Raw genomic sequence first — 135,517 nt, 5'->3', positions numbered from 1 at the left:
AGCAGATTTTTCAACCGATTTTACCGGTTTTGAGAAATGGAAAGATTCACCCGCAGCTACGAAAAAAGTGATATATTTTTGTTCACCCTTAATTTTATTTGCAAAATTGACAGACCAGGGCAAATGGTGTCATGTGATGCACGGTGCCTAGACAAAGTGTTCATCAAGGTTTCTTTAAGTTATGCATTCATTTTATGGTTGAGATGCTCGAGGATTCGTGAACTTGACATTACGAAATTGTTTTAATTTTTGTTAATGCTTTAGAAATATTCATTATTATGTTGTACATTTCATGGTAACCTTTTTATCTTTATTTCATTCTCTTGTTATCGCATGGTCATTGACACCTTCATATGACACATAAGTTACATGCTAACCAGCTATTACACCTTTAATCACAATACATTGGTAATAATTACAGGGGTCTGACCACTTGATCAAAGGTCCGCGAGACCGCAAGTGTAAAAAATATGCCACAAGCTATCTATTTGGGCCGAATATGGTTAACAAAACATACACCATTTATGTCCTGTTAACAAGACATTGAGTAAATAATTATAAAGACCCTAGCACACACAGATTTATGAAATTTTGTGGGTATGCACCATAGCAGCTGTGGAAGTGTTGTCATTGATTTTGCTGATTTTAAAAATGCCCAATAATAAAAATGATCTAAGTGATAAAGGTTTGTTTGTATGAAGTTTGCTTGAATAAGGACTTGCTATTCACTTTTAAGACAATAATTTACAAAATCTAATGGTTTAAATGCAGGTCCAGGGTAGGTGTTAAGTGTTTTTGTTTATTATACAGGTAATTGTTATTAATGTATTAATAGCACTGCACCAAATCTCTAAATGTGGAACTGACCTATTAATCCTTATTTTGCGACCTGTTTCAAACTATTCAAATAATGCCTATACTATTTCCTACCAATATAATTGGACTATCATTTCGAATATTTCTTTAGGTGAGATTTGGAGGTGGGGACACTGAAGAAACTTACAAATATTTAGTACTTGGGAATCGTCTGGAGGGGCTACAGGGATATTAATATGGTGTAATGTGGGAAAGCCTCAGCCAAAGTTCTACACCCCCCTACCCCACTCAGTGTTATTTAGGGTACGCGTCACCCACGTAAAAAGAACCCCTTTACCGGACATTTTGGGAACACGCATGATATCCCTCCGTTCTCGGAGTGGGGGCCGGGCCGGGTCTACACCGTAGCCAAGGTAGAAATAAGGGGGGGGGAGAGAAATAGAGGGAGAGAGAGAGGAGGGAAAGAGAGAGACAGAGAGAGAGGAGGGATTTTGAAGTATGTGACAAAGTGATGGAAGCTTGGTCCCAATTCATATGGGACCGTATCCATTCGTTTGTACACGGGCTCGTACTTCCTTTCACATTGTGGCCCACAATTTCAGGAAGTGTGTGTGAAAGCCGAAAGAAATGAAAACAATAACACTGATAATTTTGATAATAATAATGATGATATTACATTGCAACTAATAGATGACTTTCATTTTAAAATTACATCCCAGTCTAAAACCAGGAAGTATTTACTTTCAAATGCCGTTAGAATTTAACCTTTTCATTTTTTGGGCCTGCAAAATGGGACATAGTACCTTTAACACAGATACATACATTAAGCGGAGATGACCTCTCCAAATGTACATGCTCGAAGATGATCCGAATTGTTTTCTTTTCTCTTTTTACTGTGGCGTAAAGCGCATAAATTACAAATGTTGGAGTATCAAACAGAACATGAATAATTCATGAAGCTTCGGGCACGTCCAAATCGTGGATAATTGTCTAAGCAAACAAATATTTAGACAGTTGAGAGACCTGAAGCGCACACATTTTTTAATTTTTTTTTTTTCCAATTTTTTTCTTTAGAGAGATTTCATTCAAAATAAATAATTTCATAAAAATCAATGTAAATAATTCCATACAAATACAGATCTTCATTTCGTTTTCATAACATAAAAAATTATTCACAAAACAGTGGGCAAAGAAGGAGAATAATGGAATGAAATCACTAAATTGTCCTAATAATAATAATCAAGCATGCACGCACACACGCACACACGCACACAATTGACGAAGAGAATAAGAAACAGATCTGAAGAGTGTAAAGCGAGACAGGAAATGGGAATGAGAGTAGGGAGAGAGAGAGAGAGAGAGAGAGGCATAACAGGAGAATTGGAAAACAATCAATCAACAGTCACTTTTCCTTTCATTGTCTTGCATTTTATATGAAACAAAATTCCTTTAAAAAGAATATTTTCCAGAGACAAAATCACCTTTCAATCATTATTATAGTTACCCCAATCATCCTAATATTTATAAAAGATATTGTGGTGAAAATCTGTCAATCAAACAATACTTATTTTTCAGCGAACGCACATTATGGCAGAATATCATAACCTTCACAATTGAATAAATAACCAATTGACAAAAACCCGCTTCCCTAATAAACCACTTAACCAACGATCATACAAACAAATAAATGTTATTCAATGCAATCAGTCCGCTTCAGAAGAATCAATAATAATCACAATAAGCAATAGAAATAAGTATTGTTTAAAGGGTTTTTGTGACCGTGACTGGATCAATGTTTAAACGAGAAATTTCGCTCATTCTTCTTCACTCACCTTGTTTTTTCAGCACACGCCAGAATTACCTTTTGATGTGCATGAATTCACTCGTGTAATCGCTCTTTCAATTCGTATTCATTGAAAAATTCTCATCAATTATTGATATCCCTAATTGTTAAAGGTACCTCAATTACTATTTTCCATTGTTACCACTCTTCTTGATTTCTAAGTTGTTACCATGATAACACCATGAGTCATGACTGTTGACCTTTAATATTGATTGGTATAACTGATTCGGACGAAAATGACAAATAGCAAACTGTAACAACAGTTTTTTCTGAAAAATAAAAGGCAAGTCCTAATGGCCTATCGCGGAGGGATTTATAAGTATGTCAGTGATTATTCGAGTTTAAGGTTAGAAGTAGCGATATTGTTTCGATTGTAGCAAGGAACGCGCAAACTTGCCAACGCGATCACTCCGTCTCTCTTTAAGTGAGGTCACATTTACCATCATTACTCAAGCCTTGAGCAGAGCCTATCTATCAGTTCCTGCCTCTGTCAGGAACGGCTAAGTACAGAGTCTGTTGTAGTCTTAAATTACAGACGCTGTTACATACAACGACTGACAAGGATTTGTGCCTGCAAAACACGCATTTCTTGCCATTTGGCGTCAAACCTTGTTGTTTCTTAGTGAAAGACAGATACTCACATCTTAGTAAGCCGTATAGTCTGTGATTCACATCCAAAACAAAAAGAATCACCATAAATGGTAAGTACTTTACATCTTACACAGGCAGTTACATGTTATATAAAAAAAAACATATTCCACGAAGATATTTTGCAACGAATTATTGGGGGTTTCATTTAATATTGTATGAGGCCAATGGGTTTTGGTACACTGTCTTCTATAGCAATGTCTGTCTTCGTACATAATAAAGAACTTGGCAGGTTTCGGATCAAAAAGCCGGTGCATTGTTTCTTTTTTTAAAGACTCATCATTTTCCAAAAACATTTTTACTATAATTCTGTATACTCGATATAAATAGGGGTTAAAAACAAATTTAAATGTCTACACCTACTTAAAAACCTGTCATAAATTACTTAGGTTCATAAAATATTATTGCAATTGTAAAAAATGTTTTGAAGATTATTTCCAAACCCTTCAGCACTAAAGATGGTATGATAAAAACGTTCATATCGGTCTTGTACTAAACCGAGCAGTGACGTTGAATTGAAATCATTCGGAATTTACAACATTATATGTCAATTCAATTTGAAGAAGAAAAAAAAGAAGAAAAACAGTCATTTTTTCGTCAGTTAATTTATTGTAGTGTAGTGAGATGTATTATTGTCCTGTTCTTTGTTATTGAAGAAATTATAGATTAAATTCTGAATTACGTTAATTATTCAATGCCCTTCACAATGTCCTTAGTAAAACCCCCTCGAGGAGGTTTCACAAAGCTTGTCATCAGTGACAAATGATAGTTTTTGTTTTAAGCTACTGAAACCCTTGCTTCTGATTGGTTATCAGCAGATTTTTCACTGATTTTTGTCATTTGACATTGATAAGAGGCTTTGTGAAACACCGGATTCACTGGATTTCAAGTCGGCACGCAAGGTGCACCATCTCTATTCCTTGGATGACATCCCTAATTGTTTCTATTGCGCACCATTCACATGCATGTAGGTAGGACCAATATCAAATGCAGTCAGATTGGCTTTTTAGCAATCTTTACAATTATTACCCATCGTCTCCTCACATTGTGGAACAATGTCTTGACCAAGAACGTTACACGACTGGCGAGTGACCAATATTAGAGGTTTTGTGGTCTAGTGGATAGGTGAACGGCAAGGTAGGGGGTACGAATCCCTGCCGAAGCACCAATGTTCTTTGGTAAGCCATTTTAATCAACATTTGCCGCGGTCGATACAGGTTAAGTATAATTTGGTATCTGTTTGGATGTATACATTGATTGCACTGGGCGCTCCGTCTACAGGGGCTGAAGCTAAAGCCGAGATGAAATATCAAAATCATTTGGAAGCGCATAGAGACGTTATTATATAATGTAATACACGCTGTACAAGGAATCGATGTTTATCATTACTATCATATTACCAAATACCCTTTAGACCCAGTGAAGGCCGCCATTTCACTCGCTATTGAATTAATTAGCTCATTTTATTTAACAGGAGGCTCCATCATCTTTGTGGCTGGTTATATTCATCATTTTCACCAGTGAGTAGCTGTATAAATACCATTATGCCAGTAATTTTGTATAGGATTTCTTAAATGACGTACACAGAAGTATCACTGTTGAGATAGGCCTACATAAAACAACAAATTCAACCATTTGAATTAAAATCCATAGCAATTTTGAGAGTATACATATTCTCGTATATAATGCTTTGTATGTTATAACGAAAATTTCCTTATCGTAAAATGGGGGGAAATTGAATGCAATATTAATTACTGGAATAACAGAATTTCTTATGTCTTTATTACCCAAAAAGAAAAACGAAGAAGCTGCACATTTCAGACGAAAAAAACTTTTACCATGGGTTGTTTTCTAAAAAGTGATAAGGTAAAACGATGTTCACTGTCATTAATTTAAAAAAAAATAGGACAAGTCATTTGACAGGTTAAATGTCTGCGCAAATCTAGCTGGGTTTGCCTGAATTCAAAAGTGACCTCGGCGGAAGCATTACTGGTAAATGCCAACTCCGCAAACTTTCAATATTATTATGACAATTAACATCGCTTTCACTAACAGAGAAGATAAACACAGTTTAAGAATTCATTTTCGATTGTTCATCCTCATCTTATTTTTTGTGCATGTTTATTAATGTCCTTATCATTTGTGTTGCTTACATTTAATTAGCATGATTGCAAAGTATTCCGAAAAAATAACCTTAGGCAATTTCGATAGCCTTGTCGATCACCAATTGAAAGACGAGACCTATAACTTTTGAATAATCCAAACCTGATTTTATGGGATGTATGAAAGAGTTAATTTCTTCGAAATATTATATTGTTACCACATTATAATCATTTATAAGAGGATGAAGCGGATCCTAATAAAATGATTGGTTGGGAGTGTACACGTAACCAGGCATTTATTTTGACTAACACGGAATTGTACTAAAGACCGATCATTAGCAAACACTAATGACCGGTCATTAGTAAAATCATGTTTTAAAACATCATCTTATAAAACAAATTAAACATCATCTTATAAAACAAATTAAACATCATCTTATAAAACAAATAATACACATCATTTTGTTCGGGCATTAGTCAAATTACCCACGCTCGATTCCTTCGAAACAGTCCAAACTGTGTTAGACCTTTCCAGAGGTACCTTGTGTGGGTAATTCTTACTAATGCCCTCACTGCTGTGGATTATTTGTTTAAATGTCAATAACCGTACCCTTTTCTCTGTATCCCAGCACTAGCAATAGTCTCAGCAATGTGTGGTAGCATTCAGCCTCCAGAGGGCTCGCCTATAAGATTGGTACCAGTCAGTCTGATGAAGACCACGCCATCTAGGTACCTGAAGAGGATACCTGATAGACACCTTCTGAACCATCTCATCTGCACCTTACCTGGTACATCCATGATAAATATTAAACCGTATCTGATAATATTAGTGGCAGGAGTAGTGCTTTAAAGGCATCGTTTAACAGTGCTAACTATGATATGCATGGCCCTACGTGTTATCAGTGTCTGTATTGATATGGTGGAACATTAAAGCCCTAAAAAAAAATCCGCTTCAAAATGATCATGAAGCGCCTCAAAGAAGTAAAATCTTGAGTGACCGGTTTTACCGTACTCATTTTCCCCAATAGACTGTAGTGTAATAAAAACCGTTAAGAAAACGAAATTTTAAATTCCGATTTCCAATAATAAATATCTTGATAATCAGACATGCGATCGGCTTGTAAAAACCATGGGACTCCTGACTGACCTTAAGGGATCGTTTAACAATGTTAAATCTGAGATACACGGCCCTACGTGTTATCAGTGTCTGTGATATGGTGTAATATTGAAGCCCTAACAAAATTGCGCTTCAAAATGATCAAAAAGTGCCTCAAAAAAGCAAAAATCTTTGAGTGACCGGTTTTACCATACTCGTTTTCCCCAATAGACTGTAGTGTTATGAAAACCGTCAGGCGAACGGTTTTCAAAATTTGTAATTCCAATCATAAATATCTTGATAATCAGACAGGCGATCGGCTTGTAAAAGTCATGGGGCTCCTGACTGACCTTAAGGTTTATAATTATCATTGCATCATGAGCTAAATCCAGAATTTTATTTCAGAATCTGAGACAAAGTTACCGGATCCCTTTAAGGTTTATAATTGTAATTGCAGCATGAGCTATTTCAAGGATTTTGTTTCAGAATCTGAGACAATTTTTACCGAGTCACTTTAAGCAGCGGGGAATTAGCGCATGACAGCTTCCCATATCCCCATACAAAAACCTGTGTTGACGAGAGCAGTCAATACGTTATCCACACAGCTGATTGAACGGTTCCAAAGGTAGTAAATGTTGCCTCACAAAAGGAGCAGTATAATAACAAACACCTTTTCCAAAACTGATTCTATTGGTGTCATTTCCCTCGGATGAGTTTATTTCACCCAATTAAATGAAGTAAAACTATTGACATTGTGTATAAAGTGACGTCAAATATTAAACTTGTACGCTCTAATACCAGCTAAATGTATATAGTTCGTATAAAAATTTGCATTATTGTATTAACCTTGAGGATTAGCTTTAATATTAGGTTCTGTGGAGAAAATTCATATGTAATCATGATAACTATGAATGGATACATAAAAACAGTGGTTGTAGAGAACGAATATCACTACCAATGTAGGCATGAGTAAAAGCTAATGCATAGATTTCCTTTACTGAACAAGAAGACAATTTGCTTTGTTAGTTCTGTCGAGAAGAGTTGAACAATATATGCATGTCCGAGAATTTAATTTTTTATGCCAATCAAACAACCCAAATGAAACAACATAAAAAAGGAAATTGCAGAAATTAACATAATAATGGATGAAGACTTGATTTAGATCAGTGGATTCTGTGAAGAACTCTGTGTATAATAAGTAATTTTTTTTTTTTTAATAGTGCTTTTGCTCACTGTGTCCTCAAAACTTAAAACATATATGGGCCTAGGAACCTCACTATATCATTGTTCACAGTATAATTAAGTGGTTAACATGCAGCAGTTAACAGTTATCAGTTAACATGCAGCAGGAAAATTGTTTCCTGTTCCTAAAACACTTGATATATAGTTCAGCTCTCGTTAGGCCATGTATTTGTTTCGTTTTCCTTCTTAAAGCCTCGGTCACAAATGCCATTACGAACTGCTACGAACGCCGTACGAACGATTTTCAGACAATGGAAATTCGGGAAGACGATGTAAAAACAGGGAGATTCGTACGAAATAATCGTTCGTACGAACATTATTTGTGACCGTAGCTTTACTATTAGCAAGGTATATATTGTATTATTTCGGATGGTACAACATACAGTTCTTTCTTTATTGACGAAATTCATGAAACTGTACTCTTCAAAGTATCTAATAATTGTTTAACGATCTTTGTGCAAGATGTGATTTCATATCATTTAAAACGATAGGATATTCCTGTCTTTTCAGAAAACTGCAACGGAGCCGAATGCAACAATGACTTGGATTTAAATAAGCTGAAATGTAACTGCCCAACAGGCCGTGTGGGACAGCAGTGTCAATATGGTATGCTTTACCATCTTTTCCCGATTTCTTTTAGGACTTATATTTCTTGATAATTTACTTCATATCCCAAAGCTACATTTAAACATGGAACAACTGTCCAACAGGCCATGTCAGCCAGTTTATCGCGTACACATGCATCCTGCTTCCTACATGTACACATATCATTTGGGCATTACATAACAAACTCTTGTTTCTTAAAAACTCATACTTTCTCTACACGAATATTATCTTTCCTTTTCATTTCCTGTACCGACTTTATTAGTATTATCAGTATTATTTTTTATTATCATCATTAATATCATCATCATTATTATTATTTTTATTGTTGTTGTTGTTGTTTTTCTTGTTGTCACACACATATAATTCAAATAATTGTAAGATTAGCTTACTTTTATCTTTATATTGGGTAGATTTCAATGAATGTGAGAGCAACCCTTGTTTCAATAATGGCACGTGCTGGAACCTTGATAACAGATACAATTGTACCTGCATAGCTGGAACAACAGGGGACCACTGTGAGATTGGTATGTATTTACCAAATGTATCATAAGTATTAATTGAAAAAGAGGTACATCATCCAATTCTTCCAATTCAATTTTTCAAACTCTTACTTCAGACAATGATAAGACTCTTTGATTTATGAATTTATGTTGGATAAGATTGATGACAATTCCCTAGATCATAACAATAGACGTGTTTCTGTGAATATATTATGGTGTTAAAAAAAAGAATCATGATTATAATATTAAACCGCAAAAAATCGTGGAGTAGTTTATACTACCATGTAGTTCGTTTCGCCCAAGGCTCATTAACAACTGAACAGAACTTACAATTAACTGAATGTACGATAGGGCACAAGTTATAACATAATGAGTGGTACCGGGCGGCTAAAAAACAATTGCTTGTAATGAGAGCTTTAACCGACTAAAGCACTTACATCATCATTATTATCCCGATCACTAGATTAAATTACAGTTCGACACAATCCAGTGCATATTCTCCACTCCCAGGGTTGCAAGCCAGCCGGTCAGCCGCCTTTTATACTGATGAGCATACGCTAATTCAATCACATTGATCAATATGCACCATATCGGATGAAGAGGACCCATGTAGTTAATAGAGACTTTTAGATTCTGCACGACGAGAACGTGGACTGCCCTTTTAGGGCAATGTGACGTCACTGCCAGTGCCTTAAAAGGACGTCACATTGCCTTAAAAGGGCAGTCCACGTTCTCGTCGTGCTGTGACGGGGCTCGGACACACAACCTTTGCATTACGATTCAACCGATTAAACCAATCGACTACGACACCTCTGTGTGTGTAAATGGGATTTTACAGACGTGTATCAATCAGATATGATTATTTACGTCTGGGGACCGACCTTTAACGTCACCATCCGAAAGACGTGACTCAGTTTCGAACCTGCGTCCTTGGCTGAATCAGTTTGTAACTTCCATTTTTAGCTGGATCAGAGGCCAACGCCACAACGCCCCGTTGAATGTATTTTATGTAACCTCTCTTCAATTCGTTTCATTTAATATTTAGACATCAACGAATGTGACAGCTCCCCCTGTCTGAATGGAGCGACCTGTCTGGATCATGTTAACGCGTACGAGTGTTGGTGTTTCCCTGGCTACATAGGAGTCAATTGTGATACAGGTAGTCATCACCAACTAGTGATATTTTCAAATATTTTGTCGAGCCAACTGTAATAACTTTCAAGCTTGCCTTTTTAGTTTTTAAAGAATTAAATGGAAGAAGGGATGGTAAGAGTTATAGCTTATTTTACTGTACCAATATTTATATTAGGCTTCAACTTTGGATTTGCAAGGTGATGATGAAAATAAAAACGAGTATTTAGCTGTTGTTGTTATTTGTTGTTGTTGGTGATGATGAAGTTGTTGTTGGTGATGATTATGATGTTTATGATTAAAATTTGAAAATATCAATGTACGTTTAGGTAGTGTTGATTTTCAGTCTAAGGTAGGCTATCCTTATCATGGACTCTTAAAATGACCATTCAAGACGTTTTGTTTAACCACACTTATTCAAGAATCATCCATTGTGCTACTTGTGAAGACGTCACTCATACTGGCCGGTAGTTTGGCTCCCGAATCCTCAATTCTGGACACTCCATTCATTAGGCTTCGTTTACCGAGTGAGTCAAAATATAATTTTGAACTTTTAAATTTTGTATCCTTTTGAAGTATACTTACTTACTCACTTAATTTTCCAGCCATTCTCGATTCATAACAGGATGAAGGCCTCAGCATGCTGTCTCCAAATGTCTCTGTTCAGTGCCTGTTGTCTCTATGTGTTTTATACTTGATTATGAACACTAAGATAGACAGTTGGTCTACTGGGACACCTAACATTCGGGTTAAGGCGGAGGAATGCTTTCAAGACTACTGTTATGTTGTGAGGCCTTGCAGACTGAGGGCGCACCATGGTTTACCTCATTTACGCTACTCAAACAGAGCTCAATTATTAACCGCTGCTAAATCAGACAAAGCATTTTGTAGGCGAGTCGAACAAAAGCACACATTTTCATGTTAAGTTACCATTGTTGTTGAACAAAAAAGACAGCCACACTCACTTTCCATTTCTTTTGTCGGTATAGATAGCACCTTGGATTCACTAGGTATACATACAGAATATCGGTAAAATCAATGTTTAATGTAAAGACTGGAAAATGAAATGTTGAAACTCCATTTTACTTGAGACAATTTCTAATTTGGTAGAAGCCCAATCTTTTATATTCTACCTAATGATGTGTTTCCTACACGTGCAGGTCATGTGCGTGTGCATATGACAGACCTGTATACTTTAATTTCCAAAGTTGTTTTGATCTCCACTTTGGCACTTGGTGTAATGGTAATTTACAGACTCGAAGTTGTAAGATCTTTTGTTAAAATCTCTTGGTAGATATGACGTCTATGAGGACAGCTGCTTACGATCCACAAGATAGGTGGGTGTTCTGGAGTCACACAACTATCTATATCTCGAGGGCTACCTTGAATGGAAGTGCTGGCGAGATCATCACATCTGTTCCAGAAGGTAAGTAACAAGCCTTGCGTTCAAGAGGTTTTAAAGACCAAGATGAGTTCCAGTCATTTTGGAAGAAAATGTCTGGAAGCATTTTTGGAAAAGGTTAAATAAGTAGCCCATAAGATTCATTGTATGCTGTGAGGTTTTAGAATGATCAAATTGATAAGAAATTTGCTGAAACTGATATACACGCATACAGTGCACACAAGAGTCGTTTTCTTTGATATTCTTCCACACTAATATAAACGGGGATAAACAATTTAAAAAAAATTAAAGCAGAACTCGATCTTTTCTCTAAAGGGTTATTCGGCAGTTTCCATGTGCAGTATGCTATAATTCGCAGACACCGGGCTTCGTAAAATGGACTCTCTTTTAGACACAGTGGGCTCAGTCATGGGGGAGGGTCCAGTCTTTGTTCTACTAAATCAGCGTTTTCAACCTGTTTTTTAGTCACGGCACTTTTTAAGGAGTTACAAAGTTTCGTGTCGCCAAATTCTAAGATGTATCAAAGAAGGTTTTGTTTTCCATCTCTCGTAAACATAGACGGACGGGCACATTTTCGAATGAGAACTATCCGCATCTCGAATACTGTGAGAGAACTGTGAGAGAAGGAGCAACAAAATTGCACAAAGTGGCACCAAAATTGGCAAAAACGTTATTAGTCATCACTATAATGAATATATACAATATACATCGATATAATGAATATATACAATTATATATTCGGTCATCTCGTTGCCAGGAATCATCTTAATGAAAATTTTATCAATGTTGAGAAAAGTGAAGCAAACGAGAAGTAAAGCCACTTTGTAGTGGTATAAATTTCATTTCGAAATGAAAAAAAGGATTATACTTGGACGCCATGCTGTCCTGAATCGTGGAGATAATTCGGGCAAAGAGGTGTCCAAATATCGTTATGTCATCATATTGGGATATTCATGGTCTTCACTGCCTGAAACTATCCCGTTTCTTAATCTCACGAGCTCGCGAAGTAAGCGAGGAAAATAGACAATTTACTACCTTTAAAATGTTTTTTCTTTATCACAATACCTAAAGTGATCGATTTTAAGGCATCTTGAGGTTTCTGATACCTTTTTTCACGAAGTTGACGTTATTAATAAAAAAAATTTTGTTGACATATTTAGAATTCTCTCGCGGCAACACGGTTGACAAACGTGGTTATACATGATCAAACTTAGAGGGGGCAGATTGAACAGACTGGGGGGGGGGATATACCGCTTGCCCCTTTAGAGTGGAAACGTTTTGCATTTTAGAGTAAAAACAGACATATTATACATACTCTCTCTCTCTCTCTCTCTCTGTCTCCTCTTCCATATGTCTTCTATATTGTACCCCTATCTCCATTCATTTTTCTTCTCTGCTGTACACTACATCTCGGACGCAGATCTGATCACCAAAAGCATTTTCGATAATCGTTTAATGCACTTCTTACAACAGATTTTGATAAATGATAAAGATTATGATAAAGAAAAGTCACTATTTGATTTGGTATTGAGTATCAGTCCCGTTCGTAAATATCCCTCTTGGCTATAATCTCGTCATCTTCACTACATTCATCCTTTTATTTTTTACCCAAGTACAACATCAATGTTGATAATTGTGGGGAAAAGACACTCGATTATTTTTTTTGTTCAATAAACTTATGTTAATTAGGAGCGGTATAACAGGCATAAAAAAAACAATTTATTATAATAATAACAATAATAATAACCATATTTTTACCCTGAGAAGCCTCATCAGCATCAATACTTTATCCTGCTTCTATTATTACCCCTAGCAAGTGCCAGGTGCCCATTTACACCTGGGTGGAGAGGGGCAAATCTTGATATTTTTTTTTCAAAAAGGACGCTAGGATGGGATTTGAACCCTAAACCCTTTGATTAAGAATCAAGAGCATGAACCACTACATCACGACACCTGTACATCATACCCCTTACTATAACCCTTTGTGCATCTTTCTTTCTCGTATGTACCCTTTCCCTTATAAAATCAGGTGGCAGTGTTCGTGATATTGCGCTCGATTTTGTTGACCGGAAAATTTACTGGACCTCTCGTAGTGCTTTGTATCGTGCGAACTTTGATGGAAATGCACGTGAAAACCAGCTTAGTGGACGTACTTATTCTGAAGGAATTGCCGTAGATAGCTTGAATAGGTAAGTACAACATGCACAATTGTCCATGTAATGAAATTCCAACTTGAAACAAGTATATGCTACTACTACTACTACTATTACTACTATTACTACTACTACTACTACCACTACTACTACTACTACTACTACTACGTACTATACTACTACTACTACTACTACTGCTGCTGCTGGTGCTACTACTACTTCTTTCACTACTATTACTTCTACAGCTACTAATAATAATGAATGATCATAATGATTATTATTACTATTATCATTATCATCATTATTATAGTTATGTCAGATTTATCATACAAATAGGCCTAAATGTACTTTAACCCTAATAAGGCCGGGGGGCATCATGCCCCCCCCCCCCCCACAATGTTTCTGATTGTTCGAGAACGCATATGGATGGCGCCCCGCCGCTCGCTGTTTTTTTTTCATTTCGAGTCTTGCGCAACTTTTAAAATTAATTTTTTGAAAATCAAACCTACGGTTACAAGGTCACGTGACCTTTTGTCTTTGCACGTCAGCCCGAAAATCGCTCATTTTCGTGATTTGTGTACAAAACATATGGAAAAGTCATTTTTTCCTAAAAATAGATCAAATATGGGTTATTGGGTCTTGTTTAAAGTTTAGGAGGTTGTTTTGGGAGTCAAAATAGTTAAATTGTAGTTAGAAATGAATTAAAAACAACAAAAACAATGAAATACATAAGTTAAAAAACAATGAAATACATAAGAAATTATCAAAACAAGAGATAACATAAGGAATAAGCTGGCTCTTCCAATTTTGTTGAGGTTTTATTATTCCGAGTGGTCTAATGATAATATGTAGTGAAAAAGAATGCTTAAATATGAATAATATTATGATTTATGGGTAAAAATGTGATTTTTATGACCTTATTTGCATAAACTACCATAAATATAAAAATGAGTGAAATTTTCAAAAAATTTAAATTGCCATAGTATTCTATACACTTCACTTGACATGCGTGCAAATTTTCGCGGAGATCGCCCGCTTTACGGCCGAGATCTTATGGGGGGGCCAAAATATGCCCCCCCCCCCGGCCGTACTAAGACCTCAAATAACCCGGCCTTTTTAGGGTTAAGATTGTCGATTTTAGGTCAAAACTGAGCGTAATCGCGGAGCTTTTCCGCGCGGTGTCCGGGCAGTGACCGACCGGTGACCCACCGATTCCTGAGCAGTCTTCCACCGGCCGCCGGCTGATTTTAAAGATATTGCACGGCGGCCGGACAGTGATCGGCGGGGCTCCAAAATACGCCCGGTGCCTGGCCGTTCGCCGCCCGGGCACCGAACTAATCGAGCGTTCGCCGCCGAGCGACTTAGGTCAAAAATCCAAGCCACTAGGTCAAAGGCTGCCGACCAATTTTGGACTCGCCGCCCAGTGACCGACTGATCTCCCATCGGCGACCTGGCGGCGACCGGGCGGCGACCGCTCGACAGCCTTTGACCTAGTGGCTTCGATGTTAGACCTAAATCGCTCGACAGTGAACGCTCGATTAGGTCGGCTCCTGGGCGGCGACCGCCCGGTCGCCGAGCGTAGTCTGGGCAGCGAATGAAAGTGAGCAGGCGCCGCCCGAATTTTAACTCCGCGCTAAAACTTCAGCAGCGACCGAGCGATGCCTTAAAAACAAGCGGTGCCTGGGCGGCCGCCGCTCGGTGTCCGAGCAAAATTGGCTAAAAACTCGCCGCTCGGCCGCCGAGCAGGCTACTTTTGGATAATGTGACCATAGCATTTGATTCCATTTCAGTAAACTGTTGATGTAAAAGCGAGATGGTTTTAAACAGAATGACTTACATGAAAGTAGCATCATCGAAGTTTTATTTAGCTACTGATAAACAAAGCACATTTTGTGATAGTTGTAATACTACTGAGTTTACAGTCATGCATGTGCCGTCCACATTCAAATGTAATACGGTCCACACTTGAGCAAGTGTTGTTTTGTAATACCAATATAAAGTTCAACGAACGAACCAAAATAAATTGTTCGGTTTGTATGGATATCAACAGAACGCTTTTATTTCAATAATTCTAAGAAAGAAAGAAAGATTTGCAGCTGAAACAAAGAAATCAGTGAATTGACACTCTTAAATCTTTATTCAAACGTTTTATATACTTTATATATATATATATCATATCATATAGCTCCGTTTAGTCTCACTTCACAACGCCCCCTATCGTCCGAGTCAACAGCTATACATGTTATCCTATGGAATTGTACCAACAAAAAATCGTTAAAAATTCATTTTTGTTTAAACGAAAGTACATCCACCCGACTTACGTAATCTCTAGCTCTTTCATTGGAACCCTCATGTTCCATTGACTTTTGAAAGTTCACCCACCGTAATTTGATCAAAATAGGTTGCAAGCTCGTCATTGCCTATAATACACATGTGAAACAAGTCGAACTTTGGACTCAGTTTGCCAAGCGATTTTAAGATTATAGGTCAAGCACATAACGATAAGAAGCATGAATTATCATAGATCACTTCTGCTTGGTTCATTATGTCATTTCATCCACCCCCCCCCCCCCCTCCCATCGTAATTTTTCCATTTAGTAAAAGCAAACATTTTGCCGAGGTAAGCAAAAACATGAATATTCATGAACGGTCAGACAATACAGCCTTTTAGTACGTAACGTATAGTGAATGGGAATGGGCGATGATCCGTCCAGGAGGTAGAGGTCAGTGGTTTGTGCTGGCAATGTTTCAGGGAGCGAAAATGAGATAATCGGAGCTTTATGATTATACATTTATTCATGTAAATATAATATGTATGTGTATGTGTATATATTGCATAAGGAAATGAGAGAATAATGGTTGCGTATAGCTTCAATCAAATTTCCCCATTGCTGTTCTCCCTCAGTTTGGAATTTGTGCTAAGGTTGAAAAAATATCTAAAATGTATATAAGAATAAAATATATTCATGCCGTGGTTGACGAAAAATAGACAATAAAGAAGAAATAAAGAAACAACCGTAGGGGATACAAAATATACTTCGGCTATTAGCCTTTCTAAAGTAACGAAATTTTGTTCAAAACCAGCGTTCCTCAAAACTTGAAAAGGTGCGAAAGAAAGAGGAGGGAGAGATGCGAGAGATTGACAGTACAAAGAAAATGACTAAAAAGAACTGAAGAAAAGGAGTGCGAGAGAAAACAAAGGAGAGGCAGAGAGGGATAGAGCAGTGGCGGATCCAGGTGGGGGGGCCGGGGGGCCCGGGCCCCCTCCTTGAGAAAAAAATCATGTAAAATCACGTGATTTTTACTTTTTTGGGGGGTTGGGCCCCCCCCCCCTGGCGCTCAAGGGGGGTGCAAATTGAAATTTTTTTGAGGATCAAAAAAACAAAATGCTCACTACCCCCCCCCCCCCTCCCTTTGACTTATGTAAAGTATATTTTGTTCTACACTATATATATAGCCGAATAGTTTCAGTAAACTCGTTATCACCAATTTTTATATAACAATATGCTTTATTGGAAACAAATCAGATCAAACCAATTGAAATCATTGATAGATTTACCTCATTGTCATAATGCCACGTCTCCATTTTTTTGTACAGGAAATTGTTTTTTAGGGAACAGTGGAATGTTAACCGAATAGATTTCGAGAATGGTAAAACCCCTATCCTGTTAGCAAGAGGAAACAACTCACCAACAGGCCGTATATGCTATTATCAAGAAGGTAAGTTATTTAAAGATGAAGTTGAGTTAAAGATGAAGATGAGTTTCACCGGGTATGGTGGCTCAGTGGTTAGAGCACCCGCCTCATGAACGGGAGGTCGTGGGTTCGATCCCCGGCCGAGTCATACCAAAGACTTATAACATTGGGACCTTCTGCCTTCTAGCTAGGCGCTCAGCATAGTATATTGGAGAAGGGTAGTAATAACATGTTATGCAGGGCCCGCTGGAAGAGCAGTTTCATAACTGAAGTGGATACCCTGGGTAAATAAAACGTTATTATTATTATAATTATTTCTGGGCCCCGTGTTATAAACAGTTCGTCCCTATTTTCACGAAGTGACGGTAGTGAGGAAAATCGTAACGCAAAGTGAATGCGATTTTTATTCACTACCGTCACTTCATGAAATTTGCGATTGATATTTGCGATTGATATCAATCGCAACTATGTACATATGAGAGGGAGACTGCAAACTTGCGATTGATTTGGATCAATCGCAACTCATTATAAGACGGGGCCCAGGTCATGGAATTAGAACGTGAAAGAAACTGTGTATGAAGTAAATAGAATCGGTGTATACTGTGGAGTTCTGTAATGCTCAAAGTGACAAATTAATATTATTTAAAATCGTGCTGCAGTTCACGTGCACTGCACACAGAAATAAATATATGGTATGTGGGACTATGCAAATATGTTTGGACCAATTTATTATTGTCTTAATTAAATACTAATCAATAACGCAATGGACGTCGTAAGCAGGCGCGGATCCAGGGGGGGGGCGAGCGTGCCTTGGCCCCCCCCCCCCCCCGCAAAAAAAAAAAAAAAAAAAAAAGGAGAGAGAGAGAAGAAAAAGAAGGGAAAGAGGAGAGAAAGGGAAAAAAGAAGAGGAAGAAGAAAAGAAAAGAGGGAAGAAGGAGATCGGGGGGGGAGGACTTGCCTCCCCCTCCCCCCCCCCCCCCCCCAATAAAAAATAAAAGAGAAGGAAGGAAAGGGAAAGAAAAAAGATAAAGAGGAGATAAAGGGAAGGACAAAATAGGAAGAAGAAAAGAAAAGAAGGGGGATATCAGTTGCAATTTTCCCGCCAACAAGGTGTAGATCGGAGGGGTGGGGCACTGGCATACTGATTGGGGAGGGGGAGGGGTTGGAGAAATAGAATTCAAACGTGGTTTATTTATAATTCCATAACGGTGGTTAACAAATAATGCTGAAATGAGATAATTTTCCTCACTTCATGCGTTTGTTGGAAAATGACAAATTCCTAAATTTAGCAAGAAAATGCTTCTTGAGATGCCTACATATCAGGGCCCGCGGGACGGCGGGGATCGGGATCCTCGAGCCCCTCCCCCCTAACTTTCTTTGAAAAAGTATATTAAAGAGAAATAGAAAGAAAGAGAGCGAGAAAGAAAAAATAAAGAATAAAGAAAAAACTGCCAGTGTCACATTATAATGGGTATCAAAATATGCTCATCTGACCATGATTAAAATTAATGCCTAAAATCCTAAAAGCTCTACCCCCTGGATTCCACCTAGGGCCCTAAGGCGGGCCCTTAGATGCACATATGACGGTCATTTAATACCTAAAACCCCTGATTTCTGGGGGCTCTGCCCCCTGGACCCCACGCCAAATAGTGTCCTGCTAGTGTCACAAATAATAAGGTATCAAAAATGCTCATCTGACCGTAATTAAACGCCTAAAACCCCTGAGCTTCTGGGGGCTCTGCCCCCTGGACCCAACCGAGAGCCCTGAGGCGGGCCCCTCGATACTCATCTGACCGTAATTGAGTGCCTAAAACCCTTGAGATTCCGGGGCTCCGCCCCCTGAACCCCAAGCCAATTAGTGACCTGCCATTGTAACAATTAGGTATCAAAATAATGCTCATCTGACCGTAATTAAATGCCTAAACTCCTGAACTTCCGGGGCTCTGCCCCCTGGACCCCGTCTAGGGCGCTAAAGCGGACCCCTGAATGCTAATCCGACCGTAAATTAAAACCTTAAACCCCTGAGCTTCCGGGGCGGACAAGGTATCAACATATGTTCTTCTGACAGCAGGTGCGTAGCCAGGGGGGCGGTGGGGTGGTCCCCCAATAAACGCCGGCCAAAAAAGAGAGGAGTGTAAAGGAAGAGGACGTAGGAAGAAAAGGGAATAGTCAAAGAACATAATTTGAAATTCAGACAAGGATTAAGAGTCGACAACGGTACAACGAATCGTCTTCTTTCTCTAATGTATTAATGAAACGTCAAAGCTTCCGCGCTACGCGCGGGGGAGGGCAGTGGGAACTTAACTCAGACGAGGATAATTTTCGGGAACGGTACAACGAATCGTCTTCTTTCTATAATAATTTAATGAAACGTCGAAGCTTCCGCGCTTCGCGCGGAAGGGAGGGGGGAATTGATTTAGACAAGGATTAAGAGTCGAGAACGGTCCGACGAATCTTCCTCTTTCTCTAATGATTTAATGAAAAGTAAAAGCTTCCGCGCTTCGCGCGGGTGGGGGAAACTAAATTATTTTCGAGAGCGGAACAACAAATCGTCTTCATTCTCTAAAAATTTAATGAAACGTCGAAGCGGGGGGGAAACTGAATTTAGACAAGGATTAAGAGTCGAGAACGGTACAACGAATCCTCTTCTTTCTTTAATGATTTAATGAAACGTAAAAGCTTCCGCGCTTCGCGTGGGAGGGGGGAAACTGAATTTAGACAAGGATTAAAAGTCATAACGGTACAACGAATCGTCTTATTTTGCTAATGATTTAATGAAACGTAAAAGCTGTATTCAGACGAGAATTATTTTCGAGAACGGTACAACGAATCGTCTTCTTTCTGTAATGATTTAATGAAACGTACAAGCTTCCGCGCTTCGCGCGGGAGGGAGGAGGGGAAAACTGAATTCAGATGAGGATTAAGAGTCGAGAACGGTACAACGAATCGGCTTCTTTTTCTAATGATTTAATGAAACGTAAAAGCTTGGAAGGGGAAAAACTATTTTCAGACGAGCAGGCACATACGGAAGGGGGGGGGGTTAGGGGGTTGACCCTCCTCCCTTCGGTTTTTTATGTGTGTATTTTGGAGCAACTCCCCCCCCCCCCCTTTTCTGTGATTTTTTTTTTTTTATTAAAAAAAAATATATAAAAAATATGCCAATGGCTGACCTAATAAAGGTGACCTCACTCCCCCCCCCCCAACGGAACAAAATGACAAGTTTTCAAATTTCGAGACCAAAAAAAAAAAGTGTCCTTTCCCCCCCCCCCCCCCCCCCCCCCCCCCCCCCCCCCCGCTTATTTAGCGGCTGGCTGAGTCGTTACGATTTTTTTTTTCGGACCAAAAAAAAAAGTGGGCCCCCCCCCCTAAGAAATCCTGGATCCGCGCCTGGTCGTAAGTTCTATCTATCTATTCGGCTCAAAGCTTTGGGCCGTTGGGGCGACGATGAAATGGGCCTTGAGCATGGGTGTCGATCCCGGGGGATGGGGGGTGATATATCCCCCCCCCCCCCCCAATATTTCAGGTGGGGGGATGGCCTGTACAATCATCCCCCCAATAATTCACCATAAAAAAAAGATAAAAATAAATAAATAATGATGAGAGCCCGATGAGAGTAGTTAATGGTTATTACTCGTAAGATGACCATCAATATACACATTTTGCTATCTCATTTTCATAATACATACATATATAAATAGAAAACGAAGTAAATGAGACGACCGTATATGAGACAAGAATAAATTGAATTCTCGTTCATACGGCTTCATCAAAAATTGATGAATTTATTCAATTTATTCAATCAACAGCATCATAGAAATGCAGTGCGCCATAAGTGCTCTCACAATTTAATGAAAGGTCAAAGCTTCCGCGCTTCGCGCGGGAAGGGGGGGGGGGAGGAACTGAATTAAGACAAGGACTGAGAGTCGAGAATGATACAACGAATCGTGTTTTTTCTCTAATAATTTAATGAAATGTTAAAGCTTCCGGGCTTCGCGCGGGAAGGGGGGGGGGACTGAATTCAGACAAGAATTAAGAGTCGAGAATGGTACAACGAATCTTCATCTTTCTCTAATAATTTAATGAAACGTCAAAGCTTCCGCGCTTCGCGCGGGAGAAGGGGAAGGGGGAGGGGGGAAACTGAATTCAGACAAGAAATTAAGAGTCGAGAATGGTACAACGAATCGTCTTCTTTCTTTAATAATTTAATGAAACGTCAGAGCTTCCGCGCTTCGCGCGAAGAAAGGGGGGGGAACTCCCTCTCCCTGCACCCACCCCCCTAGGAGGTGCTCACTACCGCCCCCCCCCCCCCTAGATTAAAATCCTGCCTATATGCTTGAGAGGATAATAACCCAGGTAGCAAGCCCATTTGGGACCCACATGGGTCCCATATTCTCTAAAATGTTATCTTTATTGAGGGTGACTTGAAAAAGTTAATAACTTGAAAGGGAGGGGGTGCAACCTGCCACACGCCTCTACCTCTTGGTTGCTTTGATCCATTGCCGAAAATATTTTGGCACCTATCATCCCCCCCCCCCCCCCCCCAACCGAGGATACAAATTGACACCCTTGGCCTTGAGACACAGGTTATCTGTCTTCAGCTGTTTGAGTTATTTGCTCAAATGATATTCCCATCCAATGCTTGATGTATTCAGTCCGTGGCCTATAGTTGGTCTGCCTCTCTTTCTTCTCCCATTAGCTCATCATTGCAAGTTGTTGTTTTCCAAGCTAATCTTTCATCTAGTAACATGTCCAGCAACTGTAGGGGATCATGTTCCCCTATATAACTCTCTATTTGGCCTATTTAAAAAAAATGTTGTATTGCCCTTTGCGACGACCCAAAAATTTTGAATTCTACGGTCGGCTTTAATTTGTTTTTCCTTTTTAACCGTTTTTTTTTAGAAAAAGAATGTATTAAAGCATTAAAAACTGAGAAATATCAGCCCCCCCCCCCCCCGAAAATTTAAATAAATAAATTAATTAATTAATAAATAAATAAATAAATAAATTAATTAATTAATTTTAAAAATAAAAAAATAAAGAGGATTTTCGACCGACCGACCCATGTTTTGGCACCTAAAGGGCAATACAACATCTTTGTTTTTGTTAGGCCTTATATCCCTCACGTTCTTACTGGACGTACGCAAAGTGTAGCGGATATCACTGACTTTGAATGATTCATTTTCACTTTTTTCTCACCTTCTTTCATATCCCATACCTCCGCCCCCTCTGGCACAGAAACACGGGTGCTTTTTGCAGATGTTCAGAAGAGAGTGGTCCGGTCAGTACGATCAAACGGGACTGATCTTCACGATGTTTTTTGGTGGAACAGCAGTGAAGTGGAAATGATCACGGCCCATAATGGAATTCTCAGTTTTGTTACAAACGGAAGAGAATTTGTGGAGGTCCCTTTATCTAACCCAACGCCATCATCGGTCAGAGTGGCTAAGACTGTGAGAGCAATAGACAGGGCCTATAACCTGCAAGGCGTCCTGGACCTTTACGTCTACCACCTCGACTAGCTAGCTCCCTACTAGGGAGGCGCGATAGCTCAGTCGGTAGAGCAGTAGTCTCGTAATCCGGTGACCCGGGTACGAAACCAATTAGTCGATGCGCCAGTGCCCTTTGGTAAGCCATTAATCCTCATTACCAGGTCCCTCGGAGAGGACCTAAAACCGTCTGCAGTATGGTTGCTTACTAACAAGCATTTAATAAATATATATAATATGCTTTCTTAGCAGTCAGGTAAAATAACCACCACTATACAGTGTGTCTCCCAAAAAAAAAGATCGCAATTGGAAAATGTTAATTGCAATAATGATAAAAATAATCATCAATATCATCATCATTTTCACCAAGGCCCGGCCCCCCCCCCCCCTCAGAGGTCGGAATGACCGCATGCGTGTTGCCAAAATGTCCGGTAAAGGGGTACTTTTCGTGCGACAAAGTCCGGCCCGAAATTGTAAAAAAAAGGGGGTGTATTTGACTTTTCACCCGGAGTTTTCTTTAAAAAGGGGGTGTTTTTCATTTTTTCTCTCATCTCTTTGGGCTCTTGAGAAATTATTCCGAATTTAGGGGGGTGCATTGAGCATTTTTCCTGATTTAGGGGGGTCCCCAAGGCAGGAAAAGCCCGCAAAAAGCCCGCGAAAGGGGGGTTCGGAAATGTTAACAGTCCTCAGATAGGGGGTGCTTTCAAAAAGAGGGTACGAGCATATGCGTACCCTAAATAACACTGAGTGGGGGCCGGCCGGGCACCAAGGTTAGCCTCAACCTTAATTGATAGTGTTCTCCCCAGGACCCCTGCGATGAAGTTATAACATGTTATAACCCCGGATGTAGAAAGGACAAAGACACCATGTAACTTTATTTAATTTCTCGAAGTTATCCATGAACACGATTGGCAAAGACTGTCTACGAATCAACCAAAGGGCAAAATCAATACCCAATGTCTTTGCCTATAGAAGTCGGAAAATTGTAGTTGTAATGTTTGCACATTTATTCAAAATTTAATAGTAAGGGTAATTGAAATTGCCCTTGGTTGAATCCTAAAATGAAATTCTAAACTTCCATGTTCTTGTGATAATTTCCCCCTTTTTTTCGTCTGGTAACTATTCATACTCCCTTGGCTGATGAAAAGAAGAACTGCATTTTCGTGACATTTTTTTGTAATTATTGAATTCAATTCCATGTTTTTTTCCCCAAAAAACACAAGCAGTTCCCCCTTATTTTTTTTCTTCTTTGGAGGGTGGTGAAAATTGCCCACCTGCTCTTCACAATTTGTTTCAACCATTCTTTTAATTTTAATTATGTATTATCATTGTATATAATTTCAAATGAACAAAGCATAAACTACTATAATTAGGTGATCTGTCGCGTAGCTAGTAATTAGAAAGTTCTTACTCGAGCTGGAGTGCAAAGGAAAATGATACGTGGAATGTTGATTAGGCAGTTGAAGTTCATAGGTCACATTACACGTAAAGAAGGCCTAGAGAATCTTGCTTTGACAGGGAAAATTGTAGGAAGGAGTAGGGTAAGAAGGATACTTTGGATGGACAGTCTGCAGAAATTGTTGGAAGAGAGAGAGGAGTGAAAGAACTGGGAGTGGTACTAATACAGAAGGCTAGGAGCCGAGGGTTGTGGACAGCATGATTGCCAAAGTCAAACGATATGGCACTTAGAGAGAGAGAGAGAGAGTCGCGTAGCGTGGCAGGGCGCCTATTGATTTGCCGTTCTTTTTGTCCTTTCTTTCTGTATGGATTTTGTTCGCTTAATATCCCATGAATGGCATGATTATTGACAATACAATGACATTTTCATGACATGTGCCATGAAAAAGAAGTCTACTGTTCTACCTGGTAGTGAAATGTGCTTATCTGAGCAAGCAAGTTTCATCAATAACCATTTCGCAGGAATTTGTTGTCAATTACCTCCGCTCGAAAGATCTTCTCTACCGGCTTTCTTGCCTGCTTCACATCCTCCTCCCAGCATTGAAGCTTATCAAGTGTATCGTGAACTGTGCAAACTCAAACCATCTAAATCCACACACCATGATGACCTACCCACTAGACTTATCTGTGAATTCGCTCCTGAGATTGCAGGTCCTTTGACTATGGTCTTTAATAAATGTTTAGAAACTGGGAATTTTCCGGATTGTTGGAAGGTTTCAGACATTGTTCCAATCCCTAAGAATACACCATGTAATACTGTTGACCAACTAAGACCAATATCACTCACCCCTACCTTTGCAAAGGTTTTTGAAGCATTTCTCACTAAATGGTTATATCAAGACATTATGAGCAAAATTGATAGTCAACAGTTCGGTAATATGAAAGGATCATCAACCTCTCACTATTTAATAAGTATGATCGATTCGATCTTGAAAGGTCTTGACAAACCTGGTTATGTTGCCTCAGTCTGTACTATTGATTATGCTAAGGCATTTGATCACATCAATCACAATGTGCTGATTGAGAAGTTGTTTGATTTAGGTACTGATCCAAATACTATCCTTCTCTTGTGTAGCTACTTGGAGAACAGATCTCACTGTGTACGTTTAGGATCTACCTTTAGTGGGCCCCTGCCTGTTACATGTGGAGTACCGCAAGGTACGAGGCTCGGTCCCATTCTTTTCCTAATCATGATAAATGATGTTGCAACCTCTACTCCTCTGAGATGGAAATATGTTGATGATTTGAGTGTCGCTGAAATCAGACACAAATCTCAACCCTCCGTATTGCAAGATCATTTACCTTTGATCACCGAGTGTTCTGTTGATAATCAGATGACCCCTAAGCCTGAGAAGTGTAAGGTATTACATATCTCTTTCCTTCGGAACCAGATTGTTATGCCCGAAGTTAGCATCAGTGACTCTGTCCTTCAGCCTACTGAGTTTGTTAAGTTATTGGGAGTGCACTTACAGTCTGATATGAAATGGGATAGACAAGTCGAGAATGCTGTCAAACAAGCATCACGACGTTTTTACATCCTTTGTGTTCTTAGAAAACACAAAGCTCCACTAGAGGATTTGGTTGCTATTTATATTATGTATATTAGACCGTTAGTTGAATATGCCTCCCCAGTGTGGTCATCATCTATTACTGCCAATCAGTCGAACAAGATCGAACGAGTCCAAAAAAGATCTTGCCGTATCATTTTGGGATATAATTATGTTGATTACCTCCACGCCCTTCAACTTTTACAGATTCCATCCCTTGCAGATAGACGACAACAATTGTTCATAAATTTTGTTAAATCACTCTTACAATCCAGACATTCTTCCATGCTCCCTCCACGTAGGGATTCCTTACCAAATTTTCGCCAGTTAAGAAACAGTGACCCTCTTTGCCAACCAACATGCCGTACATCCAGATACCAAAATTCTTTTATACCACAGGCAGTGAAGGTAATCAACATGATGAAACTTGTGTAAATCTACCAATTTCTAATTTCCTTTCTGGTGTTTTCCCCTCTCTTTCTCAAATTCTTCTCTTTTCCTCCTCCTTCTTCTTCCATTCTTCTTTGGTAGATTACACATGTTTCTTTTTCCTTTATGTACATGTATTTCATAATTCTTGCAATAATGTCTATTGTCTACAATGTTTAGATACTTTCTCATTTTACAGAGTCTACAGATTTTATTGATATTTCCCTAACTTTCTTCCTATCTCCTTCTCTCTCTCTCTCTCCTCTCTCTCTCTCTCTCCCCCTTTCTCTTTTCCTATTTCTCTCCATCTGTTTTACTCTCTTCTCTTTCTATGCTCTCTTGGGAATTTCTTTATTGTATGTTTCATGTATTTCGGGTTAATTGCAATGATGTCTACAATGTTGAATACCTGGACTGTTTTTACAGATTCTACAGATTGTATGTTACATGTATCTCAGATTAATTACAATGTCTATAATGCTTGGATACTTGGGCTGTTTTTACAGAGTCTACAGTTGGTATTGATATTTCCCTAACTCTCTTCCTATCCCCTTCCTTCTCTCTCTCTCTCTCTCTCTCTCTCTCTCTCTCTCTCTCTCTCTCTCTTTCTCTCTTTCTCCTTTTCTTTTCTTCCCTCTCTCCCCTATCTTACTCTTTTCTCTCTCTATGCTCTCTTGGGAATTTCTTTATTGTATGTTTCATGTATTTCGGGTTAATTGCAATGATGTCTACAATGTTGAATACCTGGACTGTTTTTACAAATTCTACAGATGGTATTGATATTTCCCTAACTTTCTTCCTATCCTCTTCCTTCTCTCTTTCTCTCTCTCTCTCCCTCTCTCCTCTCCTTTCTTATTTTCTCCCTCTCTCTTCCCCTATCTTACTCTATTCTCTTACTATGCTCTCTTGGGAATTTCTTTATTGTATGTTACTTGTACCTTCTCAATACTTTAAATTTAAAAATTATTCTTTAGCTGACATATTCCCCTCTTTTCACTATTGATCTTTTTTAAACCCAGTCTTATGCATTTTAATTTTCTTTTATTGGACTCTCGGTCTGTACCTGATTTAGATTTTGCACAGCTCGAGAGCCCTCTTTTGACGTAATTGTAATGATGTATACTTATTGTTTATATGTCCTTTTTGCAATATTTATTGATAATAGTTTAGTTATTTGATATTTTAACTTATGTAACTTATGTATTTATTCATTACTACTATTTTATTATGTATATTTGATTTAAATTATATTTTTGTACCCAAGACAGTTGTCAGTCTTTGGACTGTTTGCTCTTGGTTTTTGATGTTTTGATTTCAATAAAATCCTATATATATGCATGATTATTGATCATATCGTAGAGATTTGTGATGCGTGACGTCATCCAAGCGCCATTTTGTTAATTTCTATTGTTTACCATATTTCCGTCATACATTGTCATTTCTGAACGATATTTATAACCTTGATGTCATGTGTTAACGTTTGGTCACACCCATTAAATTAATTGGCCCGAATTCACAAAGGAGGTTTGTCGACAAACCTTGGTTTTCGTACGTCATATGACGCGTTTTATACAAACCGGGTTTGTAAAGAACAAAAGGAGGTTTGGCGAAACAAAAGGAGGTTTTTGTAGACAAACCTCCTTTGAAAATTCGGGCCTTTGAGTTTCTACATGTATTATGTCTCGATCAAAGCAGCAGATCACCTAATTTGTCTCTGTGGCGAAGTCAATGTCTATATATACGAGGTTAGCTTTTTAGCTTGTCCTACTGTTTTCAAAGAATCATGTTTCCTCATAGCTTTTGTATCATATATCCTGTGTACATTGTGAAATTATTTAAGTTGATTTACTATTTACTCAGATTTATGAAACACATTATTTTAATCCGAAGTAATTAATGTTATCGTTGTTATGCACCAATTGTATGATTAGTTGAATTTTTTTTTTTTAAGTGAATCAGAATTTGAATCTGAATGATGGTTAAATAAAAATCTGTACAGCACACATAAATTGAATTGTACATATGATTATAATATTGATATATCGGTTGGCCCTATATCAAATGCACCTAAGCTTAAGACGTTTGCTACGAAGAGAAGAGATACAGAGTGAGATGATCTACAGTATTTTTTAACCAAACACAAAGGCATGTGAAAATGAAATAAAAAATGTTTTAGCCTGGAGCACTTTTCTTATTTTTGAAACATGGAAAGTCCGGGAAATGCTCTCAAAAAGCCCTTGCAGGGTTTGCAAAATAGTACAACGTCTGAAAGTGTTGCATCTCTTCATAAACAAATTAAAAACTTGACAAGCAGAAATTATTGGACATGGCGAAGAAAAAAAAACCTCCTGCATGCGCTTTGCGTGTTCTGCGTGCCTTCACAAAACATGAAGACCCGTGTGTCCGACGCAAGGACGAAATCCTTTGTAAAGCACACAGAGGGGTACACGGCCGGTTGTGACCATGGGCATGGCTTAATTAAAAAGTGAAAATTTACTTCTATAGTGCAATCTCGAGTATTATGATTTTTCTTGAGGTGCAGTTTATTTTCAAACGATCATATCATTAATGATTGGTTAAATTGTAAAAAGCGTAGTGCTTTCTAAAAAGTAGCCCAAGATAACAGTTGGCAACGGTTAATGATTTCTTCTAGTTTCCTCTGACCGTTCTTCAGCTTCTCCTTGGTAGCTGTCAGTGAATCCATCTGAGCCTGAAAGACATCATACATCCAGACATCAGGTTAAATCTTTCTAATTAAAGGCATCGTTTAACAATGTTAAATCTGAGATGCGCGGCCCTACATGTTATCAATGTCTGTGATATGGTGTAATATTTTAGCCCTAGACAAATTGCGCTTCAAAATGATCAAGAAATGCCTCAAAAAAGTAAAAATCTTGGTGACCGGTTTTACCATACTCATTTTTCCCAATAGACTGTAGTATTATAAAAACCATTAGGAAAACGAAAAATGAAATTTTGATTTCCAATCATAAATATCTTGATAATCAGACAGGCGATTGGCTTGTAAAAGTCATGGGATTCATGTATGACCTTAAGGTTTATAATTATGATTGCAGCATGAGCTAAATCAAGGATTTTGTTTCAGAATCTGAGGCAATGTTACTGAGTCATTTTAATGATATCTGGATATGTTAATTAATATTTAAGGTTTGAATACAATAATTGTGCATTGTGAGGTTTTGAATCATCAGAAACAAATAAAATTAACTTCATCTTGTTGAAAATCACACATAGCAAAATGCTTCTTTTAATTGAATTACCTGGAATTTTTCTGAGTTCTCCTTGAGTTTTCTCTTGAGTTTGTCCTCTACAGCTGACTGGAGTGAGGCCTTGATAGCATCGTCTGATAAACTACTTTGACTACTAACTGGTGGATGTGAACCTGCATAAGAAAATACAATGTTAATTGTTTGACTACTATTAAACTGTGTAAGTTGACCCTTTCTATAATACTATCTTTGCAGGGAATTATAATATATAGCTTGAATATGCCTTGAAGGCCACACCTCGCCATCGTGGTGATGAAGATCCCGTAGATAGTGTGGTGTGGCAGGGTTAAGGGGGTCCCATAGGACCCATTTAAAAACCAAGGTTGGATAGTTGCTGTTTGAAGCTTAGGAGTGTGGGAGCATCAATGCAAGTTTGTGGCAGCTTGTTCCCCTTATTTACAACTCTCTGGCTATAGAAATTGTTCCTGATGTCAAGGCGGAATCTTGTTTTGGCTAACTTCATGGAATGGCCTCTTGTTCTATCATAGTTAGCAAACTGAAAACTGATTTGTGTCATTATCCTGTAGGTTTGCAGTAGGTCTCCTCTTTCTAAGTGAACTTATGGGGTCTAATCTTTACAACATCTTGTTTATACGAATTCGGCTCTGGTTATATATGTATATCTTTTCTCTAAACCTCAGAAATCATGTACCTTATCTTTGTTTCAGACACAATGAAATAACTATTCATAGTCCAAACATAGGAGAGCATTTATGCTTAGGAATGGAATTATCATTATGATCATTGCCTTATAATCATAAATCTGCATCTGCCTCATTCATTTCTGTGTTTACATCAGATTGTACAGAAATTGACTTTAATACTGGAATGAAATTAAGTTAACTTGAAATTGGACTTTGGTCATGTTAAAAGGCACCAAAACCCCTTAAGGATGTATTGGAGGGAAGAGTGGAAGGAATTAGACCGAGAGGGAGACCTAGAATCAACTGGGAAGAGAATGTCCAGAGCTGGAGTGGACTAAAATTGCAAGAGTGCACCAGAATGGCAGAAGATAGAGTGAAATGGAGAGATGTTGCAATCTCTGAACCTCCGAACCGGGAGAAGATATTTAGATAGATAGAACTTTAACTAATTAAACCTGCAGTGCTAGCTGTAGCCATAGCGGCAGGTACGGCTGGCTTTGCGTCTGCTGGCCTGGAGTGGACTGGCCTGGCTGGTATGGGTAAGGGTAACCAGACGAGCCCTGGTAGCCAGGGGTGTACCCACTACCACCTTCAGCAGGGGGCTGGTAGTTGGTGGAAGGGGGGTACTGGGGCTGGGGCTGGGAGTAGCCGCTGGAAGTATTGGCTGGGGCCGGCATCGGCATCGGCATAAAAGAGGCTGAAGATAAAGTGGTAGAAGTAAATGGGGGCTTATCTATCGGCTATAAAGTTATGGCAGAAAGACATTTTGGGGGACCACCAGGAAATCTGTATCTTTTCAGTCATGTCACAGAAAGTGGGTAAGGTTATTGATGTATGAGAAAGAAAGTCATGAACACTATTAAATCAATGAATTTATGGATATGAGAAAGAAAGACAAGAACTATTACATAAATTAATTTATGGATTTTGATACTTTTTCAGCCTGCCAATTTACATATTAAATCCCAGAGTTGATTCCAAGTTGTATCGATCCTTAAACCTGTCATATTTTTGCCCTTTCTTTTTATTCTGTCACCAAAATATAACCCTACATTCATGCATGGGCATGAATACTATTCATTTAGTTAAAACCTGATGCCAGGTATGTGTCATCTTTAATATGAGAAACTTTGTTTTCACTTCCTTTGTTAAATTATGACGTCAGACCAAACTTCAAACCAGTGAAAAGTTAACATTTGAGTAGAATACCCGCCAAACAGTGCAGAATTTTTAAACTTGTTTATAAAATAAAAGAGAAAATAAATGGCAGTATCAATTCAAATTCTCCATATAACACCAGTATATATATGCACATGTTACACCCTGTTACCCCCAAAAGTATCCCCTCTATTCTCCTGGGCCGGTATTCAATTCAATACTTAGAATAAGTAAGAAATTTATTAAGTAAATCAGTCAGACCGCAGCCGGTGCGAAAACCCTCTATTTTATTCAGCACGTATGCAAGAATTTACGTGTCTCGCATACGTAATGAGTAGTGCAGACGGTCTTCCCGATCGGCAGTTTTTGCCTTTATAATTGTTCATTTCTCATGAAATTGGTCTTATTTTAAAGATAAGAAGTTGAACTCTCTATATACTTATATGACAATCATGTTAGATATATTTTGGAAACAGATATTTCGCCTTGAAAATGGGGTTTTTCGAAGAGTAGGGCTAATTTTCACATAGAAATCATTCTTGCGTCAAGAAGATGTTATAATCAGCATAAAGCATACATATTTTTCTTTACAATGATATCAAAATTATTATATTTTACGCTGTCCCAAAGTCAGGAACCAAAAAAGATCACGCTCATGTTCATGAATAATTAAAAAAAGTAGTAAATTTTGCCGATGTGATAATAGAGAGTTCTGATTGGTCAACTACGTCAACTACGTCACATATGTTTCGCTTTGGTTTATTAACATTCTGAATAACACATCTTGGTAACCATGCGTTGTGGCGTGCGCCTGCAATGCACGTGCGCGCAAGCTGTCTTGACAACAATCTAAGGACACGAGATCAAATACCTCACATGCCGTGTATATGTTTCTTTTCTACTGTATTTCTTTTTTAATCATTTTTCTAAAAAAAATTCGGCTAGTCGATGGCGCGGCGGAGCTCCCTGGAGTTTAATAATCAGTTATGCATTGCCATTGCTCAGACGGCGAGCGTGCACGAGTATGAAATCACACAATTTCGCGCTATCATAAAAAGAACAAATTGGTAATTTCCGGGTTTTTAGGGTCTTAATTACTATGATTATAAAAAGAACATGATTTTGCGTCAATTAGGTTTTGACATATTTTTGATCAGTGACTTTTCATCTTTCGAACGAATCTCAAAGTGGACAAATTTATTTTGTCCCAAAGTCAGGAACCAAAAGTGAAATTCCCGGGTCAAAACAGCAGTTGAAATGTTACAAAAATAGCGTCAATAAAAGTTGTGAAAATTATTGTTTACAAATTGCGAAAAATGGCAAATTACATATCAAACTGATGCTGAAAATCTCGAGAGTGACTTTCCGTTGCATGCTGCCATGTTGAATGAAGTTAACGACCAAAAACGCAGCTACATGTACACCCCTACAAATCTCACTGAAAAGCGCATGGAAATTCAGCAGACGTAAATGTTATGTGATCGCCAGATATCGCTGAATAAAAATCAGCTTTCAGCCTCATTAACGTATACGCGCGCGCTGCGGTCTGACTGAAATGGCTTACTGATATCATTGTGACATCACACGGTCGTGCCTTCACGGTTGTTTCATCGCAAAGCATGCCGGGACAGAATTCTAGTCCATTTTCACCTTCGCGCAGCGCGGAATACAAATTTGTTCGACCTACAAATTTTCACCTTCGCACGATCAGCTGTTATCATCAGCTGTTCATTGTTTATCAACAACGCCGGGATCGGATTTCGAATCAACATTGCAATCTTCTTCTTCTTCTTCCATTGAGTACAGTCCTCTTTCATTCCATCACCATTTGTACGGTAAGACACCAACATTTGTGATCATGTATGTTTATGACGATCCTTCTCAAAAATAAAGCTGATAATACGATGTAAAGTGGGCTTATGAGAGTGGCCGTCCCATATGTTCAAATGTGTGTGTGTGTATGTACTTGTGCATTTTGCGTCGGTGGCTTGCCTTTTCTTTTCCAGCTGCTACTCGTGTTGTGGGTAGAAATTAACCAAATGTACAGTAAAATTAGACTTGTGTCTCAGGATATATGAATATATACATCATAGATAATAAAATACTAGAATGGCTGACACAGTTAATGACTGCAATGAAGAGGCAATGTCATGATTATCAAAACGATAGATTTTTTTTCTTCAATTTGCATCTGGATAATACCACACATAGTCTAGACGTAGGTGCATTAATATCCTGGCTCAGTGTATTAAAAGCTGTTGTATTGATTCCCCAGCCCCCCCTCTCCAGGAACGGAGGGACCGCATGCGTGTTCCCAAAATCTCTTGCTCGTAACAAAGAAAAAGATCTGCCCGTATTTTTTACTTTACACACCGGACTTATGCTGAACAGGGGGGGGGAGGGGGGGTGTGCTGAAAATGCTTGTATAACAAATAAATAGATCTACCTGTATTGACTTTATATACCGGACTTATGCTGAAGGGGGGGGGGGGGTGCTGGGAAGATGCATATGAATACCCTAAATAACACTGAGTGGGGGGGGGGGGCGGATTGATTCTCAACATTTCAAACACTACTGTACAAAACTCTAACTGATTTCACTCAAAATCGGTTCTTTAGTGACAATTGATGACACCTAAATAGCAGTAAAATACAGTTTGTTACTGATGTTAAAAAAAAAAATTAAAAATTAAAATTGTAAGTCTAGTGTCAAATTTGCTCATCAGCCACATCAGTTCTATTGTGTGCAGTCTTGGTGTGTGTATTTGTGTATTATACCTGCCTCTCTGCAAGTATGCAGTGCTAGAGGTCAATACGCATTAGCATTGACTCTTTGCTTTGCTTTGCTGGATTGGATAAAACTATGAATCTGATATTGATAAGTTCACCTTCAGCATCTACATGGATCTACATGATCTAGTGTTGAAGAATTGATAAGGTTTTTTTTATTTCTGTAATTCTTGTGGTCACAATGTTAAATTTGTTTGTCTTTTTCCTTTTATTTATCAGTTGCAGCATCATGGCTGATGAATCACAAGATGATGTAGATGTTACGAGAGACATCATATCACAATGGAAAACAGAAGCACTACGCGATTTTCTACGAAGGAGGGGACTCAAGCTCGGAAATCGAGGTGATATGATAGCGTGGGTTTTCTCTGCCATGACGCAGGGGATAGCTATCCAGCCATCAGAGGTAGAAAAGACGAGATCAAGGGCATCTACATATCGCGAGCTCCTCGTCTTCAATGACCATACATTTCCTGATCCCATGAGCGAACTGGATGATGGATGGATTGGGGAGCAGAGAGGCATGCAATACTGGCCACCTACAATGTATAGGGACATTTGTATGTACTTACTTAATAAGGACCCAGCATCACTGGAGGGAAGGATCATGAAAGATTACAAAGAAGGGAAGGCCTATAGCTATTTCGCCAGTTCCTGGTTGAAGGAGATATTTTTTAATCCCATGGGAGACAGCCCCTTCTGCTTTTTGAAATCAAAATGCACGCCATCGCAGAACATCGGAGCAGAGCCCCATGAAGCTTGGTTACTGTGCCAAAAAGACGATGGGATGATCTGCTCAGCATACTGTACCTGTGTTGCTGGGTGAGTTTTTTTTTTAAATTAAGAGCTATGATATTAGAGAAGTATGTTGGATAAATGTTCCTTTTTAGTAGAATAAGGCAATTTGTATTTTATTGTGATATAGAGCACATTACAAATTATATGAAAATTGTTTTACATCAAAAGTAGAAGCAGTAATAGGTAGTGGAATTACTAAGATATAATTCATTTTTGGTACAGGTTTATGCAATACCTAATTAATGTTTATTTATTTTCCAAACAGCTTAGGACAGACATGCAATCATGTAGCTGCCATGCTCTTCAAACTGGACCATGCGTTCAAGAGTGGACTAGTCAACCCAGCATGCACCTCAGTGGCCAATAGCTGGATTGCTACATCAAAGAGGGTATTACCATGCCGAGTGAAAGAAGTCAGTTGGGAGAGGCACCACTATGGTAAAGGTGAATATATTTTCTATTTTAATTGGTGTTATTATACAGGAATAGTCATATATGGTGTGAGCTGTAAAAATTGAAAGGAAAGTAAACAATTTGGGACAAAATATTTTTTATTTTTATTTTGTATATTATTTTCTATGCCGAATATGTAAATATGAAAAGTATAATATCATTCCCAAATCCAAAGTTTAAAGTCTGATTGATATTATCCTATTAAATCCTAAAGATATTCATTCAGTGCCACTCCCCCATCCCTAAAAAAAAACAATAGAGAAGTTTAACACTACACTCAATTCTATTTCATTTTTGTTCTTTGAAGTGTACATTTTTACCAACGAACCTCATAATTTTTGTAATCTTTTTATTAGAGCACTCCCTTTTTTATTCAAAAGAAATTGTAATGATCATATATCTTGTTTGTTTACCATGACAAAGCTAACTACTAAATATATAAAGTCATAAGGTAATTAAAATTTATATTTTTACCACTGATTTGAAACTATGTTAAATATTACTCAATTTCAATTTTTACAGGATTAACATCAAAGCCCCCAAAGCTGGTAACACCAAGTAGTCTTCGCTACTCTGCAACAGAGAAGAGAACATCAGCATACGAACAGCGGCAACAACTGGCTGACATCATTCGTGCATCTATGCCCAGTGCTGTAATGTTAAGTTATGTTCAAAGCGAAGACTACAATCCAGAAGAGGTAAATAAGGGCTCACCAGAAGATGACCTCAACACTTCCCATACACTAGACATTCCCACTTCACCTCATCCTATGTTGCCTCTTTTACAGCTTGCCTCCATGTACCCAACATCAACTCAATTTATTCAACACCTCCAACAACCAACTTCAACTGACATCAATTGTATCGAAAAAAAAACAAGAGGACAGGCTTCTTCAGACAATTGGCATCATCAGCGAATTGGTCGCGTAACCTCATCAATAATTCACAGAGCTTACACAAGAGTACAATCCTTAAAAAAAAATCCATTAATAGACACATCAAAGCTTCTCCAATCCATCATGAGGACGTCTCCAATCCAGACAAGACAGATGCGCCGTGGCATTGGTATGGAGCCGAAAGCCAAGGAGGCATATAAAAAAATAATGAAGGTAAGCCATACCAATGTCACTTTCAAAGAGTGCGGGCTTTTCATCTCTGAGGAGTTGGCTTATTTAGGATCAAGTCCGGATATGCTTGTCAAGTGTGACTGCCATGGACAGGGGGTAGTGGAAATTAAATGTCCAGACATTGAAGAAGTTCCTGCTGTTGGGAAGCCAACATATATTCAAGAATCTGCTGATGGCACTCCAATGCTGCAAGAAAAACACATTTATATGAGCCAAGTTATGATGCAGATGGCTGTAACAAAGAGAAAATGGTGCCATTTTTTTGTTTACTGCGAACAAGGAAGTGCGTTGCTGAATATTCCTTTTGATGAAACCATTTGGAAAAAACTTAGGGACAATGCCAAATACTTTTGGGAAAGTGTTGTTGCACCACATATTCATGTATTGTCACATATAAATGCAGCAAGAACACAGGTAGTACCAACAAACGCTGATCTCCAGACAACAGAACAAACAGCAGAGTCGTCTCAAGTCCTCTCATCAAATCGTTCAGGAAGTTCAACCAAGCCATCACTTTCATCAACATCAAATCAGACACAACCAAGAGAAAATGACACCAAAAAGAGGAAGAAAAAAACTGGAAAGATGTTAGTACGTCAGAAAAGTCGACCTGTATACATGTGTAGTATTTGTGACAATGAGTGTTTGCAACTTCCTGATGGATGTACATTTGAAGACAATTCCATTTGTTGTGATTGCTGCCACAAATGGTGTCATTTCGTATGTGTAAATATTCTAGATAAAGATGATGATCAGCTGATTGAAGAGAGATGGTGTTGCCCAAAATGCACATGATGAATGCAAATAAAGACCAAGTGAAAGCATGATATAAAGAGAAAGACAATTTAATGGATTTTTTTTTCCAAACAAATTTTCAACAGCTGTCATTACAAGAAATGCTCGTTAGTTTACAGTCATATTTCTTAGGAACACTATAAAATAAGTTACTAAAACAGTATGTTTCTTGAGAAACAACAACAGAGCATAATATGAACATTTATGAAAATAAATCAATAAGGGTTATGGCAGTAGTAATTGCAAAGTGGAAGCTGAATACAAAGTAATGTTTAATATTTGAACTTCTTGGCAGCTGCATGGCATTGGTTGCATCGAGTATGGCAAAGCAATATGCTGGCATGTGATAATCCAGAGAATAAATATGATGTTCACAATATTGTATTATTGTTTACATAATTTTAAGTTATATAATACATACCGGTTTATGTAGCTTAACATTCAGTAATAAATATGTGTTCATGCCAGTTTTTTTCCCTGGTTCATGCAGTAGACTTATGCATGCATGAACTGAGATGTTCATGAATAAGTCCCATAAATATGTACATTTAAAGACACAATTGATTGTAAAATTGCCTTTATAATTGCAATTCATATCATATCATATCATGTGACTAGATGTGCAATTCTGATTGGTTCAAATGTGCACTCACTATGGGCGTAAACAAGAGTTGATTACAGTATACATGTTTGTACAAACTGGCAAGTGAAACCTGAGATTGCTTTTCATACTTATGTTTTTTGTCTTCAGTAATTGTGCTCTGAGGTAACAGTACAATAATACTAGTAATTTACATTTTAATATGTGTATGTACATTTGTGAAGTGAAACCTTGACGCACTGTTTTTCATACTCAAGTTTTTTTTCTCTTCTTAGTCGTCTCATTGCTCTGATCTGATGGCAATTTAAGCATTGTATACAATGTACATGTAAATGCGCATTAAAAGCATAAATATTTTGGCACCGCCAAGAGCAAGCTGTATACAATTAACTTTGACATAGTTATACAAAATAAAAGTACATGTTTTTAGCTTACTGGCAACTAATGATACAATACTGTTTTATGGTCATACCCTGAGAGGACCTTTTAGGTCATGTTCTGTATACCGGACTTACCGGTTATGTATTTGAAACAAATTTGCTTTTCAAACAGTTTACCAGTACAACAATATGTACATGCTGTAAGTGATCATGTTTTGTACATTATATCTGAATACATTTAAACAATAAAATAACAAATAATGAAAGTGATTATCAAAACGTGTTGCGTAAATATTTTGGTAGTAGTGAATTGCACCTTTACTTCGTAACTTGTCAGCTGTCAATAGAATATTACATAAAACCTAACCTAATGTTGCTTATTGTAAATATAATATAATTTATAATTCATACATTGTAAAAAAGAATCTAAGATTAAGTAAACGCAAGCTGCAACAATGTAAGAACTGTATGTTTGTACAGGTGAGGTAAACGTTAGACCGTACAATTTTTTTTTTTTTTTAATTCATTGGCAGAGGACTAATTTTTTTGGCATACACCCTGTAGACTACTACACACCCAAAAATATGTGACATAAAAGACTAGAAAAGTAAAATATATCATATATTATACATCCAAGAAAGTAAAACTTATTAAAGTCAACTATGCATACATGTACATGTGTTAAATCTGACGCTTAGGATTCAATTCAAAGAATTAATATTATACAAATGATGCATGTGCATGAGTTCATTATACGATACCGGTACTTATCCTGAAGAAAAAACTGTACACTGTGCTTATGAATGAAAGTTCATGCAACTAGCGGGTCTTGCATGTTGCAGAGGGCTGCACAAACTTTGACTATCTGATCCGACAAGGGAATAAGACTCCACGGAAGAGTTCCTTTTATAATTCGGAAAGACTTGAGCCGCCTAATTGCACGTTCTACATGAATCCGTAGATTCGCAACTTTTTTAGTCTGCATCACCTGTTGCCTGGTCATCTGTTCCTGACCTCTTTTGCCAGGTGGGATGACTAGTGACGCTCGCCTCATCATGAGCTCTTCTGTAATCGGGAATCCCCTGTCAGCCATAATTGTATCTTGATTTTCGAGTAAATTCAAAAATCCAGATTCCTGAACAATGTGTTTATCTGTTACTCTCCCGCACCAGATATCGGACAGAAAAGAGATTAGGCCATTAGGAGTAATACCAATTAAAAGCTTGATGGTATTATGTTTCTTGTAATCTGACCATGTAACAGCCTGTAGATAGAGATTACGGGGCCGCTCAATGAAAATTTCTGTGCAGTCTATAATGCACCTAACGTTCCTATATTCCTTGGTCCTAAAAGCTGATGGAAGGTTGCGACGAACAATATCTTTTGATGGCCACCACACACAAGGACCTAAAACTTCAGCCAAAAAATTGATCCACGTAAAGAAAATATGCGATGCAGATGCTGGTGATACACCAAAACGCTTGGCCAAATCTCGGTTCAATAGGCCAAGCCGGCACCTCATTAAAACGAGCAAAAACTCGTCTACTAATTCGAGCTTCCTTATCGGACCACGCTTCTTTGGTGAATTTTTTGTACCGGAAAGGAGTCTCTCATTTGATTTAGCCTCCTTGGCCCCTTTCCAATATCTCAATCGTCTTGCCTTCGGCTGAATGAAAGAAAATACACTCTGAAATAAAGTTTTTGATGGAAAACCTGTATAAAAACTGATATCACCATCAGACAATGAATGAAAAAATGTATGTTTGTCCTCTAATTTTTTAAGCCTCTCAACTTCGTCTTCTAATGATCGGATGATTGTCGCAGCTTCTTTACAATGACATGATACAGCACATTTACATGATATTCTATAATCGTGTCCACTTTCGGCAAGAACATTTTTAACTTTTAACGCAACAGATGGTTCAGCTGAATCAGCTCTAACAACCTTTGGGACAGGTCCAGCAGTCACAGGGTCTGGTACTGTTCGCTTTATTGTTCTTCTAGATTTGGGTAGAGGCACATCATATCCAAGATGCAAAGTAGGGACACGACTTGCAGATGGGGCAAGATCAACAAAATGTATCGAACAAACCCTGCTGAAGTGCTTAGGAATCCATGGCTTCTTGGTTGAAGGATCTACACGCCTTATTTTACGGATCCACTCTCCACGCAGTTGTGGAAATTTTTGTGTTGGGAATGGAAGAAACCTATAAGGAGGTTTGCAGGTGCACAGTTCCTCTTTACGGGTGCATTTGTGTATGTCACAGATTTTTGAGTTCCATTTGAGAAAACTTCGACTTGTGTTCTTACAGCTTACCACTGCACATGTAAATGAGGGCATCAGGTGACCCACCACAGCCGCCACTGGAGCGTCTACATGTAGATGGCTTGTCCATGGAACTCTAAGAAAAGAAAGTGAGACAAAAATAAATGTTTAATTTAGTTTAGATCTGAACAATGCCATGTATCAAATAAAAGTTAAATATATCGTCGGCCAGGTGGGAGAAGGGCGTAAGCGCGCGAGCGACTCGAAAACTACTTTTCAAATTATTCGCATTTAAAGATTTGTTTGATATTTAAACTGCTTTCCGTCCCGAAAATTGGTTTAAAACATAAAGACTTATAGTAATAGAAACGTTGTAGTAGAACACAGCCACAATTTTTTTCTCGAAAATAAATCAGTTTTATAAATGTTTGAGGCGATTTAGTGCTATAACGCCCTTTTGCTTAATGTTTCATTATTGACCTGAAATTTGAGGTAACGCCCTTCTGCCAGCCAGGCGACGATATTTCAATTTCAAGATAACTGGTAGACCCTATCAGAAAATGAATATACACTGTTCATAGGAAAATGCACTCCAGCGATGCATAGAGATCGGCAAGTTTGACAGTGGACTCACAATTTGAATTTTTAAATTATTCTTTCTAACATTGGAAAGTTGAAAAACTTGTATTTTACTGCTATTTAGGAATTAGGTGTCATCAATCGTCACTAAAGTACCGATTTTGAGTGAAATCAGTTGATTTTTGTACAGTGGTGTTTGAAATGTTGAGAATCAATAGCACAGCTTTAAATACACAGCCAGGATTAGTATTGCACCTAGATCTAGCTAGACCTAGTACAGACTAGATCTCATGGCCCTGGGAAGCGGGGGTGCTGGGGGTGCTGCAGCACCCCTGGAAATTCTTCAGGGGGTGCATAGCACCCCCTGCAATTTTTTTTTGGTCTGAATGATATATTTAATGTAGACTATATCATTATGCTTCGTGTACGAAATTTTCACACAGCCGACAGCCACAAATTACGCTTTTTTTTTTTTTTTTTTTAAATCGTTCCCAGGGCCCTGCTAGATCTAACTTAGATCTAAGTTATGTGTGATCTATCAATTATAAATACATGTTACAAATCGTTGCAGACTCACAGTCACACACACACACACAACTGTCGGCCATTCTAGTATTTCATGCGAAATTTCTGTTATATTGATAAGCACTGATTCTTGTCCTTACCTTTGACTTGTTTCTTGTCTGTCATTTAATAGATGAATTACTTGAATTCTGAGCACATTTCAGTAACACAAAAAAATCCCGTGGTTGACCATGTTGACAATGCAATGGACCACAATGATCGTGAATCGCGCGAAGGTGAAATTGGACTAGAATTATGTCCCGGCATGCTTTGCGATGAAACAACCGTGAAGGCACGTATTAATGCGTCGCAATAAATTTGCGCTAATATAATTGTGCGCAGGTTATGATACTGCTTAATACCCTTTTCACATCTATTTTTCTTAACCCCGGACTATCCTTAACCCCATACTATCCTTAACCCCATACTATTTTTTTTGCTGTTCACATCTATTTTCTTAACCCCGGACTATGTGCTTAGCCGGGGTTAAGAAATTTCACGCGATTCACACTACGTTCGCCTTAGCCCCGGACTATTCGATAGCTCATGAATATTAATGTTTTTGCTACCGCGCATGCGCCTTTCGACTAAATGAAGGGGAAAAACCCTCTGCCCACAGACTCAGGAAAAACCTGATTTCAACATCTTCCCAATTGGTCCTTCTGATGGGTAAAGCCGTCATTCCGGTGTAAATACAATTAAAATCAGGAGACAATCAATGCAACAATTGAACTATAATCAATATCGGTCAACGAACTCTTTGCTTGTGGTAAAAAGACCAACAATATACAGTACGGTACGTAATAATTTTAGCTCGCTCGTGTTGTGTTATCCAGCCTTGCGCAAAGCGTTTTCCCTTTATTATTTTACCGATACAAATCAATTACCCATTTTTCATCCAATTCACTTGATAAATTTACCTACGTAAATATGACTGATAATGATAAATGCAATAAAAAATTATGAGCTACATGTTCTTTCACTATTTTTTTTAATCAATTTTATAATAAAGATTTTTTCATAATGACCTCTGCCTCGTAAAAGACTAAACGTCAATACAGAGAGCATGCATGCGTAACGTGAACTGCATGCATGCGTAACGTGAACTGCATGCATAGCGCGCGATAAATGCAAATTCACGACCACACGACCACGCTGTCTGTGATTGGCTGTTGCTTAGCCCCGCTTCTCCTTAGCCCGGTTCGGATTCACAATACCCTTTTCACATCTACCAAATATTGCTTAACCCCGGGAAATAGGTGGGGCTAAGGGGGCTCTTATACCCTTTTCACATCTATTTTTCTTAACCCCGGACTATCCTTAACCCCATACTATCCTTAACCCCATACTATTTTTTTTGCTGTTCACATCTATTTTCTTAACCCCGGACTATGTGCTTAGCCGGGGTTAAGAAATTTCACGCGATTCACACTACGTTCGCCTTAGCCCCGGACTATTCGATAGCTCATGAATATTAATGCTTTTGCTACCGCGCAAAGCGTTTTCCCTTTATTATTTTACCGATACAAATCAATTACCCATTTTTCATCCAATTCACTTGATAAATTTACCTACGTAAATATGACTGATAATGATAAATGCAATAAAAAATTATGAGCTACATGTTCTTTCACTATTTTTTTAAATCAATTTTATAATAAAGATTTTTTCATAATGACCTCTGCCTCGTAAAAGACTAAACGTCAATACAGAGAGCATGCATGCGTAACGTGAACTGCATGCATGCGTAACGTGAACTGCATGCATAGCGCGCGATAAATGCAAATTCACGACCACACGACCACGCTGTCTGTGATTGGCTGTTGCTTAGCCCCGCTTCTCCTTAGCCCGGTTCGGATTCACACTACGCAGCTTAGCACCACAATTGCCCGGCTAACCCCGCAATTGCCCGGCTAACCCTGCTATTTTGCAGGGCCAGATAGTCCCGTACTATTTGTGGGGTTAGCCCACTTTGGCAAAACGTAATGTGAACAGAAAGCCGGCTAAAATTACCCCGGGTAATTGGTGGGGCTAAGGAAGGAATTGGTGGGGCTAAGAGCCCCCTTAGCCCCACCTATTTCCCGGGGTTAAGCAATATTTGGTAGATGTGAAAAGGGTATTAGCCCCACCAATTCCTTCCTTAGCCCCACCAATTACCCGGGGTAATTTTAGCCGGCTTTCTGTTCACATTACGTTTTGCCAAAGTGGGCTAACCCCACAAATAGTACGGGACTATCTGGCCCTGCAAAATAGCAGGGTTAGCCGGGCAATTGCGGGGTTAGCCGGGCAATTGTGGTGCTAAGCTGCGTAGTGTGAATCCGAACCGGGCTAAGGAGAAGCGGGGCTAAGCAACAGCCAATCACAGACAGCGTGGTCGTGTGGTCGTGAATTTGCATTTATCGCGCGCTATGCATGCAGTTCACGTTACGCATGCGCGGTAGCAAAAGCATTAATATTCATGAGCTATCGAATAGTCCGGGGCTAAGGCGAACGTAGTGTGAATCGCGTGAAATTTCTTAACCCCGGCTAAGCACATAGTCCGGGGTTAAGAAAATAGATGTGAACAGCAAAAAAAATAGTATGGGGTTAAGGATAGTATGGGGTTAAGGATAGTCCGGGGTTAAGAAAAATAGATGTGAAAAGGGTAGTAATTGCCCGGCTAACCCCGCAATTGCCCGGCTAACCCTGCTATTTTGCAGGGCCAGATAGTCCCGTACTATTTGTGGGGTTAGCCCACTTTGGCAAAACGTAATGTGAACAGAAAGCCGGCTAAAATTACCCCGGGTAATTGGTGGGGCTAAGGAAGGAATTGGTGGGGCTAAGAGCCCCCTTAGCCCCACCTATTTCCCGGGGTTAAGCAATATTTGGTAGATGTGAAAAGGGTATTAGAAAACCATATGCCTGCCAATAAAGGCCTCCAAAAAAATGGCTTAATTCTGGTAGGAGCTGTCTTAAATGTAGGGTAAAATACTTACCGGTAGCCAAAAGTTTGAATTGAATACCCAAATTGGCTAAGTATTTTATCTAAGCCAAATACTAAGTAAAAAGCTTAAATTTTGTACGTAAGTATTGAATTGAATACGGGCCCTGGGCCCTGTAAAAACAGAGCAGAGGTAGCAATCAATTGCAAATGGACAATGGCCAATCAAGATAATCGTTACATGCATTATTGTTCTAGTCTCAACTTACACTGCTGCGGTTGTGGGTAACTGGGGTGCTGGGGCATCCCACCTCCTTGTGGGGTGTAGGAGGGGCGGGGCGGCGGTTGCCCTGCTGATTTGGCATAGACGGGAGAGCTCTCTCCGAAGACGACTGTCATGACCTTGATCAGCCCAACAAGATCGGAGTTGTTCTGGTGAAGAAACAAAGACAGAAAGAGATGCATTATCATAGAGATGCAAAGGTGATCCAATACTTACTCCGGAGACGTTTATGCTCCGGGCTTGAGTTTGAACAGATGAAGGATTAGAGCTTGGGTTTAGTATACATTTAGGAATTAAATTAGTTCTAGAAATTGACCACAAAGTGATTACATGTATCTACACAACAAGTACACTTGCTGTAACATGTAAATATTTACACCAGGGCCCCATCTGATAAAGAATTACGATTGATCCTATAACTTTATGAACCAGAGCAATATAACACTGAGCTCCTATAGGAAATCTTTTCATTCAGCTGGTTATATCTCAGCCAATAATTAACATTTTCAACTGGTTTTCGACATTTGGACATTATTTGTTATGCTCCTTCGGAAAATGAAGAAAAATTGAAAAATTCTAAAATTAGATTTTTTGATGACGTCACACTTCACCACTCTATAACACAACAATACGTATATGCTAGATTATGATCAACCTTTTCTGATCGATTCCACAATGTTACTTTCACAATGCAATCGCATGACCAGAACTTTATCTTTAAATGTTCTACTTACTGGTTTCCAATCATGTAGATAGGGCAGGTAGACCCTTCCGTTGGCATCTACATGCTTAAAGGGCTTGATAAGCATGGTACTGGTGGGCCGCACAAAGCATAGAGGGGGGTTGTGTGGGTGCGTCTCAAGGATCCACACACAGATTGGTATGTTGTATGTGTTGGCTGAAATATAAAGATATTACGTGTTATTATTTTATTTATTTATTTTAATTTTTTGGATTAGCCAAGAAGAGTATAGAGAAGTGCAATGATGCAGCTTGAAAATATTTAAATACAAAGAAAATCTGTCTCTTATTATGAAGCACTTCCGAGTTGGTCACTGCAAATTGACAGGTTGTGAAGTTGATCAAACAATCCTTATTTTTTTCAGCAAACCCAAATTATGGCAGAATATCATAACTTTCATAATTGTATAAATAACCAATAGACAAAAATCTGACAACTTAACCTACAATCATACAAACAGATATATGTTATTCAATAAAATCTGTCCGCTTCGGAAGAATCAATAATAATCACAATAAGCAATAGAAATAATTATTGTTTAAAGGGTTTTTGTGACCGTGAATGGATCAATGTTTGAACGAGAAAAATTCGCTCATTCTTCTTCGCTCTTCCTGTTTTTTTCAGCGCTCGTCAGAATTAGCTTTTGATGTGCATGAATTCACTCGTGTAATCGCTCTTTCAATTCGTACTCATTGAAAAAATTATCATCAATGATTGATATCCCTAATTGATAAAGGTACGCCAATTACTATTTTCCATTGTTACAGTTCTTCTTGATTTGATAGTTGTTACCATGATAACACCATGATTCATGGCTGTTGACCTTTAATATTGATTGGTATAACTGATTCTGACGAAAATGACCAATAGCAAACTGTAATAACAGTTTTTTTTTCTGAAAAATAAAAGGCAAGTCCTAATGGCCTATCGCAGAGGCATTTATAAGTATGTCAGTGATCATTCGGTTTTCAGATTAGAAGTAGCGATATTAGTTCGATTGTAGCAAGAAACGCGCAAACTTGCCAACGAGTTCACTCCGTCTCTCTTTCAGTCAGTGAGGTCACATTTACCATATACCATAATATTAATTATTGAGCAGAGCCTAGATCTACCAGTTCCTGCCTCTGTCAGGAGCGGATAAGTACAGAGCCTTTAGTAGTCTCAAATTGCAGACGCTGTTACGCACAACGACCGACCAGGATTTGTGCCTGCAAACCACGCATTTCTTGCCATTTGGCGTCAAACCTTGTAGTTTCTAGACAGATACTTACACCTTAATAAGACGTAGTCTGTGATTCACATCCAAAACAAAAACTATCACCAGAAATGGTAAGTGTTTTACATCTTACATAGGCAGTGACATATTTTATTAAAAGACATATTCCACGAAGATATTTTGCAACGAATCTTTGGGGGTTTCTTTTAATATTGTATGAGGCCAATGGATTTTGGTACACTGTCTTCTATAACAATGTCTATCTTCGTACATAATAAAGTACTTGGCATGTTTCGGATCGTCTGATACTGTTTGCGCTAATCGCATGACCAGAACTTTATCTTTAAATGTTCTACTTACTGGTTTCCAATCATGTAGATAGGGCAGGTAGACCCTTCCGTTGGCATCTACATGCTTAGAGGGCTTGATAAGCATGGTACTGGTGGGACGCACAAAGCATAGAGGGGGGTTGTGTGGGTGCGTCTCAAGGATCCACACACAGATTGGTATGTTGTATGTGTTGGCTGAAATATAAAGATATTATGTGTTATTATTTTATTTATTTATTTTAATTTTTTGGATTAGCCAAGAAGAGTATAGAGAAGTGCAATGATGCAGCTTGAAAATATTTAAATACAAAGAAAATCTGTCTCTTATTATGAAGCACTTCCGAGTTGGTCACTGCAAATTGACAGGTTGTGAAGTTGATCAAACAATCCTTATTTTTTTCAGCAAACCCAAATTATGGCAGAATATCATAACTTTCATAATTGTATAAATAACCAATAGACAAAAATCTGACAACTTAACCTACAATCATACAAACAGATATATGTTATTCAATGAAATCCTTCCGCTTCGGAAGAATCAATAATAATCACAATAAGCAATAGAAATAATTATTGTTTAAAGGGTTTTTGTGACCGTAACTGGATCAATGTTTAAACGAGAAATTTCGCTCATTCTTCTTCGCTCTTCCTGTTTTTTCAGCGCTCGTCAGAATTAGCTTTTGATGTGCATGAATTCACTCGTGTAATCGCTCTTTCAATTCGTACTCATTGAAAAAATTCTCATCAATGATTGATATCCCTAATTGATAAAGGTACGCCAATTACTATTTTCCATTGTTACAGTTCTTCTTGATTTAATAGTTGTTACCATGATAACACCATGATTCATGCCTGTTGACCTTTAATATTGATTGGTATAACTGATTCTGACGAAAATGACCAATAGCAAACTATAATAACAGTTTTTTTTTTCTGAAAAATAAAAGGCAAGTCCTAATGGCCTATCGCAGAGGCATTTATAAGTATGTCAGTGGTCATTCGGTTTTCAGATTAGAAGTAGCGATATTAGTTCGATTGTAGCAAGAAACGCGCAAACTTGCCAACGAGTTCACTCCGTCTCTCTTTCAGTCAGTGAGGTCACATTTACCATAATTATTAAAGCTTTGAGCAGAGCCTAGATCTACCAGTTCCTGCCTCTGTCAGGAGCGGATAAGTACAGAGCCTTTAGTAGTCTCAAATTGCAGACGCTGTTACGCACAACGACCGACAAGGATTTGTGCCTGCAAACCACGCATTTCTTGCCATTTGGCGTCAAACCTTGTAGTTTCTAGACAGATACTCACACCTTAGTAAGACGTAGTCTGTGATTCACATCCAAAACAAAAACTATCACCAGAAATGGTAAGTGCTTTACATCTTACATAGGCAGTGACATATTTTATTAAAAGACATATTCCACGAAGATATTTTGCAACGAATCTTTGGGGGTTTCTTTTAATATTGTATGAGGCCAATGGGTTTTGGTACACTGTCTTCTATAACAATGTCTATCTTCGTACATAATAAAGTACTTGGCATGTTTTGGATCATCTGATACTGTTTGCGCTATAAATATCTTCATTAACAAACGCCGGTGCATTGTTTCTTTTGAAAAATAATCTACATTTTCCAGAAACATCGTTGCTATAATTTATTAAAAGACATATTCCACGAAGATATTTTGTAACGAATCGTTTGGGGTTTCTTTTAATATTGTATGAGGCCAATGGATTTTGGTACACTGTCTTCTATAACAATGTCTATCTTCGTACATAATAAAGTACTTGGCATGTTGCAGATCGTCTGATACTGTTTGCGCTAATAGCTTCATTAACAAAAGCCGGTACATTGCTTCTTTTTTTAAAGACTTTTCATTTTATAGAAACGTTGTTGATATAATCTGTATACTCGATATAAATAGGGGTTAAAAACCAAGTTAAATGTCTACACCTACTTACAAACATTACATTCTTTTTATTAACCTTGCCATATCGTTAATGTATGTATTTTGTTGACTATAGGGCCCCGCTCACAAGCTTAGCTTTTACAGGAGTCCTAAAATCACTCATTTAATGATGTAATCAAGTTAATATATGTTTATTAATGTACTATTACCAGTCTCTTTTTCATGTAAAAGATTATATCATGTTTTGTGTGGTTTTGAATAAATGAACTTGAACTTGAACTTGAACTTGAACCTGTCATAAATTATTTAGATTCATAAAATATTGTTGAACTTGTAAAAAAATGTATAAAAGATTATTTTCTAAGCTCTTCAGCACCAAAGATGTTAGGATAAAACCGTTTGTATTGGTCTCGTTTACCGACCAGTGACGTTGAATTGAAATCATTCAGAAATTTACAAAATTTACATGTTAATTAATTTTGCAATTCAATTTTCGTCAGTTAATTGTAGTGTAGTAAAATGTATAATTGTCCTGTTGTTCTATTTTATTGTAGAAATTATAGATTAAATTATAAATTACGATAATTATTCAATGCCCTTTATTAATGAACATCGTGGAAATTCTCGGAAAATACCGAAGTGTCTGAAACATGTAATTCCTAGGTCCAATAAGATCTCTCCGCATAGTTTGGAAATGGTGTTCGTAAATCAGATCCACCTACCATAGCTAATACATTCAATAACCTTTTTACTACCTGTGCTTTAAATATAACTAAAGACCTGAAAAATACTAAAACTGAATCTCCGATTGATTATGATATGCCGGTTAATCCAATAGCAAAATTTGATTTGGACGATGTGTCTGAGGACTTTGTCATTAAGGAAATTGATCGCATATGCAAAGATAAAGCCACTGGCGATGACCAGATTTCTTGTCGTCTTTTAAAAATGACGAAATATGTGATAGCAGAATAGTTAAACGATATCATAAACAAATCTTTGACCACGGGATGTGTACCCAATGGCTGGAAAGCAGCTCGAGTAATTCCTATTTTTAAAGCTGGTGATATGTCTAATCCATGCAATTACCGCCCAATTTCTAATTTGTCTGTTGTTAGCAAAATCATAGAGAGGGCAGTACATCACTAACTTTCTGAATTCATTGATGATAATAATATCTTGAACTCTAATCAGTCTGGGTTTCGAGCGAAGCATTCTACAACAACAGCTCTCGTGAAATTTGTAAATAATTTATCATGGAACATTGAAAACAGAAAGATCTCTGGTGTCGCTTTTATCGACCTTCGTAATTACTGGAATGAATTAATCAAAACCGCCTTGTACTAAACAAAAACAAAACTTGCGTCATGGCCATAGCTTCGCGTGCAAATTTGAATAACATAACAACCTTCAACGTTTCTATAAATTGAAAGGCATTGAAAAGAATTAACGTCATCAATTATTGATGAAGAATTGAATTGGTCCAAGCACGTTGACAAAGTAACAAAAGTAACGCAAAGAAATATCAGTGTAATAAAACGAGCTAAGGACTATTTACGAATAACATCTTTAAAGTTGCTGTATAATGCACTTGTATTGCCTAACTTTGATTATGGTTCCTATGTGTGGTCAAATCGATTTCAGGAACAAACGGATAAACTCAAGAAAGTTTAAAAAAAACGAGCTGCTAGAATAATTTCAAACAAAAGTTACGAGACTCCATCCAGTGAATTGATTGGCAATCTAAAATGGATGCCAATTGAGTAACGTTTTGAATTTCAGCGTGTTAATATGATGTTCAAATGCACACGTCATTTCGCACCATCCTATTTACAAGAAAGTTTAATTAAAGTAAGTGACATTCATCAGCATAATACGTGTCAGGCAGTTGAAGGTTTTCTTTCTGTGCCAAAGTATAAAACAGAATGCTTTAAACATAGCCCCCTCGTTTCTTCAATTATAGCATGGAATCAGTTGGACAGATAATTAAAAATGGCAAGCTCTGTGAACACCTTTGAATACATGTTCAAACATTCTTGCATTATCGATTCCCAATAAGATAAAATGAGTGTATGTCTTCTTAGCACTGAATGTAGGACGATATAATGCTTTTCAAACTTAAAGAATTATTTCATATAATTTATTATCAGCTATAAATACATTTGTAGTTTTAATGTTATTTAAGAGTGTACATTCAATTGCAATACTAGATTAGATGCATTAATTTTTCATATAATCCAGTAATTTACTACCCTGTAATGTTTTGTGTTGTTGTAAATATGTGTATCACAATTGAACTCTCAAAGTACATGTTGCCTTTTTTCAAGATCTAATACTTACCTAAATATGTAATAGTTACTTTTCATCGGATTTAAAAACTAATTACTGTCTATGCTATAATGATAAATTAAAATATTATAATTATGCGGCAACGTTTTCTTGAACGAAAAAGCAAAGTAAAACAAAACAAATAAACCATTCATTTATTACGAGGATACTAAATACTTTGTATATATGTTTATACATGTTCTTACTTATTGTTTATTGCTGTTATGAATTTATGTTCATGATTTTGTTATTACAATATATATTTTGTTTAAACTATTGTTCCTCATTATGTCCAACAGGGCCTCATGGAAGACCACCATTATTGGTCATAATGAGTCACCCTGTCTAAATATCAGAAATAAATGAATGAATAAATAAATAAATGTCCTTAGTATAACCCCCTAATCACTGGATTTCAAGTCGGTACGCAAGGTGCACCATCTCTATTCATTGGATAACATTCCTAATTGTCCCATTATGCACCGTGTATATATCTAGGACCAATAATCAACGCAGTCAGGACTGTCAGGTACTAAAGGCTGTTTAGCAATCTTCACAATTACCCATCGTCTCCCCGGTGGAGAGAGGCATTCATGTATTGTGGAATAATGTCTTGACAAAGGACGTTACTGCACCGGCTGGCGAGTGACCGATAGGAGAGGTGCTGTGGTCTAGTGGATAAGTGAACCACAATGTATAGGGTTCGAATCCCTGCCGAAGCACCAATGTCTTAGTAAGACACTTTAATCAACATTTACCGCGGTCAATACAGATGAAGTATAATTTGGTATATGCTTGGATGTATATATTGATTGCAGTGGGCGCTTCGGCTGCAGGGGCTGAAGCTTAAGCCGAGATAAAATATCAAAAAAATAATTTGGAAGCGCATAGAGACGTAATAAGATCATGCAATACGCACTGTACAAGGAAGGAATGTCATTATCATTATTTTCATATTACCAAGTACTTTATAGACCCAGTGAATGCCGCTATTTCACTCGCAACTAAATTAATTAGCTCATTTTATTTATATTAACAGGCGGCTCCATCATCTTTGTGGCTGAGTATTTTAATCATAATCACCAGTGAGTAACTATACCGTGTGAGTCAAAGAAAAGTTTACACCTAGAAAATTGCTATTTATTTTAAAAATCATCTATGAACAGTAAATTATTATACATTTTATGAAAGAGTGTTTTATCCCAAATCATTTGGTATCATTTTTGTGTGGTATGTGTTCAAGCTTGGATGCACAGGAGGCATTGTTTGCGAGAGTGCAAAAATCGACTTGCGCCAAAGTGATGCTTACAGTATGTATTATGTTGGGATTAGCGGAGTGAGAGAATGAATTGAAAGTATCAAATGAAATGCATTGCATATGCTTTTTGCAGAAGCAAAGTCCCACACGCACACACACGCACAAATGTTCGTTGATATTTGATATTCGATATTTGATATGTGTGGCATGATTAATTTTGTTAGGGATGTTATTTGGATCTGCAAAATCCTATTTAATACTCATATCCCAATTGTTTTATTTAAACATCACATAAGCAACTTTGGCGCAAGTCGATTTTTGCACTCTCGCAAACAATGCCTCCTGTTCATCCAAGCGTGAACACATACCACACAAAAATGATACCAAATGATTTTGGATAAAACACTCTTTCATAAAATGCATAATAATTTACTGTTCATAGATGATGTTTAAAATAATTAGCAATTTTCTAGGTGTATTTTTTTTTTACTCACATTGTTTATGAATATCAATATACCAGTCATTGTAAATCGGATTTTCTTAAATTACATACACAGCATTATCACTATTTAGATACATAAAACAACAAATTAAACCTTTTGAATTAAAAGCCATAGCTATTTACAAAGGGTATACCTATTCTCGTTTAAATATAAGCTAAATGCTTTGAATATTGTAGCAAAAAATGTCCTTCCCGTTAAAGGGGGGGGGGTTTAATGCAATATTAATTACTGGAATACCAAAATTTCTTATGTTTTTACTACCGAAAAAAACAAACTACGAAGATCTGCACATTTCAGATAAAAATAGCTTTTACCATGGGTTGTTTTCTAAAAAGTGATAAAGTAAAATGATGTTCATTGTCATAAATTTAAAAAAAACAGGACAAGTCATTGGACAGGTTAAATGTTTGCGCAAAACTGGTTGCGTTTGCCTGAGGTCAAATGATCCTCTGCACAAGCATTACTGGTAAATGTTAAGTCCGCAAAGTTTAAATACATTATGACAATTAACATCGCTTTCCCGAAGAGAAAAGATAATATTTGTTAATTTGTTGCAAATGAAAATCAATAAAATCCCTGTGGAGGAAAAAATATGGAAAAAAAAGAAGATAACATGAGATAAACACAGTTTAGGAATTCGTTTTCTATTGTTCATCTTATTTTTTGTGTATGTTTATTAATTTCCTTATTATGTTTGTTGCTTACATTTAGCATGATCGCATAGTCTTCCGAAAAATTAACCTTAGGCAATTTCAATAGCCCTGTCATTTACCTTTTGAAACGCGAGACCAATAACGTTTTAAATAATCCAAACCTGATTGTATGGAATGTATGAAAGAGTATTAAAATTATCCTTGAGTTAATTTCTTCGAAATATTATATTGTTACCACATTGCCTAACACGTAATTGTACTAAAGACCGATCATTAGCAAACACTAATGACCGGTCATTAGTAAAATCATGTTATAAAACATCATCTTATAAAAGAAATAATACACATCATTTTGTTCGGGCATTTCATAGTCAAATTACCCACGCTCGGTACCTTCGAAACAGTCCAAACTGTGTTAGACTTTTCCAAAGGTACCTTGTGTGGGTAATTCTTACTAATGCCCTCACTGCTGTGGATTATTTGTATAAATGTCAATAACCGTACCCTTTTCTCTGTATCCCAGCACTGGCAATAGTCTCAGCAATGTGTGGAAGCATTCAACCTCCAGAGGGCTCGCCTATAAGACTGGTACCAGTCAGTCTGATGAAGACCACGCCTTTCAGGTACCTTAAGAAGATACCTGAGAGGCGCTTACTAAACCATCTCGTCTGCACCCTACCTGGTATTTCCATGAAAATATTATACACTTTATGATAATAGTAATGGCAGTAGTAAAGGGGAGGCGATTTCTTTTCATAAATGGGTGGGGGACGAAATGCGAGGAAAAATCTGTATTCGGTTTTTTCTACAATATTTACCTGTACATTTTGAAGGATATTATGTGAGGGCGCATGGCGACCGAGCGAGAAGGTTTTTGTTTTTGTATTAGTCTAAACGCTGCACTCTTGAGCCCTCAAGTGCCTAAAAGTGTGTTGCAGTCTTTAGTCAGTATTTGCTATACATTATTTTTTGGCACTTTTCCAAATTTTTACTAAACATGAAGACAATTTGTTTTTTTAATTCTGTCGGGAAGAATTCAAGAAAATATTATGCATGTCCGATATTTTAATTTTGTATGCCAATGAAACAACCCAAAAATGCAACAACATAAAAAAAAAAAGGAAATAGCAGAAATAAGCGTGATAAAGGACGATGGCCTGATTTAGATCAGTGGATTCTGTGAAGAACTCTGTGTATAATAAGTAATTTTTAAAATGTTAGTGCTTTTGTTCACTGTGTCCCCAAAACTTAAAATATACATGGGCCTGAGGAACCTCACTATATCATTGTTCACAACATAATTTAGTGGTTATTGGTTAAAATGCAGTAGGAAAATTATTTCCTGTTCCTAAAACACTTTATATATAATTCAGCTCTCGTTAGGCCATGCATTTGTTTCGTTTTCCTTCTTTACAATTATCAAGGTTTACATTGTGTTATTTCGGCTGGTACAAGATACAGTTCTTTCTTTATTGACGAAATTGATGGAACTGTGTACTCTTCAAAGTATCCAATAATTGTTTTACGATTTTTGTGCAAGATGTTATTTCATATCATTTAAAACGATGATATATTCCCGTTTTTTCAGAAAGCTGCAACGGAGCCGAATGCGACAATGGATTGGATTTGATTAAGCTGAAATGTAACTGCCCAATAGGCCGCGTGGGACAGCAGTGTCAATATGGTATGCTATATCATCTTTCCTGATTACCTTTAGGACTTATATTTCTTGATAATTTACTTGATATCCCAAAGCTACATTTAAACATGGCGCAACTATCCAACAGGGTGTGTCAGTAGATGTTTATCGCGTACACATGCATCATTTGGGCATTACATAACAAACTCTGATTTCTTAAAAAAATCACACTTTCTCTACAAAAATATAAATCTTTCCTTTTCATTTCCAGATTCTATGCGCTTGTACTGTCTTATATCAACACAATACACTTTGATGAATTAACACAAAAATATTCCTGACCTAAACGAATAAGAAAGCAGGGTAAAGACCATGGGTTATAGGGCCTGCCACCAGACAGCGTTAACTGGAAGCATTACCCTGTATTTAACAAACAAAATACTGATTCATGACTCCTTACAACAATACGAGTAATACCATTTCAGGGGGAATAATCTGACACGTTTAAGTGGTCTTGGCAGAAATTAAAACATATGCTTTATCCTTTTATTTTCATCACATAATTTGAAAATGAAGTCGGAATACTAATAGTTAAGTTGAGATTTGTTGGTTTGAATATTCATTTCTCCATGGCCATCTTCCATGAATATCTTGTTTCCATCTTGTTCATTTGGGATTGTTATTTGATCTTGATCAATAAAAGGCTCCATTAAAAGATAGCAAAAAGTTAAGATTTCTTTGATTATCGCATCCTTAAAGTTGATATTCATTGATTTTAAAAACTAAATTTATTTTCATTATTGCAAAGTTGAAACTTTGATTCGACAAGGTTATCAAAATTCAATGCTTGGAAACATTCGGAGTAATGATTATTATAAATTACAAAACGCTTAAATACAGCCCCGGCATAGCACCGGAAGAGCTCTCCGAACGCTGCTGAAATGTGTGAGATCACAGTATGGACATGACTTGCACAAGCAGACGATGCCCCATGACATCTCACACATTTTCAGTGCCGTGTTTTCATCTTTTCTTGAGTTCTTTCTCTTACTTCACTACCGTCAGGCTAAATGTATAATCTGTGGCCTCACTCTTAACCCCGCGCATGGTTTTATTTTGATGACAAATGCAGCGATACAAAAATAAAGGTATCTGTCGCTGGTAAACAAAATAAGATGCCATTGTATATTCAGCTGCACACACCGGGGTATGTTCGGCGTTTCAAGAGGGAACAAATTCCGTCCTTAATATCATTCCAGGGGGTTTTCAATTTGAAAGTCTGGTTTCTTTTATTGTTAATTAACCCCTATCCTGTGCATTTACAAGCAAAAAATTTAAGTTTTATCAGAATCGGGTCATATCCCCTTTTGAATGGTTTGACATGCCATTACATTTATATACACTAAACTCATTATAATTTGACAAATAATAGCTTTGCAATTATGTTCATTCTCTATGGGATGTCGTCTGCTTGGGCAGTGTTGGTCCATATAGTGACGTCATTAAAATATCGTTATTTTTCCGGCGAATCTGTGGTATATCCCAGCTGCTATGGAGGTGGTTGTATTTGTATTTTTTATACATCACCCGATATGTAGTTGACCTATAACTTGTACGATGGCCATCTGTTAGATTACCAGTTTCTAGTCATACATTAGTTGACATATTTGTGATTTTCTTTGAATTTCACCTTTAACAAAATGCAGAATCTCCTATATGGTGTAAATGCTGTGCATGGGCTTTCCTTGAGTACGAAACTACATTTAAACATTTTCTTTTTCTTTTTTACCGAAAACAAAAATTGAATCGTATATAAAAGAAATAGTTCGTGTCTGATCAAATGTTTATTCTATGACTAAATATACCGACACATCTGCCTAAGGGATTTTTTTCCCATCATGATTGTTTTATAATTCTTAATGTTTTTTTAAGGATTCGCAAAAACTGTCGGTCGTACAACCGATCTTGTTCTCCGTTCGTTTTTACGCCTACTATGTATCGCCTAAAACCGAAAGATGTCAAATTCCTTTCAATTTCAATTTTCAATTTCAGTTTCCAATGAGATACAACTGGGACTACCGAGGTATATTGATGAAGGCTTATTATTCCCATACAATAATGGGTAGCGGTTTTGTTTGATCGTTGTTGAATACGTACATCCTTGGACAGGGTGTTTGCCCACATTTATTCCTCCTGACCAAAGTGTATACAAAAATGGTAGGCCTACCTGGTAATGCTTCGAAAATATTTACAGGAAACGCATGATGAGCAATGTTTATACTGACGTGGTTACCCTGTGTAAATAACACCCAAGTATAATTGTTTATTTTTACCACAATTAATCGCATTATTCTTCTAATTACTATTTTCATCATAAATATCATAATTATTATTGTTTTGTTGTTTTTGTTGTGGTCACACAAACATAATTATCATGAACTGTAAGATAAATAAACTTTACATGTTTTTATCTTTATCTTGGGTAGATTTCAATGAATGTGAGAGCAACCCTTGTTTCAATAATGGCACGTGCTGGAACCTTGATAACAAATACAATTGTACCTGCATAGCTGGAACAACAGGGGATAACTGTGAGATTGGTATGTATTTACCAAATTTTATCTTAAGTATTAATTGAAAAAGAGGTACATCATCCAATTCAATATTTTAAAATCTTACTTCAAACAATAATAAGACTCTTCGATTTATGAATTTATGATGTAAGAAGATTGATGACAATTCCCTAGATCATAACAAACGATGTTTTTCTGTGAATATATTTCTTTTTCTTCTAAACGAAAGAATCATGATTATACTATTAAAAAAATAAATCGTCTGGATGCAACCTTAATCATACTTAATCTTTTGCTGGGTACAGCTATACATTTGTTAACTGGAGTAGCTTATTCGTCCATGTAGTTCGTTTTGCCCAAGGCTCATCAGCAATTGAACTAAACTTACACATTATGAATATTCTTAAACTAAATGTACGGTAGGGGCCAAAATTAAAATGAGTGGTACCGGGCGGCTGAAAAAAATACTGGACAATACTATTGAACAACAACGGCTGCAGTATCGCGAGAGTGCATAGCTACAAAGGGCTACAGGGCATTGACATTTTTTGAGATCAATTCAAGAATACTACTACTACTCCAGCCTATAACACACTAGTTCCTAGAGATGAGCATTGTCAGTACCTGCAGCTTCATCATGTTCATGCTCATACTTACTTATGAATATATATATATATATATATATATATATATATATATTGTAGCTGTTTCTAAGAAAGGCATTGGTGAATTTACCCCCTCCCCACCTTTGATGATCGGAAACACAACCTTTGCATTGAGATTCAACTGATTAGACCACTCCACTACCACACCTCTGTAAATGTATTCTCTCTTCAAATCGTTTCGTATTTTTCGTAGAAATCAACGAATGTGAGAGCTCTCCCTGTCTCAATGGTGCGACCTGTCTGGATCGTGTTAACGCGTACGAGTGTTGGTGTTTCCCTGGCTACATAGGAGTCAATTGTGATACAGGTATTCATCACCAACTAGTGATATTTTCAAATATTTTGCCGAGCTAATTGTAATAACATTCCAGCTTGCCTTTTAGTTTTTAAATAATCAAATGGAAGAAGGGATGCTAAGTGTTATAGCTTATTTTGCTGTACCAATATTGATATTAGGCTTAAAATTTGGACTTGCAAGGTGATGATGAAAATAAAACGAGTATTTTGCTGTTGTTGTTATTTGTTGTTGTTAGTGATGATGAAGTTGTTGTTGGTGATGATTATGATGTTTATGATTAAAATTTGAAAATATCAATGTACGTTTAGGTAGTGTTGATTTTCAGTCTAAGGTAGGCTATCCTTATCATGGACTCTTAAAATGACCACTCAAGAAGTTTTGTTTAACCACACTTATTCAAGAATCATCCATTGTGCTACTTGTGAAGACGTCACTCATACTGGCCGGTAGTTTGGCTCCCGAATCCTCAATTCTGGACACTCCATTCATTAGGCTTCCTTTACCGAGTGAGTCAAAATATTATTTTCAACTTTTAAATGTTTGAAGTCTGAACTTTAAATCTAGAATTATGCTGTTGAACAAAAGAGACAACCACACACACACTTTCCATTTCTTTTGTAGGTATAGAGATGGCACCTTGGATTCATTAGGTATTTTTTATACGAAATATCGGTAAAATCAATGTTTAATGTAAAGACTGAAAAATGAAATGTTGAAATTCCATGTTACTTGAGACAATTTCTAATTTGGTAGATGCCCGATCTTTCACATTCTACATAATGGTGTGATTCCCACACGTGAGAGACATGTGCGTGTGCGTATGGCAGACCTGTATCCTTTAATTTCCAAAGTCGGTTTGATCTTCACTTTGCCACTCGGTGTAATGGGAATTTACAGACTCGAAGTTGTAATTTTTTAAAAAATCTCTTGGTAGATATGACGTCTGTGAGGTCAGCTGCTTACGATCCACAAGATAGGTGGGTGTTCTGGAGTCACACAACTATCTATATCTCGAGGGCTACCTTGAATGGAAGTGCTGGCGAGATCATCACCTCTGTTCCAGGTAAGTAACAAGCCTTGCGTTCAAGAGGTTATAAAGACCAAGACGAGTTCCAGTCATTTTGGAAGAAAATGTCTAGAAGCATTATTGGAAAAGGTTAAATAAGTAGCCCATAAGATTCATTGTATGCTGTGAGGTTTTAGAATGATCAAATTGATAAGAAATTTGCTGAAACTGATATACACGCATACAGTGCACACAAGAGTTTTTTTCTTTGATATTCTTCCACACTAATATAAACGAAGATTAACAATTTAAAAAAATTAAAACAGAACTCGATCTTTTCTCTAAAGGGATATTCGGCAGTGTCCATATCCAGAATGCCATAATTCGCAGACATCGGGCTTCGTAAAATGGACGCTCCATTAGACACAGTGGACTCAGTCATGGGGGGGGGGGGAGGCTCCAGTCTTTGTTCTACTAAATCAGCGTTTTCAACTTGCTTTTTAGTCACGGCACTCTTTAAGGAGTTAAAAAGTTTCGCGTCGCCAAATTCCAAGATGGTTCGTTTTCCATCTCTCGTAAACATAGACGGACGGGCACATTTTCGAATGAGAGCTATCCGCATCTCGAATACTGTGAGAGAACGACGAGATCGAAGGAGCAATAAAATTGCACAAAGTGGCACCAACATTGGCAAAAACGTTATTAGTCATCAATATAATGAATTAGTCATAAATATAATGAATATGTAAAATTATATATTCGGTCATCTCGTTGCCAGGAATCATCCTAATGAAAATGTTATTAATGTTGAGAAAGTGAAGCGAACGAGAGGAAAAACCACTTTGTAGTGGTATAAATTCCATTTCGAAATGAAAAAAAAAATGGTTATACTTGGACGCCATGCTGTCCTGAATCGTGGAGGTAATTCGGGCAATGAGGTGTCCAAATATCGTTATGTCATCATATTGGAATATTCATGGTCTTCACTGCCTGAAACTATCCCGTTTCTTAATCTCACGAGCTCGCGAAGCAAGCGAGGAAAATACACAATGTACTACCTTTGAAATGTATTTTCCTTATCACAATAGCTAAAGTGATCGATTTTAAGGCATCTTGAGGTTTCTGATACCTTTTTTCACGAAGTTGACGTTATTAATAAAATATTTTTTGACATATTTAGAATTCTCTCGCGGCACCACGGTTGACAAACGTGGTTATACATGATCAAACTTCGAGGAGGCAGATTGAACAGACTGGGGGGGGGGGGGGCGGATATACCACTTGTCCATTTAGAGTGGGAACGTTTTGCATTTTAGAGTAAAAACAGACATATTATACATACTCTCTCTCTCTCTCTCTCTCTGTCTCCTCTTCCATATGTCTTCTATGTTGTACCCCTATCTCCATTCATTTTTCTTCTCTGCTGTACACTACATCTCGGACGCAGATCTGATCACCAAAAGCATTTTCGATAATCGTTTAATGCACCTCTTACAACAGATTATGATAAAGAAAAGTCACCGTTTGATTTGGTATTGAGTATCAGTCCCGTTCGTAAATATCCCTCTTACATTGGCTATAATCTCGTCATCTTCACTACATTCATCCTTTTATTTTTATCAAGGTACAACATCCATATTGATAATTGTGGGGAAAAGACACTCGATTATTATTTTTCTTTAATTAATTTATGTTAATTAGGAGCGGTATAACAGGCATACAAATTACAATTTATTATAATAATACAAATAATAATAACAATAATAATAACCATTTTTATATCCAGGGAAGCATCATCAGCATCAAGACTTGACCCTGCTTCTATTATTACCCCTAGCAAGTGCCAGGTGCCCATTTACACCTGGGTGGAGAGGGGCAAATCTTGATATATTTTTGCAAAAAGGACGCTAGGATGGGATTTGAACCCTAAACCCTTTGATTAAGAATCAAGTGCATGAACCACTACATCACGACACCTGTACATCATACCCCATACTATAGCCCTTTTTGCATCTTTCTTTTTCGTATGTACCCTTTCCCTTATAAAATCAGGTAGTGTTCGTGATATTGCGCTCGATTTTGTTGACCGGAAAATTTACTGGATCACTCAAGGTACTGTGTATCGTGCGAACTTTGATGGAAATGCACGTGAAAACCTGCTTAGTGGACGTCCTTATTCTGAAGGAATTGCCGTAGATAGCTTGAATAGGTAAGTACAACATGTTCAATTATCCATGTAGTGAAATTCCAACTTGAAACAAGTATATGCTACTACTACTACTACTACTACTACTACTGCTGCTGCTGCTGCTACTACTACGTCTATCACTACTATTACTTCTACAGCTACTAATAATAATGAATGATGATAATGAATGATAATAATAATTATTATTATCACTTTTATCATTATCATCATTATTATAGTTATGTCAGATTTATCATACAAATAGGCCTAAATGTACTTTAAGATTGTGGATTTTATAATGCTTTTCGATCTGGTTTTGAAAGAAGTGTCACATCATAGTTCATGGAATCTACGTGCGTTATACCTGAAGCATTTTTCTTATATTGAAAATGAAAGAAGGGGGTTCACATATTTATCAGTCATTCTTAGAACGAGTCTTAGAACTTGAAGACTAAACATTTGTTAATATGGTTGGATTCCATTTCAGTAAACTGTTGATGTAAAAGCGAGATGGTTTTAAACAGAAAGACTTATGAAAGTAGCATCATCGAAGTTTTATTTAGCTACTGATAAACAAAGAACATTTTGTGATAGTTGTAATACTACTGAGTTAACAGTCATGCATGTGCTGTCCACATTCAAATGTAATACGGTCCACACTTGAGCAAGTGTTGTTTCGTAATACCAATATAAAGTTCAATGAACGAACCAAAATAAATTGTTCGGTTTGTATGGATATCAACAGAACGCTTTTATTTTAATAATTCTAAGAAAGAAAAAATAATTTGCAGCTAAAACAAAGACAACAGTGAATAGACACTCTCAAATCTTTATTCAGATGTTTAATATGCTTTATGTATATACATATATACATTTATTCATTTAAATATGTGTGTGTGTGTGCGTGTGTGTGTGTGTGTGTATCTTGCATAGTGAAATGAGAGAATAATGGCTGCGTAGCTTCAATCAAAGTTACCCATTGCTGTTCTCCCTCAGCTTGGAATTTTTGCTAAGGTTGAAAACAAATATCTAAAATGTATATAAGAATAAAATCGTGGTTGACGAAAAATAGACAAGTGAAGAAGAAATAATGAAACAACTGTAGGAGATACAAAATATACTTCGGCTATTAGCCTTTCTAAAGTAACGAAATTTTGTTCAAAACCAGCGTTCCTCAAAACTTGAAAAGGTGCGAAAAAAGAGGAGGGAGAGATGCGAGAGATTGACAGTATAAAAAGAACTGAAGAAAAGGAGTGCGAGAGAAAACAAAGGAGAGGGAGAGAGAGAGAAAGAGAGAGAGAGAGAAGAAAAGGGGAGAAGGAAAAAAGGAACAAAGAGAAAATGAGAAAGGGAGAAAAAAGAAAACAGAAAGAAAGAAAAGGAGAAAAAGACAAAATAGACAAAAATCTAATGGAGTGAAAAGAGTGTGAAGAAACGTTTATCGCACAAGGTAGGCCTATATAATGGTGAAGTGATAACAGATACAGGTATGTGAAGGTGTGTGTGGGTGTGATTAAGAATTATAATAATAATAGCGCCGTCGCATCTTAAATTATCATTATTCAAAAAAGTAAGCTTGATGCATTTTGTATATTGTTATGTTTAATGATGCTGCCTATTATGCGTATGAATGTATCTAGTATATTTATCCTTTTATATGTCATTGATTTTATTTGATATTTATATGTATAATGCTGTATTTTACCTTATACATGACCTGCAATTCAGCTTCGGCTGCCAGAACATCATGTGAATAAACCCTTATTGAATTGAATTGAATCTAGAAACTCTATTCCAAGGGGCATTTATTATTAACCCGGCTTTACCCTAGCTGCCATTACAGCGCTCTAGCATTTCGGTGACCCGGGTTCGAAACCAAGTCGATGCACTAGTGTCCTTTGGTAATGCATTAATCCTCATTATTACCAGGTCCCTCGGAGAGGACCTAAAGCCGTCCGTCTTCTGGTTGCTTACTAACAAGCATTTATTGTTTTCTTAGCTGTCTTAGCTGTAGAATAACCACCACCACAATAAAGGCCTACCCATCTACCTCACCTGGGTTGAGTGTGGCAAATGAAGATTAATGCCTTGCCAAAGGACATTAGTGCCGTATCGGGCATCGAACCACGACCTTTGAATTTCAGGTCAAGTGCTTAAACCACTTGACTACTACACTTCTATGTACATGCTGAGTCCGTAGAATTTTTCAGAAAGTTTGACTTATGTAAAGTATATTTTGTTTCACACTATACATACAGAGCCGAATAGTTTCAGTAAACTCGTTATCAGAATTTTTATATAACAATATGCTTTATTTGAAACAAATCAGATCAGACCAATTGAAATCATTGATAGATTTACCTCATTGTCATAATGCCACGTCTCCATTTTTTTGTACAGGAAATTGTTTTTTAGGGAACAGTGGAATGTTAACCGAATAGATTTCGAGGATGTTACTAACCCTATCATGTTAGCAAGAGGAAACCACTCACCATCAGGCCGTATATGCTATTATCAAGAAGGTAAGTTATTTAAAGATGAAGTTGAGTTAAAGATAAATTTGATTTTCACCGGGCATGGTGGCTCAGTGGTTAGAGCACCCGCCTCATGAACGGGAGGTCGTGGGTTCGATCCCCGGCCGAGTCATACCAAAGACTTATAACAATGGGACCTTCTGCCTTCTAGCTAGGCGCTCAGCATAATTAGATTGGAGAATTGGGGTAATAATAACATTATGTTATGGAGGGCCCGCTGGAAGAGCAGTTTCATAACTGAAGTGTATACCCTGGGTAAATAAACGTTATTATTATTGTTTTTTTCTGGGCCCCGTGTTATAAACAGTTGATTCTTATTTGCGATTGACATCAATCGCAACTATGTACATAGGAGAGGGAGACTGCAAACTTGCGATTGATTTGGATCAATCGCAACTCATTATAAGACGGGGCCCAGGTCATGGAATTACAATGTGAAAGAAACTGTGTATGTAGTTCATAGTTTATTCTGTGGAGTTCTGTAATGCTCAAAATTACAAATGAATATTATTCAAAATCTTGCACACAGAAAGGAGTATATGGGAATATGCAAAAATGTTCGGACCAAGCTAATTATTGTTTTAATCACTTGTCAATAACGCAATGTACGTCGAATGTTCTATCTATCTATTGCTCAAAGCTTCTGAGCCGTTGGGGCGACGATAAAATTGACCTTGAGACACAGGTTATCTATTACTTACTGTCTTCAGCTGTTCTAGTTATCTGCTCAAATGACATTTCCGTCCACTGCTTGATGGTTTTAGTCCGTGTCGTAGTTGGTCTGCCCCTCTTTCTTCTCCCATTAACTCATCATTGCAAGGTGTTGTTTTCCAAGCTAATCTCTCATCTAGTAACATGCCCAGCAACTGTAGGGGATCATGTTCCCCTATATAACTCTCTATTTGGCCTATTTGTATTGCCCTTTGCGACCGACCCAAAAATCTTGAATTCTACGGTCGGCTTTAATTTGTTTTTCCTTTTTTAACCGTTTTTTTTAGAAAAAGATTGTATTAAAGCATTAAAAACTGAGAAATATCAGCCCCCCCCCCCCAAAAAAAGAGGATTTTCGACCGACCGACCCATGTTTTGGCACCTAAAGGGCAATACAACATCTTTGTTTTTGTTAGGCCTTACATCCCTCACGTTCTCATTGGACGTACGCAAAGCGTAGTGGATATCATTGATTTGAATAAGGGAGTTTACAGATAGCACATGGTACAAAATGACCCCAAATATCCACAGATCTTTTACACATGGAGAAGTACCACTTTGAGCATCTTAGAATAATAACTGCCAAAGTCCTAGATGTGCTTTATGAATACCTTTTGTTTGACCTCTTGAAAAGAATACTTCCACCTGCGTATCATAGAATGTACCGTTGGTGCATAAATGAATAATGTTACATAACTTTCATGAGCGCATATCCAGTATTCATCTCTGTGGGTTTTACCATGTTGGTACAAATGACCTTTATCTGCCCATGCGCAGATTGTATCTGTAAACTCCCTTATAATTGCATTCAGTGTCAATGTTTCACAGTTCTCAACAAATTCAATCTAAATGTCATTGTGTTGACATTCCATATTGGTTTCAGACTTGCAAGGGCAGATGTGGCAATGGCAATTCTGAGACAAGTGATGAAATATTTCCTTTCAAGACGCCACCTGGCAAGATAATAATAACTCACTTTTGCTCTGTATGTTTGAGTAACAATGATGATATGCGTGAATAAGTGACGTTTCTTCTTTATTCGTTATCACTTTTTTTCTCACCTTTTTTCATATCCCATACCTCCGCCCCCTCTGGCACAGAAACACGTGTGCTTTTTGCAGATGTTGACAGGAGAGTGGTCCGGTCAGTACGATCAGACGGGACTGATCTTCACGATGTTTTTTGGTGGAACAGCAGCGAAGTGAGATTGATCGAGGCCCATAATGGAACCCTCAGTTTTGTTACAAAAGGAAGAGAATTTGTGGAGGTCCCTTTATCTAACCCAACGCCATCATCGATCAGAGTGGCTGAGACTGTTAGAGCAATAGACAGGGTCTAGACCTGAACCTTGTTGAGGACCTTTACGTTTACCACCTCAACTAGTTCCCTACTAGGGAGGCGCGATAGCTCAGTCGGTAGAGCAGAAGTCTCGTAATCCGGTGACCCGGGTACGAAACCAATTAGTCGATGCGCCAGTGCCCTTTGGTAAGGCATTAATCCTCATTAGGTCCCTCGGAGAGGACCTAAAACCGTCTGCAGTATGGTTGCTTACCAACAAGCATTTATGCTTTCTTAGCTGTCAGGTAAAATAACCACCACTATATATACAGTGTGTCTCCCCCAAAAAAAGATCGCAATTGGAAAATGGTAATGGCAATAATCATGATAACAATAATCATCCATATCATCATCATTTTCACCAAGGTTAGCCTCAACCTTAATTGATAGTGTTCTCCCCAGGAGCCCTGCGATGATGTTATAACATGTTATAACCCCGGATGTAGAAAGGACAAAGACACCATGTAACTTGAATTAATTTCTCGAAGTTATCCATGAGCACGATTGGCAAAGACTGTCTACGAACCAACCAAAGGACAAAATCAATACCCAATGTCTTTGCCTATAGAAGTCGGAAAATTTTAAATGTAATGTTTGCATATTTATTCAAAATTTGATAGTAAGGGTAATTGAAATTGCCCTTGGTTGAGTCCTAAAATGAAATTCTAAACTTCCATGTTCTTGTGATATTTTCCCCCTTTTTTCGTCTGGTAACTATTCATACTTCCTTGGCTGATGAGAAGGAGAACTGCATTTTCGTGACATTTTTTTGTAATTATTGAATTCAATTCCATGTTTTTTTTCCCCCAAAACACAAGCAGTTCCTCCATATTTTTTTTTCTTCTTTGGAGGGTGGTGAAAATTGCCCACCTGCTCTTCACAATTTGTTTCAACCATTCTTTTAATTTTAATTATGTATTATCATTGTATATAATTTCAAATGAACAAAGCATAAACTACTATAATTAGGTCATCTGTCGCGTAGCTATAATGAGAAAGTTCTTACACGAGCTGGAGTGCAAAGGAAAATGATACGTGGAATGTTGATTAGGCAGTTGAAGTTCATGGGTCACATTACACGTAAAGAAGGCCTAGAGAATCTTGCTTTGACAGGGAAAATTGTAGGAAGGAGTAGGGTAAGAAGGAGGATACTTTGGATGGACAGTCTGCAGAAATTGTTGGAAGAGAGAGAGGAGTGAAAGAACTGGAAGTGGTACTAATACAGAAGGCTAGGAGCCGAGGGTTGTGGACAGCATGATTGCCAAAGTCAAACGATATGGCACTTAGAGAGAGAGAGAGAGAGAGAGAGAGAGAGGGAGAGAGAGTCGCGTAGCGTGGCAGGGCGCCTATTGATTTGCCCTTCTTTTTGTCCCCTTTTCTTTCTGTATGGATTTTGTTCGCTTCATATCCCATGAATGTCATGATTATTGACAATACAATGACATTTTCATGACATGTGCCATATGCATGATTATTGATCATATCGTAGAGATTTGTGATGCGTGACGTCATCCAAGCGCCATTTTGTTAATTTCTATTATTTACCATAATTATTTCCGTCATACATTGTCATTTCTGAACGATATTTATAACCTTGATGTCATGGGTTAACGTTTGGTCACACCCATTAATTGGCCCGAATTCACAAAGGAGGTTTGTCGACAAACCTTGGTTTTCGTACGTCATATGACGCGTTTTTACGCGTTTTATACCAACCGGGTTTGTAAAGAACAAAAGAACAAAAGGAGGTTTGGCGAAACAAAAGGAGGTTTTTGTAGACAAACCTCCTTTGAGAATTCGGGCCATTGAGTTTCTACATGTATTATGTCTCGATCAAAGCAGCAGATCACCTAATTTGTCTCTGTGGCGAAGTCAATGTCTATATATACGAGGTTAGCTTTTTAGCTTGTCCTACTGTTTTCAAAGAATCATGTTTCCTCATAGCTTTTGTATCATATATCCTGTGTACATTGTGAAATTATTTAAGTTTATTTACTATTTACTCAGATTTATGAAACACATTATTTTAATCCGAAGTAATTAATGTTATCGTTGTTATGCACCAATTGTATGATTAGTTGAATTTTTTTTTTTTTTTTAAGTGAATCAGAATTTGAATCTGAATAATGGTTAAATAAAAATCTGTACAGCACACATAAATTGAATTGTACATATGATTATAATATTGATATATCGGTAGGCCCTATATCAAATGCACCTAAGCTTAAGACGTTTGCTACGAAGAGAAGAGATACAGAGTGAGATGATCTACAGTATTTTTTAACCAAACATAAAGGCATGTGGAAATGAAATAAAAATGTTTTAGCCTGGAGCACTTTTCTTATTTTTGAAACATGGAAAGTCCGGGAAATGCTCGCAAAAAGCCCTTGCAGGGTTTGCAAAATAGTACAACGTCTGAAAGTGTTGCATCTCTTCATAAACAAATTAAAAACTTGACAAGCAGAAATTATTGGACATGTCGAAGGAAAAAAAACCTCCTGCGTGCGCTTTGCGTGTTCTGCGTGCCTTCACAAAACATGAAGACCCGTGTGTCCGACGCAAGGACGAAATCCTTTGTAAAGCACACAGAGGGGTACACGGCCGGTTGTGACCATGGGCATGGCTTAATTCAAAAGTGAAAATTTACTTCTATAGTGCAATCTTGAGTATTATGATTTTTCTTGAGGTGCAGTTTATTTTCAAAGATTGGTTAAATTGTAAAAAGCGTAGTGCTTTCTAAAAAGTAGCCCAAGATAACAGTTGGCAACGGAAGAGCCTTTCTTGTTCAAATATCAATATATGAATGAATGAATGAATGAATGGTGGTGGTTATTTGACCTGACTGCTAAGAAAGCATAAATGCTTGTAATTATTGCAACCAGACGGCCGATGGCTTTAGGTCCTCTCCGATATGCACAACAAATAAAACCATAATCATAAACAGCAACATTTTACTTAGCTAAGCCTATCACAAAATAATTTGAAAACAATTACGTGGAATTTACATCAGTTTTTATTTAATCAAAGGATACATGTATACACAATTTACAAGCAGAAAGAAATATTTCACTATTTCATGATATAAAACTACATTTATCCCTTAACCAGTGATAGGTAGAGTTATCCTCAATGCTCATTTAATGGATGAGATGCGTATTAATGGTAAAATTCTTTATCATGACAACTACAAGCAAACAATAAATCTTACAAATGAGTGAAATAAATAAATCGTAATTGAAATTTCAGAATAGTAAGATTTTTTTTTTTTTTAAATTACCCTAGAATATTTCATCTACACTTCAGCAAATCCCAAAAGTGGAAACAAAAATTGTCTCGACACCCGTCATTGAGAATAAAGGGGTATGTGTGGGGGTATTATTTGTTCCTCTTTTTTATTTGTCATGTACAGATTTATCACTAAGTTGAATGAAATATATACACCATCTAAATTATAAAGTAAACCAATGGCAGCAAAAATGCATATGATTAGAGATATATTGTCAAAAGAATACTTTGAACTAATTATCACTTAGTCATAGGAATTTTCTTTAATTAAATTTACAACAAAATAGCAGTATATTGCTTGAATTATTTCAATAAAAACCAAAATATGATGTTCACATAGGACTACGGATTGAAAGGCAATTTAATATTGTGAAGATATGAAAAATCTGTCACAGATGTGCTTGTAAAATGTTATAATTAAAAATTAGCTTGAAAAGTGTGCAATATAGAAAACATTCTATATTTATATGTATTTCAAAGAAAGTCTAGGAAATAACATGACTGCCTTTTGAAATGCTACTAAAAATCTAAATAGACCATTTAGGTCATGTAATTGAATTAGATGCATATTTAAGAATTACTAAAGAATAAACGTAAAACCAAAAACTTTCATGACGTTATATTTTTGCAAATCTTTATGAACAGGCTTTTTAACAGAAAGAAGCTTTCATGGATTGCAACAATTAGGTATGCAAATTGTGATTGTGATTAAAATGGTTGGGAACAAGTCAATAGGGAGAGAAACATGCATGAATTAAAATACATTAGTTAACAGGTCTATTATCAACAGTTATCAAATAGTATCAAATGTAGTGTGTCTCATGATCTTTCAATCTAGATAATACCTTCCTGATGGAGTAAGATGTAATGAAATTTAATGCACATATCTCTGTTAAGTGCCAATTACAAATTATTTCATTCACCTGTTACAAATAATTGTCTTTCAATAATCACAATGTCAATTGCATACTTTACGTGTTGTTAGGTTATATAGACTAGCCACCATGTTTGTCCTACCCAGCAACAATTTATGTAGAGTGAAGAATTGACTATCTGTTCACAACAGAAAAGGTTTCTTTCAGTTGAAACTTTTTTTCAACTGGGAACTGCAATAAAACTTAATAGAGCAAAGTTGCAACAAATGCTGATTATTGTTAAGGAGTAGAGTAAAGTCACTTACAGCTGCATTTATAAGAATATAAAAAATATCAGAATATGCGAACTCTTAGGCAAGTATGCCAAATGCTTGATAATCATCAATGCTATTTCAAGCTAGTGTGTCTAATTACCCCAAGATTATTCAAGCTAAAACCGTTCAATATATTACACATGTTTATATCATAAAATTTACATATTTTTCCTAAAAGTGATTGAACAGTGGTCTCATAACGGCGTGATCTCTCGCAATCCTGCTGTTTGTCTGACTTTCTGTATGTGAGCTCGTAGTAAGAACTGCTTTCTCGACAGTTCTCTTACATTCTGCAGAAAAGTAAAGGAATGAGCTTAGGTTAGGTGATTTGTTTGGATAAGTGATATCATTAATACTACTAAACTCATATCGCTGCCATCATGTTACCAATATTTACCTTATATTTATTACTCATCTTCATCATCATTGCATCCGCCTCCGCCGCCACCACCACCACCACCATCACCAACCTCATCATCATCATCATCATCATCATCATCATCATCACCACCACCACCACCCCACCACCACCCCCACCACCACCACCACCCCCACCACCACCATCAACACCAACACCACCACCATCATCATCATCATCATCATCATCATCATCACCACCCCACCACCACCACCACCACCACCACCACCACCACCCCCCCCCCCCCCCCCACCACCACCACCACCACCACCACCACCACCACCACCACCACCACCACCACCACCCCCACCACCACCACCGACATCCCCACCACCACCATCATCAACATCAACTAACATCATATCACTGAAGTGCAAATACTGTGTGATCATTAAAAACATCTATTGTTGGTCATCATCACCACCGGCAGCAGCAAGATTATTCTGATACATCAATACCATCATCAAATATCACAGCCACAGCGCTGTCAAACAATGTCAACATCATAAACATATTTGTTATCATCATCATCAACGTCATTATAAAAATTATCAACATATCCAACATCACCACCATCACCACCTTCATAAAATAGCACTAGAATTCATATAGCTAAAAAGCATGTTATCAAAACATGATTCATCATCATCATCATCTTTATCAGTTTTTGTCATCCACATTACCAAGCAAATCACTGTCAATCAATTCATCCTCCAACACAACTTTCATATCCAAACATCATCTCCAGTATGCACCTTTGTGAATTCATCTATGCTAATGACATCCTTCTTGAGTCCTTCCATTAAGTAATAGTAGGTGTCTTCAATCGTCATCTCTTCTGCAAACAAGTTCAGCAATCTGGAAGAGATCACAAATAAAAAGATCAACATTTCAAATGGACTTATGAAACTCGTATCAGAATAGCATTTGAAAAATCATTACACAGTCATGCAAATATACTGCACATTTGCAGCTTAGATTTTCATGAAGCATCTAAATATTTCACAGTCATGAAATTCCAATTCTATAAATTCATGCTCCAGGGGGGGGGGGGGGAATAGTTGTGCAATGGTATCAAACTTTAAACTTCATACTCATTTTTAATTTCAAGCAAAAAGAAAGGCTTCTCTAGCCCTTACAAACATCTAAGTAAAACACACAAGATGGTGGAATACTTACTGTTTGTATAGTGGTGCTGTCGGTACTACAGAGTCATCCAGATCTAACTCATCACGACCCTCCATCTTAGAAAGCGCTGCCTTTATCTCCTCATCCTTCTGTTTCAGTAACTGTGTGTTCTGACGCACTTCAGCCTGTGGATCAGTATGAATCAAAAGTTAGCAAATCAAGAAACGATTCGATTTAATGGTGCTCCAACATTTGATCAGATGACAACTGCTCTTGGTCTGTATTCAGTTTAACACTTACATGTACATGTATGTCAGAAATAGGAGTATTTTACTCATTTTCAGCTCAGATAAAATACTTATCCAACTTTGGTATTCAAGTAGAATCTTTTGGCTAAGTATTTTAACTTAAGCTTAAGACAGCTCTCTAGCAGATATAAGCCAATTACAAAACAGCAAGTCAGACCCATTTGCAAGTTCAATTGAAGAAATAGAGAAAAATTGAACAAACAAAAACAATGAAAGTTTATCCAAATCGGACAAACAGTAAGAGGATGTGGAATTTTAAAGTTTCACATTATTTCATGAAACGGTGATATATATCAAATAGGCTGTATGCAAATGGCGAGTTGATGATGTCATCCCCTCACTTTCCCCATAATTATGTTGTTTATAAAATGTCAATTTTGTTTTTGTTTTGAAAATCAGACTGTATGAAAATGTCCTATAATGAGTTACAGTGATGGGTGTTCTGCACATATTCCATGAGAATTCAAGCCATGATTTAGATTCCAAGAGCAGAAAAGTTGCTAATTTGCATACCGCCTAGATGTGATACATATCACTGTCTCATGAAATTATGCCAAACTTTCATATTTTACATCCGATTTTGATGAAACTATCACTGTTTTGTATGTTTGATTTTTCTTTCTTTATTCATTTCAACTTGCTCATGGGCCCGACTTGCCCTTTAGAAGTATCATTTGGTCCGTTTGTTGTAGCATTAATATTGAAAGTCATGATAATCTAAAAGCATTTGCATTATAGCCCTTTTACATCAATCTATAAACGTGGTAAACAGGAGGTGAAATACTTCTGAGAGCATTACAAACCGTTTCTGACTCCAGCTGGTTGATGATTTCTTCTAGTTTCCTCTGACCATTCTTCAGCTTCTCCTTGGTAGCCGTCAGTGAATCCATCTCAGCCTGAAAGACATCATACATAAAAACATCAGGTTAAATCTTTCTAATTAAAGGCATCGTTTAACAATGTTAAATCTGAGATGCGCGGCCCTACATGTTATCAATGTCTGTGATATGGTGTAATATTGAAGCCCTAGACAAATTGCGCTTCAAAATGATCAAGAAATGCCTCAAAATAGTAAAAATCTTGGTGACCGGTTTTACCATACTCATTTTTCCCAATAGACTGTAGTATTATAAAAACCATTAGGAAAACGAAAAATGAAATTTTGATTTCCAATCATAAATATCTTGATAATCAGACAAGCGATTGGCTTGTAAAAGTCATGGGATTCAAGTATGACCTTAAGGTTTATAATTATGATTGCAGCATGAGCTAAATCAAGGATTTTGTTTCAGAATCTGAGGCAATGTTACTGAGTCATTTTAATGATATCTGGATATGTTAATTAATAATTAAGGTTATAAATACAATAATTGTGAGGTTTTGAATCATCAAAAACAAATAAAATTAACTCCATCTTGTTGAAAATCAAACATAGCAAAATGCTTCTTTTAATTGAATTACCTGGAATTTTTCTGAGTTCTCCTTGAGTTTTCTCTTGAGTTTGTCCTCTACAGCTGACTGGAGTGAGGCCTTGATAGCATCGTCTGATAAACTACTTTGACTACTAACTGGTGGATGTGAACCTGCATAAGAAAATACAATGTTTATTGTTTGACTACTATTAAACTGTGTAAGTTAACCGTTTCTATAATACTATCTTTGCAGGGAATTATAATATATAGCTTGAATATGCCTTGAAGGCCACACCTCGCCATCGTGGTGATGAAGATCCCGTAGATAGTGTGGTGTGGCAGGGTTAAGGGGGTCCCATAGGACCCATTTAAAAACCTAGGTTGGATAGTTGTTGTTTGAAGCTTAGGAGTGTGGGAGCATCAATGGAAGTTTGTGGCAGCTTGTTTCCCTTATTTACAACTCTCTGGCTATAGAAATTATTCCTGATGTCAAGGCGGCATCTTGTTTTGGCTAACTTCATGGAATGGCCTCTTGTTCTATCATAGTTAGCAAACTGAAAACTGATTTGTGTCATTATTCTGTAGGTTTGCAGTAGGTCTCCTCTTTCTAAGTGAACTTCTGGGGTCTAATCTTTACAACATCTTGTTTATACGAATTCGGCTCTGGTTATATATGTATATCTTTTCTGTAAACCTCAGAAATCATGTACCTTATTTTTGTTTCAGGCACAATGAAATAACTATTCATAGTCCAAACATAGAAGAGCATTTATATGCCTAGGAATGGAATTATCATAATGGTCATTGCCTTATAATCATAAATCTGCATCTGCCTCATTCATTTCTGTGTTTACATCAGATTGTACAGAAATTGACTTTAATACTGGAATGGAATGAAGTTAGCTTGAAATTGGACTTTGGTCATGTTAAAAGGCACCAAAACCCCTTAAAGATAAACTCCAGTACTGGTAAAAAAAGAAAATGAATTCTCACAGAATCAAACGAAACTTACACCGAATGTTCAAGATTACAAATAAATGTCATGTGCCAAACAATTTTGGAAGAAAATGTATACTGGCTGAGTAATGAGCATAGAAAGACAAGGAAATCAAGGTAGTACCAGCCCCGACAACATGCGTGTTGTCCCATATATAGCTTTCTGTGTACGGTGCGTGTTACTTTACCAAGACTCGGTCAAATTTATTATGATTTTGATGACTCTAGAACCTTGCAGTGCACACCAATACTTACATTCTACATGATCAACTTTTTCTGATCCTTTCCACACCTTTTCTTTCACAATGCAATCGCATTACCAGTACTAAAGTTTAGCTTTAAGGATGTATTGGAGGGAAGAGTGGAAGGAATTACTAGACCGAGAGGGAGACCTAGAATCAACTGGGAAGAGAATGTCAAGAGCTGGAGTGGACTAAAACTGCAAGAGTGCACCAGAATGGCAGAAGATAGAGTGAAATGGAGAGATGTTGCAATCTCTGAACCTCCGAACCGGGAGAAGATACTTAGATAGATAGAACTTTAACTAACCTGCAGTGCTAGCTGTAGCCATAGCGGCAGGGCTGTAAGACGGCTGGCTTTGCGTCTGCTGGCTTGGAGTAGACTGGCCTGGCTGGTATGGGTAGGGGTAACCTGACGAGCCCTGGTAGCCAGGGGTGTACCCACTACCACCTACAGCAGGGGGCTGGTAGTTGGTGGAAGGGGGGTACTGGGGCTGGGAGTAGCCGCTGGAAGCATTGGCTGGGGCTGGCATCGGCATCGGCATAAAGGAGGCTGCAGATAAAGTGGGTAGAAGTAGATGGGGGCTTATTCTTTAGGCTAAGTTTGTTTGTTTGTTTGTTTGAGTGATTTTATTTCTGCATTCAAATAACAAATACAAGGTTATAGATTTTTACATAAGTATTACATACATGGCAAATCATGTCTAATAATATTATACAATAACCATAATAAAAAGCATACGAACAAGTATAACAAATATATGTATATTTTTTCATTTTTCTAAAGAGATAAATTTCAGAACGCAGGAGACCGCCATCGTGAGCGGTTAGGCTGGAAAGGAAATATATAGCTTTTCAGTCATGTCACAGAAAATCGGTAAGGTTTTTGAGTATGAGAAAGAAAGACTTGAACACTATTACATCAATGAATTTATGGATTTGTATATTTTTTCAGCCTGCCAATTTACATAAAGTCCCAGAGTTAAACCAAGTTGTATCGATCACTAAACCTGTCATATTTTTGCCCTTTCTTTTTATTGTTTCACCAACATATGATCCTACATTCATGGGCATGAATAGTTGAATACTATTCATTTAGTTAACACCTGAAGCCAGGTATAAGTCATCTGTAACAAAAGAAACTTGTTTTCACTTCCTTTGTTAAATTTTGACTTCAGACCAAACTTCAAACCAGTGATGAGTGTAAATTTTGTGCAGAACTATTTAACTTGTTTATACACTAAAAGAGAAAACAAATGGCAGTATCACTTTAAATTGTCCATATAACACCAGTACATGCACATTTTACACCCCGTAAACCCCAAAAGTATTCCCTCTATTCTCCTGGCCCCTGTTACAGAAAGCAGAGGTAGCAACGTTCGTACCATGAGAGCCCCCAGCGGGTCAACAAAAATATACCAAAGAATGATGATCCATTTAAGAGAATAGCATTCTGCAGCTTCACAATAGAAGACCATGATGACAATGTCAACTCGATCTAATCCCGATCGAAAAACGAAATGATGATGTGCGGGGACCGAGCGGCAGCTAGCGAGGCGGGCTTCCGGTGATGTCTCATCAGAGTGAGATACATAACTAGCAAGCTGATTTGTTACTGACTGTTGCAACTGAACCGAATGAGGGCGCAAGGATTGTGAAACCCAAGATTGCGAATTGACAATGGCCAATCAAGATAATAGTTACATGCATAAATATTGTTCTGGTCTCAACTTACATTGCTGTGGTTGGGGGTAACTGGGGTGCTGGGGCATCCCACATCCTTGCGGGGTGTAGGAGGGGCGGGGCGGCGGCTGCCCTGCTGATTTGGCATAGACGGGAGAGCTCTCTCCGAAGACGACCGTCATGACCTGGATCAGGCCAACGAGATCGGAGTTGTTCTGGTGAAGAAACAAAGACAGAAAGAGATGCATTATCATAGAGATGCAAAGGTAATCCAATACTTACTCCAGAGACATTTGCTCCGTGCTTGAGTTTGTAACAGATGAAGCATTAGAGAATGGGTTTAAAGATAGTTTTCACCTTTGTTAGCAGGTTCAAGGTTAACCATGTTTCTCTCACTTAAATGTTCTACTTACTGGTTTCCAATCATGTAGATAGGGCAGGTAGACCCTTCCGTTGGCATCTACATGCTTAGAGGGCTTGATAAGCATGGTACTGGTGGGACGCACAAAGCATAGAGGGGGGTTGTGTGGGTGCGTCTCAAGGATCCACACACAGATCGGGATGTTGTATGTGTTGGCTGAAATACAAAGATATTATGAGATGTGATGAGTCAGGAAGAGAAGAGAATTAAGTGCAATAATGCAGCTTGAAAATATTAAAATACAAAGAAAATCTATCTCTTATTATAAAGCACTTCCGAGATGGTCACTGCAAAATGACAGGTTGTGAAATTGATCATCTTTTAGTGCAAATTGTGAAGTTGATCCTCTTTCAGCGCTGCTTGTGAACTTTATCGGCTTCCTGGGCAGATTTCAAAATGCTTCTGTATGCGAGGAAGACTAAGTGTTTGTGCTGCACAGGGTGTTTGCAGTTGGAGAGATGGTGGATGTTGTTTATAAGTCCATGAAGAGATTATCTTAGCACTATGCCAGACAACTAGGCATCAAGACCTCATCCCTTTGCCACATGCACATTGCTGACTGTTAAAGGAAAACTCAACCCAAACTACATTGATTGGTCTAAATGGGCATTAATAACTTCCTATATACTCCTAGGAGCCACATATGAAAGATTCATCAAAAGAGAGAAAAATCATAAAATTTAAGGGCCTTGAGTAGCTGAATCGGCGTATGTGTATGTAGCCATTGTTTTGAAAGTGCTGCCGCTGACCATGGGCGTGTGACGTATGAGTGGAGTAACACACGCACCTAGGATGGCTGGCTCAAGACACGGTCGGTACTCATAGTCGCTTTATTTAATTTCTGTCAGAACTGTCAAATTTAGAGCATTTTACTTTCAATGAATTGAAAAAAAATTATACCAGTTATTCATTATTTGCCGAATTAATTTAATTTGATATATTTGAAATATAATCGAAAATTTGCCTGATGAGATTCCACTAGTATATCTAATGCAGATTTCAGGTCCAACATATTTGATGATATATCAGGAAGAACCTCATACAAACCTTTGTAGAGTACAGGGATTGTTCCATCAATGCAGATGAGCTCCTTTCTTTTTCCATCATTAAAAACTGGAATGAAAAAGACAGAAAAGGGATAGTTTTAGTGACTGATTCAAATCAAATGAATACCGTACATGTTTGTGCACCTACACATGTATACAGGTGTTCCAATTAACCAATGATGATACGTGTAAGTATATTTATGGAATTTAAAGAAGGATAAAATTCCTCATTAGAATGAAATTTCAAACCACTACAAGTAGGACTAGAGTATTTCACCATATTGAAAATGTTTATTCAAAAACATATATTTCCCTATGAACATAGCTCAATCTCAAAATCAATTCTTTCTTGCACAATCTGGAACAGAAATTTACATTTCATTTCAATTTTAAATAAAGTTTAATTCAATTTTCCATTTCTTCCTTTCATAAAGATCACAGTAGTAAAAATACAGGTAAATGACTACCAGTAAATAGAAATGTGAAGATTCTGAAATGCCTGTGACTTGAAGGTAATCCATAACATTCATCAACATGAATATGAAACAAATAGAAAGTTATAATGTAGCAACTAGCAAAACATGGACGATAAAACACAATGTACAAGTATCTGTATTCTATAGTTTAAACATATTTGTGGCTTACACCCAGTAAATTGGTAGAGTCGCTGCCCGGCAAGCAGTAGGTGGCAGGTTCAAATCCCGCTGGTTCCAAGATTTTTTCTGACTTGTTTTTCAATTACAGATCGATCAATCGATCTTATTTACTGGGTGTAAGCCACAAATATGTTTGAACTATTGAAATTTCTCCCAGGAAGCATTACATTTATAAAAGTATCTGTATTCTGTAGCACTTAAATTGGCAAAATAACAACTAGGTTGACAAAACTCTTTGTCAAAAATAACGCAATCTTACCTCCTCTACTCATCATTATGTGTTGCTTTCCGGATGTCCCAATTTCACAAGCGTATTACACTTAAATAAAAGGCTACAGAGTTGAATGTGTACCGGACACAAATAAACATTTCTTGTCAAAATGAATTTATCCTTTTATTGTTTACAAGAATTCAAACTCTTTGCCACAAATCAAAGTTGAAAAAGAAGGTACATTTCACAATCCGATATTAATATAAAAGCTCCACACAAGTATCCACGTACACGTACATGATGTCAATTGAATTACTCCTATACATGTACATCATGTACAATATACAAGTGCGTAAGTGGTAAAACTTGTTACCGGAAATATATCTTCAAGAATCTCATTACATGTAGACTGGAAATGAGAAAAGGCATGCTTGTGATACAGAGAATCAGAGCAAACACAAAGTTGTGTCTATCACTAAAATAGATAACATGAATTATCTCAACAAGGAAATAACTTATGTAGAACATTTGTCATCTTGCATTACATGAATGTATTGAAAGAAATTAATACTAAATATAGATGTGATAAGAACTTCCTCCCTTTGCTTTAGAAGGGAATACCAGGCAGGAAAACAACTAATATGCCAGTGAAATGGGTGTAAGATACACTCAAAGGGTTGATTCTGGGAATACTTATCAATGATTACATTGTATTGTAAACATGATGTCTGTATTGTTATTCCTTGCTTGTAATATATTTTAAACCCACTGGCCAATAATAAATAAATGTAGAACAACAACAAAATCTGCATCTACACACAAGTTTTCAAGGAAATTTAATTATTAACATAAATTATAAACAGCTTTTACAATTTTCCTTTAATATAAATAAATAAATGATGGTGACTTATTGATGATTTTGAGATGGATTTTTAAAGAGGGCTTTTCTCAGCTACACCATATAAAATGGCAAGCAAAGAAGTAGCATAATATAATGGCCGTAACATACTGGAAGCTTTAATATTTATATTTACAATTAATGCCCAGATGCATGAAACCTACTGAAACAAGAACTTCTATAATCAACTGCAAGAGTCATGAGTTTTCTACTTCTTCTCTTTTTAATATATCATGTGTAACTTTGTTCTCACCTTACCCCCCCCCCCCCCCCCCCCACCCATCTCTCTCTGTCTCTCTCTCTCTCCACCCTTTATACCGTTTTCACACTGGCAATATTTTGCTTAACCCCGTACTATAGGTGGGGTTAAGGGGGGGTCTTAGCCCCACCTATAGTACGGGGTTAAGCCTATTCCACTTTCTGTTCAGACTGGTTTTTACCAAAGTGGGCTAAAGTTGGCTAACCCCACCTATAGTACGGGGTTAACTAACCCTGCAAAATAGCAGGGCTAACTCCGCAATTGTGGTGCTAACTCCTGCTAACCCCGCAATTGCGGTGCTAAGCAAATGAATGAGAACAGAAACGAAAAATAGTCCGGTACTACGCAATGGAGCGTATCGCAGCTGGCCAGATGCGAAGTATGTCCAAACATTACATACACGATATCCGGGGTTAACGAAATGCAGTGAGAACAGCGGGAATTTTCTTATTCCGGAATAGGCGCTAGTACGGGACTAAATACAGCAGGTGTGAAAAGCCAAAAAAATAGTCCGGGGTTAAGGATAGTACGGGGCTAAGCAAAGTACGGGGTTAAGCAAAACCAGTGTGAAAAGAGTATTAGTCTCGCCAATTATATTTTCATTTCATTGTCAGAGCTCACAACTGACAAGGCATCAAGTTTTGCTTATCTTGGAGCCCTAGTCAGTTCTGTTTAAAATAAGTTTATATTTTCAAATGTTTAAACGTAATTGTCATTATGTTTACATTCAGAATAAATAAATGAAACAAAATTGTGTTATATATGACTGGATCTGTTGCCCACTGCAAGGAAAGGGTTATTTCATAAAATTTCCTAGGCTGACTCCGTTTGGCTAGGCAGACACACACACACACACGCACACATACAAAATGATAATATCAAACAAAAAAGGGGGGGGGGCGATATACCTACCATGGGAATCTAGTTTAGGTCGTAGGTCTTTGAATGCAGCAAAAACACTTTGCATATCCCTTTGTGTCTGATCTCTATTAGTATACTGTAGAAGAAAAAATAAATAAATACATTATGAACATACATACTGTAATACAGTGAAACCTGTCTTTAATGACTGTAGCATTCATGCATTCAAGTCACACAAAGTAATGCTACCGGTAGTTTAGAGAGAGATGTGGAAGGTATGTCTTCACTTTGCACCTCAGGTCCAGTGCAATGTAGCAAGAGTGCTTTCTTTTGTTCCGGGTTCGAAACCCCTTTGCCTATTACATGAAGTTCGAAAGACCTAAGCCATCGAGTCCATGACTGGGAAATCTGAGCCAGATCTCCATATGGGTGGAACTGACCCACTCCTCGTACCTCAACCTCTTTGAAAGCTGACATTGTTGCACGCTATTCCTTTACAAGTCTTGACAAGTACAGGTCACTGAAGAAGGACAAGTTCAATCCTGATGAACTATTCAACTGTCCATGTTCATCGGTAACTGCACAACGCCAAATTCAAGAGTAACCCACTAGCGGACACCGAGGGGCAAATAAGTTTTGTATAACTTTATGCCTACTTCCAAGGTATGATTTATCCAAGGTATGATATGATTTCCTTGCCATAATTTTTCTTTCAGTTGAACTTATTCCTCGTCGCCACTTGTAGCATTCACGCATTCAAGTCACACAAAGTAATGCTAGTTTAGAGAGAGATGTGAAATGTATGTCTAAAGGTTCAACCCAGACTGCCTTACAAACACGCTGCTCTCTACATATAACATTAGGCCTGTCTTCACTACCTCGAGATTGCCAAATATCCAGCTTTTTGAACTATCCCGATCGCAAACTGTCCAGCTAATTTGCGTCTTCATCAGACCGAATTAGCAAGTAGAAGGATATTTGGTCGGGATTGTCATCCCAAGGTATTTTGGGATAGTTTGCAAAATATCCCTCAATTTGGCAAAATATCCAGCTATTTGTCCTGTGCATCTTCACTAGACCAAAGACTCGCATTTTGCGCTAACACTGAGCAAAATATCTTGAGCTAATTTCTCAAGGTCGAGTTTCAAGTTTCGAGGTCGAATCTCGAGCTAATGAAGACGCGATTTGTAACTTCGGGATTATTTCCCAAATCAGAAATAGCGGGCTATTTGGCAATCTCAAGATGATGACAACGTGCCTATATTGAGAGTGATAAATACATGACAGGTGTAAACACATGTAAACACTGTCCAAGACTACAGGGTATTATGACATTTATTGCCCATTATGACTATTAACGGATTAGGGTCGCCACCAGCTAGCATGGACCTACTGCCAAGCTGTCAGCCAGTAAACTTTAGAGTTGGTCAAGTGTCTAGACACTACAATGACCACCCAAGGGAGACAAGAAAAGTGGTCTTTATAGTCAGGTGTTCTTTAAGTACAGGTTCCTTTAGTACATGTTTTAATGAGAAACCATTTTCAAGGGAAACAAAAAATTTGGTCCTTGGAGACAGGTTGTCTTTCGATACTGGTGGTCACTAAAGCAGGTGTGACTGTATACATGGTATATATTACAACCAGTACATAAAAATTGGGGTGCAAGAAACTTTCATAATACAGTGAAACCTGTCTTTAATGACCGCCCAAGGGAGACAAGAAAAGTGGTCTTTATAGGCAGGTGTTCTTTATGTACAGGTTCCTTTTAATGATGATTTAAACATATTTGTGGCTTACACCCAGTAAATAAGATCGATTGATCTATCTGTATTGAAAAACAAGTCAGAAAAAATCTTGGAACCAGCGGGACTTGAACCTGCATCTACTGCTTGCCGGGCAGCGACTCTACCACCAGACCATCACTGGTCCATGGCACAGTCACGATGAACTGAAGGTTCCTTTTAATAGTACATGTGTCAATGAGAAACCATTTTCAAGGGAAACAAAAAATTTGGTCCTTGGAGACAGGTGGTCTCCTTCTTTCTATACAGGTGGTCACTGAAGCAGGTTTGACTGTATTACAAACCAGTACTTACAAATTGGGGTACAAGAAACTTTTATTACCGTAGGTACTTTTTCTTTCTTTTTTTTAATTGATATTGATAATCTTCTGAAAAAAGTATACTAAATTATATTAATCATTTATAGTGTGTATGTACACAGCAAGAATGTATACAATCAACCTCAATTTTTTTTTATCTGGCATCCTATGGGCCAACAGCTAATGAGTATGAAGAAAATAAGAATAACATAAAACTGTGCGTACAGAACCTATTTCAGGCTTGGTTTCCATGAGGACGTTTTTTTTTGCTCATGAGTGGCTTTTATGCTAACCTCATTTCAACTTGAGATGTTATATTTGAAGCTCATATTTTGAATTTACAATAGTGCCATGTAACCCCTAACATACAAAGCAACAAAAAAAGTGTTGATTGGTATACTTCACATTTAATTTAAAGATAAAAACCAGTTATTGTCATGCGATTGCATTGTGAAAGAAACATTGTGGAATCGATCAGAAAAGGTCGATCATCTAGCATAAATATTGGTGTGTACTGCAAGGTTCTGGAATCATCAAAATGATAAGAAATTTGGCCCAGTCTTGATAAGGTTACAAGCACTGTACACAGAAAGATGTATATGGAACTACCCCCACACGTGCGCGACACATGCGTTATATCTATCAGGTCCAAATATATCAATTAGTAGGCGGTTTCTCAGCAAAATTTGTATGATCACGTACATGTATTAGTCAAAACATATTCTTTCACATGATTGGTTTACAATAAAGAGCTTCCATTTCATTTTTTGAGAGGGAGGCGTTTCCAAAACTGGTCTTTATCTTTAAATTTCAGATGGCATAATGGGCTTATCCCAAGTAATTTGTCCGACACATTGCTACCATTGCAGCATATCTCATGAATGTATGATTGAACATGATATCCCTACTTATAAGATCAAATATCAAGAAAAATAGATGTTAATTGTAAATTATGTGCAATTGTGCATTGCCATGGATATTACATTCAGGATATATTGGACAACAAAACAGAAATCAAACACTCTATCCTGGACCTTCTCATGATCTTTATGAGCAAATACGAAACATTATCAAGGATTAATGGAAGTTTGTGTTCATTGTACCTCACTAGTTACCAAACTCAAGATTATCTTAAAGGTACTACATGTACGCCCCATTTGCCAACAAAATGAAAAGGTTAATTTCCAAGGGCATTTGAAAGATAATACTAATTTAGAACTTCCCTCAAAACAAAGGGGCTTGAAAATATCTTTTTGTGGAAAAAACGACATTTAGTTGTTAAATGGAATCAAAATGAATTTAGCGAGCGTGCTCGTTTAATTAAATAGTCCGATTTTAAGACCCTTGTACATGTCATGACATATTCATAATTTCTGCAAAGTTCTAAAGAATTTGATGTTAGCTCCAAAAGGGATACACTTTCTCACCCACATTTATGACTCAAATTTGCTTTATGTTGAACTTCAGCATGAATTTGCATACCAAGGGCCCCCAGATGGTTTGTCAAGAAAAAAGCAATTTCTTGTCAGTTATTATTTGTCTATTTAAATGCTACATATACATGTACATTGTGTTTTATGCTCCATGTTTTGCTACATTAGAACTTTTCTATTTGTTTCATATTCATGTTGTCTTTGAATGTTATGGATCCCCCTCAATGAAAGCATGCATTGAAAACTACATGTACATGTAACTACCGGTACCCTAATCCAAACCCTAGTTGGTGATGCTTGTCGGGGAGACGTGAACCTCAGCATTTCTTTTTAAATGTCCCCACGCTTGGTTATAGCACTAAGGATGTAATATACTGGGGCAGTGAAAAAAAATACACGGGGGCCCGGGGGAAATTAGCCCCCGAAATGCCCAAAAGAGCCCCAGTAAGTCATAAAAGAGCCCAACAAAATTTGCCTAGAGTTCAATGCAAAACAAATTAAAGAGTGTTATTTTCATGCAAGCAAGGTTAAAAAGTAGCCCCTGAAATTTTTAAAATAATTTTGTCCCTGTTAACTGGGGAGACCCGTGTAAATTCAATTCAATTCAATTTATTTCAACCATAAAAATATATACATGTACGGGGTTAGGAGCCCCTAAAGAAGTTTGAATACAAGCTTGTGGTTGGGGAACCAACCATGACATACCTGTATATATCGAGAAATTAGAAAAATTTACAAAAACAACATTAACAGGAAAACAAATAAATACAAGAAAAAAAATGATAAAAACCTATAACACCTATGTCCACATACCTTTCCAATATTTTGTTGGATAACAGCATCGAACTGCCCACTGGACGCCATGGTGAGTAGGAGAAGCCTGTGCTCCTGGTTCTATTGGTTCAATTCTCCACAAAGTATGTGTCTAGAGAAAAAGATTAAATTATTTACAAAGGGTTGAACCCTAGAGAGAAGGGGGAAGGAAAAGTGTGCTGCCTGAAACTATAAAGAAATACATATTTTTCACCTGTTTACATAATCTGTTGAGATACGGGTATGTACATGTTGGTGTATGCAAAGTCACCAGCCTTTCTATCAGTCTTCTTCAATTTTTTCTTCAGTCATCTTGCATCTTTATTCCCCCATAAAGATATAGAGCGCTCTAAGACTCAGAGGGCTAACAAATCTTAGTCGAGGGCATTGATGACGTGCCAAGGCAAGCTCTCTAATTTACGTCAGAATCTTCAAGATGAGGATTTCATCCGCATACCGTAAACCCTTTTTTTATATACCTTTTTTTCAAACGTAGTGTCAGATCCGTAGGGTGCTCTAAACATGCTGTGGTGGGGAGGGGACATACTCAGACACATTTTTTTTCTCTCTGTATTTTTGTTTTCAAATACATTAGGGAAAAAAGTATTAAAAAAAGGAAAAGGGAAATGTGTCTGTATGTGCCTCCCCTTCCCTCCCGAGCATGCAAGACTCTCCACATCAAATTTGGGAGACTGTCTCTAATGTCAGAGAATTTTATGAAGATTTTTGGTAGCGTATTTGGGAGACAGTCTCCAATTTGGAATATCAATTTCCTATATTTACATTTGCTGAAAATGGATTACCTCTGCTAAAAGAATTATGATCAGCAGATTCCTCATGAGAACTTACCCCTTTCAACTGTCTACTTTAATTCACTGCTTACTTTTGTTTGAAAAACATCTTTTGTTATGATCCACACACTAAACCAATGGCAATTTTAGACCCCCCCCCCCCCCCCCTCAACAAAAATATGGCAGGGAAAAAAATGCCTTGTTGCTGTTGTTCAAACACAAAACAGGTAAGAAAGATAACAACTTTTATATTATGACCATTAATAGAACAATTGTGAAAGATTTAGATGACTTTCATATAGTTCGTTCGTTTGTGTCTTCTTAGATCAAGACTAATGTAAAGTTCCTAAATTAAATTAAATTTAATTACATTCATTCAAAGTTCTAAAGAATTTCTTCTCCTTCTTCTTCTAGTGCAAGTACAGTCCTCTGGGTAGAGTATTTTCGTACTGTTGTATTGCTGTGAATGAGTGTGCCATGCTGCATTTGATGTTGACTGCAATTGCAAAAGGGACAGTATCTTTAAGTTTAAAGGGAGTGTAGCTTGGCAAATAGAATGCCATCTAGACCTATGTCTTCTTTTGGACAACTGCACAATTGGACTTGATTAACGGTAGTCATTGACTTAATCTCTACATGTCATGGTCAGTGCGGCTAGCGTTCGCGAAAACAGACCGAAGTTCTCCTAGCAGGCTTCGGTTACGCGTTTAACCCTTGCGTCGTCCGTAGTCGGATTAAACCCCATTGGCTCGAGTCACGGCACGGAAAGACACATAGTCTCATCAGGTTACAGCCGCTACACTCCCTTTAATTTTCGTGTTTCATTCAGATTGAAGGTACCTGTACTGTACAGTGTAGTATCACCGGCCACTGCACGGAGTGCACCTTCAATTCATGCACTGCACCGATCACTCAACACAGACTCAAAGTTAACATTATTGACAAAACAGTCACACAACTTCTTCAGCATTCATGCTTCCTGTCTTTTTCTGCACCAAAATACTAACCCATTGAAAAGTACAAGATCAAACTCATCATTCACCTTTACTCATAAAATGTTTAAAACTCTTAGAAAAATAATACTCACTTTTTATAACGAAACTAGACTCTAGAATAGAGATTGCGGAACTCAACCATGTCAACAGTCAGTAGCAGAAGATGTATACTGAAATTGTAGATAGCTCAACAGACAATGTGTGCATGTACGTGGCCGATCTAAGTGAATGTTAGTGATTTTCGCATGCAAAAAGCGCTAAATATGATAAGAAGTCGGTGAAAGGGAGAGCGAAGGAAGGAAAAAACAAAGTAAAAAAAAAGAAGGTAGGGTAGGGGGAGGGATGGAGAAAAAAAATATCACGGATCGCCATCATATTGGATTCAATTGAACTCCGGGTAGGGGCCCTCATTGGGCTCTGGACCCCATCTGTAAAAATAGAAGTGGGTCCAATTAATTTCCAAATTTTGGGACACACACACACAAAAAATGTGCTCTTAACCCCCCCCCCCCTGCTTATTCAACAGCTGGCTGAGACGTTGCGAATTTTTTGAGACCCCCCCCCCCCCCCCCCCCCCCCCCCCCCCCTGCTTATTAAATGGCTGGCTGAGACGTTGCGAAATATTTGAGACCCCCCCCCCCCAAAAAAAAAGTGATCCTCATACCCCATACCCCCCCCCCCCCTGTTTATTCAGCGGCTGGCTGAGTCGTTGCGAAATTTTTGGCGTGATTTTCAAATTTTTAACCCCCCCCCCTCAAATAAATCCTGCGTACGCCAGCCTGCATATAGCAACCGAGCGTAGCTCTACAATGTTTCATCTCGTGCCCCTGATATGCCTTCTCAAAGATCTAGCTACCCTGATTCGGTTCGATGACTTATAGCTACGCTGCTAATTGAAAAATGAATAAATGAATAAAAATATAATATATAAATGAATAAAATAATATATCAAAGAATGAATAAATAACAAAATAGACAAATAATGAATAAATAATAAATAAAATTATCTAAATAAATAAATATTCAATTCCAGTTATTTTCACTCTGGTCTCTCTTTTATGCGCGTGCCGCTTAATAAATAAATGAAAATCAAAACATTTCGAATTATGCATATTGATTCTTACTGTTTTACCATTTATCAAATTGACAAACCAGAGTGAACAAAAGTGATCCGCTGTTTCTGGTAATATACCAATCATGATGTCATTGTTTTTTAGGGTCTTGACAATGATGTCGGGTCTAGATCTACATGACAAATTATGCTAGTATTGATATTTATATCAATATCATTTAACCGCACAAATAAAACATACTACTACAATAAATTGACAGAATGAAATCAATGAATTAATTCCATCCAATACTAATGTCTCACGACCATCATCAAAACTAGATAGTGACGTCATCCACTTGATAAATGGAGGCGTAAAGGTAACATGACTGTGACTGTGTGAGAGAAGAAGAGAAAGGAAGGATCGAGTTTCTCAACGTGTAAACACTGGACTTAGCTGAAACTGAGCAAGGAATAGCAAGACCTCACTTTTGTCAATCTTGTCATTGTAAAGACTCTCTTTAGAGATAGTTAAAATGGCAGCTAGTAGCGCCGGAGGAAAAAATTTCAAGGTGGTTTTGCTTGGAGAAGGCTGTGTCGGAAAAACGTCGCTGGTGTTGCGATACGTAGAAAACAAATTCAATGATAAACACATTACAACATTGCAAGTGAGTACGACTGTGAGTGTGGATGCACTGAGCTGTGTTGCGTGTATGACTGGCTGAATTGTAGGCAAAAATGGGAATTCCCACCCGGTACCCCACGCTTTAGGAATTCAACTAGTGTAGACTGTTGTTAGTTCCTCCCACTCTCCTTACTTAAATTAGGGTCCTGATTTACTACTCTTTTTATTCGTTGGTTTCCAGTTCAAACTCTTCTTTGACTTTGGATTGAGGAGGAGGAATTGAATATGATTACATCTATCTAGATCTAGTCTAGATTCTAGATCAAAATTCCAAGGCAAGAAGAAAATAAAGTCAAAGAGGATCAAATTTTTTTGAAAACTATGCTAAATTCTGGCTAAAATGAAAAATTCAGAGAAAATGCACTAGTCAGGAAGGAATGACCTAATAGTACTAGCAGAGACGCCAAGTTCAAAGATCAGCAATGCGTGACATTTTCATGACTTGGCACGCAGCGCGAGGGCGAGGGTATAACACACGTATTGAAGGTATAGTGTTTTTTACGAAATGACTTGCTCGTCCAACTCACGTCAAGAGTTTGACTGTTTGCTGAATATTAACGCTATCTACCTCACCATACATGCAGTCAGATGCTGATGCTGAGCAACTACAAGATCTTTACAAGCTCAGTGATCGGACCAGCAAGTTGATATGGAACCCAAAAGTGTGAGGTCATCTCAGTCACCAGGAAGCAACAACAAAAAAAAGCAACAAATATTGTGTCTGCCAGTCTGCCTGATAATTTTACCAAAATTCTGGTTTGGCTTAAGTCTGACGTTGATTGAACTGAATACATTTAGCTATAAAAAAGAAGTATTTTCTTTTCTAATTTCCAGGCATCATTTCTCAACAAAAAGCTGAATATAGGAGGAAAACGAGTCAACCTTGATATATGGGTAAGCTCTATAATTAGTATTTAAATCCTTCTTCTTTTTTCTCTTCTTCTTTCTCTTCTTCTTCTTCTTCTTCTTTTTCTTCTTCTTTTTCTTCTTCTTCTTCTTCTTCTTCTTCTTCTTCTTCTTCTTCTTCTTCTTCTTCTTCTTCTTCTTCTTCTTCTTCTTCTTCTTCTTCTTCTTCTTCTTCTTCTTCTTCTTCTTCTTCTTCTTCTTCTTCTTCTTCTTCTTTTTTTTTTCTTCTTCTTCTTTTTCTTCTTCTTCTTTTTCTTCTTCTTCTTTTTCTTTTTCTTCTTCTTCTTTTTCTTCTTCTTCTTTTTCTTTTTTCTTCTTCTCCTCTTCCCTCTTTTCTTTCAATTACCTGTAGTATTATTTTCCCATTTATTTAAAGGGCAATAGGTCTAAGTCATATACATGGTGCATATAATTTGTTAAATTTTGTCATAATACACCCACTTTGTCCTTGTGAACTTTTGTATGACCTCCTTACTTCCACAATTTAAAAAGTGCTTAGGAATGATATTATTATTGATATCCAGATAGGATTCCTACAGTTTGTTAAATAACAAACCTACACGTACAGTACAATGTAAGTCGTTAGTTATGAATCTCTCAATGAATGGATTAAGTCATAAATGTCATAATGAAGTTGTTGATAAAATGGTATTCAGATAAGATTGATATCTACATGTATATTCTTTACTCTTTAATGTTTTACAAAAAAAACAACACCCCTGTTGTTGAAGTCATGATTGAGCTTCTAAATATCGCGATGCAATGTAACACAAGTAATAGCAGTTGATTCAGTATTTTAATCCTAAATTTGCCTTTATCGATTTGAGTATTTCTTTATAAAATCAAATGCATGTATTGTACTGTAGTTTGTATTGTTAAAGCCTACCCAGCTGTACATCATGCATTATATGACAATCTGTTTCATTTTTAACAGTTTAGTCACATACCGTATGGACATCATGAACTGAACTTACTGTATGGTCACACTTTATGGTCACACTTTATGGTCACTAGTTGTTGCCTATTTGAAACCTGGCCTACATGTACTAGTGGTGTGTTCCTTCTTGCTTACACAACACGGCAGGTCAAAAGAGAGATCATGCATTAGGACCTGCATGTACAGATCGACTGCAATACTAGTCTCTGTTATTGTTGCCAATTTGAAGCTTGACTTACTGATTTATTCATTTACTTATGTACAGGACACGGCAGGTCAAGAGAGGTTTCATGCATTAGGACCTATCTACTACAGAGACAGCAACGGGGCAATACTAGTCTATGACATTACAGATGAGGATTCCTTCACGAAGGTAAATCAAACATTCAAAATCTCTTTTTGTTTTTGTATTTGGTCACTTTCTTTGCCTCTCTTCATGTTCGCTTGTTTGTCAAAACAATAGGCACCATTGAGGGAAGGTTTACTTTGTGCAGCACAAAAGCTTTGCAAAATTATTCTTTTCTGGGCCCCGTCTCACAAAAAGTTAGTCCTCCAATCAATCCCCTTATCTCTTATGTACATGTACATAGTTGCGATTGATATCAATCTCAAATAAGTTATGATTGATATCAACTCTTTGTATTAAAGACGGGGCCCAGGCCTTGATTAGCTCCATTGCCACCCTTTTAATCTTGAAGCCTTTGGTACCAATATCAATACAACGTGGCACGGGGACATTACTTGTGTTGCACATAAAGGGTTAAAAAGTGGTTCTGAACCTTTGTAGTTTAACCCCTGTCAGTTCTGTTTCTCCCCCACCCCATCTCCCCCCCCCCCCCCCCTCCCTATTATTATTTCCAAAATTAATTTGCGTAAGTGTAAGAAACATTCCACTTAGTGTTGCTCTTGTGGGTTGTGCTGCCAACAATATGAGACTCATTTTATTTCTTTGCCTGTTATATGACTTTGCAAAGGACCAGCACTGCATACAGATGTTTAAACAGCAAGTAGCCAGCTCCTTACACATTTTTTTCCTGCTGATTTTTTAAAAAATAGTTAGAAAGAAAAGGGCAAGTACAAAGTACAGTGTAGGAGCAGTTCTAATGAATGTGACATGAACATGTTAAATTTCTAAGAATGAATTACCTATATACTGTTTTCACACTGGCAAAATTTTGCTTAACCCCGTACTATAGGTGGGGTTAAGGTTTAAGGGGGGGGGGGGCTTAGTCCCACCTATAGTCCGGGGTTAAGCTTATTCCACTTTCTATTCTAAAACCGTATTTACCAAAGTGGGCTAGCCCCACCTATAGTACGGGGTTAGCTAGCCCTGCAAAATAGCAGGGCTAACCCCGCAATTGTGGTGCTAACTCCTGCTAACACCGCAATTGCGATGCCAAGCAAATGAATGAGAACAGAAATGAAAAATAGTCCGGTACTACGCAATGGAGCGTATCGCAGCTGGCCAGATGCGAAGTAAGGAGCCCACTGTCAAATCATAATATTCACGATATAGAGCAAGTCCGGGGCTAACGAATTACAGTGAACACCGGAATAGGCGCTAGTACGGGACTAAAAACAGAGTATGAGAAAAGCCAAAATAGTTAGTCCGGGGTTAAGGATAGTACGGGGCTAAGCAAAGTACTGGGTTAAAGATAAACTTTAGTACTGGTAATGCGATTGCATTGTGAAAGAAAACGTGTGAAAGGATCAGAAACAGTTGATCATGTAGCATGTAAGTATTGGTGTGCACTGCAAGGTTCTGGAGTCATCAAAATCATAATAAATTTGACCGAGTCTTGGTAAAGTAACAAGCACTCACATTGAAAGCTATATATGGGACAACACACATGGTGTCGGGGCTAGTACTACCTTGATTTCCTTGTCTTTCTTTCTATGCTCATTACTCAGCCAGTATACATTTTCTTCCAAAATTGTTTGGCACATGTCATTTATTTGTAATCTTGAACATTCAGTGTAAGTTTCGTTTGATTCTGTGAGAATTATTTTTTTTTTTTTTTACCAGTACTGGAGTTTATCTTTAAGCAAAACCAGTGTGAAAAGACTATTAGATTTCCTCTTCCTCAGCACTGTACCTTTTATGCCATGAACATGTATTTCGAGGGTTCAGTGACACAACAAAGTAACTCCATATTTTGCCAAAATGAGTATTTGATATCAAAATGTTCAGAAAAATGTGGGCTTTCCAGGAAACACAAAGACTTAACTCCACCCAACACCCTATTGAAGTCAATGGCTAGTGAAACGTGGACTTAACTCCTAAAGGCCCGAGTGCTCTGTGACACCTTAACCACTTTTTCTCAAAATGTACAAAATTGAGTTACGTCTTTGTGTCACTGACCCCTCGACATGCATGTACATGTACCATCAGCATTGATAATCGGGTCTAATCAGTAATTTCCTGAAGATTATATTCCCTATACATCAAATTTCATCACATGAAGACTTCTGTTTGGTCGTAATTCTAGTTGATTACACCTCATAGTGAGCTGCGAAAGAAATGCCATTCAACATAATTGATATTTCATTTGCTCAAATATCATTTTCGTTTCACATTCTTATTACATAAGTTAAATGCTGTACTTGAGAAGTTGGATGGATTCTTCTATTTACAGCCGACATACATCTAGATCTATCCTATGTATTCGTCAATATTTTTAATGACTTATGTTCACAGTTCATATAGTTTTCTTTATAGTTTGACTTGCATTACTATTGGACATCAGGACCTTGGTTCAATTGGGTTTATTTTGAACCAGCTGATGTCAAATTATCAACTTCTTCAGTCAAGGCTTAGGAAATGACCTATATGAATGAACCACTGGCATTTTAATGTTTAAATTGATTGACACATATAATGGTGTAGGGAATTTATTTAAAAAAGTAAAAATCAATGCCAAAACGGTCCCTATAAAATCTTCTGTGTGATAAAAGACAAAGAACTGTGATGGACACTATGCTTACTGGTACCAGGGTAATTCATTTTATTTTGTGCTATGGTTTAAGCAGCTTACAATCTGATTTGATTTTATTTGATCTATTTACCATTTAATACCAACAGCAATACAGTAATACATTTCATACAATGTGTTTACGTATACAAGAAGAGAAACTATTGGTTGGTAAAAGGGGCCAGATAATAGCACATGTGCTAGTCAAGCCTAACCCCTTAAAAAGCTTAAAGTATTTCGGTACAAATCAGTTTCAGTTTCATGTCTTAGTAGTGTTGTAATCACACTTTTTTCTTATTTATTTTCTCCTGCCAGGTGAAGAGCTGGGTGAAGGAGTTGAAGAAGATGCTGGGGAACGACATCTCATTATGTATAGCAGGTAAATACAATCACTGCCCTCAATACACAAAGGTTTTATTCTACAAGTCAACATTTTCAGAAGTTATCATGATGTTTGAAAACCGAAGTACAGATGTTAATTAGACAATGGGAACTTGTACATGTAATAAGCTTCGTACATTGGTCTTATGAAATAAGGACTACAATTCTGTTCATGGCACTGATATAACATGTCTTCCAAATTTTACCTGTTTCTTTTTTCTTTCTTTTTTCAGGAAACAAAATTGATCTGGAAAAGCAGAGGAATGTATCAGTAGCGGATGCAGAAGCGTAAGTTTCTTTCTACCTTTCCATATTTTAATCAATAATAGGTCAATTTGTATAGCGCAGCTACTACATGTACTCTACTGCGCTTAACACAAGGTATTATATTATTACCCCAGCTGTGGCTGAGCTGCCATGATAAGGCGCTAAAGCATTACAAGGAATTAAATTCCTGCCAGTTACCCATTTACATCACCTGGGTTGAGTGTGGAAAATGTAGATCAATATCTTGCCAAAGGACATATTAGTGCTGTGGTGGGACTCGAACCGCTGACCTTATGTTCAACAGTCCAGTGACGTATCCACTCGACCACGACACCTCTGCAAACACGTACAACAGTTTGTACTTTGCCATGGAATTCATAGTTCAGTATTTTAGGGAGCTTTATACTTGTATATGTGGCATTTTATTTTTATCTTTTGTTTGTATTGTTGAGATCTTGCTCTAGACTGCTTTTCGTCCCTGTCCAGATCATCCAATATGGAGAGATCCAGACTTTATAAGTCATTCATTCATTCATTTATTCATTCATTCATTCATTCATTTATTCAACAATATAAAAATAGTAAATGTACAATGCAATAGAACATGTTGACATAATAATATATAAAGTTAACATATCCTTAGGGACAACCAAAACAAATTGAGATCTTGTGAACTATTCATCTCTATTCATCTCTCCCTGTAGATATGCTGCATCAGTGGGAGCTAAACACTTTCACACATCAGCAAAACTCAACAAAGGGATAGAAGAAATGTTCCTGGATCTTAGCAAACGTAAGTCATCTATATAGTTTCTTTATATGCTATCAGTCTCTATTGTGAAGATATAATACACCTTTACTGACTTGTGATATGAATAAAAGTGTCAGACTAGGTGCTTACTCACTCCCTAGTAACCCACCATAGGCCTAATAATAATACTAAGAATAATAATATTCTGCCTAATACATCTACGATGTCTCTAAACGCCTTACATATATACTATTAACCCGGTCATTGACTTCAATGCTTGCAGCACACAATGTGTGCACAATCTCCACTCCTTGGGGAGTATTCCTGCCAGGCGTTACTTGACGCTCAAAACTGTTTGACCAACAATGACCGTCTCATCCTACTGGGTACCCATTTAACACCTGGGTGGAGAGTAGCAAGTGCAGGTTAATATTTTGCCAAAGGATATTAGTACCCTTATAGGAGTTTGATCTATTAATTTTCCTTGGGCTGTGTATTCTGAGAATCGATTTTGACCATCTTTGTACATGTATGTGTTTTCTTCCTAGGAATGTTAGAATCAACGTTCCTTGACGACGGGGCGAGCAGTAGCCGAGCGTCCAAACACAAAAGTGTGACGATAGTAGAAGATGCAGAGGAGCCCAAGAGCGGAGGGTGCTGCTAATACACGTAGCCTGGGGTGGAGACAACAGTAGAGGGAGCAATTCATGTTTGTGAAGTGTACTTTGGAGATGGCATGACACGAGGTTTTCTTCTTTTGGTGTTCATGTGCCGCAGAGGGTTGAAAGATCAGTCGCCTTGATGGGCTCTTGAGCTTTGTTCAGACTCAATGCGTTATTAAATCTGTCTTTAAAAAAAAGAAAAAAGTAACAAATATAAAACAAATTCCATGGCAAAATACAAACTGTTGTACATGTTTGATAGGGAATTGCAATTAAGAGGGAAAAGGAAATTATGAGCAATGACGGCCTCTAAGCTCTGATACATCATATGATACAGTTTGCACATTTTAAAGCGTACATGTGTGTCTGAACAAAGCCACGTGGAGATAAGACACCAAATTTTTTGGAAAATCTGTACATTCTGTGGAAATCTGAGTACATTTGCTGGAAGTATTTGGTAGCATAATATTTATGCAGATTGTTCGATGAATGCTCTATTCTTAAGGGAGAAAAATCAAACAATATCTCTACATGTACTATTAAAGCTGTACATGTATGGAATGTTGTGGTTATATAGTGTAAGTGGGTCTTGATAATGACCCTTCAATTTCAGTTTTGATTGATCATGAGGCCTGTCCTCACTATCTCTAGATTGCCAAATATCCAGCTATTTGAACTATCCCGATCGCAAACTATCCAGCTGATTTGCGTCTTCATCAGACCGAAGTAGCAATTAGCGGGATATTTGGTCGGGATTGTCATCCCAAGATATCAGTTTGCAAAATATCCAGCTATTTGTCCTGTGCGTCTTCACCAGACCGAAGAATCGCACTATGTGCTAACGCTGAGCAAAATATCTCGAGCTAATTTCTCAAGGTCAAGTTTCAAGTTTTGAAGTCGTATCTTGAGCTGATGAAGACGCGATTTGTAACTTCAGGATTATTTCCCAAATCAGAAATAGCGGGCTATTTGGCTATCTCGAGATGATGAAGACGCGCCTATTGATACAAAATATTTTTGTGTTACATAGTCGCGCTACTCTCTCTTTTAAAAGCAACCCTTATAAACAGTTTTGTTTTCAACTATATTAGGAAAGTGATTGTGGCGAAAGGAAGCACTTATATCTCAAGTTATTTAATCAGTGTGCATTCATCATCTTCAACACTCATTATACTCCCTCTCTAGCCAGAAGAAAATTTCATCTTTTTGAAGCCAGAAGGACGTTTAAGATAAAGATCAGTTCTAGTCATGCGATTGCATTATGAAGGAAACGTTGTGGAATCGATCAGAAAAGGTTGATCATCTAGCATATAAGTGTTGGTGTGTACTGCAAGGTTCTGGAATTATCAAAATGATAAGAAATTTGGCCCAGTATTGATAAAGTTACAAGCACTGTACACAGAAAGATGTATATGGGACTACACAAATGTTGTCGGGCTACCAACCTTGATTTCCTTATCTTTCTATGCTCATTACTCAGCCAGTAAACATTTTCTACCAAAATTGTTTGGCATATGACATTTAAATCTTGAAGATTCAGTGGAAGTTTTGTTTGATTCTGTGAGAATTCATTTTCTTTTTTTTAACCAGAACTCAAATTTATCTTTAATGCCCTTCTGGCTTGAAGCAGACCATGATATCCCACACAAGAGTTATTCATTTATATAATTCACTGTATTGTTTATGTGTTTGTACTTTCCTTTTCTTTTTGGTGCCTTTCAAAAAGGGGCCTTTCTGCCTGTCTTTAATCTCCCTCAACCACAAATAGCTTCTTATATTGTGCTCGTATCAGTCGAGCTGTGGCGCTCATGGCACCAAGATATATCACTTCTGTTATAGCCTAGGGTCAGGTATGCCAGGCACCCATGTTCACCTGGGTAGAGAGTGGCAAATGCAGCTTTACGTCTTGCCAAAGGACATTAGTGCTGGCCTGGGATTTGAAACCTGTACCATGGAAATACAGTCTGGTGATGTATCCACAAGACTATGGCACCTTAACTGTATTACCTATTACTCAAACAAGATTGATATGTTCAAAATTTAAGTGAATGAAGTACCGGATAATGTTTTTTAACTCTTATCTTGCCATAATGAATACAGCCCAGTGCCACAGGGCTAATCCCTATTGTGCCAAGCAACAAATCCCCCCTGTACCAAGTTTATTTTGAGATAATCTGATGGTGCGATCAATAGCGCGTGCAAAGCACTCGGCACAGTACAACGAGCAAGGACATTAACTGCGAATTAATTACGAATGCGAGCATGCATGCTTAAAGCAGCTAAGCTGTGGCTCGCTCGCATGAATAAAGCACTATAACGGTAGCGTGCATGCGGCCTTATGGCAGGATATGAGTTGAGGGCTCAAAGACTTCTAATCTATACACTGCTACAATACAACTTGTTCACTTGCCCCACGGCAACCATAATATGCTATTTGGTCAAGCAATCAAAAGCAATTTTCCAATTAGACAACTAGGATGATACATGTTTACAAATTCATTTCTAAAAATTGAGAAAAGGAAATCACGTTAGAGTATGGACTCTCCTGCGCCTCCTCCACCTGCTAAAATTGAAGGAAAACAGAATGGTCATCTTCGATGGTCATCTGCAATGGTCAGCCGCAATTTGTCTTTTGGGAACACATGTTACTAAAAAAAAGGCCATGATTGTAATTCTTAAAAAGTTGATGCAAAATAATTTTCGTTATAAGGAGATTCACTCTGTTAGTGTACATGTGGAAATGATTATAAAGGAATAGTATTTACATCTTTTTGAATTCATATATTTATTTAAAAAGTCAGAATTATAGATTCAATATAGTTCCAATTCAGTGTAGGTGAAATAAGAATTGGAAGCAAAATGTTACTTTGTTCAGCTGCAATATTCGTAATTTGGCTCCTATTTTTTCTTCATTTTATTTCATTTTTCTCTCTCTGTCTTATCAAAGTACACAGTACAGTGAGGAATAGAGCCTTTGCACTTTGCCTAAGGTTAAGCAATTCTAGAAGCAGATGTATTTTATGTCAGTAATGATCGAATTGATGCGATCTCGTAGAGTATATATACTTGATATTGATTTCATATTAAGCTACAGGTATGTATTTAATCAGTTAAGATTACTTCTTGCTACTTGTAAATGAAATGACCGAGATCTCATATTCTAGGGGTTTTCAAGTAATTTAGTTACAATGCAGAAGTGCACATCATCAAGATTTATGTGTTGAAATTCTGTCATTTATTGCAATGTGGTAGAGCTGTTGGACTTGACTGTTTCGTTGATCCTCCCTCAAAATGGGGGGTGGGGAAAAATTTGACAATATTGCTTGAATCTATATGTAGAAGAGTTAGGGGGGAACCCCATTGTAGTTGTCTACCTGCACACCCTAATCAGTTATGCTGGGAGGAGAGACCCCGATGGTTGCAGTGATTCAGTTTGCTTTCCACACCCAGGCATAAATGACACCAAATACTTCATAATAATGTTTAAAAGCATTATATTATGCCTGTAAGTTTACTCAATATTCTGTACAATCTTTGCACAGGCATCAAAAGGATTTTGAAGTCGATTTGAATAAGGTGTCATGTTGCCACAAAAATTTACATAAAACTGGTTGTACTAAAATGATTTTCCATTTTTTCCTTTCAAATTTCTTGTCTGCAGATTTGTACGTAATTTAGGAAAATAGATAAAGAAGAGAGTTAAATTTACATATCATACTTCTCTTTATAAGATTGTTTGTATATTATGTAACTTATCTTTGTAATACGGTGTGTTTTGTAGATACATTTACTACACATTCTAAACCTGAAGTAAAAAAAGAGTAGGAGAATTTATGAATATTGAATATTATAAGGATATGTGAATACAAAGCATTTATATTCTTAGTTTAATCTGCGTTTGATTACTGTTTTCTTGAATTTATGTAGGCATAGTATTTATGCAGTTTTATATTTTGCATGTTCCCTCTCCATCTTAGCATATAGGACCACCCCAAAATACATAATGGAATATCCCTCTTTTCATGTATGTTGTAAGAATATGCCAATTGCTTACTGGACAATCCCACATTATGTATTGTACAGATACATTATGGAAGGAAATATAATTTAAACTCCACACAAATTATCATGTGTTATTTTCCAGCTTGTTTGAGATACATGGGTAGCCTTGTAACATATCAGAAATTCAATGTGATCTTTATAGCAAAAGGATTATATTGATAGCATCATGTTGATAGAGTTATAGTGTTGACAAAAGTATTTATTTTGCATGTCATACTGGGCATGAACGTCAGCACTGTCTGTTGGACCCAACATGAACATCATCTCTTTGGAGCAGAATGGTGTTATAATTGAAGCCTTTGTAAAGTGAACTGAGTTAACACTCCTCTGGCTCCAAACAAACATTAGCGAGTTTTCGCAACTGGCGACGTGGCCTTCTACAACGCTAATCTTAGCGGGGGGTCGCACTCAGAATGAAAATTTCTGTCGGGAGTCAAGCTAGTACGGGGTGGCGAGCTCATTTAAATACCCCGTAGTCGGCACTTGCGTCGCCGTGCAAAAACTTGCTTACAAGCAGAGTAGCCCAACATCTGCTAAGTCCAGTGACGTTTTCTCCTAGCTCTGTTTCATCCAAGATATACATGGCTCTGTCATTGGTTGTGGTTCGATTTTATTAGATTAGATTAGATTTATGGTTGGAGTAAGAATGAGGTATAATGGCGGGTCCAGGATTGAAGTTCAAGTTTGTTTTATATCATAAATTGACTTTGTAGCAACTGTAGCCAGAGCATGTGTCTTACAATCGGACGCATCGGTAGTCCTGGATGGCTGTAGTGGACAATCAATGGGCAATTAACATATTAATCAACTGTATGTTTTGGGGTTTGTTTCAAAATTGTATAGGTCAATGATACAAGTCTGTATTTTGTTTTGATAGCTCAATATTCAGGTTTTCTTTTTGTATGGATATGATCAATAGATTGATTTCAAAACTAAATTAAAAGGAGTAATGAGTTCACCCAATTAATTAATCAAATAATTTGAATTGTCTGTTATGTATTTGATACCCTTTTGAGGACTTAGATCATTGCTATAACACCAAATGTCACAATTGAACAAAGAGCTGTGGTATAAACCCCATTTGTTTGCAAGTCTAGCCCATTTATGTGGTTGTGCTTTTTCATACTTGGCATATTGTACAGGCACTTTTTTTTCGCAAATTTGAGAAAAAAATAGCTTTCATTTAAATCCATGTTCTTTTGAAATCTAAATTATGATATGAACCTGCAGCATAGCATAGCATGGGCTTAAAATAGAACTTATTTCTTGGTTATTGCAATGTAGATTTTATTCTGATACAGATAGTATTGCGTATTGAAGTGTTTAATACATCTTTGAGAAAAAATTATTCATGTATTTGATTCTTCTTTAACTTAAAATGTTGTAATTTACATAACATGTAAAGTAAATGTGTATACTGGAAAATAAATTGGAAGAAAAAAAATACAGAAGAAATGATTATACACAGGAAGCTTGCAGTCAAGGTCTTTTTAGTTGTCTGAACATGATGGTATTGATGCTTTTTAGAAGCTGCACCCTTTGAAAGGTTTTATTTCATTTATTTGATGATTGTAACCATTAGAATATCACATTTGAAGGGAGGGGGGCTTGCTAGATTACACAATAATATTATTGCACTTGTTTGTACCTCGCTGGGGTTTATAGATTACGTCAGACTTGCTTTGGCCCACACCCAAAGATCTGCTACTAGAAGATAATATAATTGGCACTTTTATTTGCAATATTTATATTGTATATTATGACACTTGGGTGCTCTATTTTCATATCTCTCTCTCTCTCTCTCTCTCTCTCCCTCTCTCCCTCCCTTTATCTTTTTCTCCTCTCTAACTCTCTTCTCTCTCTCCCATCTTCCTTTTTCTCTCTCCCATTCTCTTTAAAGGTAAAGACCAGTTATGGTCATGCGATTGCATTGTGAAAGAAACGTTGTGGAATCGATCAAAAAAGGTTGATCATCTAGCATCTAGCATCTGCAAGGTTCTGGAATCATCAAAATGATAAGAAATTTGGCCCACTCTTCGTAAAGTTACAAGCACTATACACAGAAAGATGTATATGGGACTACCCTATATCTCTCACAGACCATGAGAGAAACAAATTTACCAAATATATGAATTAGTAGGCGGTTTCCCGGCAAATTTTTTATCATCATGTATTAGTCAAAACATATTCTTTCACATGATTGGTAATGAGAGCTTCCATTTCATTTTTTGAAATTGGGGCATTTCCAATACTGGTCTTTACCTTTAACTGAACAGTCTTCCCCCTTCTCATTTTTCTGTCTCTACTCTCTATTTGAACTTGATAACAAAATGACAACCTCTTGAAAATGAAGAAGTATGCAATATCGACCAGGTGTTTTAATCACTTAGCATGCACAATCAAGTATAATCATACAACCTATCAACTCTAAATCATTGCAGCAAGTACTCCATTTCAGTCTATTACATGAAAATTATTTCAGCTAAAGAGAATTATAGAATAACCACAAGAATATAAGAGTTGATGAGACATAATGGGCATGTCCAACCTACATGTATTTTGTCCTATGCATAATACTGATCACAACGATTTGTAGGTCATACATGACGAGATCAAAATAACTTTCAAATAAATTCCATTTTCAACTTAGAATTCCTACCCAAAACAGTAGCAGAGAAATAGTTGAAGAGTCCCTGAATCAGGTCAACTGAGGTCATGAGGGCCAAATGACCAAATACAATGGACATGCCCTAATCAATACACAAACAACCCAAGAAAATGTAGGAGTACACGCCGAAAACAAAAACCTGACATAATCTTAAAGTCTGATATAGTCCAATGAAGGTCCTACCACTGTTTAGCTTTTGAAGCAAGTACATTAACGTCAAGTTCATGTTAAAAGATACACACACACACTGCATAGCATCAAATTACTCAGGCAATTAACAACCAATCATATACCGTACAATAAATACATTGATATTTCAACTATACACAATCAAATTCAAATACAACTACACTAAATGTTATTGTACATGTAAAGTGTAGAAACAAATTTTCAGCGAGAAATATTGGTACACAAGCTTTGCTTGACTACATCCAAGATACATGATTCAAAATATGTTGTTTGACACCAAAATAGCACTGTCACATTTAAGGAACTCACAATATTTGTAAATACATTATGTTTGTACATATAGCTCTTACTGTATAACCTCAAATATATACTGGTAACAAACAATTTGGTTAATCAATTTAATCATTCACTCTTTATATACCATCTTGAATTATAATTTCATCTGTGTCTATATCTGTCAGTCTTTCTTCTCTGTTTAATAATAATAATAATAACGTTTTATTTACCCAGGGTAGCCAATTTAGTTATAAAACTGCTCTTCCAGCGGGCCCTGCATAACATGTTATTACTACCCTTCTCCAATCTAATATGCTGAGCGCCTAGCTAGAAGGCAGAAGGTCCCATTGTTACAAGTCTTTGGTATGACTCGGCCGGGGTTTGAACCCACGACCTCCCGTTCATGAGGCGGGCGCTCTAACCACTGAGCCACCATGCCCGGTTTGGATATTAAAGTGCAATCAACAGTGCATGGTTATCTTAAATACCAGGGGGGTATTTCACAAAGATCCTAAGTTGAACTTATCTCTAAGTTGGACTTAAAAATTATGGAAAGCCATTAGCATCTTTGAAAATATTTTGTAAAAGTTATTTTGAAAGGCATTAATTGTTTATTCAAATCATTCATATTTTCTATCATCAAGGAGATTTCATGTTCTGGATGTGGAATTTATAAAAAGTCTAAAATACTTGAATTTCTGCTTTTGAATATATTTCATTTTAAGACTCCAATGGCTGTCCATAATTTTTAAGTCCAACTTAGAGTTAAGTTCTACTTAGGATCTTTGTGAAACACCCCCCAGATTAACAATAATCAACAATAAATACATTAGCTTATAAATGAGCAAGTTTCCACCGCACAATTTTTATAAGTAGCGCCAAATCAACAGAGTGTGTTACCACAAGGCCAGATACATGCAGGAACACAAACAAGACTTGCATCATGTAATGTGTGGAGTAGAACCTACTCGAGAATATAGCATAATAAAATGTGCAATACATGTAGCAGGGCTAAGCAATCAAAACAAGGGGAGAAATCTACAGAGGTATTAATTGCAAGGTGACAAATATATTTAATTTTGGCATCACTAGAAATATAGAACCATAATAAGCCGAGTGTGTCTTGATAACATGCACTCCAAATCATTAGTATCATCTGCTGAGAGCCAGAAGGGTGTTAACGTTGTGTGAAGTCAAATCAAATCTTGGTATGTACTAATCACTGAAGAAAGACAAGTTTAATCCTGATGGATTATTCAACTGTCCATGATCATCCGTAACTGCACAGCGCCAAAATCAAGAGTAACCCACTAGCGGACACCGAAGGGCAAATAAGTTTTGTATCACTTTATGCCTACTTCCAAGGTATGATATCCAAGGTATGGAATGAGTTAATAAACTAATGGCTCTAAACAGACAATTTTATACATGCTACAGTTGACAATAATAAAATTGATACACAATTACATCCTGGTCTATACCTCAACCAGATTAAAACAATCAAAAACAAAACATAGGTTATTATCTTATACCTTAATTTACTCTTGGAAATTTTCTGCCTTAATTTTGTAGAGTACATTATTCTAATCCAGTAACTCAAATTGAACTATGGTGGTTTGGTAATTAACATGAGAAATCCAAAAGAATACAGTAAATCTATCAGGTATTTTTTTATTTTTTTATTTTACACATGAATATTGTCTTCCATTATTCACATCAGTTTTGCTGGTTGCACTAAGATATATAGCATTGTATAAAGATACAAATCAACTTTAACTAGGAATGTATGTGTACCACAGCTAGGTCACTGGTTTTCTATTTCCCCTTTTTAATACTGTATCAACTAGACTACTAGCATGTAGTCCACACATCCACGATAAGAAGACATGGGGAGAAATATCACTATAAATACGAAGCTATGATGTCACAAAATAAAAATGAAGATAAAAAATAATGTCAAAAAGAACTTTGTTCTAGCTATACTGTATAACATATATATATATTAGACTCCATCAAATGGAATCAACATGCACATACAAAATAATCTGGATATCTTTGTGCTTCAAAATAATTATAATTACTAATTACTAGTTAATAATTATCTATAAAAAATATATAATACAAATTGAGTTGTCTGCAAGATTAATATGGATGAGTTGTGTGTGCTCGTTTTCTCTTGAACACCCTTTTCCTGCTCTAGCATTCATTGTCTAAAATTTCTACCTTGTAGATCCCAACCTAACAAAATGAACGCCATTCTTTTGGTGTCATTATCTTGATAACAAGAGGGTCCAAGCAAAAGTACTGGAATTCTCAAAGGTAAAGGGTCATAATTGTATTGCTGCTTACAAATTCAAATACTGGAGTACCTCATTAGTAAGTTGTGTATACTTGTATATTATCAGGGAATAATTTTCCTGGTAACGCATCGCAATTTGCTATGCATTTTTGCATGACTGCTATACAAAATATTGTTTGTGTAGCAGTTTTCTTCCATAGAAATGTACAGAATTTCATTTGAAATATTTATCCATCAGCTGAAATTGCTAATCAAAATATTTGAGGAAAATTATTCCCTGATTATATTTATATCACTTATGAATCAAAGTATTTTGTTTGTCATGAGGGTAATTAATTATTACTGGAATCATGATCTCTTTTAATAATTTAATTCCATTTCTTGAATCTGCAACTGATCTGTAGCATTATCCTTAGTACAGCAGCAGGTTATTATCTATAAAGCAATGTAGCATGCAGATATCTCTCTTTATGGCAGTGACAGCTACGTTTCCAATTATAAGGCGTTTACCAGTAATATCACATTTGATATTTTATACTAATAATAATTAACACTTTTAACTAGCATATAATATAATATAATATTATACCGGTACTAATTTATTAAACTCCAAATCATCCATTTCATAGGCCTATTACTGCCTTTCTTTCACTGAAAATTCCATGCCCATGTTTTTACTTATATCTATTTCTCACCCACCCTTTTTCCTAAATGTTGATGGTTAGATATTCATAAGCAGGTTGTTTCCAACATGTATTTCTTACATTCGTTTTAAATGCTTATAATTGATTTGTAATGTTTTGTTGGAAACATGAATAAATTTGAAATTGAAATTGAATTAATGGACATGTATCTAAAAAAAAATACAATGAAAACATGATAAGCATTTTATTTAAAGAATTCTAGTACTGCATAGAAAATAAGAAGACCTAGGAATGGTAAGTAAAAATAATATAAAAGGTAGTAAAAGTATAAAAAGAAAACCAAGCAAAAAGTCTCTTTTTTCATAATTCATGCAAACTACTGGAATTGTATATTCTTGCATAACCACAACTGAAACCGATCACAGTGTCCATCTGTAATTTCTGACCTAAACAAATTGTAACTATCACTTTTTGTTTCTGTTTCTCGATAAGCTTAGGATATGAGAGTGAGTGGTATAGTATCACGTTTGATTCATTTACTCAGACTATCACATTATTTTCAATGAAAAAGAGTGGAATAGTGTCAGGTACTATCCAACAATTTCCATTGCATACAAAAAATGATGCATTTTATCATTCTTTCATTACAGGATCTACACTGTATTAGCTCTTGTTGAGGCTCTGTATGCATCAGTCGTACATGTACAAAGCCTGGTGGATTCATACGATGGGTGCATACATTACAGCCTCGACTTAAGTGTAGATACACTGTAGATTATTCAATGAACTCATTCACTTGCATTATGTATATACTATTGCACCCAATATATGTACCAGTACTATGATATGTTGCAAACCATATATATGTTCTACATTCATCAAAGTGCTATAAAGACATGACCTATAAGACATGCATACACATAAGAAACAGAAGGAAAAAAATGAATTATCTACTCCTATTTTCTCCAAACATACTTCCTTCTTGTCTTTCATATACTCTGAATCTTTTTCTTTGAAGCATAATTACTTCTGATAATAAATAATTTTTGGGGCATATTCATAGAAATCAAACGGGTGTCTAGTAAAATAATTATTCATAGAGATCAAACAGGTGTCAAGTAATATGAATATTCATAGAGATCAAACAGGTGTCTAGTAATATGAATATTCATAGAGACCAAATAGATGTCTAGTAAAATAAATATTCATAGAGATCGAACGGGTGTCTAGTAAAATGAATATTCATAGAGATCGAACAAATGTCTAGTAAAATGAATGATGGTTTGTCTGGTGCTCATGAATTTCCAAATATTCTAAGTACATTAAGGTCGTCTTTAAAAGGTCACATATGATGCAGTAAACTGACCTAAAAACACCGTCAAGGTGAAACAAAACCATTGTATGCACACATGAACGCTAGAAGCAACATTAAAGTCTCCTAAGCATAGTCACTGATCTGATACTAAAAATACAGGTGCTTATATTAAAAGATACATCGATGTGATTTTATTTCGCCATGGCGGATTTTTGAAGCAGTTTCTTACTGTTTCATGTGTGAATGAGGCCTAAAGGTTAACCCTGTTGTTACCAAATAAGAATAGGCCATTCTCGTAATACATGTATAAACATATCTATACTTCAGTGGCCTGACACAAATTATTTCATTCCCCTCTTACAAATAATTGTATTTCAATAGTCAGAAGACAAATTGTATAAATTACGCCTTGTTATTTCAGTAGGGCAAGCCACTATGTTTGTCCTGCCTACTTAGCAACAATTAACGTATGCAATTCACATTCCGACTATAGAAATACAATTATTTGTAACAGGTGAACGAAATAATTTATAACGTGGCTCTTAACAAAGTTTTATGCATTCAATTTGATTACATTTCGAAAATGGCCTAATACAGTCAAACCTGTCTATAGTGACCGATCAAGGGAAACAAAAAATGTGGCCTTTGTAGACAGGTGGTCACTACAGCAGGTTTGACTGTACCATGAATCAACACCGATGGCATTTCTGAATGGTGCCGTAGGGCAAATGATCTTCCGCAATCACAGGAAAAGGGGGAGTAAATAGAAACAGCCATTGGAAACGGAACACGTGTTTTCAAATAGTAATATGAAATGTACTTGTAACAAAATCTGCCAGGAATATTCAAAAGAAGAGAAAATGTCACATCCTTTTCAATTCATTTCTAGTGAGTCTCAAAGAGTGACACCTTTCCCATATCAGTTAACTTAACGTTTCTGATGGTTTTGGATCAATTTTTTTACACTATTTCAGTTTAAAGATACAAAGGTCCTTTTGATTCAAAGCTTTCATATGAAAATAGAATTAGATGTGTACATTATCTACGGTACACTGTATGGCCGAATAATATTTATATGTATCAAACACTTTAAAACAGAATCTACTATGACCCCAAACGGAAAATCACTGCCCTTGATACTGCATGGTGGTAAGAAGAAGATTAACCCCGGCCGTGTCCAGCACGATGTCCAGCGAACAGGGCTACCAAAGGAACAAACGTCCACATTACAAAATGGCCGATCCCCATCAGCATGTTGGTGTACCTGTAAAAAGCAAGAAATAGGCAAAAAGGGCATTTAAAGCATTGGTTTTTAAAGATACTGCTTATTGTACTTAGTAGTTGGTCAGAGTCAAAGATGTAAGCAGATTTAGTTGATTTTCACAGATGTGGGGGTGAATGTATAGAAACACAATCCCCCAGATTTTCTATTGTAATACTTGCACTAAATGTCATTTGGCACTATAATCTCTGCTAACTTGCTTAAATAAAAATGTCCTGTGGACCAAATTGTTTCTGAAAATTTTCTATTCATACTTATGATATCTCAGGGTTTGTTTCTATTTAATATGACAAAAAAGAGAGAATTCCAATAGAACTACTTATTCAAAGGTGAAAACATATCGGTCCCATAGAAAAATAATATTGACCCGCTAACCCATGACCTATAAAACTCTGACCTTTCTCATAGACTTGATAGCCAATTAAAAAACTTTAAAAAATATCTATTTACAGTCAAATACATTCATATTCATATTCATATTTATTTTATTTCCAACAGAAAGGTAAACAAAGATATTACATTTGATTTCATACATAATTCATATTTTCATGTACATGATGGATACACTTCAAGTTAAACTTCTTTTGGCGGCCATTTATCAAAACTGTCACAAGTCTAACTTCTTGGACATCTGATGTGGCACAAATTCTCGCCACGATAATTTGTGCCGATTTTTTGCAGAACCTGGGGGGTGTTTCACAAAGATCCTAAGTAGAACTTAACACTAAGTTGGACTTCAAAATTATGGACAGCCATTGGAGCCTTAAAATGAAATCTATTCAAAAGCAAAAATTCAAGTATTTTAGACTTTTTATAAATTCCACATCAAGAACATAGAATCTCCCATGATAATAGAAAATATGAATGATTTGAATCAACATTTTATGCCTTTTAAAATAACTTTCACAAAATATTTTTAGGGATGCTAATGGCTTTCCATAATTTTTAAGTCCAACTTAGAGATAAGTTCAACTTAGGATCTTTGTGAAACACCCCCCTGACAGTACAAATTGTCGACAGCCAAGGGGGCTAGGTGAAGGGGTTCGGGTGTGGATGTGTGTTAGGTGGGTGTTTGTCGTGTGGGTGTGGATGTGGGTTTATGTGTGTATGTGACGGTGACTTCCGTCATGGAGAACTTTTGATATCTTCGTGAACTCAAATAGAGACCTTTATGATCACAAAATACTTTTATTATGATGTTGTTGTTGATGATAATACTAATGACGGTGACAATAATAATTATTATTACCCGTATCAGACATCTGAGCTGGTCATTTACAAAACCGTATTGCCCTAGTTTTCACTAGCAGTGGGAACGGAGGGGTATATTCTTTGTATTTTCCTTGGTCTCCCTGCGCGTATTGACTTTGCGTGTAGAGACGAGTGAAAATATACCTTGGTATTTTCCACGGACTCGCATCCGCGCATCTTGTATTGACCGCGTCGCATTTTCATTGCGCATCTATTATGCGTACGAGAACCTGCGCACTTTGCGCGCACTCTATTGTGACGTAATAATCACACCAAATGCACCAAATGCACTGTTTGCAGTGTATCGAAAATGTTGTCAAGCACTGGATGCACAGTGCTGGTTTGACAAAGTTTGTTCAGTTCTTGAGATTGTCACGATGGATGTCTGTATTTGCTCTAGATGTCTGATTTGGATAACAATAAAAAATATTGACTGGCTTTACTTTCGGGGGATATCAGAAATATTGACCGCGCTAAGACCATATTGCCCTCGTCTTTCGACTCGGGGCAATATGATCTGAGCTTGGTCAATATTTCTGATATACCCCTCACGGCCAGTCAATATTATATAATAATGAGGAGGAAGAAGAAGAAGAAGGAGAAGAAAGAAATACTGATATTGTAGCAAACAAACTTGACTACTGGTTACAGGTATGTCTCAAAACCTGAAGTGTGCTGGGAAGCCTGTATGTTTCCAAGTTGTCCGTCTATCCAACCGCACATACATACATACACGCGATAAGAACGCCCGAATGAATTTTCGTCAAACTTGGCTCAGAGATATTCTACGGCTGATATATAGATGATTTTGAAATGCAGATTTAATGGTTGATGTAGTCTATAATGGCTGATGTCAAAATTTTATTTTATTTTTTTGAACGTAAACTATTATTATTTACCATCTTGACATTGTTCAACAAATTTGTGGTCAGACCCCGAATTGGTTGTGTAATTAAATTTACTCAAGATTTTCAATTATTTAACATAAAAACCCACATACCAACACACAAACATCTACTCCCATACCCACACACGTACTATGCCCATCCCAAAGGATATACACATATACACATACCCACTCCCACACACACGTACATCCGTCTCTTTGTCCCCTTGAGAACTTAGTTCGGCGTGGACAACAGCAGTGGTATTACTATCATCATTGTTATCAACTTATAAATGTAGGGGGATAATATTTCAGATCATCTCCTAACCCCACCTCATTTTTGGAGAGGGGTATCTCCTCCCACTCCCCCTCTCACCCCCCCCCCCCCCCCGACCCCACCCAGTCATGACTCATATTTCTCATCGTTGATACCTCTTCTGCTACATATTCAGCGACTGTCAACAATTTGTGCTGGTGGCAACCATGTGTGCTGTCAGGTTTTGCAAAAATTGGCGCAAATTCTTATACCAAAAAGCATTTCTATGGGATGTCCATGAACTTAGACTCATGATGGTTTTGAGAAACTGGCCCTGTTGTATAACATACAGTGACTGAACAAAATCTGAGAGATAAAAAAGGCTATCATCTGTCAAATTCATGACTCTGACCAATACTAAAAAACATTTACCATTATATTTGCTATATAAGAAGCCACCATTATTATTATTATTATACAATGACAAAAATGCAAATGATATGAAACACAGATTTTAGCTCCTTGTTGTTTAAAACTCAGCCATTTTTGTTCCTTCTCCTAATGTACATAATATTACGGTACTCCAAATCATATTTATCTAATGTTACAGAACCAAATTACAAAATATGAACTTTTGCCCTGAATAGCAACTTGTTTTGCTTCACAAATCTTTGTACAGACATTTAGATTTGTTTTTCAACTCCAACTCATTTTGCAAATAAAAGCTAGGAAGGGATACAGGTAGGCACACTGGCAGAAAAGCAAATTAATTCTCCATAAGCTGTAAAACAGTTATCAGGGGAGTGTTTCACAAAGATCCTAAGTTGAACTTATCTCTAAGTTGGACTTAACAATTATGGAAAGCCTTTAGCATCTATGAAAATATTTTGTAAAAGTTATTTAAGAAGGCATAAAATGTGGATTCAAACCATTCATATTTTCTATTATCATCTTTATCAAAGAGATTTCATGTTCTTGATGTGGAATTTATATAAAAAAAGTCCAAAATACCTGAATTTTCACCTTTGAATATATTTTATTTAAGACTACCACTGGCTCTCCATAATTTTTAAGTCCAACTTAGAGTTGAGTTCAACTTAGGATCTTTGTGAAACACCCCCCTGCAATAGCCTTTGGTTAATAAAGCTGGATAAATACATACATCACATATTAAAGTTAACACAGTCAAACCGGTCTTAACTCTCCATCACATATAACATGGTAAATAGCAGTGGGTTTAATGGTGAACTAAATGATTGGCAAGTGGGGATGAAAAAGCAGCTGCGTGCAACAGGTGCTTCTGCTTCTACATTAGGCCTAAAAAAAAATATGTTGTATTGCCCTTTGCGACCGACCCAAAAATCTTGAAATCTATGGTCGGCTTTATTAAAGTTAAAGCTTTTATTAGTTTTTTTTTTAACAGTTTTTTAGAGAAAAAACAAATTAAAGCATTTTCAAAACTGAGAAAAATCAACCCAAAGAGGGAGAAAAACAGTATTAAAAAAATAGATTTCTGACCGACTGACCCATGTTTTGGCACCTAAAGGGCAATACAACATTTTTTTTTGTAGGCATTACAGTGAATCTCTGTGTTATAAGATACACAAATGTGAATTGCAGAATGCAGATGAGTACGCTTTGAAGGAAAAAAACAGCGGTTTATTGCAGCATATATGAACAAGCGTTTACAGGTAGACGGAGGCCCCCTCCTCATGAAGGCCATCTCAGATTGCCCAGAGAAAGAGATCTTTGTTGTCAAACTTGATTACCGGTAGAATGACCAAATGTCCACAAAAAAAAATTCTTCATTTCCCTTAGGTGGCCTATAGAGACAGGTTTGATTGTACATGTGGTTTTTTCACAAAGACTAAGAGCGACTTTAAGTTAGACTTAACTATGGCATGCCGTTCATGCCACTGTTTGCTTTCACCATGTACTGGCATTGGTCTCTCAAGCGACGTACAAATCATGGTCACAAATCTGCAGAATTTAATTTTGTTGATAATTCATTAGTGAAGGAAAAAGTATTATCTAAAGATTATTATTGAGAGACTGAGCAACCAGTACGTGGCATGAACGGCCTGCCATATTTAAGACCAACTTAAAGTCGATATTAGTCTTTGTGAAACACCCCCCTGTAGAGACAGGTTTGATTGTATCTGGAAACGCAGAGTCAGGTTTGGATGAAGCCTTGTTCATTCAAGCATGACGTGCTAAACATAAATCACAATTGCATTGGCTTTCGATCTTGCTTGGTGCATTATTCCATTAGAAATACGGTAAATGGTTATAGCTGGGATGCAAAAAATGTGTTATCTGCAACGGTTAGGATTAGGTTTAATGTTGGATACAAGATTAAAGTGAGGAGTTTCAAAGGGAGAGGGTCATCAGTTTCCATGTGCAGAAGGCCATAATTCGCTGACACCACACTTGGTGGAAATACCATTCATGGATAAAGTTTGCACACAGCAAACCCATGGTACCATCAAGAAATACCCCCTTAGGCAGGGCTCCCACTTAGCCGAGTTGGAGCCTCGAGTTCTGGCGAGCTGGCGCGATCTTATGGCAAGCAGTTTTATCAATAAAACATATTTCTTGATATCCTGAAATCAAATTCTTGATATCACAAAATCGATTTCTTGATATCAAGAATTACCATTGCTTTACAACGTAAACTTGTTTCTTGATATCAAGAAATATGTATTAATGATAAAACGGCTTGCCATAAGATCGCGCCAGCTCGTCCACAACTCGAAGCTCCAACTCGGCTAAGTGGGAGCCCTGCTCACGTCTCTCAGAGAGTCTTCAAGCACCATCTCCTTGCTTCAAGTGAGGGAAATGTAATATACCGATAACGACTTTATCATAGGGGGGAATGGGTGGAATATGCAGGGCATTACATAAGGCCTGTAGGTCATAAACTGAAGGCTCATTCTGGTGACTGAAAACACCTGTTATTAGGAAAACACCTGAATGGCGTCAAATTTCCCATGAGAGCCCTATGGTAGAGTTTATAGAACTTCATTATAGTACGATGGCCTCCAGTTGTACTTGCAGTCATTTAGTTACCAGGGTTAAGGTTAGTTATTAATTTGAGAATAAAACATAATGCTATGAAATCAGTGCATAGGCTTAGCTCCTATGATATTCTTAACCAAGTTTTGTTGATTCCCCTCACCCAAAATTCCATATCTCTTTCGCCCAACCTGTACCACCCCCCCCCCCCCCCCTCCTTTATTTCTCACTCTTGACAATAAAATTATAATTTTATGTTGCATGTAATTCTGAATTCAAGCAAAAGACAGAAAAACATGTTTTTTTAGGAGAGAAAGGGTGACAATATCAAGGGACCAGCGTAAGTTACTAGATCCTAATAAGATGACGTCAACTGTTTTTGTCATGATCTTTTAGACTTTGTTGTAAACAACCCAATGTATGAAAATGAAACAAAAAGTGCTGCTGCAAATCTGGGTTTTGTTCATTCAAAAAGCAGCCAGTTTAGAAGATTTCTTTTCTACAACTTGCACAAAAATAAAGAAGCAAAATGCTGCTGCAAAATCTGGCTTTGTTAATTCAAATAGCAGGCATAAATTTGCAGCAATATCCACATTTTGCAGTGAAACTGAAAGGATATTAGTGGTTATGAGTATTGATTAAATCAATTCATAAATACTGATAATTAATCAAATTATTAGTGTGGTTCTATCAAGTAGATAAAGATATTCATATGGAAACTTGGTATTCCATACTTAGTCTGAGGATTAAACCATGGACTAAAGTTAGTCCGCCTTCGAGAATACCACCCTTTGAATTTGTTAACACAGTTTGTTATTCTACTGTGCATGCAACATTACTGACCAATGTTATTACTGCTTAGTGTCGGCTTTGCCTTCCCTGGGCAAAGAGACGAAAGAACAAAAAGAGTAAAGAACAGAACAAAACAAAACAAAACATGGTTTAGTAAAGAATCAAGAACGTATTGAGTTAAACAAAAGAAGAAAGATTTACAGAGAGTTTTAATGAGAATGAACCAGAAATGTATACTCAGCTAGAATTGAAAAGGTACGAGAGTAAACATGACAGAAACTACGTTGAAACATGGAATTTGAAATAATTAAAAGGGCCTGTTGCATAAAACTTACCATTGATGGTAACTTTGCCATCTATGGCAACTACCATGGTAACAGGGCTCAACAGCCAATCAAAATCAAGGTTTCCATGGTAGCTACCTTGATAGCAAAGTTACCATCAATGGTAAGTTTTGTGCAACAAGGCCCAGAACATTGGAAGCTTGCAATAAAGAGCACTGTTATATTAGCAAACACTAGTTAGAAGAAGGTAAGTTGGCTAGTTTTAGTTCTCATCAATTCCAAGCATTAGGGAATAACATTTCCAGAGAATTTTCACTTTGAAAGACAAATAATATAATCATTTTAATACAAATCTACAAAGTAATAATAAAATATAGTTTTAAACTTTACAAAAGCATGTTTACTACTGTCTTTGCCTTTGATTCATGACGTTGTCTACTTGGACCCAGGAGGGCATTAATTCATATCATACAGTTGATACTCCTCTGGCTCTAAATAGACAGTGTCATGAACCAAAAATACATTACATTGACCAGTTTCAGTCTATCAAAAAAGAAACCAAAAAAAAGAAAGAAAAAGGAATGATGTAATTAAAATTATGCAACAAATGTGATTTCTGTTCCATATTTCCTTTCTTTTTTTCTTTCAAGTTTTTGGACTGACATCAAGTAGCATTGAAGTAGTGTGAAGAAGAAAAAAAAACAAGAAAATGATGAAATGACGGAGTTGAGGGTTATGGAAAATAATGACGAGTTTGAAGAGAAATTAAAATGTGATCACCTGCTATCAAAAAGGATTACAAATGTTGCAATGATTTTTCTCTACCTTTTTCAATAAATTAGCATGTTATTTCAGCAGAGGGCAATGGAGCTACTTTGCTTGTGTTAGGCTTTGACATAAACAGCTTTGTTTATTTGTTGTTTTCTGAGTGGATATTGACCTTGTTTCATAAAGAAGGCCCCTTACTTCGATGGCTCGCGGATATCCAGCGAAGTGGCGATGTCCCACAGTGTGTTGGCGCTAGCTTGAAGTTGGGCCTGCTCTTTGGTATTCAAGGTCTGCTTGATAACATGGGTGATTCCGTCTTGTCCAAGGATGCACGGGAGACTAAGGAATACTGGATGTTCAATACCATGGTATCCCTAAAGAAGAAAATCATTATACAATTATATTATCATTGGATTTGATCTGAATTATGAAATGAATTTGGTCTGAATTATGAATTGAATTTAATCTGAATTATGAAATGAATTAAATCTGAATTGTGAATTGAATTAAATCTGAATTATGAAATGAATTTAATTATTTAGTCTGAATTGTGAATTTAATTTTAGTATGCGTTTGTGTTATTTATGTTCAAGTGAATTGTACTTTTCTGTATCCATTTGTACCTTATTGATGTTTATTATAGCTACAGACTCCCGACACCCTAAGTTGGACTTAACAATTATGGAAAGCTGTTAGTGTCTTTGAAAATATTTTGTAAAAGTTATTTTTAAAGGCATAAAATGTTGATTCAAATCATTCATATTTTTCTATTATAAAGGAGATTCCATGTTCTCGATGTAGAATTTATAAAAAGTCTAAAATACTTCAATTTTTGCTTTTTAATACATTTTATTTCAAGGCTACAAATGGCTCTCCATAATGTTTAAGTCCAACTAAGAGTTATGTTCGACTTAGGATCTTTGTGAAACACCCCCCTGAAATGGTGAAAATCACTCATATCTCAATCTGAGCATTTAGCAAAAGAATGAAATCTATTCCTCACCAAAATCTACTTATTCCCTGTCTTGTCCATGCAGACCTGCCAACCTCTGGAGTTCAAAAACTGTATTCTTTAATCCCTAAAGTTGTATTTCACTGATAAAAATTGTATTAAAACAAAAAACATGGATCAATGCCTCTTGCAGTTCCTACATAGAGGAAGATTTTTTTTATGAATCATTGGTTGAATATGCATGATTTCGTCATGACTGGTGTGTTCAATGAACCAATAAACATCCCCAAATTGCGATGTGAAATACTTGTAGGATACTTTACAGGACAGAATGGGCATTTTGCATTTTTGTTTTGTTTTTGGAAAATCATTTTATTGAGGAAATCGTACTTATTTCCTTCTAAAAATCGTACGAAATACGATTAAATTGTACTAGTTGGCAGCACTGTCCATGGTTATAGATTTTTCAAAAACTTGACCGACAATAAAGAATAAAGCTTACTTTGGCGACGGTAGAAACGGCATAGACTCCCTTCTGGTTCCTGAGCACAGCTGCAGCAAGCGTTGCACAGCTCAGTCCGATGGCCCATGATGTATAGCCTTTCAATTTGATAATCTCATATGCACTATCAATGGAAACAAAAGTAACATTGCATTGAAGACAAAAACCATGATGGTAGCTCCACTGTATTTACACAAAAAAAACAATATAAGGCTGCGAATACTCGAGTACTAGCACTGTTAACAACTACTCGAGTACGATTTCTCGTACTAGAATACTTGGCCGCCATTTTTTTTTTTTTGCCATCCCCTGGCACTCTCCAGGCCGACGCTTACCCGTGCCCGGGAAGCAGCGCCGGCATGACAGCGCGGGTAAAATTGTTTCCCAGCTCAATCACTGTCAACTCACCACTCAAAAACTGGGACCAAATGTCTGGATTTCTGTTTGGACTCGGAGGAAAATGGATTATTCTGTCATCTTTGGTTTAAAAAACAGCATTGATCACAATCATTATTATTATTAAATCGGTGCCTTCAACTGCAACTCAAAGTAAAATCGTTTGAGTTTTCGGAGACAAACTTGGGATACTTCTCACGTAGTATGGTGGTGGCAAAACAAAAAATCAAACAAAAAATTCCTCCCCCCCCCCCCCAACAAAAAAACATGGCGTCCAAGTATTCGAGTATTCGCCTGTAAGCCTGGGAGTGCACTCGAGTACCTCATTACACGGTTATGCACAGCCTTAACAGAATGTCCTTTGAAATATACAATGAGATAACAATATTTTTGGTGCTGATCTGAGAATTTAGATGCTCATATATCACCTACATTAAGACTTCTTATTACATTTAGTACCTGTACTAAAGGTCTGTTGCAGGGCCTTGTTTTAAAAAAATTGTTATCCGTAACCAATTGCAATTAAGCTGTTAGAAGCTACGGATAACTTTGCATCTGATTGGCTGAAAGCAAATTTGTTATAAAAATGTGACACTTGTTTAATACTGATAACATATTTTAAGGAATGTGGCCCTGAGCCTTTCTGAGGGTATATCTAACAACAATATTTTCTCAGGGGTGCTATCGTGCCTAATTAGAGGTCCCACAATTAAACCGCACAAGTTCCAGCGTCCATTTCTTACAAATGCTATCCTTAACTTCATTCCTGTACCCAAAATAAAGCTAACCATGACCGTATCTTTGATGAAATAAGTTCAAAGAAAATATTACTGAGGGACATGACCCTGTAGCACATCACTGGTCTACATGGTCACTGGTCTACATGATCACTGGTCTACATGATCACTGGTCTGCATGATCACTGGTCTACATGGTCACTGGTCTACATGGTCACTGGTCTACATGGTCACTGGTCTACATGGTCACTGGTCTACATGGTCACTGGTCTACATGATCACTGGTCTGCATGATCACTGGTCTGCATGATCACTGGTCTACATGATCACTGGTCTGCATGATCACTGGTCTACATGGTCACTGGTCTACATGATCACTGGTCTACATGGTCACTGGTCTACATGGTCACTGGTCTACATGGTCACTGGTCTACATGATCACTGGTCTACATGGCCACTGGTCTTCATGATCACTGGTCTACATGATCACTGGTCTACATGATCACTGGTCTTCATGATCACTGGTCTACATGGTCACTGGTCTATATGGTCACTGGTCTACATGGTCACTGGTCTACATGATCACTGGTCTACATGGTCACTGGTCTACATGATCACTGGTCTACATGATCACTGGTCTACATGGTCACTGGTCTACATGATCACTGGTCTACATGATCACTGGTCTACATGATCACTGGTCTACATGATTACTGGTCTACATGATCACTGGTCTACATGATCACTGGTCTACATGGTCACTGGTCTACATGGTCACTGGTCTACATGGTCACTGGTCTACATGGTCACTGGTCTACATGGTCACTGGTCTACATGATCACTGGTCTACATGATCACTGGTCTACATGATTACTGGTCTACATGGTCACTGGTCTACATGGTCACTGGTCTAAATGGTCACTGTTCTACATGGTCACTGGTCTAAATGATCAGTGGTCTACATGATTACCTGTCTATGACTTCTTGATGAACTTGGTGCATATTCTCAGGATCCTTGACAGTGCCTATCTCAGGGTCGAGTTGCTGAAGGCTTACTCCTGCTACTGTTGTTGATGACCACACAGCAACTGCAATGAAAAGGGATGCATAATTCATAAAATTCATGTGAATTGATATCATAAGTTGTTCCATCTCAGAAGCAGCAATGTGCACATGTCCATTCCCTTAGAATATGACCAGGGGAGTGTTTCACAAAGACTACGATCCCTTTAAGTTGGACTTAACTATGGCAGGCCGTTCATGCCACTGTTTTCTCTCACCATTTACTGGCATTGTCTCTCAAGGGACGTACAAATTATGGTCACAAATCTACAGAATGTACATTTTTTGATAATTCATTATTGAAGGAATAAATAATATCTAAAGATCATAATGGTGAGATCAAACAGTGGCATGAACAACCTGCCATATTTGAGTCCAACTTAAATTTGATCTTAGTTTTTGTGAAACACTCCCCAGTTTAACAATCTTCAATGTACTTAGATCTGCATTCCTAAGGGTTTGTTCACACAATAAACTGCATTGAATAGACTACCATAGCTATAATGAAATCAAGATCAGGCTTACCGCTTGAATCACCATGCTCCCCGATGATGTACCCATGGACACTAGAGGGCGCAATTCCTAATTTTTCTCCGAGGAGGAAGCGAAAGCGTGCTGTGTCCAAGTTGGTCCCTGAACCGATGACCCTGTTTGATGGCAAGCCGCTCAGTTTCCATGCAACGTATGTGAGGATATCAACGGGATTGGAGACGACGAGAAGAACTGTGTTTGGACTGTAGCGCACGAGATTGGGAACAATACCTGTGAGACAGCGTACATGCAGGAAAATGGTGTTATTTATAAACATAACGACATATACTGACTGTTTACAGATGATAGTAAGTAGTGGTCAAGCAATTTCATTTAAAACCCCACTGCACTAGTTTGGCCAGGGGGGATTAGACCTCCCTGCATGGTCACTACCAGGTGTTTATCTCATCAAAGCGGCTCTCAATTAACATAAGAAAAGGAGGATCATAAGGGACCAATGGTCACAGATTAGGCATTGTTTGCTATAACGAGGGTGCAAGTAGCTATACATGTAAGTAGTGCAGTGGGGCTTTAAAAGAATTTACTTAGAAATTGATACGCTCATTTTGTCATAACTCCTAACATAATACACATGTATTTTCTTGTTCTTTTTCTTCTGCATATATATTGTGTAAGCTGTTTTGGAGTTGAATAGGCATTCAATTCTATATATACATGTATTACCTATTAGTGGCTATTACATGTACTTTGATTGCTAAAGTGTTTATTTTGTATTCAAACAAGGTTTACATACATGTACATGTACGTACTTACCTTATAAAGGGATTTTCAAGTAATTCAACACAGAGGCTAAAGCCACAGACATGTAGCCGGGTTTAATTGTCTGTCTGTAGATGTACATATATAGTAAAAACATGTGAAACACTTGTTATGTTTACCAATTATTGTATTACTTATTATACAGAGCACTTATCATTCTACTTAATGTGATTTGCTGCTGTTACTGATGTTGTCATTGTTGTTGTGGTCTACACTCTTATTACTACAAATGAACATCATCATCATTATAGTTAATATAAAAATCGTCAATTCATTACCATTGCTAACAACATTTTTATCATTAATCATCATCATCATCATCATCATTAATATTACCTTCAAATATTTTGACATTTCTTTGTACTAGATTAAGCCTGCTCTCTCCCTCCCTCTGCCTAGCTCCAGCAGTAATAATACATAGTCTAGATCCAGCGGTTACTTTGTAATCTGAAGAAGAAAACAAAGAGTAATGTGGGTAAACAGACCAACATTAAATTCACATGTAGATTAAGAGTAACACTTCCTAGAATTCAAGTATAAGTTTTCCAACAAAATATAGTCGATTTCTTCTCTTTTAATTCATTTTTTCATGTTGAGTCTGGTCAATTCATCCTTTTGCAGTACAATTTGAAAATGATTATCCTGTGATCATAGTATGTTTTTTTCATCTCTCAAACTGTTTGCAGAATTTTCATATACATGTACATTGAACACAATGTATCAAACTCTCCTTCCCTCCCTCTCTCCCTCATGATTGTGTATAACCTTGTATTTGTTTTTTTTAACACAAAAATAAAATCAAACAAACAAACATTTAGCGATAATACTTTTTTGTAAGGAAATTTAAAAATGCTCGTACATGTGAGAACACAAGCTTACATACTAATTTACTCTGATGCTCTAGTCTGTGATACTCTTGAGAATTTCAATGTACTCTTTAAAGGGAACCAAAACCTTCATACTAAGTTACTTTTATTGTACGGTTTAAGATATTTGAAAAATATCAGTGAAAATTTGAACAAAATCGGGCAAGGAATAAGGAAGTTAGAGCTTTTTGAAATGACTAGTCACTAGAGGACGGTATTCAAATTGCTGACATCTATGGACAACTCTCCATGCCTTTGTACATCAAATTTCACGTTTTTCCTTCTTTCTTGTGATTAAGATAATCTACTCCCCTGAAAGCAAGATATAGAAAGCAAAATGATATTCTACTTCACATGTTATGAAGTCGGATCAAGAACATCAATAAATGCGAAGAAAACAAACAAATTGTGAAATTTTATGTACAAAAGGCATGGAGAGTTGTCCACAGATGATGTCATCAAATTGAATACCGCCCTCTAGTGACTAGTCATTTCAAAAAGCTCTAACTTCCTTATTCCTTGCCCGATTTTGTTCAAATTTTCACTGATTTTGTTCAAATCTTTTAAACTTTACAATAAAAGTAACTTAGTATGAAGGTTTTGGTTCCCTTTAAGTCTCTAAAATTCTTCGACATAATGCCATTTTATTCCTTGTTGTTACACTTTTTGTGTTTCTTTTCTCTTTGTCTTGAGAACAAGAGGATGAGGTGAGATGTAACTTCCTCATTGAATTTGCAGTCAAGGAAGCTACTTGAGTCATTAGAAATAACAAGTGTATAACAGGGGTGTAGTGACAGAGCTGCCAACCTCCAGAACAGAAAATCAGTAATCACGAGGCATTTCCATAATTTGATTAAACAAGTTCGTTTTCACTGGCTGCCTGCCGTAGCAACAAACAGAGTTGACAAAAGACCTAACTCCGTTTCGTTGATGATCAGTCATGCATCAAGTCTTTCATCTTCTTCGTGCATGTTGCTACCTTTAATCAAATTATGGAAATACAAGCAAACATACATAAATTTGTTAGTCCTGGCTCATTTTTCCTGATTGAGGTGACATATATGAAAGGGCAGAAATTGAACTTTCTAGAAATGTGATTTTCTCCTTGAAATTCAGATACCGCCCGCCAAATGACTTTTTGGTTTCCTCTCTTCAAGTTGTTTTAATCACTCATGCGTAAAATATGCATCATATGAGTTGCATTAAATGAAAGAGGATCTAAGCTTTATAAATATGTGTCATTTATTAAAGGGAAAGTCCACCCCCAAAATAAGTTTGTTTCGATAGAGGCAGAATAATAAGAAAATCAGGTGAGTGAAAGTTTGAGCAAATTCTGAATGAAAATAAGAAAGTTATGAATTATTGAAGTTGTGATCAATCAAATACAAATTGGCAACTCTGTGACTTATTATACGAGCTCTCCTTCATTTGCTTTGTGCATAATATTCCATAAAATCATGTTTTCTTCGTTATTGATGACGGAATATATATTTGTTCCTTGCAGGGGGAGTATAGAAACATACTGTATTTGCAATTATTATATTTAGGGTGCATGTATGGTTGAAATTTTTCTTGAGGGAAAATGAAAATTTTAGATTTTTTTAGTACTGAGCAAATGGAAGTTGAGCTCGCATGATACGTCATAGAGTTGCCAATTTGTGTTTGATTGATCACAACTTAAAAAATCCTAACTTCCTTATTTTTAATCGGAATTTGCTCAAACTTTCACTGACTTGTTTCTCTCATTTTTCTACTCCTATTAAAACTAACTTAATTTCAGGGTGGACTTCCCCTTTAATTATAAATGTGACTAAGTTATGATAAAACATCGATAATTCTTGTTTTGTTTTTTCTGGGATGCACTGTACATAATCAAGGGCCCTTCTAGCTCTTAAAACATAGTACAATATTAGATAGCGTAGACAGATACTAAGATGTGATTGGTCCAGAGCTCGTCACATGATATCGAGTGGGAGGATCGTTATTGTTATATTTTCCTGGCCGGTCACTTTCCAGTGTTATATTCACCAGCTGGTGAACTGAATATATTTTTAATCAATGCATGTCGCCCTCTTGAGGACTGTATGTCACCAATCACCGGTACACAAATTACACTAACAACGAGGGTCAAATTTTTTTTCTTCCCTTGTCATTATATTTTCAATATTTTTGTTTCCAATTATTTTTCCTCAAAAATTTTTCTAAAATTTTCGGGCAACAAAAAATGGACCCCCCCCCCCCCTAAATTTTCAAACCAAGGCTTTCTAATATTATATACCTCTCTTTAGAAATATAGCCATCTGATTGGTCGAAATTGCAGTGGTGATTTCGGATATGGTCAATTGTAGTTCACGAGTGATATCCGTTGCCCCGGGTAACAGGCCGCGTAAATCAGTTATGCTCAGATCCCCATTGGTTTACGTGTTAAAATTTTCTTTGTGCGAGCGTGGACACCATACAGTGCTTTTTGTCTGCGATTCCCAAATGATTGAAACTTTCAGTCATTTTTCAAGTGGACATAAACGGACAGTTTCTCAGATTTTCTGTGATGTTTTAACCAATCTTTACTTACCGTATTAAAAGGATAAGGTAAGATTTCTTGGTAGATTTTTGTTTCAATTCGGCATATAAAAGAGATATTGACTGCTTTAATATTTGAGGCCTGGCTGTTCTCGGGAACTTGCACATCTTGCCATGACCCAGAGATGCGCCTGGCGCACACGTTCCCTTGAGCATATAAAAAAGTCAGACCTCTCAAAGCAGTCGATATCTCTATATAACAGGTATATAACATTCTTCGGACCTGAAGGGAGTTATATTTTCCCAAGCAGCGCTGAGGGAAAATATAACCACTTGGGAAAATACAACTCCCTTTAGCGGTCCAAAGAATGTTATATTATGGTACACCCCCTGCCAGTCAATATCTGTATACTGTCTATAGTGGTATTCAGAAAGACAGAGTCAATGACCTCTTTTTTTTTTGTACTTTGGGGACTTAATTAAACTGATAAACTTGTACATTTGTTTCCATGTACATTTTTTCACCAAAAGAAATAGTGGCTTGCACTACACATTGGAACTGCAAATTATGTTTAACATGTACATGTACACTGTATGTACCCCTGTTTTTAATATATGTTTTATGTACATATGTACACTGTATAATATAATTAATTGTGCAATACCAAGAAACATACCGGTATATATTCTGAGCTACACCCTGTACATTGTAACTTCAAAAATTTAAACATTCCAGAAAATAAACATGTAGGTTTTGGATACTCTTTATTCAATAATGTATGATTTTGAGCAATTGAATCTATTTCAAAGAGAGGTGGTTGTCACGTGGCCATGTGCAGGAGGTCAAAACTCGCTAATACCACTGATCAGACTTGGTGAAAAGACCATTAACGGGTGTACACACTATGAACATGACTGGCTATTATGTAAAAATGTGTAGAAAAGGCGTCACATGCATATTCACCTTTTTACATAATAGCAGTGAAGGGATGTTCCTTTATCTACCTGAGGAACTGTATATTTTGTCCGCCTTCTTTGTCAGTCATGTTCATAGTGACAAAATGTCTTAACCAATGGTACCATCAAGAAATACCCCGAATTAGTCTCTCACTCTCAGAGAGCCTTCAGGTGCAGTACAAATTAACATAACTACTTAATATGGGGGATGGGTGGTCTATGAACTCTAGCATTACATAAGGCCTGTTGGATATAATAACTAAAGGCTGATCCTGGGGATCGACAATTAACACCTGTTAATGGGTAAACACCTGAATGGTATCAAATTCCATATGAGAGCCCACTACAAGTAGACCATTTGTATTAGGTCCATGAGAAGAGCTGTAATTAGATGCACATGAACATGTCCATGTACCCTGTACAAAGAGTAAAATGTCATCTGGGATATATTTCTGCATACCACCTTTTATCTAAAATTTGTATCGCAGAGATCTCTTTCGCCACCTGGTATACACCTGGTATACACCTGGTATACACCTGGTATACACCTGTACATGTGTAGCTTTATGTGTAATTTAATAAGCAGTACATAATACCAAACAGCAAAACAAATGCATGTACTTGGAGGCCTACATATAGCCCCCAATGATGTGAGCGCATGGATGAAAAAGAACCTTAAAGGTAAGTACCAGTTTTGGAAACGCTGCCATTTCAAAAAATGAAATGGAAGCTCTTATTACCAATCATGTGAAAGAATAAGTTTTAACCAATACTAGATGATACAAATTTTGCCGGGAAACCTCCTACTAATTGATATACTTGGTAAATTATTATATCTGGACTGGATAGATAAAGGGTAGTCCTATATACATGTTTCTGTGTACAGTGCTTGTAACTTTACCAAGACTGGGCCAAATTTATGGGTAATTGTTTTCAAATCAAAGAAACACGTACTTCAGTGGTAACTTATATCTCTACAGTCCCCACATCTAAAGGAGGAAATAAAACGCAATCTTCCTACGCTGTTTCTCCAGCTCTCTCTCTCTCTCTCTCTCTCTCTCTCTCTTTCTCTCTACCTGCTTTGTTGTTTTTATTCCATCAACCCCATTGGTTCCACTCTCCTGTTCTACACTATCTCTCTACCCCCCCCCCCCCCCCCCATCCCCACCTCCTCCTTCCCTGTCTATCCTGTATTCTGTCTGTCTCACTTTCCCCCTCCCAACGGTCCCCCTCTCTTGTTCCATCTCCCTTCCCTCCCTCCCTTTGTCTCTATCTGTTTCATGTTCTATGCTCATGCCCCACCCCCTCCTTCCCTGTCTATCCTGTATTCTGTCTGTCTCACTTTCCCCCTCCCAACGGTCCCCCTCTCTTGTTCCATCTCCCTTCCCTTCCTCTCTTTGTCTCTATCTGTTTCATGTTCTATGCTAATGGCCTACTAAACAAAAGGACACAAGTCACATTTTTTTCCCCAGATATTAAAATTACTATGAAAGCAATGAAGTCTAAATTTCACTGACTGTTGTGTAAAATTTGCAAAGGGAAACTAACTGTACAAGGACGATTGTCTTGGGTTTCTTTAGGGCATTTTTTCTCTAATACATGTACATGTAAATACAAAATTCTCAAAACTAGCAAATTGGCACTTGCTTCCTTCAGTAATTTATTCAGGCAACTTGAGAGGGGAATGCATCTCTATCAGATGAACACTTGAGAAGGCATGGCAAAGACATCAATCGGCAGAAGCACCTTAAGAGAACGTGACACGGCTCACATTCTAAAATGGTGTACATTGAAGTACACTGTAGGTACATGTACACTTAAAGGTGCAAGTCAATCTTGTATTACCATAAAGTGTTTTTATCTAAATTTCATCCAAAAGAAAGTGAGACAGACAGAATACTGGATAGACAGGGAAGGAGGGGGTGGGGCATGAGCATAGAACATGAAACAGATAGAGACAAAGGATTTCAGTAGCTTATAACAAAATCTGTCATTTGTCACTAATGACAAGTTTTGTGAAACGCCCCCCTGTTCATACTCCTTCCACATTCCAATTTTGCATTTTTCAATTTTAGTTTGTGGACCACCCTGCTCCCCCCCCCCCCCCCCAATCCTTCACAGGAGGTCCAATAATCCTGTAGCCATTAAAGTGCAATTCATTTTATGAACTCATAAAGGGTGTGATAAAATTTCATTTCATTTCAATCTCTTCCATTTTCAATTCCATTTTTCTCCTCTCTTTTTCATTTCATCACTTTCACACGCTATATTTCCCTTCTAACATATATGTACTGTAGATGTAAAGGTACAGTGTAGCTACAAAATCCCAGTAGATCCTGTTTATACTTGGAACTACCAATATTCATGAAGTGTGTTACTTTGCTTCCTGTATTTTCTTCTTTACTTTTGTAGTCAACAGAATGTATGTACCGGTAATGCATGTAATCCAACTCTTAGGAGGCATACATGTACATGTCCTTAGCAGCAATGACGGTTTTCAAAGCCCAAGTGATATAAACACATTGGCCCAAATTCACAAAGGAGGTTTACATTTAACCCAAGGTTTAAACCTTCATTTACATAACCCATGGTTTAAAAATTAGGGTACCTTGCCTTGCGCGTCTAATATTGGACCTCTTGACTGTGTTGCGTTTATTTTGCGCTAATTTTAAACCATGGGTTATGTAAATAAGGTTTAAACCATGGGTTAAATGTAAACCTCCCTTGTGAATTCGGGCCATTCAGTAGTTGATACGCAACCTAAACATGTGCCCCCATCCTCTCACATTTCAAACCTTTATCCCCATCTCTATTCTTTCTCTTGTTTCTCTTTTTTTCTTCTCATTCTTTTCCTTGCTAGGGAATTGTGCCCTCCCCACACTTTACACAATTCTGGATCTGCCCATGGGTAGCATAGATATTCTACTGGGAACCACATCACTGAGTCTTACATGTACATGCAAGTTCGTTCGTTCATGTCTCCTTAGATCAAGATTAATGTATCTTGATCTTCGGAGTAGTTGCTACAACCGGCTGTGTTTGACACGTTGCCCCGGGTGCGAGATAGGACTCTTGTAGCGTGCCCTCATTTAACACAATTATACAATAACAATTAACATTACATTTAATTAATAGTATGAAACTATTAAAATTACTCTCATGTTACGGGAAAAAATATTATGTATACCGGTATATGAATCAATTGATTTGGTTGATCCAGTTCGATGGCACAAACACGGCACTACTGGACAGAGATCCTAATAATTACAGAGCTTGGTCTTGTTGCTCTGTTCACCAGCAGTTTGAGGATATGGAATCCCCCGGCACATTACTCACAAGAGTTCTAACAAGCCAAGCTTATACAGAGCCTATAATAAGTAATGTTGTGCATGTACCACCCACCCGATCGATCAAAAACTCAGAACTCATAACTGAATTTTTTTTTTTAATTAAAATTTAAAAAAAGAAATGAAGAAAGAAAAAAAAAAGAAGAAAGAAGAAGAAAAAAAAACATGAAATGGTAACCATCTAAAATTTCATAGTTGTGATAAATATCTATAAAGATTTATCAAGCACCAAAAATAAATAATATCATGTTCAAGAAAAATATATATACACTATTATTCTTCTTTCGTGTCCTCAAATGCTTTGCCAGGCCTTGGCACACTGAAGAGCCTTCTCATTTGCTGCCACCAGGTCTTCCAGGCAGCATTGGTGAATTAGGAGTGGACATCTTAATAAGTGTGACATGGATTGCACGGATGTTTCACACTCGCAGTTGGTGTCTGTGTCGTCGGTATATCCCCATTTATGCATGTTGTATTTACATCGTCCCACCCCTGTGCGAAGCCTATTGAGCCTACATGCGAGTAACTGTAACATATCGTGCAAATGCCCAAAAGACCATCTCAAAATAACAAATTACGTACCGGTATAACTTGTATATTCTATTTAAAGATTAAAATAGAAAGAATGGGCTTTTCTTACCTGTATCTCCTTTGACTGAACACCCCTTGACGAAGGCTTGACCGTGCTGCATGTCATAAACCTCACCTTTTAACTTATCAGCAATCACATCTACCAGGGCTATCTCACTTGCTATATTCTGTGCAAAGGAACAAAAAGGAATCCTTATTACAATAAAGAACGTCCTTATAATTATTTACATACATGTACATGTACATACACACACACAACAAAATCAAGGCATCTGGTTGACTAGATCCCTTTTTCAGTTTTCCAGAGTTTTATGAGATTTCCAGTTTACTTATTCTCCAATACTGCGCATTATTCTGCCAATGCTCCTGAATTGCACAAGTAATGAAGGTATTCACAAGCCAGCTCATTTGAGCGATGCACACCAAGCACCAACAGTGTGATACAAAGGGCACCCCGCCCCCCCCCCCCCTCCCCGGGTCCTCTTTTACTCTTTTACCTGTGTCATAATGCTATAGGCGCAAGCCATGCCCACTTGCCCGACACCAACAATGGTCACTTTGGTCGGAGAGCTGTCGTCTAAATGGTCAACGACCATGTCCATCAGTTTACTGGTGATGGTCGTCATCTTGTTTCTGCAGTTCTGAAAAATGGAATTAAAAAATATTAAAAAAACTGTTTTTAACAGTCCCTTTCATTGACTGGTTTGGTTTATATTGCTGCTTAAAATTTGTTTTGTTCCTTTGACTTTGTAAAGTTACTAAAGAAATATGATTAAACTTACATGTAAACCAGTTAAAGAAACAGGCAACAAAATCTGTAATCTGTACCGTAATCTTCACACTGGGATATACATGTAAATGGGTGCCTTATACTTATAGTTATAGAGATCTTGAATCTTGATGAGGTAATCCCTGAATTTTGAAGCAGCTATTCCAAGCTATACTGGGATGAGATGCGCTGTGACAACAGGAGAAGGTGCAGACAACGTTTTTTTCTTTCTTTTTTTTCTGATTAATTTTTTGGAATAGTCTACTCTATTACAGTTGGACAGAAGTAACCATCTGGTATGGGTCATTCTTGAATAAAACTGACATTTGTCAACCTTCCCCATTTACTTTAGAGGTGGTCAAGGGAGCCAGTTGTAATCTCATCATCCTCATCAGCATCATCATCGATATACAGGAGTCAGGTAGTCCTGTACTGTAGGTCTCCCAGTTGTCTTCCAAGTAAAAGTTCAGTTGTCAGTTTGCAACTTAAGACGTAGTGCAGAATGCATGGATGTCAGGTTACATGAAATTGTGTTAATAGCAAGCCAGTGTTTATCTAGACCAGTCTTAAAAATACCTATGTTCAAGCAGTGACTATAGAGATTCTGGCAGTTTATTCCTGAGCTCGATGACACGTTTACTGAAGAAACAGCCTCTGACATTCAGCTTGCGATGAGTTTTAAACAGCATAAATGGATGTCCACGAGTAAATTGGTACTTTGGTCTCTTGATAAAATGTTCTGGACCGAGTCTGTCAATATCATGAAGTATTTTATAAACCTGGACCATATCAGCCCTCTCACACCGGTAGCGAAGTAAGAATAGATTGAGTTTTTTTAAAGTCTTTCTGGATAGGATAATAAACTCATACCAGGAATCATTCTTGTTGCTCTTCGTTTGCACAGCTTCTATCTTGCAGTCATATTCATGATACAGTACAATATTCAACTTCAAGATGTGGGCGTACCAGGGTTGAGTAGAGGTATGAAGATGTCCTGGTGGTAATTGACAAAAGCTCTTTTGTTGATTCCCAACATCTGGTTTGCCTTTTGTATCACAGCTGCTTCAGCTTATATTTTGCGCATGCTCGTTCATCCGATCTCGGCGAATCGCAGTCTGATTTTACTAAATTGGCGGCGACAAGGGCCCTTCTTATTGGCTATCGCTGGCTCCCATTCATTCAATGATATAAGATATTAGTACGAGGAGGAAGCTTCTGATTTTCTTTTTCTTTCGATACCAAAATTATGACATTTCAGTCAAACCCTCTATTTGTTAATATAATTTTTTCACTTAAGTTTTAGTCTTACGTAACTATTTTAAAAGTTTGATCAATTGTCATTTTCGTCACATTTAAGGAACAAACTGGAAATTTATTCTGAGATGTTTGTTGGTTTTTCTATTTTATGTGTGTGCAATTTCGTGCGTGCGTCAGTTCTGTGTGAAGTGCGTCACCTGTTTAAAGCACGACATGTCAAAATCTCTGTGGTGTGACCTAATATTACGTACCGATATTGACTTTGCTATTGAACTTGAGTTGCGCGTAAGTCAAGTAGGCCCTCTCTCACTTAAATTTGAAGCCATTTCGAGCAGATCGACCAATGAGAACGTGTAAACTCAGTGCAGTCTTCATCATTCATGGTCTTTATACTAAATACTAGAGTAAGACCGCCAAACTTCGGACACTTAAGACATAACGGGGGAAAACATTAAATTCTCTTTTAATTATTGAAAGACCAATTATAGGCCTACTATTATTGTGCAAGTACTGTTTATGTACTGTATGTCATGTAAAAGAAAATGGAAAACTAGAATTAGGTCTAGTTGAGATTCCCAAATGATCGAAACTTTCAGTCATTTTTCAAGTTAAGATTGAATAAGATTATAAACACTATTCACTAGAATCTAGCAGTACAGAGTAGACTTGCACTTAAGTCTATTTACAGACAGTGTCTCACTCTCAGATTTTCTGTGATGTTTTAATTTAAGACAGTGTGTCTCAGATTTTCTGTGATGTTTAAATTTAACCAAGCTTTACTCAATAAAAGGATATTAAGTTAAGAATTCTTAGTAGATTTTTGTTTCAATTAGGCATATAAAAGACATATCGACTGCATTAATATTCGAGGTCTGGCTGCTTTATATAGACTCGGGAAGTAGCAGATCCTGACATGACCCCTACCTACAGCCTTTTCACACACAGCTAAAATTCATCGTATCTAGTGATGATTAGAATCATCGTAAAATTTTAAACATGTTTATAGACAAAATTTCCCAGTGTGAACATCGTTTATACGATGTTGGGATAGATACGAAGTCGCGATCCATACGCCCCTAAAAGCAGGCTGCAGATACGAAGTTCGTATCTAGAGAGCTTGACATTTTGTGTGTGAAAGGAAATTCTTGTTTAAACGTGTTTAAACTGGATGGAGCATGCGCTTTGATTGACATGACATGACCTTCAATGCGCAATGGCACTACTGCGCATTTTACGAGCAGTAGTTAATCACGAAACAATTAACGATCGCACCGAAATTTCTGTGTGTGAAAGGCTCGTGATTAGTTTAAACACGTTCGAAACACGTTTATACTAGTCATGTTTATAGAATTTTAGCTGTGTGTGAAAAGGCTGCTAGTCGCGCAGCCCACCCAGGCGCCCCTCAGGCCAAGGTCATGGCAGCTAGGATCTGAACGCGTTCCCTTGACAGTCGATACCTCTAGATCTAGACCCTATATCATCTAAATTATATTACCAAATGCTGATACAATACGTACCTCCAAAAAACTCGAGCTCGAAAATTGGTCTAGCAATAATAAACCATCCGAATGTCAGAATCTACTAGGACCCTTGGAGACGGCACACTCTCTTCCAGGGGCAGAGTATCGGAGAGTGCAGGCGGCGCGGCGGATCGAATCGAGGACTCGCAAACCGCGCATATATTATGCTAGGTAGTGCTTGTTTATCGTTGATTGACCAGGATTGTACTCCGTTCTCAAGATTCCCAAATGGTAGCCTCGCGTACGGTGTTGAATGCGAGATGTGTTTGATACCAGTAAAGAGTTACGTGCAGCTTATCACGTTTTCTTATCTGTGCAGTCAATGAACCACCGTCCTTGCCCTTAGCGAATGCGATCTTTTTTTTCTCGAGTTGACCCATACTCTATGATAATGCGAATAAAAACATATTTGATTTGATAGTTATAGCAGGTACCTCCCTGGTTATAGACGTATCTGACCATACCAAGGAATTCCGGATCTGGCTGTGGCGAAAGGAAGAAGGTTAATTATCTCCATATTTTGGTGAAATTACAGGCTACACCAGGGAGGTTGCGGCTACATCTGTTTTATAGGGGGTGGATATAAAGAGGGCGTGGTCAATCGCGAAGTGGACGACACCGAAAATAGAGAATTGAATAAAAGCCAAATTGCTATAGGTGTGTCTTGTCCTTCACGAAAATCAATGACGGATTCCTAAATTATACTTAATTAAAATTCTTGAATTGTGTCCTATAGCTTTCATGAGGTATGATAATTACAATTATTTTGTTTACCCATGCAGGGAAGCCTCATTAGATTCGATTTAATGTGTTTTTCCTGAGGTCCCTGCAATTATCATCATTATACCCCAGAAATTACCAGGTACCCATGCATTGACACCTGGGTGCAGAATGCAAATGTTGATTAATTTCTTGTCGAAAGTGCCGGACAGAGATTCGAATCCTCCACCCTCGGATTGGGAGTCAAGGAAGTGAACCAATACCAGCACCGTCTTCCAGTTGACCGGAGTAAGTGCCTCCTCATCAGTAGCCGCTATCGAGGCGCTCACGCACTTCCGCCTATCCATATGACGGACTTTCATGTCGTCACGTCACAACCAGATCAGACGCATCGGGACCGCCCCCCCCCCCCAAAAAAATGGAAAAAGTGCGGGGGGAAAGCATTTTCGCTCTCCTGAATAGCCCACCCCCCCCCCCCCAACCAAGAAAAGAAAAAAAGCATTAAAGGAGTAAAAATGGTTATATATTTTTTTAACCAAAAATAAAATTAAAATAATAAAACCTGAATTGAATCACGTAAAAATTATATTTCATTCAAAGAAAAGTAGAGTTAACAGGAATCAATTTTCTTTAACACTCCGCATGCCCCTATATTTATCAATGGAGGGTTTTATAAAAGCGATACGCGCATATCGTGGAGATATCGTGAGAGGATAGGAAAGCGTGTGTATTTTAGGGGCCAAAAAAACATGAGCCCCTGAACACTGGCGTACTGAGTTCTGGTCATGCGATTGCATTGTAAAAGAAACGTTGTGGAATCACCCCCCCCCCCCCCCCAAAAAAAAAAAAAAAAAAAAAAAATCAAATTCAAACGTGGTTTACTACTAATTCGATACCAGTAATTTACAACTCGGGATTTTTTCTCAATTCTTTTTGTAAATTATACTTTTGTATGCGTCTGTTGGAAAAACTATAAGTTCCCAAATTAACAGTTAGGCAAAAAGAAAATGATCATCTGACCGTAATCAAATGCCTAAAACCATTGCCCTAACGGGGGTTCCACCCCCTGGACCCCACCAAGGGCCCTAAGGAGGGCCCCTGGATGCTCATCTGACAGTAATTAAATACCTAAAAATCCCTGAGCTTCCGAAGGGCCCTGCTCACTAGACCCCACCTAGGGCCCTAAGACGGGCCCCTGGATGCTCATCTGACTGTTATTAAATGCCTAAAACCCCTGAGCTTCATGGGGCTCGGCCCCCTTGACCCCCCGCCACTCCGCCAGTGTCACAAAAAAGGTATAAAAATATGCTCATCTGATCGTAATTAAATGCCCAAAACCTCTGAGCTTCCGGGGGCTCTGCCCCCTTGACCCCACCAGGGGCCCTAAGACGGGCCCTTGAATGCTCATCTGACCATACAAAAACGTTGTGCTTCATGGAGCCCATCCCCACTCCATATACTCTAATGCTTGGCTTTATATGTATATATATATAAGATTGCTGGTTAAGAAATTAAAACGAATTGAATTTGGTATCCAAACTAATATAATATATATTAAATCACTTATACAAATTGTGA

At 37.3% G+C, this 135,517-nt stretch overlaps 5 protein-coding genes across 11 annotated transcripts; 2 read left to right on the top strand and 3 right to left on the bottom strand.

Annotated features, from left to right (window-relative positions):
- The first annotated feature begins 32,842 nt into the window (after positions 1 to 32,842).
- LOC105436450 lies at positions 32,843 to 38,461 on the top strand. Of its 2 annotated transcripts, XM_030989617.1 has the most exons (4): positions 32,843 to 33,082; positions 34,257 to 34,859; positions 35,101 to 35,279; positions 35,811 to 38,461. In XM_030989617.1, exons 2-4 carry the CDS (start codon positions 34,267 to 34,269, stop codon positions 37,208 to 37,210), a joined length of 2,172 nt encoding a protein of 723 aa, XP_030845477.1. In that variant the 5' UTR covers positions 32,843 to 33,082; positions 34,257 to 34,266; the 3' UTR covers positions 37,211 to 38,461. The 2 variants fall into 2 exon arrangements, with proteins under 2 accessions (XP_030845477.1, XP_030845471.1); XM_030989611.1 differs by lacking the exon at positions 32,843 to 33,082 and having other exon boundaries at positions 33,930 to 34,859.
- On the bottom strand, positions 37,245 to 41,836 carry LOC105446234. Its single transcript, XM_030989623.1, has 2 exons — positions 41,702 to 41,836; positions 37,245 to 40,593 (listed from the first exon to the last, which is right to left on the bottom strand). Exon 2 carries the CDS (start codon positions 40,530 to 40,532, stop codon positions 39,003 to 39,005), a length of 1,530 nt encoding a protein of 509 aa, XP_030845483.1. The 5' UTR covers positions 40,533 to 40,593; positions 41,702 to 41,836; the 3' UTR covers positions 37,245 to 39,002.
- A 27,849-nt stretch (positions 41,837 to 69,685) lies between these two features.
- Positions 69,686 to 88,032, bottom strand: LOC105439760 (tumor susceptibility gene 101 protein-like). Its single transcript, XM_030989607.1, has 12 exons — positions 87,926 to 88,032; positions 86,048 to 86,159; positions 81,752 to 81,836; positions 78,817 to 78,882; positions 77,762 to 77,925; positions 77,401 to 77,563; positions 75,976 to 76,218; positions 74,480 to 74,601; positions 73,822 to 73,914; positions 72,762 to 72,895; positions 72,338 to 72,440; positions 69,686 to 71,454 (listed from the first exon to the last, which is right to left on the bottom strand). Exons 2-12 carry the CDS (start codon positions 86,096 to 86,098, stop codon positions 71,359 to 71,361), a joined length of 1,320 nt encoding a protein of 439 aa, XP_030845467.1. The 5' UTR covers positions 86,099 to 86,159; positions 87,926 to 88,032; the 3' UTR covers positions 69,686 to 71,358.
- A 1,207-nt stretch (positions 88,033 to 89,239) lies between these two features.
- On the top strand, positions 89,240 to 96,959 carry LOC105439764 (ras-related protein Rab-21). The gene is made up of 7 exons (XM_011669136.2): positions 89,240 to 89,552; positions 90,404 to 90,463; positions 91,678 to 91,785; positions 94,700 to 94,763; positions 94,999 to 95,053; positions 95,737 to 95,825; positions 96,332 to 96,959. The coding sequence occupies exons 1-7, from the start codon at positions 89,421 to 89,423 to the stop codon at positions 96,445 to 96,447; spliced, it is 624 nt and encodes a 207-aa protein (XP_011667438.2). The 5' UTR covers positions 89,240 to 89,420; the 3' UTR covers positions 96,448 to 96,959.
- Positions 96,960 to 108,518: 11,559 nt separating this feature from the next.
- Positions 108,519 to 133,356, bottom strand: LOC586683 (L-lactate dehydrogenase). Of its 6 annotated transcripts, XM_030989579.1 has the most exons (10): positions 130,790 to 130,996; positions 130,171 to 130,314; positions 129,723 to 129,840; positions 121,729 to 121,839; positions 120,607 to 120,843; positions 119,990 to 120,107; positions 117,887 to 118,010; positions 116,631 to 116,806; positions 115,432 to 115,467; positions 109,109 to 109,162 (listed from the first exon to the last, which is right to left on the bottom strand). In XM_030989579.1, the coding sequence occupies exons 1-9, from the start codon at positions 130,844 to 130,846 to the stop codon at positions 115,440 to 115,442; spliced, it is 1,113 nt and encodes a 370-aa protein (XP_030845439.1). In that variant the 5' UTR covers positions 130,847 to 130,996; the 3' UTR covers positions 109,109 to 109,162; positions 115,432 to 115,439. The 6 variants fall into 6 exon arrangements, with proteins under 6 accessions (XP_030845417.1, XP_030845425.1, XP_030845431.1 ...); XM_030989557.1 differs by lacking the exons at positions 115,432 to 115,467; positions 130,790 to 130,996 and adding an exon at positions 133,217 to 133,356 and having other exon boundaries at positions 108,519 to 109,162; XM_030989565.1 differs by lacking the exons at positions 115,432 to 115,467; positions 130,790 to 130,996 and adding an exon at positions 131,313 to 131,569 and having other exon boundaries at positions 108,519 to 109,162.
- Between the last annotated feature and the right edge of the window lie 2,161 nt (positions 133,357 to 135,517).

This window comes from Strongylocentrotus purpuratus, unplaced genomic scaffold (assembly GCF_000002235.5).
Source record: "Strongylocentrotus purpuratus isolate Spur 01 unplaced genomic scaffold, Spur_5.0 spur5_contig_842, whole genome shotgun sequence".
Lineage (NCBI taxonomy): Eukaryota > Metazoa > Echinodermata > Echinoidea > Camarodonta > Strongylocentrotidae > Strongylocentrotus > Strongylocentrotus purpuratus.
Note: the sequence above shows the minus strand (reverse complement) of the source record. Positions and strands in the feature narration are given on the sequence as shown.

Excerpts from the sequence above, each read along its gene's own strand:
- LOC105436450 (XM_030989611.1), top strand. The coding sequence starts at position 34,219 with ATGTTAAATTTGTTTGTCTTTTTCCTTTTATTTATCAGTTGCAGCATC. Across the intron at positions 34,860-35,100 it reads TACTGTACCTGTGTTGCTGG|CTTAGGACAGACATGCAATC; the intron begins GTGAGTTTTTTT and ends TTTTCCAAACAG. Across the intron at positions 35,280-35,810 it reads GAGGCACCACTATGGTAAAG|GATTAACATCAAAGCCCCCA; the intron begins GTGAATATATTT and ends CAATTTTTACAG.
- LOC105446234 (XM_030989623.1), bottom strand. The coding sequence starts at position 40,532 with ATGCCCTCATTTACATGTGCAGTGGTAAGCTGTAAGAACACAAGTCGA.
- LOC105439760 (XM_030989607.1), bottom strand. The coding sequence starts at position 86,098 with ATGGCGTCCAGTGGGCAGTTCGATGCTGTTATCCAACAAAATATTGGA. Across the intron at positions 78,883-81,751 it reads ACCTAAACTAGATTCCCATG|TTTTTAATGATGGAAAAAGA; the intron begins GTAGGTATATCG and ends TTTTCATTCCAG. Across the intron at positions 72,896-73,821 it reads ACCAGCTGGAGTCAGAAACG|GCTGAAGTGCGTCAGAACAC; the intron begins GTTTGTAATGCT and ends ACTGATCCACAG.
- LOC105439764 (XM_011669136.2), top strand. The coding sequence starts at position 89,421 with ATGGCAGCTAGTAGCGCCGGAGGAAAAAATTTCAAGGTGGTTTTGCTT. Across the intron at positions 91,786-94,699 it reads ATGAGGATTCCTTCACGAAG|GTGAAGAGCTGGGTGAAGGA; the intron begins GTAAATCAAACA and ends TTCTCCTGCCAG. Across the intron at positions 95,054-95,736 it reads TCAGTAGCGGATGCAGAAGC|ATATGCTGCATCAGTGGGAG; the intron begins GTAAGTTTCTTT and ends CTCTCCCTGTAG.
- LOC586683 (XM_030989551.1), bottom strand. The coding sequence starts at position 130,846 with ATGATGATGCTGATGAGGATGATGAGATTACAACTGGCTCCCTTGACC. Across the intron at positions 129,841-130,170 it reads CCTATAGCATTATGACACAG|AATATAGCAAGTGAGATAGC; the intron begins GTAAAAGAGTAA and ends TCCTTTGCACAG. Across the intron at positions 116,807-117,886 it reads CCGTTTCTACCGTCGCCAAA|GGATACCATGGTATTGAACA; the intron begins GTAAGCTTTATT and ends TTTCTTCTTTAG.